The following is a 144,179-nucleotide window of genomic DNA, read 5'->3' as shown; positions in this document are numbered from 1 at the left end:
CCGATTTGTCATCGTATTTATAGATGACATCCTAATATACTCTAAAAGTCGGGAAGATTACGAGGAGCACCTGCGAGGAGTCTTTGATACTCTTAGGAAGAACCAGTTGCTTGCTCAGTGCAAGAAGTGTGACTTCTGGAAAGAAGAAGTCAAGTTCTTGGGACATGTGGTGTCCAAGGAAGGAATAGTTGTGGACCTTGCTAAGGTGATTGCAGTTCAGGACTGGGAGCAGCCCGGTTCGGTTACTGAAGTGAGGAGTTTTCTCGATCTGGCAAGTTACTATCGACGATTCATCAGGGATTTTTCCAAGATATCCAGACTGTTGTCTCAGCTCACTCAGAAGGATCCTAAGTATGCCTGGAATGAGAAGGCAGAAGCAACCTTTCAGGAACTGAAGGACAAGTTGACATTCACACCCGTGCTAGTATTGCCAGAGCAGGGGGTCAAATGTACGATATACACTGACACGTCTCGTGTTGGTTTGGGTTGTGTTCTGATGTAGAAGGACATAGTGATTGCTTATGCCTCGTGACAGTTGAGGAAGCACAAGGAAAACTATCCTATGCATGACCTAGAGTTAGCTGCAGTCATCTTTGCATTAAAGCTCTAGAGATATTACCTCTACAGAGAGGAGTTCGAGCTCTTTTCCGACCACAAGAGCCTCAAGTACATATTCACGCAGAGGGACCTAAATATGAGGTAACGATGATGGATGGAAACCTTAAAAGACTTCAAGTTTGAGGTCTCCTACCATTCTGGTAAGGCCAACCTTGTGGCATACATGTTGAGCTATAAGAAGATGATAGCATTTGCAGCTCCGCTGATGATAGAGGAATGAAACATGGTCGAATTTGTGCGAGATTTTGAGTAGAAGCTTATAGTAGAGGAGCCGTTCGAGAGCATCACACATATTCGTGTACAGCCACTTATTGATGACCGAATCATTGTGGCTCAAAAGGAAGATGAAGGGTTGACAGAGTTGAGAAAGCGATCTAGTGATGATGAAGAATCGGAATGAAGAGTTAGTACGGATGGGGGTTTACGTTATCGTGGCCGCCTAAGCGTCCCAAATCTTTAAGAATTGAGAAGGGAAGTTCTCGAAGCTGCTCACAATTTGAAGATAGCGATGCATCCTGGTAGTACGAAGATGTATCAAGATATGAAACGTTCATACTGGTGGGACAACATGAAGGCCCACATAGTAGACTATGTATCCCGTTGTCTTACAGGCCAGTAGGTCAAGGTCAAACATCGCTGACCTCTTGGTTTACTTCAGCCCATGCCCATAGCTAAATAAAAATGGGATTTCATCTCTATGGATTTCATTTCAGGGTTATCGAAGACGAGGAAGAGACGTGACTCTATTTGGGTGATTGTGGACCGATTGACGAAATCGGTTCATTTCCTCCCGATTAGAGTCTCAAACTCAACAGACGATTTAGCTAGGCTATACATCAAGGAGATAGTACATCTGCATGGAGTGCCTATGGAGATTGTGTCGGACCGAGACACGTGATTCACATCTATCTTCTGAACTCATATCCAAGAAGCAATGGGTGTGAAACAGAAGTTCAGTACCGTGTTCCACCTACAAATAGATGGGCAGACAGAACGGGTGAATCAGGTGTTAGAAGATATGCTGTGAGCTTATGTGCTTGATTTCAAGAACAGTTGGGATGACTGTCTTCCTTTTGCTTAGTTCGCTTATAACAACAACTTTCAGGCGAGTATTGGCATGGCTCCCTATGAAGCACTGTATGGGCGTCTGTGTAAAGCACCACATTGCTGGGCAGAGGTTGGCGAGAAGAGTTTGATTGGCCCAGAGTTAGTACAGGCGACCTCAGATAAGATCGACATTATCAGGCATCAACTTCTTGCAGCACAAAGTAGACAGAAGAGTTACGTCGATACGAGATGACAACCGCTAGAATTTGAGGTTGGGGACCATGTGTTTCTTAATGTTTCCCCCATGTAGGGAGTCCTTCAATTTGGCAAGAAGGGGAAACACATGCCACGATTTATTGGTCCGTTCCAGATTCTAGACCGAGTGGGTGTGGTAGCGTATCACCTTTCTTTGCCCACACCACTCGCAGGCATGCACAACGTATTTCACGTATCGATGCTAAAGAAGTACGTTCCTGATCCTTCCCACATTATCAAATGAGAGCAGGTACAGTTGAGTGAAGATACTACTTATGTACTGCGACCGATGAGTATTCTGGACAGGAAGGAACAGGTACTGCGCAGTAAGGTTATCCCGCTTGTGAAAGTACTGTGGATACAACACACTGAGGAAGAGGCTACTTGGGAAACAGAAGCCGAGGTCTGAAAGAATTACCCTCAGATTCTTGAGGAGTACGAAAAGGTACTAATTTCGAGGATGAAATTTTTCTTTAAGGGGGGGAGATTGTAATGTCTTGGAAAAATCCGTATAAAGACCCGAGTATCACCTCAAGCAGAAATCACTAAGGACCGAATCCTTTATAAATTAGACAAAAATTAATTAAGTACTAAACTGAATTAATTAGTAGATTAGCTTGAACTACTATCTATATGAATTGCAAGACCCAAAACCTGTAGAATCGCTAACTCTACATTACCTAAAAACCTAAGATTAAACTCAAAACCTAGTTGCTAATGGGACCACATTGAAACTCCGTATCAGACTTGGACCGCACGTCGTAAGTCCGATGACCACGAAACTATACGGTTATGACCATCTTACTGGGCTTGACAACCATTGTAGGAATCGAGTCCAAATAGTATCCAGAAATGCACAACTTGAGCCCGTAGCGAAGTGTGTGAGAAACGTAAATATCTTTAGAAAATGAACTCAAGTAATTTGGACCGTTTGCTTGTAGACTAAAATTAAGGTTTCAGATCGTCAGATTATGACCCAACTACACCCTGGGATCAGAGAAATTTTCCTACACATGTCAGTGTACTTGTGGCCCTGATCGAGTGACGATGAGCGTTGAACTGAAATTGGTCCTCCACGGTCGATCCACAATTCTGATCAGATCGAAATCTTAACCAGATATAGATCCATTGTCAGGGAACTTTCTCCGAACCGTATGCAAGTAATGGACCTCCGGATGAGCTCTGTTGGCCCGAAACAGCCACCTCTTGGCTATAACCTCAGTATACCATGGCCCTGGGGCCATTGACATCACTTCTGGGCCTATTTAAAGCCCTAAACCCACCCCTCTCTCATTCCATACGAATTTCTTTAAACCCTAGGAGAGAGAAGGGAGAAAAGAGGAGGAAAGAGTGAGGAGAAGAGAGAGAGAGTGAGAGAGATAGTTGTTGGGATTCATTCCCACCACTCCATGTGCCAAATCATCTCTCCCGTGTCGCTACACCATCGAATCCGAATCCATTTTTGGGTAAGAAATCCTAACCCTAATCTGTTTTAGGAATCTGAATAGAGGAAATGGTGAAATAGCTAACCTATTTCATGATTTAGGTAGCCGTTGTGCCGTAGATAACGACGTAGTGTACGAACCGAATTCGTAATTGGCATATCCACGAAAGGTGCGGACTGTAAATGTTTAGGTTATGATTTTCAAGGCTTTCAATGTCAGTTAATGATTTATGACTGACTTGATTACCGTCACATGTAATTAGATGCGATGTTTTCTGTGTATTACACATATATATGAATTATGTTGAATATAATACATTCCATGTGTTTGTTGAAATGTTTGAATGGATATGGAATTATGATTTGTGCTTGCCATGATTATTGATTGAGAATACGTGATTGTTGTATGTGTGACAACTCCTTTGTGAAAGGATTTGCTATGATATATGTTATAACTAATTTATTACATGTATGTTGATATGTGTAGTCTAAGTGTTTGATAAAATGTCTGAATGAGAAGTTGCTTGTTGAAATGTATTTAATAAGGGGGTTGAGATAGGATTCTCAATTACCGTATCTATAGTTACAGTTTCCTTCATGTAATCTATCTCGCTACTACGTGATTTATGGATGAAATGCCCATGTATGATAACATGCACATTATGTGTTTGTTAAAATGCTCAAATGAGATTTATATTTAAATTGGTTGTTACATATTGTTTTGACTATCACATATGAATGCCTATTGTATTTGAGTATGATTGGGACTAATACGTAGTCCAGGCAATTGGTAACGGTTTACGATCAATGGCCGAACTAGTTTCGCCACAATTGATACGTTCGATAAATCCAAGTCGTACGATGATTAGCGACAGTGGTTAGGCCACGAGGAGTGCGTATGCGCTCCATGTTGATTAATTTAACGTGCACTCATACCAGTCGAGCTTATTAAGTAACCTGATTGGCCTAATGTATGTTCACCTTGTATGGACGCTACTGCTTGAATTTAAGGTACCACTTATCTGTGAAAAGCCTGTTTAACCTTGGTACCGCGATCCGCCAAGACTCATGAGCCGGGCATGGTGGTATAGGACATTGTGGTTGAGCTGTCGGCCTACTCTGGGGTAACAAGCCTCCCCATAGTGTCTAGTGAGCAACACAAACTCATGATCTGAATACGGTGGTATGGGATGCAAACTCCTGAACTTGCCTATCCACTGCTTTTCAATCAGGGGTGATGTTGCCCTATAACTTTCCTATCGTATGTGATTAACTAGGATTGACGACCCTAGATGGATCATTGTTTATGTAAATGATATAAAGGGAGGTACCTTAGCTTTCCGAATCTGCTATATGAATAAGCCTAATTAAATATTGGCTAACACGACCATGCACCACATTGCATGTGCTTTGGCGAGGAAGCGCACGTGTCCAGAGTGGTGCATGCATGATCATGAGATAATGTCGTTGAGGGAGTGCAGGCGAGGGCATGCATCATTATTGCATACCATTCTTGCATTAACAAGAGTACTTAGGATATGATTATTGTATTGCCTTATCGTTACTGCTTGACTGAATTGATAGCATGTTAACCTTTGCCTTATAGCTCCACTGAATTGATCAATCACTCCCACCCTGGGATGGTGTTTTAAAACACCAACCAGACTCTGTTGTAGTTGCAGGTGATGGCAAAGCTTATGAGGTGGAGCCTGACTTTTATGATGACGAGGAGTTCTCCTACATGCAACTCTCTGGCGGGTTTATGTAGACCTGGAGTTGCGTCGACGGGGTTACAGGGATACAGATTAGATGACATTACATTGTATCATTTTATAAATTTTAGAACTATACATATAATTATTTAACCTGGTAGCATGTTCATGTTCTGGGGACTTACAACCACTTATATGCTTTATATATTTATCAAAGTTTTATGCTTGCATAATCTAATTGTCTCTGGAGTATGATATGCTGATTTAGTGTAATCACATTCATGTTTAATACACTAATATGGACAACATTTAATCATCATTATCTATGTTGCATAAGTGATGCAACGGATCTCGGGAGTTGAGCCTTTGCTTGACCTTTGAAATTTGGGGTGTTATAAAGAGGGAGTCCAAACACACAACTAAATATTCAAGTGGTGACCCGAAAACTTATACAAAGTAATGTTTTAAGATTTTACAATATATGATAGTAAAAATTAAATACAAATAATATTAGGAACAGAGAGTCACAAGATCATCTGGCTCCTCGTATTCCACATCAACACCAGCATACGCATCTTCTGCGTCTCCTGCATAATGAATATGTTTTGATAGTGTTAATGGCTATCGCAGTGAGGTATAACCCCCAAAATTTATTGTATCATCCAGATAATTAAGCATAGTTATTAGAAACAGTCTACAATGAATATTTCATAATGATCAACATAGTAATAAGACAAAATTTATCAGAGACGCATATATTGAATAAATTCTACAAAGATATTCTTGTTTAAATTCATGAATGCATGCACGTGCTCACAGACCTGGGGATGCACATCTAGCTGTTAAAAGGTCGCCCAAGGAGAACTAGCCACCTAGAAAAGTACTCAAAGGTGTGCCCTAAGGAGAGCTAGCCACACAGAAAAGACCATGCAATGAGGACACCCAAGGTAAACTAGTCTCCCTGAAAAGTACTCAAAGGTACGCCCTAAAGAGGACTAGGCACTCGGAAAAGTCCGTATATCATGAAGATGCATGATTAGCCCAACCATTATTATTCAAATTTCAAACAACCATTTTAAGGAAGCTCAAAGATCACTATAGGGAGCTCGTCACCTACATAGGCCGACAGCTTGGGCATTGTAACGCCCCGATTTTCTGAACCCGAGTACGAGACCCGTTCCAGAAACCCAAGTGTTAATAATTCAGATAACTAGCGAAATACCAAAATTAGAGTGCGATAGCATAAGCAAGCAAGAATAGTATCATATAATCCGAATATTTGGCCCACTTAGTTGGGGGCCTTAATTCCAAAATTTATAAGTTTCAAAGTACCAAACAATTATAAAGAAATACTGTGTCTACTGGTTAAGTCCAAAGTATTCAGCCGCTTCCTGTTGTGGCTCATCTTCATAATATCCATCTTCAGGTTCCACCATCGCGCCCTCAGGGCTGGTGCTACCATCATTTCTATCTACACCTGCATACTCTATACGGTTGGATATTCGATGAATGAGTGGCCAGCTCAGTGTGAATTTTTCTCAAAATTACACACCGCCGCCTTAACAAACATAGTTTAAAGAAACAGCAATGGAACATTCCAAAACAGATAAGATGCAATCTTATTAAAATGCATGGATGTATGAATGCACATCAACCTAGGGATGCTCATCCAGCCGGACTTGGGCTCGTCACCCATGCATAAGACCGGTCACTAGCGTACTATAACTCGTACAACATAATGACCAATTCATCACGTAGGCGATGGTCGATGGTCTGGGGGCTAGCGAAACGATACCCCGATAAATCCAAGGCACGTGCTACAACATCCAGAATTAGCCACCCGCCATTACCAATATGCTATGAATGCATGATTAGCCAGATAGTTATTATTCCAGTTACAATTGGCCAGTTTAAGAAACTCAATGGTCACTACGGGGGGCTCATCACCCGGCGTAGGCCGACAGCACGGGCATAATGTCCCATGACCACCATTCCCGGTTCATGAGGTTTTTCACCTTAGGATGTTTAATAGAACCCCTCCACAAGTGGTCGATAACTTCAAGTCGAGGGTCCCATTTCCCACATCATCTGTCTGCTTGCATCCCAAGTGTGGCTCACATGCAATAGTGGAATTTTTCCATGTATGATGCTGTGAAATTGAATCTTATGGGCGACTCACAACAATTCAATTAACATGTAGAGGTACGTAAAATTAAATAATGGCAATAGAATTTGTAACAAGGCATCATGAAATTAAGGTACTAACTATCAAGTAATGCAATGTTAAAACATGGAAATCAATGATCATTGCATGTGAACAATATTTATGAATTATCAACTAATATGTGAACCTAGCATGTGACCCTTATTTCATGTGAACGTGGTTTGTCAATCATAGATCAGGACAAGACCGCTAATAAAATTTTAACGCAATTAATCAAAACCTTAACTAGCATTATGATTTAGATGGATATTATGTTTGGACTAACTTAGAGATAGAAAGCCCAAGGGGAAGAGTCATCACCTGGCGGTTCGTAGCTCCTTCCTTGATTCAGATTTATGCGGTTAACTAACGGTCCAACACCATATGATTGATTACCTAGAATTATTTCCAACCCAAGAGTTGTATCAGGTAGTGTTCTCAAGACCACTAATCTGTCTAAGCCATAGTAAGTGAGTAAGTTTGTAAGAGCCCTTCTACATGTGAATTGGGCTAGATTTGGCCCAACAATCAAGGCTCGAGCTGGGCCTAGTTTGGCCCAAACTGAGTTACACCATCAAGGCCCCAAATGGATCTGGGCCTGGCCCTATTGTGTGGCCCCAATGGGCTGAGCCTAGTCCAGGCCCATTGTGCGGCTAGACTTTGCACAGGCCCACTATGCTTTTGGCCTGATTTTTTTGGCATGGACTTAGGCTGATTTCAGCCTGTTTCTAGGACTGATTTCGACCCAGTTCCAGGGTTGATTTCAGCCCAACATATGACCCAACTTAGAGGCTGCCCTCGGCCCACACCACAGCCCAACTGAAGGACGTTTCCAGTCTAGATACACGGCCCAACTGTAAGCCGTTTTGAGTCTTGGTCACGGCCCAACTGAAGGTTGGTTTCAGCCCACCTTTTGGACTGATTTTAGCCTAGAACGTAGGCTGGTTTCGGTCCACTGCCTAGCACAGCTTGGTGGGTAGGACCCAGCCAATGGACGGTCCAAAAATGAGCTCGGCTATGCTGCTTCATCTATATAACAGACGGTTGCAACAACACCTAATGCTGCAACTGTGCAAGGTGTCATCACCACACACCAAAGTTGAATCTGGGCCAGGCCAGCATGTATACAGGAAGTCTAGCTCGGCCTAGAACTTGTGGCCGAGCTGGGCCTGCTACGGCCCAGGTCTAACTTTCAGCCTGTTGTGAGGCTGATTTTTGAAACAAACTCAGACCCAACTTGGCATGGCCCTGTGTTGCACCTAGCCCGGTATTTCCAGCTCAGGTTTGTGACCGACCTTGGCCCAAAACTGTGGCCGATCTTGGCCCTGATTGGCGACTGGTTTGGCCCCGAACGTCGCCGCATGAACGAGCTGGATGACATATGAACATCATGGTGGGCCGGGGACGTTTCAATGGCGGACGTTGGGCTGAGCTTTGTAGATCAGATTGGTGTTTGGCTTCGGCCCACATTACTACTCGGCCCACATCTCAGTTGATAGCTTGACTCGATCCAGAGCTTTCTGTTAGAAGTCTGGATCAGCCCAGCACTTCTGCTGGACGTCTCTCAGACGATCCTGACCATCTGATGAAATGGACACTGGCGACCAGTGATCCATCATCATCCATTTCCATTGACTGTGTAGCTAACGGAGATGGAGCGCTTGGCCTTACCTGAGCCTTGAACTTGCTGGGTCGGACCAGCAAGTAACCCAGCTGCTGTAACTGTGACAGCCCACGCCCACACTGTATGATATTGTCCGCTTTGGGCACAGCCAGCATGATTTTGTTCTTGGGAAACTCCCCCAAGAAGGCCTCATACAGTATAGGGTGACAACTCCACATATAACCCCCACAACTTTAGACGACACTTCCGATGTGGGATAAAGTTCACCTTCACTGTGTGCACAGTAGCCTACCAACCACACAGTATCCTGCCAGCCATCTTGGGGCCCGCCCACATGTGCGCCTGCCCACGTGTGCCCGCCCACATGTGGCCACAGTGACGGGGCGTCACAATATCTCCCACCGAGGGCAGAGCCGTCCTCGGCTCTGATACCATTTATAATAGCCCATACCCACACTGTATGATATTGTCCGCTCTCGGCACAGCCCGCACGGTTTTGTTCTCGGGGTCACCCCCAAAAGGCCTCATACCAAAAGGCCTCATACAGTATAGGGTGACAACTCCACATATAACCACCACAACTTCAGACGACACTTCCGATGTGGGACAAAGCTTCACCTTCACTGTGTGCACAGTAGCCTGCTAGCCATCTTGGGGCCTGCCCACATGTGCGCCCACCCACGTGTGCCCACCCACATGTGGCCACAGTGATGGGGCGTCACAATATCTCCCACCGAAGGCAGAGCTGTCCTCGGCTCTGATACCATTTGTAACAGCCCACACCCACACTGTATGATATTGTCCGCTCTGGGCACAACTTGCACGGTTTTGTTCTCGGGGTCACCCCTCAAAGGCCTCATACAGTATAGGGTGAAAACTCCACATATAACCACCACAACATCAGACGACACTTTCGATGTGGGACAAAGTTTCGCCTTCATTGTGTGCACAGTAGTCTACCAGCCACACAGTAGCCTGCCAGCCATCTTGGGGCCCGCCCACATGTGCCCGCCCACATGTGGCCACAGTGACGAGGCGTCACAATATACACGTTCCAAGTGGGTCCTGTTCAAAGGGACAGACATTGTAGGGTGGGATCCACTACCTATTAACCACATCAAGTTCTGTGGGTCCCACGTGTGGTGGTGTTCTATCCAAACCGTCCAACCAAAGGCAAGCTCGTTTGAAGGCATGAGGCCTTTTGGGGGTGATCCCGAGAACAAAACCGTGTGGGCTGTGCCCAGAGCGGACAATATCATACAGTGTGGGCATGGGCTGTTACAAATTTGTAACAACCTATGCCCACATTGTATGATATTGTCTGCTCTGGGCATAGCCCGCACGGTTTTGTTCTCGGGGTCACTCTCAAAAGGCCTCATACAGTATAGGGTGACAACTCCACATATAACCACCACAACTTCAGACAACACTTCCGATGTGGGATAAAGTTTCACCTTCACTGTGTACACAGTAGCCTGCCAGCCATCTTGGGGCCCGCCCACATGTGCGCCCGCCCACCTGTGCCGTTCAAAGGAACAAACGTCATAGGGTGGGATCCACTGCCTATTAACCACATCAAGTTCTGTGGGTCCCATGTGTGGCGGTGTTCTATCCAAACCGTCCAACCACAAGGAAGCTCGTTTGAAGGCATGAGGCCTTTTGGGGGTGATCCCGAGAACAAAACCGTGCAGGCTGTGCCCAGAGCGAACAATATCATACAGTGTGGACATGGGCTGTTATAAATTTGTAACAGCCCATGCCCACACTGTATGATATTGTCCGCTCTGGGCACAGCCCGCACGATTTTGTTTTCGGGGTCACTCCCAAAAGGCCTCATACAGTATAGGGTGACAACTCCACATATAACCACCACAACTTCAGACAACACTTCCGATGTGGGACAGTTTCACCTTCACTGTGTGCACAGTAGCCTGCCAGCCATCTTGGGGCCCACCCACATGTGCGCCTGCCCACGTGTGCCAGCCCACATGTGGCCATAGTGACGGGGTGTCACAATATACATGTTCCAGGTGGGTCCCGTTAAAAGGGACAGACGTCGTAGGGTGGGATTCACTGCCTATTAACCACAGCAAGTTCTGTGGGTCCCACGTGTGGCGGTGTTCTATCCAAACCATCCAACCATAGGCAAGCTCGTTTGAAGGCATGAGGCCTTTTGGGGGTGACCCCGAGAACAAAATCGTGCGAGCTGTGCCCAGAGCGGACAATATCATACAGTGTGGGCATGGGTTGTTACAAATTTGTAACAGCCCACGCCCATACTGTATGATATTGTTCGCTCTGGGCACAGCCCGCACGGTTTTATTCTCGGGGTCACTCCCAAAAGGCCTCATACAGTATAGGGTGACAACTCCACATATAACCACCACAACTTCAGACGACACTTCCGATATGGGATAAAGTTTCACCTTCACTGTGTGCACAATAACCTGCTAGCACAGTAGCCTGTCAACCACACAGTAACCTGTCAGCCATCTTGTGGTCCGCCCACATGTGCGCCTGCCCACGTGTGCCCGCCCACATGTGGCCACAGTGATGGGGCGTCACAATATCTCCCACCGAGGGCAGAGCCGTCCTCGGATCTGATATCATTTGTGATAGCTCACGCCCACACTGTATGATATTGTCCGCTTTGGGCACAGCTCGCATGGTTTTGTTCTTAGGGAACTACCCCAAGAAGGCCTCATACAGTATAGGGTGACAACTCCACATATAACCACCACAACTTCAGACGACACTTCCAATGTGGGACAAAGTTTCACCTTCACTGTGTGCACAGTAGCCTGCCAGCCATCTTGGGGCCCGCCCACATGTGCGCCCACCCACAGTGACGGGGCGTCACAATATCCCCCACCGAGGGCAGAGTCGTCCTCGACTCTGATACCATTTGTAACAGCCCAATCCCACACTGTATGATATTGTCCACTCTAGGCACAGCCCGCACGGTTTTGTTCTCGGGGTCACCCCCAAAAGGCCTCATACAGTATAGGGTGACAACTCCACATATAACTACTACAACTTTAGATGACACTTCCGATGTGGGACAAAGTTTCACTTTCACTGTGTGCACAGTAGCTTATCAGCACAATAGCCTGCCAGCCATCTTGGGGCCCGCCCACATGTGCGCCTGCCCACGTGTGCCGGCTCACATGTGGCCACAGTGATGGGGCATCACAGTAACGATAGTGCTTCTAGTTTACATTGACCCAACTCGGCCCGAGCTAAAATGGCCCGGGTTGGTGCTGTGCGGCACCGAGTCCACACTCCGCCTTGCTCTTTCTCTCTCTGGCTCTCCTACCTCCTCTATTTCCTTCCATCTCTTGAAACTCTCCTTCTCTAATGGCTAAACTGGACTGCACTGGTTCGACTCAACCCGCACAGATCAGGTCGACTCAGTGCGGCACCGAGTTTGCCCTCCTCAAGCCTCTCTCTTTCTATCTTTCTCTCTCAACGAACTCGAGGTGAGAATCCCGAGATAAATGGCCTGGCTTTATAGGGTTGAGGCACGTGTGAACGGCCCATCCAACAGCCTAGAATCGCCGGCCGATTGCATGCATTTTCTCAGATTTTTACATGCATGGAATCCATCCATCATTGGGGATGGGTTCCTGCTGCTATGGCCCACAGGAAAAGCAGGTTTTTATCTTCAGTGGGGCCCACGCCATGATGGTGGGTTTTCAGCTCAACGAGGAAGATGATGCGGCCAGTCATGGCCGATTTTTGTTCACGATGTATTCCAGTGATCTGGTTCGTTTGAACAGATCAGATGGGACCCTCGATCACAGTGGGGCCCATTTTTACCAGCCACCATCGCCTTTACTCACACCCGGGGATATTTTTTGCCTCATCCGATTTTCTCGTGGGATGAGACGTCTCTGACGAGAGAACAGTTGCAGCCCTAGAGGAAGGAGTGGAGATTTCTCCACGTGGCCTGGCGGAAGGCTTGGATCAAGCCAGCTGGAATTCCCAAAGGAGAAATGTCTCCCACGCCGTTTGCTCCTACAGGTAGTTGCCTGCCCATTTTTGGCAATGGATGGAAAGCTTGGATTTCTACTCCGAGGGATGGCTAGGATCGAGGGAGAGCCGTTCATGGATTGCTTACGTGGAGGACTCCACAACTGCTCAATTTCGGAAGGTGTAATTGTCCGTCCGGGACTGCCTACTATACGCACACATGCACGTATGCATAGGGCATTTCGAACGATAAGGTTTTGGTCGTCTGGATCCCACCAACGTGATGAATGGCCTGAATTACTCAAATAGTGATCAAAGGTGGGCGGCAATTCACTCGAATGGGAGTCATTTGGTCCTGCTCGCTGTAACGAGAGGATGGGAGGGAAATCCCATTTTTTCAAAAATCCATCAGGTCAGCATTTATTTGACCAACTTGACTTCCTGGTGCACATCATGCACACAGGCCCGTGGTGCACATGCACGCTGTGTGGACCCCACCGTGGTGGGATCTTGCAATCCACACTGACCATCCTCCTTAGTGGTCCCACTTGAGGTGTTTGGCCATTGCTCGAGATGATCCAACGCTTGGGTGGTCCCCAAGTTGTGATTGGAGCATTATTTGGAGTTTTCCAGCAAATCTGAGGGCCAGATTGCTTTGAGTTTGAGTGTTAATGGTCCAAAAAGAGTCCTGGCCCTCCTAGGAGACTCTGGTGTCATGTCTTCAGCGTTGATAGGTAGTTTGATACGTAGGTCTATCCCTTGTCTTTGTTTTGGTTTGAATCTAAGCTTACTATTATATTAGCAATGTTTATTAGTAACATCCATGTACTAAAGATGTGGGGTGTTACACGCATGGTGTCTCATTCCACCATCCCGGCTGATGAGACTCTAACAAATAGGATGAGCAAAGGTAACCTTCTCAACTAGTGGCTAATTATAGTTCTACAAATGGAACTTGCCATCACAAGGTTATACGAAGACGATCCATTAAAGCCACATAGGGTAAATATTCCATCAAACCACATAGGGCAAACAATCATCCCAAGGATGTGATAAAAAGGGGTTATCCCAAAAGCCACTTAGGCAACAAATAGTCCATAAGATGGTAAGTCCATCATATAATTTCATTTAATCCATTACATAAATGACCACTAATTTCAGGACCTCTAAATACACCATAACGAAATCACAAGTGGTAAAACAAGTCACGTACAATGTCAATAGCACTTATCCATATAAGATGTTTTATTAAAACTAGAATAAAGATATTTGCGATCCATAACATGTTTAAATACTTGAATATAAATACAACGACCAATCATTTATGAAGAATTCACTTAAGTATAAATTAGCATTCATCATCATTTTGACTGAATATTAAATTAAGCAATTAATGAAATAAATGAACTAAGATAATTATCATGATGTAGAAAAGCTTGAAAGTAATCCTCACCTTAGAGTCAGGTTCACTTTTCAACGCTTGTTGGAATTCGTGCGCATAGTTTAAGATCGGAATTGTAAAATGGTACAGTTAGATCCAAGTTTATACCCTATTTATGGTTAAGATTATAACCTAGGTTTTGAATTTCTTAAGTTTAGGGTTTCGTTCTAGGCATTCAGTCTAGGCTTTGATTTTAGGATTTGAACTATAATTGATATATAATTAAGCACAATGTAAATAATATGGGTTACTACAAAATAATTATTATCATAATAATATAATTAATATTAACTAACATGGTAATAATAATCATTACGATGGTAGTAAATAATAATAATTTAGATTGATAAATAAAATACTAGTATTTAATCATTGAAATTTTATTCATAATAACTAATATTAGCATAAATAGTCCATTAATGGCTAATCGTTTAATGATCGTAATAATTATAATAATGACAATTAATGGTAAATCAAAATTTTAATTCGGGGAAGACAAGTTGACTCACATTAGCCGACTCAATAGCTCGACTCGGCGATGGCATCACTCCCCTTCCTTTCTTTTCTCTTCTCTTTCCTTTATCTTCCTTCTTCTTCTTCTCTTATGTTCTGTGTTTCTCCCTGCTAGAAAGTCCAGCAGCTTGCTGGACTCAGCCAAACTCAACCCGACTTGCTCGAAAAATCCAGTGAGTCAACTCTGTCCGACTGTTTCCTCCCCCTGCCACTTCCTTTATTCCTTTCTCTCATCTTCTTCTCTTGTAGTTCCTTTCTCTCCTCTTTCTTATGGCCAGACATGGCCTAGACTCAAGTCAGACCTAACTATGCAAAACTCGAACCGACTCGGCTCAGCTTGATCGAAAATAACGAGGCAGCCGACCCTTCCTCTCGTTTTACGTCCTCTTTCTCTCTCCTTCTGCTTCCTCTATATAGGCTGGGACGTCCCACAGCTCCTCAGACCAGACTCCAGCCTAGACTCGGCCCATGACTCGGCATCTAGCTAGACTCATCCCAGTAACTTGGTGCGGCCGAGTTCAGACTTGCACCGATTCTCTCTCTCTCTCTCTCTCTCTATTTCCTTCTCTTTCTTTCTCCCTCTGTTGCAACGCATTCCCTACAACCAGATGCTATTATGAACTCGACCCGAACTCACAGTAATGAACTGAGTCGACTTGACTCGATGCGGCTCCGAACGACATTCTTTCTCTATTTCTCTTTCTTTATTTTTCTCTTTTCTCCCCTTTTGAATCGGTTGCCCTAAAATTAAAGAGGGTTATCTATACCCTCTTAGACATCTAGAAGGGTCAGCAACTAATCACAAATTAGTTATAGATTTAGTCACCTAACCCGACAAATTTGAGTCGATATGATGGTATTCAAATAGTATGGTTGTAATCCATCCATCCAGACGATCTTCCTGATCCCTGGGCCATGGGATGGACCAATCAAATCAAGGAATGGGACCCATGCAAGGTGATGGGTTTGATCGGTTGAAGGAGGAAGATGACAGCACCATCAATGGTGAAACCGAATCGTGTGACTGATCTTCGGGTATAAGGCCTTTGGATGGTTCAGATGGTTCTCAAAGGCCTTGTGGGACCCACCATTTAGATGCTAACCTACAAAATCTAGGTGGTTTCTGAGGTCATGAGTTGCGACAGCTCTCTCTCCTTGCAATGGAAACCCTAAGCCGTGCGGAGAGAATGAAGGGCTGGGATTTTTCCTACATGAAGGGATAAGATTGAGAGAGAATTGCGCACGTGGTTTGCCAGCTATTACAAGAAGACAAGAATTCTATCTTCGTCAAAAACGGCTGCATGTAGTGCTCTTTGCTCTCCTGTTTGTGTGTACAGTCATGTATATGGGTTCACGCGGACACCGTGGGTTTGGATGGTTTTGCCAGCCAAGCATGATGGACGGTCCGGATTGGCCAACCGACCACAATGGTGGGCCACTACTCGAATGCAGCGGTGGTCGTCTGTCTTTTTAAAGAAAGGCTGGGAAAAGAGGAGGATTTCCTCTTTTTTAGAAATCATTGGGTCAACGCTGGGTTGACCCGATCCTTGGTTTGGTGTGTAGCGGGAGTACACAGGTTGTGTACTCCAACCTTTACTGTGGGGTTCACTACGATGTTGTGTGATATCCACTCTATCCACTCATCTTGAATACGGTTATTGGGCCATCCTACCAAAGGTGAGGTGGATCCAACAATCAGATGGGTCACACCAAGCGATGCTAGAGCTTTAATAGATGATTTCTGTTAATCTTTGACAATCTACCGGTCGGGTTGGCTTCAGATGTTAATTCGAATGATTCCACCTAATTCTTAAGTAATTTAGTTCACAACTATGGTGTATATTTCCCTCTAATCATTCTATTAAGTTATCTGTGAGCAAATGTGCATCTTTAGGGTTGTACGCTTAACTACAATGTTTACTTTATAAATTCGTGGTTGGATTGATTTAGAACCCTTTATTAAAGGTCCTAGTAGTCCTAAGATCCATCTAAGTGGACTCTAATGCTTGATTTAACTCGTAGATTGTCTTATTAGTGCACCAGGTGGTTGATCACTCTACAGGATGTTGTGGACATGTTGAATGGTAGATCTCATGATTTAGGGTTCTAATATGAATTACATGGAATCTAATAGCTAATCCAATATATTAGAGTGTGGATTTTATCTTATCAAACATCAATTGCTAATGGACGATGGATCCGATGACTTAAGACCCAAGATAAATAACGCATGGTTTCACCTGTCTAATAAGTCAGGGTTTAGACTTTCATCGTCGTTGGGATCTAAGCAATGCAGTGGTTTTCTAAGGTTAAATGTCAATTTTATGTTAAGATGATTGTGTCTTTGAGAATTAATGTCCAGATGATATGATATACGAGTGAAGATCCTACTAGACGATTGAGATGGATAAATCGTGAATCACTGGATGATGATGCGTATTGCAAGTTACGTGTGCTTCTACACCCCCGTAAACTAATTTGGATTTCTATGGTAACACCCAAGTACTGAAAAGCACGGGGTGTTACATCACTAGGGTCAACTATCCTATGGTGGGTGTCGACTCTTACGCCCCGTAGTGGCCCCAAAAGGGTAGAAACACACTCCCATATGGCTAGTATAGTATAAAAACCCAGCTTTGAGGGCCATTTGTACCAAATATGGTGTTATAAATAGGGATTTTGGGAGCATCCCTTGCCCCCATCTGAATTTGCCATAGCAAATGAGAGAAAGAGAGGAAGAGAAGAAGAGAGAAAGAGGAAAAGAATGAGAGTGAGAGAGAGAAATGGGTTCTTGGTATTACTTTCACCAGATTCCTCTCAATGAAAACCCTTGGAGCTACCATTTCTTTCACTGAATACACTTCCACTTGCGATCGGAGATAAGATTTGCATCTCACCTTCTAATTTAGGCTCCTTAGTGATGAATTCCATGTATCATACATAGATTCTTCTATTTGATCTAGGAATTAGTGTTTTCCTTTAAAACCCTAACTCTAGGGTTTGTTCATGTTAAGATTTGGGGTCCCAACAATTGATTAGGAGCGGTTCATTTTATCATGAAAATCGTATTTAGGCGTGGCCCCATGTGGATGTTGCTATATGCCAATTTCGAGCCCTGACTCGTCAAATTGAGTTAGAGTTTGCTCGAATTAGGTTAACTAGAATATTGAACCCTTAATTTAAATCTAATTAAATTAGAATTCACGATACTAATGATGAAATTGCCAATGAATTAGTATTTGGAGCATTTTCCCTAAATTTCAGGCGCTAAGGACGCATCCGAGTCAAGGATTTCGATTCTAAGGTAAAGATCCCCCCTCAAGCTGCTACATGACATTTTAAAATAACTAAATGTGTTGTTTACTATTTGGTTGAGAATGTTGTTAAAACATGTCTTAAATATGTAAAGTTCGACTAGCCCAGGGAAAGTTCGACTCGAAGTCCAGCAAGAAATTCCTGAAGTCTTTGACCAGACGAGGGACATGCTTGACTAGTCAAAGGGAGCCTTTGACCAGTCAAAACCCTGGCTCGACTAGTCAAAGGTTACGCAGACTGCGTAAATTTGACGCGGTTTCCGGACTATTCCAAAGTCGGTGCGTAAGTGGGGTTTCCTAAACTATAAATAGGAGTCCCTAGGGCTATTCTAAAGTATTCTAAGGCTTTCTAAAGGTATTCCAAGGGTTTCTAGAAGAGATTCTAGGGTTTGCAAAGGGTGTAGCAAGGGTGAGATTCAAGGTTATTCGAATCGAGTAAGTCCTTTATCTTTGTAATTTCTATTTTTCATAGTGGATTTGTGTCGCTTTATGATATAGTTTTTTCCCGAAAGGGTTTTTCATGTTAAATCTCTGCATTTCTTGTGATTGCTTGGCGCCATTGGATTGCTATCCTATATCATATCTGTGTGATTCTGTAGCACAAATCCCAACAAGTGGTATTAGAGCAATCGTTGGGGCGCAGATCTGAATCTGTAGGATTAGCAATAATGGGAAACACTAAGTTTGATATTGAGAAGTACTCAGAAAAAAATAATTTTGAGTTATGAAAGATTAAGATGATTAGTCTATTAACCAAGCAAGGTGAAGCTAAGACTCTTGAGGAGCGAAAATTGACTATGAAGGATCAAGAATGGGAGACTCTTGATAGTAATGCTTTAACCTCCATCCGTTTGTGTCTCACATATGAGGTTTTCTACAATGTCATGAGGGAGAAAACTACAGCTAAGTTATGGGCAAAGTTAGGGGATGTCTATGCAAAAAAGTCCTCTGAAAATCACCTACACTTGAAGCGACAGTGGTATAACTTTAAGATGACAAAGGGTAGAGATCCGGAGGCCCACATCAGCAACTTTAATAAATCAGTTTACAAATTGCTGGATATGGAGGAAGTGATGAAAGATGAGGAACAAGCATGTATGTTGCTGAATTCTCTTCCGGCATCATATGAGTTATTCAAGGACACAATGTGCACCACAAATAAAATCCTAAGTATCGACACCGTTATCTTAGTCCTTCATGGGAAGGCCATGAGAAAGCTAAAAAATGGCATGGGGACATCTTCTGATGTACTGTTTACGAGGGACAAGAATTCTGAACAAGGTTCATGATCTTCAAGTTCTAGATCTAAATCTAAGGGCATGGGCAAAGGTAAAATAAAGTGCTGGAATGGTGGGATGGAAGGATACATGAAGAAGGATTGTGCAAATCCTAAATATAAGATAGAAGAATCTGAGGCTTCATACAGGGAGGCCAACGTTGCCATGTCAGATGGAACGAGTGGATGTGATGGTGATGCCTTGACTATGTCTACAATTAGTCACCCATACAATAATTGTAAGGGCGAGTGGATTCTAGACACATGGGCATCCTTTCACATGACTCCTCATCGGAGTTAGTTCACCAGCTATAAGGAGTGTGATGGTGGACAGGTGTTTATGGGCAATGACAGTGCCTATAATATTGTGGCTATTGGTATAATGCGCATCAAGATGTTTGATGGGGTGGAGCGTACCTTGACTGATGTCAGGCACGTTCTTGATTTGAAGAAGAATCTGATTTCTCTCGATGCACTCGAGGCTATAGGGTGTAGGTTCATAGGTATTGATGGTGTCCTTAAAGTATCTAAGGGGGCATGAGTGATCATGAAAGTGCAATGACTCGATAATATTTACAGGTTGATCAGGAGCACTTCAAAAGGTGAAGCTGCAGTGGCTGTAGCGGATTCCACCTTTGCACGTCTGCGACATGTTAGGCATGACCACATGATCGGATAGGGCAGGAAATATATAACATGCAGACAGAGATACGGAGTGAGTGGAGCAACCACCTGTGAGAAGAATCATATAGCAAAATCGCAGGATATCGGTGAGGTACATGAACAACTCCAATATCACAATGCTCTCGTTACAGACGAGGGGGATCCATCTACTATTCAGATGGCTTTAGGTGAGCCTGGTGCTGAAAAGTGGAAGGTGATTATGGACGATATGATGGACTTATTGTACCAGACTAACACATGAGAGCCGGTGGAGTTTCTAGTGCGCCGGAAAGTAATTAGATGCAGGTGGATCTTTAAGTGGATACAACATAGATACAGAACGAGGTTGGTAGCGAAGGGTCATACTCAGAGAGAAGGGATCGGCTTCTCAAAGATATTCATGATAACGATGTAGCAGTTATCTATAAGATTCGTATTAGCGTTGGTTGACTAATGCGATCTTGAGCTGGAAAGGATGGATGTGGAGTCTACACTTCTGCGAGAAAAATTGGAAGAGCAGATCTACATGAAGCAACCAGAACAGTTCAAAATTTAAAGGATCTGAGAAAAAAGTTTGCAGGAGGTCGTTGCACGACCTGTCGCCTAGGCAGTGGTTTATAATTTGATTCTTTCATGGTGAGTCAGGAATTGTATGTTGATGATATGAAGATCATCAATCATGACATGTATGACATCAATGTACTAATGACTCGATTCAGTGGGACATTCAGGATGAACGATCGGGGGGCTGCGAAGAAGGTTCTCGGTAGTAATATTCATAGAGATTAGAAGAAGAGCAGGTTTTGGTAATCACTGGTAGAATACCTTATGTAGGTATTGATCAAGGATGTGATGGACCAGGCAAAGCTGGTGAGGGTTCCCTATGCGCCTCAATTTAAGGCTTTCCTCAGGACATATCCTAAAACATATGAGAAAAAGCAGGATATGTCTCATGAGCCTTATTCGAATGCGGTTGGCAATGCATGCCATGGTCTGTGTTAGACTGGTGATTTCACGGGCAACTAGTGTTATGACCAAATACACTGGCAACCAATATTGAGTGGCGGTGAGATGGTACAGAAGACTACGTCGTAACTTTTGAGAAGACATGAATAAAGTTGGAAGGGTATGTGGATTCAGATTACGCAGGCAGTGTGGATTCCAGGAAGTCGACTTCAGGTTACTCGTTTGTGCTAGCGGGTGGAGCAATTAGTTAGATATCCATGCTATTCGATAGGTGCTTAAGGAAGGAGGTGTAACACTGGAGAAGATTCACACCAGCGTGAATCCGATGGACATGCTCACCAAGTCATTCCTAAAGAGAAGTTCAAGTTTTGTGCAACTTCTTTGGGCTTGGCAATGGTGTTAAAGAAGGATGGAGTGTGCACGAGAAGCATTGATTGAAGCTATGATGCGATGCAAAGATAAGAGAAGAGATTGAGAAGTTACACGTTTGAAGATTGAAGACATGGTGGAGATTGTTGTTAAAACATGTCTTAAATATGCAAAGTTCGACTAGCCCAGGAAAAGTTTGACTCGAACTCCAGAAAGAAATTCCTGAGGTCTTCGACCAATTGAAGGACAGACTTGAATAGTCGAAGGGACCCTTTGACCAGTCGAAGCCCTGGCTCAACTAGTCGAAGGTTATACAGATTGCAGGCAGACTGCGTAAATTTAAGGCGGTTTTCGGACTATTCCAAAGTCGGTGCATAAGTGGGGTTTTCTAAACTATAAATAGGAGTCCTTATGGCTATTCTAAAGTATTCTAAGGCTTTCTAAAAGTATTTCAAGGGTTTCTAGAAGAGGTTCTAGGGTTTGTAAAGAGTGTAACAAGGGTGAGATTCGAGGTTGTTCGAATCGGGTAAGTCATTTCTCTTTGTAATTTCTATTTTCATAGTGAATTTGTGTCGCTTTGTGCCATAGTTTTTTCCCGAAAGGGTTTTCATGTTAAATCTCTGTGTTTCTTATGATTGCTTGACGTCATTGGATTGCTATCCTAGATCATATCAATGTGATTCTGCAGCACAAATCCCAATAGATAACATGCTTGATGAAATGCTTGAATCATGTGAAATTCTTAATATTAGAATTCTTCGATGTCACATACTTATAAATGATTATATGATTGAATTGTATTATTGTGGTGGATCAAGATTTACAAATTATTTAAATATGTGGATAGCCCCACTTTAGAGAGGTTATCCCAGGCTTATACGACCGATCGAAGTTGAACACGGACGATCGACAATAGTTAGAGCTACATGGGATGCTTTGCACTCAATGTCAGTTTGCTCGGGATCCTCTGTAGTCAATCACATCAGTCTAATGTAAGCTCAATCATTCTTATGCTTGGTGATTGTATAACATTCAATAGAATCTAGAATGCCACCATTACTATTGATTTAGTCTATTCATAACCATTAGTACATTACAATCCCAAATACTCATAAGCCGAGCATAGTGGTATGGGAGAGTGTTTGAGCTGTCGGCCTATGCTGAGGTGATAAGCCTCCCCATAGTGACCATTGAGCATTGATAGAGGTGGTAGAATGTTATTCGAACGGCCCCCGTCAAATTACCCAGCTGATGGTTTCGTGCCAGAGTACCGTTCGAACGACCGGGCGCGAATGGAATTGGGTGACATATCATTTCCTTTGTATTGATTTAGTTTTGAGTGATAAGCCCACACATCTGAATTGATTGTTTACACTCGGTATTAAGTGATGACCCTACCTTATTGATGCCTTAATTTGGATCAAGGGATACCAGTGAGGAGTTGCTATATGCTACAACAAGACACGTGATCCAGATAATGACTCATGATATAATGACGGTATCCTAACTTTTACCAACCTACTGTATGAATTGAAACTAATAATCACTTGACTAATCATACATACCCTAGAATAGGTTGTGATTTAGCATTGGCATCGCTTGTGAGGGAGTGTTGGCATTTGTGAAATAGGCGTTGAAGTTGCTTATGAGGGAGTATTGGATTGTAAGGAGCATGCATCATTTCATCATAGCATTAATATACTCACCAACCAGATTAACAAATTGTTTGTTTGTTATGCCATCATTACTTACGCTTGATTGTGTTGGTAACATATGTAACTTACTTAATAACTGTGCGTTAAAAGTAACATGCTTAAGTGTATTACATGTATGAATATGCATTTATTGTGAACTTATTAATCACTAAAATATCCCAAGTAACAAATTTGGGGGTATTTCTTCACGATGTTAATATTTGACGCCTCCTATATGACATATGCAGATAACTCAGGAATATGACCAGTCAGTGGTGCACTTGGGGCGCCTAGCAGACCTCTAGATTCTTCCCGTTTGGTAGTTGTTCTTCTATTCCTATTACAATTATTGTGGTTCGTATAATTCTTACATAGGTGGTTATCACTTTTAGAACTATAACTTTTAGGTAGTAGCTCTATATTTTTGGATTTGGCTATCTTTACCTCGCCTTGGTTCCGCTAAGTTAAAATGCGTTACTCTGATTATTTATGTAAGAAATGAATTTAAATTTAAATGAGGACACACATGCATTTTTGTTAGGTTAACACTCAGGAACTCGGGATCGGAGTCTTTGTACTCGGGTGTCAAATTTTGTGGTGTTACAGTTGTATTCCCCATTCACTGAGGATTCGACTTCGGTCTCAATGAATTATTACTAAATCGCAACCCTGCACTTGGGGTCGTCAACCTTTGGTTTGATCAATCTACCCTTTGGATGATTTGGATAGCATGGATGCCCTTTTGGATGGGTATGATCATTATATGGATGGTATAGATGGGAGATCTCTGCACTTGGGTGGTCTTGATGTGATGTAGACCATAAAAGATAGCAAGGGAGCTATTTTTTGACATTGGACGGTGTGGATGACTTGATGGCTCTTTCAAACCGTCAAGATGTTGATTGGATGCCTACCTTTACTTGTGATGAGTTGTTCGATAGAGATCTCTGCATTAGTTCTTCAATTAGGCCCATGATGACACTTTTAGACAACTCAAATGGTACCCTAGACAATTCAGATTACCATTGGTAAGCTTGGATGGATCGCGGTGTAGTCGTGGACAGTCGGATCAACCTGGCTGGGTTCGTATGTGGCGCGGTCTTCAATGACATCCCGACGATCAGCCTTGATGGTGGCGATTGTCCATTATTCTTGGCTCTTCTTCTTGAGTCATCATTTATAGTGATTGACATCTCTGATCGAGACGTTGCAAGGTCCACTTATGAGATAATTGAGTCTTCTCGGGCTGCCGAGGAGAGAGATGAGTTGTTGACCATAATTCCTGGAGTACTTGATGATGTGGCTGTAGGGCAAGGCGACGCGGTGTCGGTCGATGTCGAGATTCCCCTTAGTCAATTCCCAGCTTAAGAGACTGTATTTGTCGACTCCCTTCAGGAGGATGTTATCGTTGACCTTCATATGATGGGATGCCTCACTTTGACGAGCTGTTAGTTTCTTCTGAGATGGTAGTCATCGAGGGCATTCCCGTGCACACTTGTCGTCTCTATCCTTGTTCAATCTGTTATGATCAATTACGATCTTGGGTCGGGAGCTTATCAGACTTGACGCTTCATGAGATGGAGTATTACAACTTCGGCGGGGTCCTTCGACTTATCCAAATAGACATGTATTAGAGGATACTAGGGGCAACCTTGGATGGTTAGGTTCCAGCGTTGAACTTATTTGTATTTAATGATTTAGAGCTGGGACCATCCTTGGACGAGCTTTCTTTTCTGATTGGATTGTCCTTATATCGCTCTCCTCATGTCCTGAGGAGGCGTCAGGCCCGGTTGGTTACCCTCATCACTGGTTCGGCATTTTGTATCTGATCCGAGTTGCAGCTGACAGTTAGAATGCGATCATTTTCTCTTTGGATGCTTTATACGACACCTTCTCGGTAGATATGGGCTTTTCGGGGTCTACGCGGTCGTTTGTGTGCCACATAGCCCTTATATTCTGCCCGATTGTTAAGCCACTCTTTTTCTTTTCTTTAGGGTATTGAGTCGCGCATACTTCCAGAAGAGTATTGTATCACTGGTTCTTGCCGAGGTGTTTAAGGGGCTAACTAATTGTGCCCGAGGTGGCACACATCTTGTGAGGCGCATATACCTTTCTCCATGTATTTTTCTTTCTTAGCATCACCATCCTATTGCATTTGGTCTTTTCCAGGCATCCTTGCTGATTTTTGCTCGTTTGGACTTTCACAGTTGTGGGTCCAGGAGAGGCTGGAGATGATGGCTCCTATTTCTCAATCTATTTCTCGCGCCGACATTCCTCATCGTATAATGAGGAGGCTTCCTCGTACTACAGGTTTGAGTGAGTCTTTGTATTGTCGAATGTCATCACTTGCGGAGTTGGGAGATCCGCTGGGAGTCTTCTTAGCTTGTATGTCCACCGATTATATGCAGTGCCAGTAGACAGTCTCGGATCATTGTTGGGTTGCAGTCACATTTTTTCCTATCACTCGATCAAATTCTTGCACTAGTTTAGATTCTGGCAGGAGATTCTAATTTTTGCATTCTCGGGCTTTGGTCGTTGTCCCCTTCCATGGATGACCTAAGGGCTTGGCTCTTGGGTTTGACTGCTACGGGACGGTTGTTTGACGGCTGATGTAGTTAGATTTGAGTCATGGGGGCCACCTTTAACGACTGTTCCATATCTTCGATGGGTGGTGGGGAAGTTCCTTATTGACGCCTTTCATGTTGGCTTTTGATTGATGAGATTGAGGAGCTTGATTTTCCTAATGTTGAATCAACTGTCAACATTTATGAGCCTTTTGAGGAGAGTTTGTTCATCGATCCCAATTTCCTGGTATCCACCCATGGTCATTTTCTGTCTTAGATCTCCTCGTTGTATTACTCATGTGCTGAGATGTCTTAGCAACTTTCAACTTCTTGTCCGGAGGATGATGAAGAGAAAGTTGCTTAACAGTCTAAGCGGAAGGATTTGTGCTACCTATGTATGGAAATCAGCAACCTGAGAGAGAGGTTAGTTTAGTATGAGGCCAGGGAGTGGCACCTACCTGGTGAGGATGAGAGCAGAGAGTTTATTTTTTAGATTTGGGTTGTTTCTACACTCTTTTTGTCTGGTACATAAACGGCTTGGGAAAATTTTTGTATTTTGTTTTTTTTTTTCAAAAAAGAGAAAGACGTATGCATGTCATTAAAACTTAAATGAAAAGAGAAAATATATTTTGAAAACTTTATGCCTTGTATCATCTTTGTGTATATGCGTCTAGATTTTTGTGCTAGGGTGCAGGAATTAGAACTGTGGCTCAGCGGTGTTTTGACTTATGACTTAGGAGAATCCTTAATTCTCTAGGGGAGTATGCAGTTGAAACCGTTACCTTCTAGAATCTATCAGATGTTGTAGAATCATCTTATTTGACTGTACTCCCTCTTGTTCTTGACTGAGGTTGCTTGCTGAGTTGTCTTAGACTTGTCTTCTGATGCCTGCCTTTTTATTTTCCTTTCTTTTCTTGAGCCATTTTTTTCTTATAGCATCCTTTCAGTTTCACTATAGCTGGCTTTTACCTTCATTTGTACTTGTGGAGCCCTTTCGAATTTTCATCACATCCCGAGTATTTGATTTTGTCTGCCCCGTAATAGCTATGTTGTTTTTACCCTTAGTGCCCTTTCAGATTTTCGCTAAGTTCGTTAAACGTCAGTTGTCACTTCCACAAAATATGCTCCACATATCCTAGCAGATCTCATAGGTGTTGCATTATCTTTGTGTAATAACACGTATCCCATTCTTATTAGTTCTTCCATAAACGGTAAAAAAAAAAATAGGGTGCAAGAGTCCCACTAGTTGGATATGCAACATTCTCCTTTTCCATTGTACAAATTCACGAACATTTAGTGCTTGTTTGTTAACACTGAAAAAATAATAATTTAATGTGGAATGCAAAAAGTGCTCCATATTATGTGGTGTTTTTTAACGTCAAACTTAAAAAGCACTACGTGATTTTCCTTAATTTTTTTCTTTTTTTTCAGTACCATACGTCTGGCTTAATGGTAAAATACAAATTCACTCAACAAATTATTTTTAAAAAATTACTTCCAAAATTGTCCAAAGCAAGCCAGTAAAAGAGATTTCTCTCCAATAGATTGCCTAATACACGACCCAACTTTTAAGACGTGGATCTTCTCTGCCCGACCATGATATATGTGTTAGATCTATACCATCCATCAACTTTTTCAAATCATTTTGGAGCATGAGCCCAAAAATGAAGCACATCCAAAGCTCAAGTGGTCCACACCACATAAAGCAGCTGGAATTTAGCGACTTTCCAGCCTCCAATGTGAGGATTATTTGCCATCTAATGTCTTAGTAAGGTCACACGGACCGGAGGGAAAACAAAAATATCAGCTTGATGCCTTTTGTGGCCCCAAAACATTTTCAACGGTAAGCGTCCAATTCTGACTTTTTCCTGTAGTGTGGCCCACTTGAACCTTGGATCCATCTAGTTCTTTCTCTCACAATCTTTAAAAAAAAAACTAAAATGATATGGAAAATTGGATTGACAATTTGGATCTGACACATACATCATAATAGCCCCATAGAAGTTTCACATGTCAATACTTCCAGTTTTCTCTCTACCACACGGCAAGCAATAGGAGTTTCTTGTCACGTCAAACTTGGGTGCCCACGATAATGTATTTCTTAAATCCACGCCATGCATTCAGGTTTTTTTTTAATTATTCTAAGAAATGAGCCCATAAACAAGGCGGATTCAAAGCTCAAGTAGACCACACCGCGGGAAACAGTAGAATTGATGCCCACCGTTGAATTCTTTGAGCCACGGAAGGCTCCGATCAAGCCCATATTTGTTTTTTGTTTTTGTTTTTTTCCTCCTTCATCCAGGTCACACACTCTTCGTATAGGTATGTGTGACCAGTAGATGCCAAGTAAATATCACGGTTGGCCTTAGGAAGGTTTCAATGATAATTCGGTAAATACCCACTACTTATGTGGTGTGGTCCACCTGAGCTTTAGATGTGCCTCATTTTTGGCCTTAAGCTCTAAAATGATTTGAAAAAAATTGATGGGCGTTGTGGATCTAGCACCAATCATGGTGGGCCCAAAAGAGTTCAACACGTCAAAAGTTGTGTTGTGTGGTGCACAATCTATTATGCGTGTGAAATCCAACCCGCACATCCATTTTTTCAATTTATTTCAAGGGATGAGATTTTTTAAAAAAAAAAAAAGAAAAAAAGAAAAAAGAGGCAGATCCAAAACTCACGTTAAAAGCTATGGTGTGTAGCACGCAATCAATCCAGAAGGGAGAAATTCGGCCTACCGTCGATATTTGTGTTTTCCCTTCATCCAGGTCTGTGTGACCTTATCAACAGGTTGGATGACAAAAACACAGTACAGATTTATTTAATTAATTATTATTTTTTTAAGGGAGACAAGGGCAAATGTGTCAAATTAACAGATTTTAGACATTTTAGATGTGTGTTAACAAACAAGTTGTATCAGATTCGGTACTTAATTTTCAAACTTCAACTCTTCTTTCAAACATTAATCAAACAAGTTTTCAAACTTCGGATTCAAACTCAGATTTCAGATTTCAGCTTCAGCTTCAGCTTCATACTTTAGATTTAACAAACAGGCCCTTCGAGGGAGATGGTCTACCCCCCTGATTTTTCAAGGGGCCCACCAATGTATATGAGAAATCCCCTCTAATTAGATGTATTATCCCACTTTTGGCCTTAACAGATTGACCAATGATTTCAGGTGGGCCACACCAAAGGAAACGGATGGGAGAGAGTCGTCAACCCTTGATTTTTACAGGGTGTGATTTCAGGTGGGCCACTCCAAATAAACAGTTGGGAGAGAGTCGTCAACCCTTGATTTTTACAGGGTCCACTGATGATTATATGAAATCCACTCCAACCTTTGGATTTCAAACCAAAATTTAGGCTTAGGTCCAAACATTCAGAACTATCTGAGCTTAAGGCGGACTATACCAAGGGAAACAGTGTGGAGGGTGAGCATTGCCCTATACACTGTTTCCAGTCGTGCAGTCCACCTGAATCATGGATAGGGATGATTTTTGGGCCGTGGCCCTAACACGGAGGGACACACATTATGGTCAGATTGGATAGCATATAAACAACAGTGGGGCCCACCCGCGATACCAGCCCTTTGCTGAGACCACAGAGCCTAACTTGCATTAAAGAATTAAAGAAATCTAACGGAAGACATCAGACCCAATTACCAATCAATTTTGAACTTTCTGGACCAAGCCTGGCCTATGGGTGTGGTAAGTAAGGCCGAGGCCATCCACAGGCCAGGCCCAAAGGCACAGCGAGCTGGGTCAGCCCGATTGCAGCCCTAATGTCATTAACAAAAGCTTGTTTTTTTCTAGCAGAGAATGAAATGGCATTCGTCTCACATTGACATGGTAAATCATACAAATTCCGTTTAGGCTATACAAAACAATCCTGCCTACGGATATAAAGAGACTGGGAAGCTTGTACAGGGGCATGGCCATGCTACCTATTACAGGCTGATAAGACTTAACATATTTGAAATTACAAGTGTGAAAGAATATTGTTCAACCAATCAATTGGTTTCATCAAATGGATATGCAATCCTCACCAAAAATACAAACGGAGTTCAAATGATGCAGTCGTGAGCGAGACAGAGAGACCCTTCATGATCATCAACCCGAGCTACCAGAAGAACTCATCACTTGTATCTGTCAACAGATATGGGAAACATGAAAAACTAGATCGATTCTGAAAATATTGAATAAAGAGATGACACTGTTAGGGAATTTCTGTACCTTATTCACAAGCAAGTCTACTTGCTCTCTGTACATCTCCTTCAAGTCAATAATATCCGCCCGGAGCTCTTCCAACTGCACCAAAAAGGCTTACATTGTAGTACCAAATCAAATTTTTTGAGTACCCAGCATTTATAGATACTGATGTGGGGAATTCAGAAGCCTAAATAGAGTCCAAAATATGCAGTGACCTTCTGATGGCAATACAGCATAGCTTTGGTGCCCCATTATGGATTTTGAGTGATCCCCAGTTCATCCACAAGTTCTTTTCAAGATCTATGATGAGTGTTTCTTTGTTGTTGCGGGCCTCAGAATACGACCCAAAAGTTAGGGACGGGATTACAAACAAGTTCCAAAATTGTCAAGTTTTAGGGGTAGTTTGGGCATTGTTAAATAGCTATTTTTGATATGCAAGTATGGGCTCAAACCCAAGACCTCTATGTTGGGGCATTGTTAAATAACTAGCCATTAGGATTGCAAGTTACATTGGGCAGTCACTACTGTTTATATTAGAAGTTAAGATTATGGTTTCTTTTAGTTTCTCTTATGAGATTATGTAAGAAGGGCAGTTTTTCCCCTTTATTACGGAATTTGTAGGGTATTGATCCCTGTAGAGTAGTTATCTCTCAATGCTCCACATGCACACATCTCATTCCCATTGCTTTCGTTTGCATTGCTATTTTTCACTTTTTAATCTTTAGGACCAAAACTGCTGAAGCTTTGGGCTGGGAACAACTCAAAGACGAGCTTTAGGTGTTTCCCTTGGCATCTTGTACAGGATTACAGCTTTGAGACAACTGTGGATGGGGCAATATTTTCTGGAATAATGCATGAAATATATAAATACCTCCTCATCACGTTCACCCATGAGCTCCAATGCTGCAGTGTGCCTCCGCCTTAGTGCTTCTAGCTCTGCTCGTAGCCCAGGCAGCATGGCTACCTCTGCTCGTAACTTTTCACACTGCAAACAAACAATGAGATTGTCAACTTCAATACTTGGTGAAAAGAATAAAATACAATGCCGATGGCAATGGATGGAAACTGACCTCCGCAGTCATTTTAACCAGCTCTTCAGAAAGAGAGTCCCGAATAGATTCCAAGGATGCCTGTAGTGAGGCAATAGTGATTAAAACGGTAACATTGTACAATTTCAACCATAAACACCAGATAATGGGAAAACCGAATGCAAAAATAATAATAATAATAATAATAATAATAATAATCTTGTATCTAGGATCTCAATGCCAACATTGCAGGGCAGGTGAAGGAGGAGAAATGGTGTCAGGTAGGAAACCAGTCATTGAATCATGAGAAGGAAACAACTAGTAAGATTGCTGTCTGTAATTTTGAAAAAAAGTTGCAAACGAACTTCTGGATACACACACACACACACACACACACACACACACACACACGTGTCAAACACCAACATCGTGCATTTGATGGGTCCCCTTTAAATTATGGGATATCCCAAAAATCAGCCGTATACGGAACTCAGGTGGGCCATACCATCTAAAATCATGTGAAGACATGCCTAAAACATATAACAGCACTTGGTGGAGCCCACTTGAAAATTGGATGCATCTAAAACTTGGTCTGATCCCTCATCCAAGTGGTACACACACACATAATGGACGGGCTGGATTTGTGAACCACATCTCGGTGGGCCAACAAATGATTATGAATGTTTTAATGGGAGGATAACCCCTCTCAACTTTTGTATGTGGTGTGGCCCACACAAGTCATGGATTGACTTGATTTTTAAGACGGAGGCCCACCATGGAATGGTGAATCTGACTGATGGGGTAGATGTTCGACACGCATCACGGTGGGCCCACACAGCTCAGTCGACCGCATAGAATCATTTCCCATATATATATATATATATATATATATATATATATATAGAGAGAGAGAGAGAGAGAGAGAGAGAGAGAGAGTGGTGGTCTCCTGCGCACCATCCCGCAGGAGACCTTCGTACGCACCAAGGTAGGCTCTGTTAGACAGGTGGACTGGGGTGGGCCCATTGTGATGTATTCGGGAAATCCACCCGGACCATTAGGCCTGTGAGAGAAATTAAGCTATGAGACTTCAACATCAAGTTGATACTTGATTCATGTGGGCTACACGAGGGGAAACAGTGGGAGAGGGGGACGGCTATTGTTGACTTTGAACAGGGTCCACCGTGATGTTTATCTAGAATCCACTCCAAACATTATCTACCTTATGAAAATTCATGTATGGAGACCAAATTTTATGCCCATAAGTGATTTATGTGAGCTACACCAAGTTAAACAGTTTGGATGGTAGGCATCCCTTGCATTGTTTGTGCATATGTAGTCCAGCATAAATCATGAATGTGTCTTATGTTTGATCCATATGGCTATGTTTTCCTCATGCACCATATGATTGAAGTTGATTTCACATACACATCACGATTGGGCCATCTCCGGCCCTCTCACCTTGGTTTTCCCACCCGTCTCATGCATGTTTACGTGAGTCTTGCAAGTGGCAACCTATACAAGATGGTGTTGAAACTGCAATGTGGGCCGACCATGATACATGCATGATCCAGATTGTCCATCCATTTTTCCATATCATTTAAGGGCATGAGACCAAACATGAGTAAGATGCAATTCTCAGGTGGACCACACCACAGGAATCAGTCGTGACTGAACAACAACCATTAAAAATTTCTTAGAGCTCCCAAGAATTTTGGATCAAGCTGATATTTGTGTTTTCCCTTCATCCAGGTATGTATGACCTAATCAATAACAGGTTGGATAGCTAATAAATGTTACAAGACTCTTCGGAAGTTTTTAACTGTGGACGTTCAATCACCACTATTTTCCTATGTTGTGGTCCAGCTGAGATTTAGATCTATCTCGTTTTCTAGCTAATGCCATAAAATAAGATGTTAAAATGGATGGAACGCTCGGATAAAACACATAGATCTTTGTGGGACCATGAGCACCAACAAGCAGTGCCCCTGGTGGCAGGGCTAGGATGCAATCCATGTCCTGACAGTCTTGCCAGGCCAGGGTGGGCCCACAATGATGAACATTAAATCTACTCCGAGGGTGAGGTGAGTGACAAAATTTTAGCCATAGATATCAAAAACCACCCACAACCATGATTCAGTTGAGTCATATGAGAGGAAACATTTAAGTGGTGATGGCCAAAATCCAAACTGTTTCACTGGGTGTGGCTCGCCTAAATCACTTATAGGCCTAAAATTTGGTCTCTATGCGTGAATTTTCATGAGTCAGTTAATGTTTGAAGTGGTTTTCGTATAAACATCATGGTAGGCCTTGTAAAAATCCAATGATATGCGTCCTCTCCCACTTTTCCTCGATGTGGCCCACTTAAACCATGAACCTGGATAGTTTATCAACTTTTTGGCTAAATTTTCATTGCAGACTTAATCATCATAATGGATTTCATGAATGCATCACAATGGGACCTAACCCCTACCCACCATGTAAGCAAGCCTGCCTTGGTGCGTGCGAATGTCTCCTGCGGGACGGTGCGCAGGAGACCACCACTTTATATATATATATAGACACACATAGATGTTTTGAAAGATGAAATTTTATTAAGGCCGCAATCGGAAAGAAAAAAGAACAGAAAGACAGGAAAGCAAAAGGAAAAAGAAAAGGAAAAGGAAAAAACAAAACAAAACAAAAACAAACCAAACCCTACAGACAAGCACAGCCCCACAGCTGGCAAATCCCACCCAACATAAGCCCAAGGAACCCACTCTCTAGCAAGGTACAGGGCCCTATTAAAAACCCCTACAAGAGAAACCCTCTTATTACAGAAACAACAAGCATTTCTTTCACCCCAGATGACCCAGAAAACGGCTAACATAGTTGACTTCCATCTCTTTTTTTCGCAAGCTTTCCACCTCCTCCTAAGTGTCAGGATCGAATATGACCCTCAACACAATAGGGCACTACCCAACGCACCTCCACCATTGACAGAAGGCTGGACATGATCGACAAAGAGAAGGGACCATGAAGGAAAAGATGATCCACTGTCTCTGCTTAAGCAAGACAAAGCAGACACATTAGGAAGGATAAGGCCTCACTTCTAGGTTATCCACCTTGAGTACACAATTTCTTCCAACCAACCAGGCGAACACCATGATCTTCAGAGGAGCTCCACAGCGCCAAACCAGACCAGTATGACAAGGAGGATCATGAGATGAAGGCTTCGACAGGATCTAATGGAAAGAGAAAACCAAAAAAACTCTTGAGTTGCTATCACCAGAACAGTGCATCTTCTCCAGGAAACAACACAAAACCCTGCAATCTGGAAAGAAGACTTAAGTCCTCAATTTCAGGATCCAACAGGTCCATCCTAAATGGAGGGAACCAAGACCCATTAGATCCGAGACTCGAAAAACAGTCGGCTATGGGGATGTTCTTGATAGGGCAAAGACTAGCCAAGGAAGGGAAAGAGGAATGAGGGAAGAGTCCCCACACCCAATGTCTTCCCAAAATCTGATCCTTTCCCGTTGCCAACTGAAAAACCCAGGCCTTGGAAAACTAAAATGGCCACACGGGCAATCTCTTTCCACGAGGCAGAGGGGCGAAGAGGGAGGACTCCTTAGTCCACCATCCTACGAGGGACAGACCATATTTGGCAGCCATTACTGACCACCATAAACTAGATCTATCAACAACAAAGCACCAAGCCCATTTACCCAAAGGGGCAGAATTAACAAGATCAAGGTATTTAATGCTTATTCCTCCTTCCACCACTAGCCTACAAACCTCTTCCTAGTTAAGGAGAGGAACTGGAGTGGGAGCCCCCTGCCAGAGGGAATTCTCTCCAAAGCTTATCGATAAGGTAGACCGATCTAGTGCATCAGAAGAGAGACATGAAATAAAGAGGAAGGGCAAAAAGGACACTTTGAACAATGTAATTCTAACCCCAAGGGAAAGCAAATTCCTTTTCCAGGGGGAGAGTTTCCTTTCCATCCTTTCTATAACTTTGTCCCAAATGTGCAAAGCAAGCTTCCCGATACACAGCGGCAAGCCCAAATGGGAGGGCGGGAGGGATCCGACTTGACAGACAAAGGATATACCTAGCCTTGAGACTTCCTCCTTCGAAAGATGAATCCTAAAGAACTCACTTTTGGACCGATTAACCTTGAGACCTGAAACCACTTCAAACCAACACACTGTCATAGCTAAGAGAAGAGATCAACCATAGCATCATCAGTTTCTATTTATTTTGGTGTCGAAGGCCTAAGTAGAATGTTGTCGAGGGGAGAGAGGAGCTCCCTGGCAAAGGCCATGGGTAGCCTTAAAAAACCCAAATGGAGAACCATTAATTAGCATTAAGAATTTTGCTGATGACGAAAGGGAACACATCCAAAGCCTCCACTTCTCCCCAAAAATCATGTAGAAAGGCATATAATCCAAGAAAACCCAATCAACATGATCACACGGTTTTCACGGATCAAGCTTACAGAGAATACCCCAACTCCCTGACCTATAGGAGTTGAGGCATTCATGGGCTACAAGGGCACTATCCAGAATCTCTCTCCTAAAGATGAATGCACTTTGAAATGGGGAAGAAATTTTCGAGAAAACAAGCCTCAAACTCTGGCTAAGGACTTTAGCTAAAATCTTATAGAGACTACCAATAAGAATTATTGGCCGAAAACCTTTTAAATATTTCGCTCCCTCCAGCTTAGGGATGAGAGCTACGAAGGAACTACCCATTTTTAAGCAATGCGCCCCAACTAGAAGAAATCTTCAACAACGGCAAAGAGGTCAACCTTAGCCATTTCCTACAAAACCTGGAAGAAGGCCAAGGGGAAGCCATCAGGGCCTGGGGATTTATCCTTGCCTAAGTCAATGACATCAACTTTGATCTCATCCAGAGAGAATGGCTTCTTGAGAGAGGTCGCTTCTTCCAAAGAGATCTGATCGAATTGCAATTCATCTATCCTTGGACACTCACAACCCTCATCCGAAAGGAGATGGGAGTAGAATCTAACAATTGAATCACAAATGCGATCTTTATCGGTGACTCTAACCCCATCTACAATGACAGAGGAGATGGAATTAGTGTGTGCCCTAGCACTGCCCATACCATTAAAAAAATAGTGTTACAATCTCCTTTTAGCTAGACAGCCCTAGAGTGTTAACGCCATTTTATCTCCTCCTTAAGCCTAGAAGAGTAGTCAGAATCAGTGTTTTAAATAGCATGTAGCATATAATGTGGCGTTTGGCCCTCTATAGCATGTAGCGTAAGCTAAACAATCCTTAATATTTGTTTAATTAAAATAATAGAAAACATGATAAAATTTACAAAATGCATAATTTCTATGAGTTCTTTACTACGAATCTGGATCATCAACCTCACTTATTGAAACATCACAAATTCATGATATAGACCACAATTTGGATTGTCCGAATTGATCTAAGAACTCTATCCATGATACGGACCACATTTTGGATGGTCCAGATAAGTTTAATGTAGTGCCACGTTTCATAGGTACAAGTCACCACCATTTTAAAATAGGTGTCAAACTAACATAGAAAAAACACTTTTAAAAAAAGAGATTTGAGGTAGCTTACGCTATCTACGCTACGCTACATGCCCCGTAGCTTACACTACCAGGGAGTTACACTACTTGTGTATGCTACGTAGCATTTTCGCTACGCTACAGCGCTACTGAAAACACTGTAATCTAGCAAAAACGCTGGTCAAAATATAACTTATCTCTGGAAGAAGAATCTTCTTCAGAAAGGGGACCCCCTTTTTCTTTGATATCCATTTGCTGATAGAAGCCACCGAACTGACAAGGTGGATTTGACCAATGAAGACCACCCTATTGACATTTTTCAACGGATGCAGGGACACCTAGACAAAAGGGATCAAGAAGAAGAAGGAAGTCGTTTGGCCCCAAACAACACTAATACTCGAACCAGACCTCTAAATTTGACAAAGAAAACCCACGGTTCAACGAAACCACCACCTCCAGATTAACGTGAATAATAGGAACTTGTCCCTCAGATGAGGAGATAGAAAAGGAGGGGGTACACTCTGGCGAAGAGAGACGACCTGGAATAACATCAGAGATGCCTACTCATGGCTAAGGAGGGTTCTCCACCAGAGCTTCCTGAAACGAAGACGGAACCCCCCCTAGGAACCTGACCCCCAACATCAGGTCTCGCAACCGCTAGAGGAACCGCCGCAAGAACCGTAGATCTAACAAGAGCAGAACCCTTCGCCCCACCCACCAAGTGCTCCTTGTTCACATCTGCAGATAATATTTAGGTTTTTTTTTTTTTTTTTAAAGAAAAAAAAAAAAAGAAAAAAGAAGAAGAAGAACAAGAAGAAGAAGAAGGGAAGTACAGTATCTTCAACAGTTATTTTCTTGAACAGGACTGAGAAATGGCTTCCTTATTTCCCTTCTATCAGAGTTCAACGATTCACTTCATTGGATTTCAAGCATTAATTCTTAAGAAACCAGTCTCTAGATTTGTTATTTCTACTAAGAAAAGCAGCTGGAAATCAAACTTGATTGTAATTTCAGAGGCAGGTGAACCATCAATCCTTTCAATTAGTAGATAATTGTAATATGAAAAAGGATGAATGGCCCATACCAAACGAGACATGTATGATGCAAGTTCACCATCCTTCTGACGTAGTGTGGCTTCAAAAGCACTTGGTGTCATGCTATTTAGAAAATATGGAGTCAAAGCTGTTTCACCCGGAACTTTCCTCTCTGAGAAGATACCATCAGATGAATCCAAAGATGCATGCAGGAAGAAACTTTCATCCATACTACTTAGACTTCCAGCACTTGAAAGTTTCCGGATGGAGACATTTCCTGGTAAGAATTGAAGGGAAAAAATCTAAGCACGAAAGTTAAAGAGACAACAATCCAGCATATCTGGTTTTCCTTTTTCTTTACTTCTGTTTTGATGTCTAATAAAACAATCTATAGTCTACCATTATCAATATATGGGCTTGTGTGCTTAGTTGTTGGAGGTTGATTTGCTGATACGGAAGATTCAACATGGGCAGCCCTTTCCAAATCTGACCTAGCAGTCCTCTCCCTTTCCAGCTCCTGTAAGTTGGCAGGAATGCAGATCAATAAGTCAGCTTCATAATTCGATGCATTTCTTTTGAAAGATAACATTAAATTATTAAGAATGAAAACAGGCAAAGACAAGAAATCAATGTCATAACTATTAACTAAAAAGCCACTAAAGAAAATCAAAAGACTCTAGAAGATTGGGCTTTGTCATTCGATATAAAGTTCACTAGCGGCAACATGCCAAATGCAGAATCTTGGAAGAGATTTCTTCCCATGACTAAGGGATGAAGAGAGATTTAGTCCATGTATTATTCTCGTCTTAGGATTATTTCAATAAATTCAACAATCAAATCAATAACTTGGAAAGGATAAAGGGATAATATTGTTATTTTCTAATTTTTATTATAACATTATTTTTCATTGTTTGCAAAATTTTCCCAATATATTGCAAAATGATTCTAAAATCATGATGAATTGCCTAAAGATTCTGAGGACGAGAGTTGTTACCATGAATAGACTCAATAGAGAGTCATAAACGAATGCAACTTCAATCTGGATTTTCCTTAACTCCAGGTTCCGACAGTTTAAAACAAACTGTTGACATATCTGTCATTAGAATATCAGCCCAGATATTTCATGTAGCATGCTTGGCCTGAGTTCCATAAACTAGTAAGCATCAACATACTGCATGTGGCAAGGACATTTTTTTTATTATGCAACTTCAATCTGGATTTTCCTTAACTTCAGGTTCTGATGGTTTAAAACCAACTGTGGACATCTCTCATTAGAATATCAGCTCCTTTTAAATCAGATATTTCATGTAGTATGCTTGGCCTGAGTTCCATAAACTAGTATTAACACACTGCATGTAACAAGGACATTTCTTAGTTAAAAATAAAAATGTCATTCTGGATACATATGTTGGACATGCACGTTGAATTCATGTCAACAATACTATTAGGAGAAAAACCATCATGATCATCATCATCAAAGCCTTATCCCACTAAATGGGATCAGTTACGCAAATCCCGTTCTGCCACTCCACTCAGTCAAGGGTCATCTCCTCAATAAAATTTTAGATTGTTGACATGCATGTTGGATTCATGTCAACAATACTATTAGGAGAAAAACCATCATCATCATCATCATCAAAGCCTTATCCCACTAAATGGGATCAGTTACACAAATCCCGTTCTGCCAATCCACTCAATCAAGGGTCATCTCCTCAATAAAACTTTATATTGTCAAATTTTTTCGTACTACCTCCACCCATGTCATTTTGGGCCTTCCTCTTACCCCTTTGGAGCCTTTAACTTGAACCAACTCACTCTAGTCTTGCACATGGCCAAAACAACTAAGTCTACTTTCCCTCATCTTGTTACCTATTGGAGCTACTCCTAAGTTCTCCTGGCTTCATTCATTTCTAATTCTGCCCTTCCTCATCTTGCCACTCATCCATCTCAATATCCTCACTTCAGCCACACTAGTCCTATGAACATGTTCTTCCTTGACTGCCCAGCAATCTGTCCATAAAGCATTGGGTTCCAACATTAGGAGGAAAACCTTCAACTTTTTTTTTTCTCTTTTTCTGAATATTTATATAATACTTCCGTTGTTATAATTTTAAATTCTTACATCTTTCCATTTACCTAGATACATTCTCGTCTCACGATTTTATGAACAGAATTTTTGCAACAACATATCTTTCAGTATTATTCCTGTTCGCTGCATCTGACAAAAGTCCAACTCTAATTTGCAATGTGTCTACAAACATTACCTCCTCCAAGAGTTCTCTTTGTGTCAGTTCTTGTTGCAACTCATGCTTGTGTTTGCTCCTGAGTTCTTTGATTTCATCTTCAAGTTGCTTGGCGCGACCTTCATGAGTGGCAGCTGCTTCAAGCACTGCAAGGTACTCTTGTCTATTTTCAGATGCTCTCTGTCTCTCCTTTTCAAGTGACCGGCTCAGTTGTGTTTGCTCTGTTCTGAGACATGTGATCTAAAACACTTTCATCAATGGTTAGTGAAGACCTCCTAATGTGATTACCAAAAGGAAAAAGCGGGAGAAAACAGGAGAACCTGAGCTTCTAGAACAGCCATTCGAGATAAAGTTTGAGAAAGACGCTCATTCATGGAACGCTCTCTTTCCTCGGCAGCTGAAGCTTTTGCCTCTGCCTCCTGCCAATAAAATGGCAGAAAATGTTAGACAAAATAACATATCAAACAAAAAAATTATTGGCAGAAAATGTTAGACAAAATAACATATCAAACAAAAAAATTATTGGCAGAAAATCATTCCCAAATATTTAGAACCTGGAGACGTGAATTTAGGGCTCTTTCCACACCAGCCCAGGCTTCTGCCCTCCTGGATGTTGTCTCCTGTTAAGATTACAAACCGATTGGATTCAAAGCTCCGTTATGACTGAAATTCAGAAAGTCTTCATGTGATTTATTTTTATCAATAATTGACAATTTTATTTATAGGAGGAAGTGTTATGTTACTTATGTAAGATCCCTATGATCTTTGCAGAGTTACGAGTTCCTTGCTTCAAACATCATTACAAAGTAAACAAAGAAATTTGAAAGTTAAAGTATCACCTGCATGGCTTCAATCTGCCTTAGAAGTGGCCTGGTTGATTCAGGAAGTTGCGTAATCAACTCCTCACAACGACGCTCACTGGCCTGAAGATCAGCTAGACAAATATCAAATAGAACCCTTGGCAACAATCAATTATAAACAATGTAAATGTAAGTACTAAGATGGACAGTCAAAGAAAATAGAACAGACTTGATAGCGCTTCTGAAGATCATCAATGTCTCTTTGAAGCATGTCCTCTCTAAAAACTGCCTACAACAGCAAACCAACAAACAAATCACTTTTTGTTACTTACTGCAAGTAGACGCCAAGAATCAGGATCAAATAAGTACCTGCTGCTCTGTTCTACTAAGAGTCTGCCTCAGTTCTTCAAGTGCTTGAACAAGGGTAGCTTCTCGCTCCCCAGCTTCTCTCAAACGACTCTCAAGTTCGGTTCTGGCTTCATTGTTGGCTCGTGCCTCTGCTAATGCTTCAGCCTCCTTGGCTGCATTTAGAGCATTGGTGTAAAATTCTTTTTGAGCAGCAAGTTCTGCTTGATTTCTCTCAATTGTTTCTTGCAGTAATTTTTCTGTTGCTGCCTTGTCTCTTTTTATACTCTCTACTTTTGTCTCTTCAACCTAGAAAATGGGACAAATAAGATAGATGCTAATTATTTATTTATTTTAAAGATGCATGCTAATTATTGAGCAAACATTTGTCTACATAAGAGAATGATAGCTGTTTAAGTAGAGATCTTGACAAAAATATATTTAATAATTGAATTTAAAATCAAACTGAACTATGATAGAAACCGTTTTTGCAACATGAAGACGACAGGAGGTTCTTTGTCAAAGTATGAAGCAATGTGCATTCTACTCCATACAAGGACATTTGATAAGCAAACATGTCTTATGTTATGCACATTGCCAAACGACCCCTAATGTGTGTCCAATATGAGACAATTTGACTAAAGCACAAGTGTTGCGAAATGGGGTAAACAGTGGGTGGGAAGAAATTCAATTAGAGTGTTGACTGTTGAGCATGGATGCAATCCAAATGTCCTCCCCTCCACCACAAGCAACAAGCAACAATCTAATTTCTTGGTTTTCGACAGAGTAAACAATAAAGACATCTAACATACCCAGCCTATCTGAGTAACATTAGAAAAGCTCTACCAGTACTGAAATATTCGAGTAAGAATGCAGAAACACTGGAGACATCTAATGTACCGAGCCTAACAAACAACTAGAAAGCACTACCAATTCTGAAATATCCAAGTAAGAATGCGGAACCTAGCATTTCATCTAAACTTAGACATGAATTTTTCTAAGTAACAAATTTATTCAAGAGAAAACCATGCATTTACGATCCACGTGACCATATTGATACTACCTAAAGGTGTTCTATTTGCTCGTAGCTCACGTTTCATACCTGATAAGGCAAATCTTGGTTTTCATTTCCCTTGTGACGGACATGGAAGAGGAGGGACATGTCAAGTATCTGCCTGGGATCATGTCTTCTTCTGAGCTTCATGTTCCTCCTCCCAAGAGACATGTCAGATCCGGGGGCATCCCAATCGGAGGGAACAACATCAAGGAAGAGGGAAAAAAAATCCCAATACAAAGAGAAACGCATCTAACACCCTCCCTAGCAAAGACATTGGCCGTGTGATGCGCCTCTCTATGCATGTGAACAAATGAAATGTTTTATATATTAGAGACTAGCCCATGAATCTCATTTAATAAAGGAAAGAAGAAAGTGGAAGACAGCTTCCACAGCTCTAGCCTAGGAGAAGAGGCCGACGGAATAATGTTCGAATAATTCACTTCTACAATCGAGAACCCTTATCCTTGCAAAAAATTATCAACCCTTCATAAAGAGCATGGACCCCCCTACCCCCCAGTGGAAAGGAGGATTTAATGACAATGCCTTTATCACCTCTAATCACTGCACCTAACCTATACCATATCAGCAGGGTTACAAAGACAGTAACCCTCAAAATTCAATTTTCAAACCCCAGCAACAGGCTTTTCTAAACACTTCCAGATTTGGGACTTGGCACTTCACTATTAGTAACCACAATCCACTTTCTAAGGATTCCAAAGAGCCATAACCCGGCAGAATTTGAATGCTATGAAGGCAATATGATGATTCTATATTGAATCATTTCAACTGCTGCATCCACCAAATCCAACCATTCCTCTCTTCCATCTTCCCAACAAGAAGCAAACAGAATCATCATCTAATATCCGCCGTGACAGGGTGAGGGGGAAAAAACATCTGAGTTTCTCCAGCAAAACCTAATTCACACCAAAGAGCTTAAGAAAATTTCCCAAGTATATCTTGCAACTAGGCGATGAAGAAACAAATGGTACACCAATTCTTCATCCTGCTTGCACATGAAGCACATCTTGGGGAGATATTGTTAATGACAATGAAAACCTTATCACAAAAGGAAAAACAAAAAAGAAAGAAAGGTAAAACAAGAGAAAGAACAAGAAGCAGAGACAACAAGAAATCTTCTCCACCAACTCAAAACCAGAAAACAAAAGGCAGGAAAATACAAAAAGCTTCAAAACTACAACTAAGAGGAACCCCCACACATAAGAATTCCCATGGGAAGGGAAATCTTCGCCATCAATTCTGATTTGACCCAAATAAGATATGGCACACTCAAGAAGCATAATTGAGTTCTTTTAATAGTCTCGAATCATAAAACCCTTTATTTTTCAAAAATTCTGCTATTCCTTCCCCGCCCCCCCCCCCCCCACCAAAAAAAAAAAATCCCCGCATTATAGCATAGGGAATCATTTATTGAATGGTCATCCCTTGAGGAGAAAAGGGACCATTAACCCAACCCGCAAAAAGCTCTAGGGTGGAGGTGTTGAGAGACCATAAAACAGCAAAGAGGCTGAAAAAGTAGTTCCAAACTGCCGAAGCAACTTCATAATGAATAAGTGGTCAGTTTCTTCCTCTTTCCTGCACATGATACACATGTTTTGGCATCACAAAATTACACTTCTTAAGGTTCCCAATAGTGAGGATTTTCTTCACCAATAAAATCCACACGAAAACGTGGACCCAAGGAGGAATGGAATAATTCCATACTTTCACAAGCTGAGAATGTGAAAAGCCTCTACTTGTCAGACGTGAAGCAAAATATTTGGGGTGAAGATGCTGGATTTTATTCATTTCCAAATATCTTGGTCTTTGGCCTCAGGATTGATCCGTGCACCATAGAGCTTCCCCATGAGGCTGCTGAAAGATGAAATTTCCTCACCAAGACACTAGCAAAGAACAATGGAACGATTCACCAAACCCTCATTGTATTCTTAACATTCATCAATCTTGGCTTTCTTATTCACCGCAAGCGTGAAATAGGAAGGGAAAGATCCAGCCAATGAGAGTATCCTCAATCCACACATAAGTCCAAAATGTCATTCTATGTCCACAACCCACCTTCAAGCAAATACCTTTCTTGAATTCCTTTTCCACAACATGAGAGAGGATGTGACTTTCTCCCACATGTTCCTGACCAACGTGGCTGATAGCATTCCAAACATCCAACGCTATGTACCTTGAGGGTTTGTGAGGAAACCAGCCCATGCCTGATTCCCCATATTTCTGACTCGTTAATATTTCTCAACAATGCTTCAGATTCTTCTCAGAATCTCAGCCACTATTTTCCCATGGAGTGACCATTTCAATGATCTTCCCAAACCCTTCAAACAAAGAGTCAATCTTCTCTACCCTACATTTCAGCTTAATTCAACCACAAAAATAGAGAAAGGGCCTCTTACTCTTGCACCATTCATTCTCCCTTTCACCATCCACCATTGACATAGAATCCAAATTTGAATCTTGTTAGAGAATAAGACAAGAAATGGATTCTCTTGTCAATGCTTCCAATGATCATGAGTGAGGTTCATTTCAGTAGCAGTCGTTCACACAAAGGATTCCACTTTCAGAGGCATCCAAGCACCCACACCTAGTGTTATCTGATTGAACGATCCACGACACAAATCATACGATTTAGATCGTATCGCAGGGGTGTATGATTTGGATCATACACCCAAATTGCAAGTATCGAATTGTATTATCCAAATCGTGAATCGTATGATTCAACAATATGTATTATTCACCGGGTTTTAAAAAAAGGGTGGAAATTTATTTTCTTTTTGTTTAAACTTTTTTTTTCTTTGTTTCCTTCTTTTTACCCTTTTGTTTTCAAAATGCTTGTAAGACTCACCCATATTAAAGAAAAAAAAAAAGCCCCCTTTTGTTTTTATGAGAGAAGGAGAGGAGTTAGGAGTTTTGAGCTTGAAAAACCTCAAGAAAAGAATCCAACATATCTTTTTTGCCAGTTAACAAAATCAAACATCACTTTTTCTTCTTTTTTTTTTCTTCTTTTTTCTTACGTTTTTTTCTTTTTCTTTTTTCTTTTTTTTGAGATTATATAGAGCAAAATAGGCACAAAAATATATAAAATACTTATGGACTATTTTCTCTTTCCTTCATTCCCATTTTAGGGTAAATAAGATGAAAAATATTCAATATTTTTATCTTTAATTTTGTTTTTTCTTTACTTCAAGATTCTTTTAAATCTTAAAGTTTTCTATGCTTATTTTAAGGGTAAATCATTATTTTGTTCCTAATATTTGTCTTTTGATTTTATTTTTTGTCTTCACTCTAGAATTGTGTTGATCATTCTTGAAAATGGTAAAGAAGGCTAACCCTAAGGATAATGTTTGTATATTGGATTATTGCTCAAAAAACCAGATGATAATGCTAACATTCACGGCTCAAATGCAACTTTTGTGGGAATAGTTATTAGGGAGGTGTATTTCGCAATTCGAATGACACCCCACCTCACCTGAATAAAAAAGAATGTAACGGGCCTATTCACAAATAGGTGATGATGTAGTGGAAAAGTTTTCAAAACTTGTTGGAGACAAATTCTAGAGACAAGAAACAACAAGAAGAAGCCATACATGATGCTAGAAGAGTTCCAATCATACATGACGTGGAAAAAGGAAGAGTAATATGGATGACTTTGTTGGAAGAGAGAGTGAGGGAAGAGGAAAGTTACAAGGCACTCTGTATAAAATTTGGAGAAAGGGAGATAGAGATAATGTTTGTCTTTCCATTGCTCACTTCCTCCATGCGAATGCTCTACTATTCGATTTTTTGAAGAGCCCTTTCTTTCCACCAATGATGGAAGCTGTTCCAGCATTCGGATTGAGGTAAAAGCTTCACACTTATCATGAAGTACGAAACAAGTTTTTGAAGATGGAGGTTGAGAACATAGAAAAAGCAGTTATGGTGTACAAGAAAGAACGGGCAAAAAACATGATATAGTATAATGTTGGACAAGTGGAGGGATGGAGTGCCAAATTTTTTACAGTCCGAGTGGAACAGGTTTTTTGAAATCTTTTGATACATTTGACATTTTGAAGAATGTCGACAATTTATTAGCATTACTTGAGTCCATTTTTATTTTTTATTTTATTTTTATTTTTTGATGACGACAGGGTGTCCCCACCCCTTTAAGGCGAGACTATTCCTTGCTCATTACTTGAGTTTGTCATTGATGAGGTCGGTGAGGAAAATGTAGTATAAGTTGTAACAGATAGTACATCCTCGTACGTAAAAACAAGTCAAATGTTTTTTTTTTTAGGTAACACTACCAAGGATAAAACCCTCTATCACCCACACACACTCCAGTCTCTACTAGCTCATCTAAAAACAAGTCAAATGTTGAGGGAGAAACAAAGTTATTTTGATCACCATGTACAATTATATAGATCTTATGTTTGCAGATATCAATAAATTACAAGTTCATACGAAGACTATGGTGAAGGCAAGGATTATAACCGTGTACAATGTACATTTACTAGCATTGTTTGGTTTTTAATTTGATGTGAAAGCATGCAAAGGGCGAGTTAACTAGACAAGCTATGACACAATTTGCTACATGTTATTTAACATTGAAGAGCATAGGATCGGTTTGAGGTCGATGCTTATTGCTTACCTTGAAAGAATGGGCAGAGTGTCACTTTCAAAGACCCTAGCCTGTTTGAATAGTCGTAATTGATTTTATTGTAATGTACAAGCGCTATCATTACGATTTAGTGTGATTGTTTCAACACGTAATTCGATGGCCGAAGGCAAATGTAATAGGAGACAAGTAAAGGAATTCGTAATCATTACAGATTTACAAGACATTGTAGTAAAAATCTCCTATCCAAACGAAAGATTCAGTGTATTTTTCCTATTAATTTAACATCTCAATAATGTAAAAACATCATCATTGCACTTTCACCATGCCTATCCAAACACAGGAATTCTCGGTTAAATTACATGTTGACTAGGAGACATGTATCGTAATTTTTAATGATTGTGCATTTACCATTCATTACAGTCAATTATAACTATCCAAACAGGCCCTAGAGGAAAAGCACATGCATGACATGGTCTTAGCCGATGTAAACTTCTGGTCATCAATCAAGTATTATTTGAAGATTACTCTCTTAATGGTTAAAGTATTACGGTTAGTTGATTCGGATGAGAGACCAGCCATGGGATGCATTTCTGAAGCGATGGATCGGATGAAAGAGAATATAGTGAAGAATTTAGGAGAAATTAAGAGCGATTTTCGATAATTTGGGACATAATCGATGATCCAAAATTTCAATACGACGATAACTTTCCTGCAAAATAAACATGGGCTTATATGATTGTATTGAAATAATGGACCCATATTCAAGGCAAACAGTCATATTATCGATGAGTAGATGGATGCGTTTTAAAATGCTTATGACTTGTTAGGAAGAGAAACACATAGTTAACAAAAACAATAAAGCAACCAGATAACTTTTGAATTATTTTACTTGTTAATTGTTTGACTAGTTAAATGTCTATTTTAATTTTCAAGCTATCTATTTTAATATTTACTTCTTTATATTATATGATACATAGTTTTATGGTGAGAGAATTACGAAGATTAGTGTCCAGAATTGCATGCAGTAATACTAGTTTTGAGTGCGACTATAGCACTTTTGAGTAAGTGAAAAATTATTGAACACATCTCATGAATCTCATTGTTAATTGTTTTTATAAATATTTTATAATTATATGATATAGTTAATTTTGAAACTATATGTTTACAGATACATTCAAAAAAAAAAAGAAATAGACTCAAGCAACAAAGATTAGATGCTCCTGTGTTCCCAAAATACAATCTCCAAGTTGAAGTGCATCATGCAAAGGGAGAGAAATTCAAGGGCTCGATCTAATTTGCTTATCGGATGGGAATCTGATGAGTGGATCACCAAGAAGGAGAATCATGCCCTCCTATAGATAACGATTAGATGAATATGGGTGAATATTTTGTCAAGGCGTTAGAGGGTGATAAAGTTGTAGGCTCTACCTCAAGACCAGATGTCACCAATAATATCGCCAATAACAGAAAATGTGGGGAAACATGGGGAAAATGGTGCAATTTTTCAATGAAACTTAAAGAGATGCTAAAATACACATTTGCATATTTAGGAATCAAAAAATTGCAAAAAGATTGCATAGATAATAATTTTCCATTTAATAAAGGCCTAAAAGCAAGTGTTATCATTAGAAACCAACCCAACCATCCCATCCATCCAACCATCCAAACATCCATCAATATTTCAGAATATCGAGAACACGCAATAATTTGTTGAGAAATCATCGACAATTGGAAAGGAAACAAAAGATTATGCTCTCGATATCTCCATGTTGCGATAAAGATAATATCGCAATGCGATCGATATTATCATTGACAATTTGAACACTGCATACAACTATATGCCTATAAAAAATGGAAATGGAAATTTTTTTTAATAAATAGATTTTTGGTGATATCGATACATTGGAGATATTATCAAAATATCGTCATTACACTGGCGATACAAGCAACACATGGATTTTACACAGTAAAAAATATTGGCGATATGGATACATTAGCAATACAAGTGGCACCTGCAATTTACACAGTCGAAAATATGGCAATGTCAATACATTAGAGATACTTAGCGATATATCGACAATGCTTGGAATTTCTGAGACTAGCAATGTTATCGGCATCGCAGAGGTGGAGATACGGATAATACCAGGGAGATTTCAATGATATCGGGTATACTCAGAACAATGCTCGAGATTAGACGGACGATATGGTATGATTACATGTTGTAGCCTAGTCTTGTACTCTTGTAGAATTACACTAGAGTGTCATTTAGTTATGTTAAACTAATAAGCATAAATTATTTTGTAGTTCTCAAAAAACTATCAATTAAAAGTAAAGCAAAGGAAAAAAAAAAAAAAAAACAGAAGTGGAAGAAGACGAGGAAGATGAATTTATTTTGACATCAAATTATGGAGAAGAATATGAGGCTATTGTTAAAATAGTTTTTTTTTAAATGACGACAGGGTGTCACCGCCCCCTTTTAGGCGAGACTATTCCCTGTGGATACACACAATCACCCTCAACCACGTGCATTGGGTAAATCGTAGGGAGGGGAATCAAACTCGTGTCTATGGGGAGCAAACCCACAACTAGAGTTGGGCATGGGACGACTCGACTTGTCCAACTCGTTCAGATCCGACTCGAGTGGGTGAGTCGATCTGAATTGAGTTGACTTCATCCAATCCGAAACTCAAACCAAGTTGAGTTTGAGTCACCCAATAAATTGACTCAACTCGACCCGAAACCCAACTCGGTACTGACTCGACTTGATCCGAAAATCGACTTGTACGTGTGTGTGTGTGTGTGTGTGTAAATCTAGGTTTTGAGTTGTGATGTCAGCCAGTGGATACCCGCTGCACCCGACTCGACCCAACTCAGTGCTTGTAATCAGGTCGGACTCGGTCCGGATTAGTCCAGGCCAGACTCGAACTTGGATCAGGGGTCAGGCATGCTGGACTCGGTACTGAGTTGGGTCAGGACTATTTCAAAACCAGATTGAGTCGGGTCAACCCTAACTCAGTCCGACTCAACTCGATGCCCAGCTCTACCCACGACACTAGCCATTTGCCCAACCCCGAGTGGGTCTAAAATAGATATTAAAATTAGTGATAATGAAAATGATGATGCCAACTAAGATAGCCAAGTCGAGGGCCAAGAATAGATGTTGAGGGCCGGGCCAGACTTTTTTGGACATTTTGTTTTCCTTTTTGAATTATAGATTATTATCATTTTTAATTATAGAAATGAAAACATGTAAATGGGCAAAGGGTTTTTCTATTTTTATTATATAGATGAATACATGTATAAGGGAAAAAGGTTAATGTATTGAACTTGATTATCACAAAATGACACATTTATACATATACAACAGATACATTCTATACGGTTTATCACATGATGATATCATGATTAGTGTTATCTTTTTGTGCATATTCATGAGAAAATGCATGATTAGTGTGTTTTTTTTTCTAATTTATTTAATCATTTAATATTTCGTAATATTTTTACGAAAATTGGAAAAAGAATCTTACAATTCTCGATACGATACAATTTATGCCCAATTATGATTTATGATACAATAATGATTATGATACCATTGCACATACCAACCCACAAGGGTGTTCCCTTCACCCATAGTAACTTCATGGAAGAATGATTGTGAGAAGAAAGAATTACAAGACTACCATTTTCATTGGGTAAGATCTGTTAGGATCCATTCGTCAACTAGTGGGCTTGGTGGGCCAAACCATTCAGGCTACCAGAGTGAGCTAGGCAGCCCCACTTAAGATAATAAATTTGAATTTAGATTTTGAAATAATATTCCAAAAACCGAGGGGTAGTTGGCGTTGATTGTAGGAGAGTAGATTACCCTTGAATTTGTAATTTGAATGTTGAATTTGAAATTTGAATTTGAATATTGTGGAATGCCACAATTATTTATATAATTTTTAGCCATTAATGAAAGCAGATAATTTTTCCTAGGTAATCTTTTGCTTGATTGCAAGGAGGGTTGGTCCATCCTTGAATTTGGACTAGTTATCTCAATCATCCGAGTATGGTTCTATCATTTGATATCCGACACAGGTTTGGTCATGCCCAAGCACAATATGGAGGACAGAGTAACAGTGAAGGATATGGGAGAAATGAAGTCCACCATATAAGAACTCAAAGAATGTACGGAAGCTCTCCTAATCCAGAACAAAGCTTTTCGAAATGAAACCTGCCACAATCGCAAAGCCCATGCAGAATTGGAGGTTTCAAACGACAACAACTTAAGCGAAGGAAGATCGATTCAAGGGCGATATGCTCAGATTGATTTTCCAAAATTTGCCAGGTTAGATCCAACAGAGTAGGTGCATCATGCAGAACAATTCTTCAAATTTCAATGCACGCCAGAAGAGGATCAAATGCTCCCTGTGTCTTTCCACCTGGAAGGCGAACCAAACCATTGGTTTCAATGGTATAGACGCATTAATCCCACGATGACATAGGCTACATTCTTCACAACCTTGTTTGTGCAATTCCGGTCGTCAAACTATGAGGACTTTGATCAAGCTTTGTCAAAGTTGCACCAAATGGGGACTGTTCACGAGTATCAAATGTACTTTGAGAAGTTGGCAAATCGTGTGGAATTTTAGCATGAGAAAGCATTGGTTGAGTGTTTTATCGTGAGCTTGAAAAATGAGATTCGTGTGGATATTAAGTTTTTCCATCCAACTACGATGATAGCCACAGAGGGTTTGGCTCGCATGCAAGAAGATTGATTACAGAAGTTGTGCTGCAATTCAAGACTCTTCGATCCAAGTGCAACCCCTCCACCTTCCACAACCATCAATTCAGGAGGGGCATCACGCGAGGTGCTTCAATTGGCCCGAAATGCAAGCTAGGTGCGAAAAATGCTTGTGTTATAATTGTGATAAAAAGTTTACGCCGAGACATCGATATAAAACACAACAATTATTTTTGTTGGAGTCAAATGAAGAGACTAAAGCCATTTTTGAAGAGGAAAAGGCAGATGCTTCATGGAGTGACCGAGATCGTCTTTTACAAACAATATTCCAATCCCAAATCTCCACCACCATCTGCAAAGGAGACTCCAACTTCATTATCCTCTTCTTCCAACTCACAAACCCCCTCATTGAGTTCTAAACATCCTTCTAATAAACTAAAAGGTACCAAAGTGATGCAGGACATTAAATTAAATATGACATGCAAGATTTCAAGCTATAGATCATACCAATGTTAAACAATCACAAAATTTCACGTCCCACATACGATCAAACATTCAACCAGGGGAATCTACGGGGGTCCAAGCCTACACTCGTTTAGGAATGGATCAAATAAAATTATAAACCAAACAATACCCAAAAGAGTGTAAGATTCATCCACTCCTGCAAAGGATTATTCCCCAATTCAAGAGATTCACCATGTTTCAATTTGGGGAAAATCTAGGGTTTGCAAAAGAGGAAAAACTTGGGATTTGGGATTGTCTATAATTAGGGTCTGGGATTTAAGGCGAAAAAGGAGAGGAGATAGAAAAATCCAGAACCTGAGACAATCCGCGCGTGCGGACAGTGGCCTGGCCCAGACGCACATGCGTGGACTTCTGTCCGCACGTGTGTGGGGCCCACGAATCTAGAAACGCCCTACTAGGGTCTAGTCAGCCAGGGGAGGTCCTCTCTCACGTCAAATTTCAAGCCGATACGACGTGCAGTGAGTGCGTGGTGCTCCGCTTTAGCCCCATGGTGGGCCAGAATCTGGAAATCTGCTGTAGAATAGAACTTGAGTGCCAAAAAAGGATAAATCTAAAGATGGGATGGCTGATGGAGATGAGGGATGTGGGGTGTAGGGGTGGGGACAATTCAGGTTGGTTGTGGCTTCGCATCACAATAGTTAGCCCTTCGAGAAGGGAGGATCAACTCGGAAAACTAGAGAAGAAGAAGAAAACACAGAATTTTATTCATAAACTTCAATGCCAAAAAACCTACATGGGGTTGCCTATTATAAGAAAACTCAAAACCCCAAAAGCCGCGCCATGTGCGCACACTATTACTTAGAAATGAAGTAACAAAAATAACAACTAATCAACGCAATCAAAACTGTTCATGATGTTTCTAATAACGATAATAACCAAAACTCAAAATCCTAGATCATCTAGGGTAGTGGGCCACGATCATGAGATCCAATGGTGGAATCCCTATGATAATCAGGTCCACTCCAATGCTCCATAGCATGGCCCCCTAACTAAGAGGTCATCCATAGATGTCGTCGTCGATCCAGATCGATAGTGGGGCCTTCCTCCTCCTTGAGTACGTACGTAGGGTGGGGGGCATGCGCATGCGCATGATGTCCCCATCGACTCTCCTCAGCTGCAAAAATTTCTCCACTTGCAAAACAAAACTCCTGAACAGCTCCAAGATGTCAGGATCAAGTTTCTAAAGCTCTTCCTCAGTGAGCCACGCAGTTTGAAGTTGGGTGTGACTTCCACTTGACCAGGAACTTTTGAAATCCGTCGTCCGACGTTGATAGTATCTGATGGTCCAAAATATCCTCTATCTCCTCTCTGGGTTTGGAAAGAGTAGGTATGGGAGGTAGAGGCTGGGAAGAGGGGTCGGGAAGAGGCCATGAATCAAGGGAAAGGTCCGGGAAATCAGGATGGTTCGATGTAAGGCTGGACAATGTATCAGTGGTCCCCTGAAATGCAACTAGATCCTCCACATTGAATGTAGAACTAATACCCATGGAAGGTGGAAGATCTACCACATACACATTGAGACCGTTTCGTTTTATAATTTTGAATGGTCCAGCGCTACGCACGTGTAATTTACGAATGGCTCCCTGAGGATACCGCTCTGGCCTGATGCAGACCATCACAGAGTCCCCTACATTGAATTCCTTGAATCATTTATGTTGGTTTGTAGAAACTTTATAATGTTCATTACTAGTATTGATCTTTCGCCTAATTTCTTGATGCAATGAATGAATGTGATGTGCAAAGGACTCTATAGACTCTGATGACCTATGGGACAGGGACATGGGGACAAGATCAATAGGCTTCCTAGGAACAACACCACACCAAAGCATGACTTTATATGATCCAAACTGAATAGGAACAAGACAACGGTGCGAGACTGGACTGGAAGTTTCATCAACCCAAGACATTTTATAGGGTTGATGATGGGCTTCATGCTTCAAGCCCAAACAGCTCACAATGTCAGTTCATGCCACGTTGGTACAACTACCACTATCTATGATCATCTTGCAGCTCTTATCACCACATTTTGCGTGAGTATAGAGGGTCGTGTTGTGGCGCCAATCGTCGGTATTCTTTGCTTGTGCAAAGGCGCGACGCACAACTGCAATGGTCGCGACTCTTGCGCTCCCTCTTCCTCATCACTAGGAGTTTCTGCTGGCTCATATTCTTCCTCCTCACCATCACTTTCTGAGTGCACTACTTCTACTTGCCCATTAATAAGGAACACCTTGGTGCCCTCTCTCGTGCCACACTGGTGGGCAAAGTGACCAAACCCCTGACATCTAAAACACCTAGTCGCATCACTTTTGCACGAGCTACACCCGACAACTCCTTTACCCTCATCATCCTTGGGCCTAGCTTGAACATTACTGGAAGGCTTGTATTGATATCCAGTGCTAGGCTTAGCCCCAGAATGGTTGGCCTTGGCGCCAGAATCGTGAAGCTCAAACTGCCTTTCCACAGGTGTTTTGAGGTATTGCTCGACCTCCGACACTACTTGATACATCTGTTCAAGAGTGTTTATGTCCTTGGCGAGCAACTCTCTCCTAATGTCAGAACGGAGGCCCGTCTTAAATCGAGCAAGAGAGTACGGGATCCTCATCAACTTCACATCGGGTCAAGTACTCTTCGAACTTCTTAATGTATTTAGCCACACTCATGGAACCTTGTCGAAGAGACTACCATTCTTCAACCAACCTCAAGTGATAGGAAAAAGGAGATATTTTTCCTCAAGAGTCTTTCATTTCTCCCCAATGGACTATTGGGGGATCCCTCGACCTTTCTTTCTTTCGCTCCACAGTAGCCCAAAACCTCTTTGCTTGGCCCACAAGCTTCATCTTGCCGAATCGGACTCGACGAGCATCCGACATGTCATACCACTCAAAATAGTGATCCATATCCGCCAACTAATCTAGAAAAGCTTTAGGGTCCAAGTGGCCATCAAACGTAGGGGCATTTACTCTAACTCCCTTGAGGAGTTGCGCATCTGGGTCATAATGATCATGATACCCCTCGCGGTGTAGGTGCACGGGTGCGCACCCATGACCATTCCTTTGACCACCCCCATTCCCTTGTCTGTCCTCCTAACCACCTGTCTGAGATTGGGCATCTTCCCCAATGGCGGGGTTTGCCCGGGCGGAGGTTTGTAGTTGGGTAACATGCACATTAAGATAATCCAAGCGTTGGTCAATATGTTGTTCCAAGCGCCTACCCAAAGACTCAAACTGCCGAGTTATATTGTTCATTAACTCTTGCAATTGATCCATGTTCAGTGTAGGGTGCAAGCCAAAACCACGACCAGTACGTGTGGGCATACAACTACTCACTCAACTCAAAGACCCTCTAATACAACTATATGCGTCTAAATGGGACTAAATGATCCTATAGGACTCTATATGAGAGAAACTACACAACGCTACTAAAATTCCAGCAATGTAACTGCTCAAATTGTCTGTTAACAGAAAATTCAGCAATGAAAATTGGGGATTTTCTGACAACAAAAAATTCAGCAGTCCATGTCGTGAATGATGGGTCCTAAACAGCCTTATATGATGAGACTTGATGCAAAATAGACATGAGTAAACTAAACCCTGAACATGTAATTCATTCCCCTATGAAAACCTTAAGCTTTGATACCAAATTTGATGCAGGACATGAAATCAAATATGACATGCAAGATTTCAAGCTATGGATCATACCAATGTTAAACAATCACAAAATTCCACGTCCCAAATACGATCAAACATTCGACCGGGAGAATCTACGGGGGTCCAAGCCTACACTCGTTTAGGACCGGATCAAATAAAATTATAAACCCAACAATGCCCAAAAGAGTGTAAGATTCATCCACTCTTTTGGGCATTGTTTGGTTTATAATTTTATTTGATCCAGTCTCATCCACTCTTGCAAAGGATTGTTCCCCAATTCAAGAGATTCACCATGTTTCAATTCAGGGAAAGTCTAGGGTTTGCAAAAGAGGAAAAAACTTGGGATTTGAGATTATCTATAATTAGGGTTTGGGATTTAAGGAAAAAAAGGAGATGAAATAGAAAAATCCAGAACCCGAGACAATCCGCACGTGCGAACAGCGGCCTAGCCCAAACACGTGCGTGGACTTCTGTCTGCACGTGTGGGGCCCACGAATTTGGAAACGTCCAGCTAGGGTCTGGTTGGCCAAGGGAGGTCCTCTCTCACACCAAATTTCAAGCCGATACGACGTAAGGTGAGTGTGTAGTGCTCCGCCGAAGTTTCAGCCCCCTGATGGGCCAGAATCTGGAAATCTGCTGTAGAATAGAACTTAGAGTGCCAAAAAAGGATAAATCTAAAGATGAGATGGCTATGGCAGATGAGGGATGTGGGGTGTAGGGGTGGGGACATATTAGGGTGGTTGTGGCTTCACACCATGGTAGTTAGTCCTTCGAAAAGGGAGGGTTTCGTACCCAATTAGATTCTTCAACTCAGAGAACTAGAGAAGAAGAAAAAAACGCAAAATTTTATTCATAAACTTCAATGCCAAAAAACCTACATGGGGTTGCCTATTTATAAGAAAACCCTAAACCCCAAAAGCCACGCCATATATGCACACTATTACGTAGAGACGAAGTAATAAAAATAACAATTAATCAATGCAATCAAAACCGTTCATGATGTTTCTAATAATACTCAAAATCCTAAATCATCTAGGGTAGTGGGCCACGATCATGAGATCCAATGGTGGAATCCCTATGATGATTAGGTCCACTCCAATGCTCCATAGCATGGCCCCTAACTAAGAGGTCCTCCATAGATGTCGTCGTCGATCCAAATCGATAGTGGGGCCTTCCTCCTCCTTAAGTACGTACGTAGGGTGGGGGCCGTGCGCGTGCGCATGATGTCACCATCATTAAGCCTCCTACCACACCCTTCCATTAGAAAATCTCTTTGAAGCTTATTAAGTCTTGCTCCAATGGAAGCTGGAATCTCTAAAGGTGAAAAGTACCAGCAAGGATCATCATCATCCTCTCTATTTATCTCTTGGGGGTTGTCCCACCCTCATCAAAACTTAGCCATGACTAAAGAGTAGCACACATGTACATGCAGTCTTTCCAATAGTAGTGAGAAAGGAAATTGCCAAATTGAGATAGAGAAATCATAGACTAATTCACAAGTAATATGTCCTTACAAAAAATTAATCATCTATGAGAAAATTCCAGGTGTTCCATTCAGCCATCTAGAGAGATTCAGATTCGGGTTCCTAAAGTTTTATCAAAGAGATTCATGTTCCATCATAATAGTATCTATTTCCAAGTAACTGAAGATATTGTAAACTTCATAATATTTAAATAATATAAGATAAAATGTTCCATGTATAAAATCAAAGAGCACCAACTAAAGATGGAAATAGAGAGAGAGAGCAAAAAATCCGAACACATTCCTAATAATCAACCAAAATAAACAAAAAAAAAAAAAAAAAAAAAAATTACGATATTGAGTTGCCAATATGCAGATGGTCATTTAAATACCTGAAGCTTGGAATTTAACCTTTGCTTTTCTTCTTCCAACTCTCTGATCTGTTGTTCATACAAGAAGGTCAGAAAACTAACGAAATAAGAAAAGGTTAAAATAAGAATTGGATCAACTTATGGAAAACAAGAAAGAAAAAGAACCATTTTCATACTTGTGCCCTCAGTTTCCTCATCATTGACTCTTGAGCAGCTTGCTTTCTAGAAAGTTCTTCACCTGCTCCATAGACAATCATATTCAAACATTAATACATAATGGAAGGCCTAAAAATTTTGCAAAATTCCATCTTTACTAGAACTATGAATAGATCCCTATACATAGGGTTGACAAAGGGCCAGGTTATGGTGGGGTCCTAGACTACCCAAACCTAGCCTATCCAGGTCTGGGTCTCATTATAAAGACCAAGATTCAAATGGGATGGAGTAGCCATCGACTCTTTGGAAATTGGTTTCAAGACAGGTCTGGGTCAAATAAGAGCATTCACATGGTTGGGCCTGCCCAATGGATTAGACCGCATACACGTGATCAAGCAAGAAATAGAGAGGAGATAAATGACTCACATTTGTCACTTCTCTTTTATTTTATTTTATTTTTTAAAGGATGGAAGAAAAGTTTCTTTTAAGAACTGTTTAAAAAATAGGTTAGGACTTGGGACATCAATGGGAAAAAAAAATGCTGAAGATGGAGAGAATGGATTTTTTATGGAGAGGGTGAGAAATTTTTTATAAAGGGAAACAAGCAAAGGAGACCAATGATGAGGAATAATCGATCGGAATACATCGCAACTGGATTGAAACTATGATATGGGCATTTACCAAAAACAATTAAAAACTTGGCTGAGACGACGATGCTCCTAGCTCTTAAGAACACATCTTCAGTCTTGCTTGTTGAATTGCAACAGCCTTTGCTATTTTCTTTTGCCCATAACAGCAAAATCAATCACCCAATGGATTTTCCAAGCCAATCCCTCCCTCCTTCTACCCATACGAGCAAAATCAATCACCCAATGGATCTTCCAAGCCAATCCTTCCCTCCCTCTTCTTCCCATACTAGCAAAACCCAATGGATCTCTCTCTCTCTCTCTCTCTCTCTCTCTCTCTCTCTCTCTCTCTCTCTCTCGGGGATAGTTACATCAAAAAGGCTAATCCCCACACCAGATTCCCTCCCAGGATCCATCACCAATGCAAGATAATCTCCCTTTTGGGTTTGTTTGGATTAGTTGAAATTGAAAAGTGAAAATTAAATTCAGAACAAAACTTCCGTTGTTTGTTTTTTCAAGATCTACATGGAAACTCACTTCTATTTTTCCAAATTTCTGGGCAAATGACTCTTTTCAATTTCCATTTTAAAACGTAAGAAATATAATTTCCTCACTTGAGAGGAAAATTCATTATCCGTTTTCTCCTTCCCCATCTGAATCCCACTTATCATTTAGATGATCTCAATCATATGGGTCTATCCTAAGTGAATCCTAACTAATAGTAATTCCGCATGGAGCCTACTGAGATGATCTTAGCCAGCGTGGGGCCACAATCAATCCTAAACAATATTTTAAATATCGACGATATCAACCGATGTATCCCACTATGTCTTGTATCCCACCTGTGCGATAAGAAACGCATAGGTAGTGTCGATATATCCCACATCTTCGATCCAATGAGCATTTTCAATTTCCGATCCCTTTTTTTAAAATTATGTTAAATCAGTGTCAAATGTTTATAATTCCATTGGTTCTTCCTGTTTTGCATGAAAAATCATGGAGTTGGCACTTTGATTTCTATATCCATTGGTTCTTCAAGTACTCTGTTTTTTTAAAAAAAGAAAAAGAAAAAAATTTCCTTCAACCAGCTATCGATTGATACTAATTTCAATGTATTCAGGAGCATTTGATGAAATGATCATCACATATACTCTAATTTCAAAATTTGAGTGTAGGCGGTCCAATTGGAGAAAATTGAATAATAAAAATCATTTTTTAACTAAAAATTAATTTTAAAATTTGTTAAAATAGGATCGGATCATCCGTATAGGATACAAAAAGAAACTCCAGATATTTGATATCTTTCTCTTTGAATGAGATCTCAATTCCAGCTACGGTTTCATTAGATATCTTACAACTAGAATCCCTCTTTTTTCCGATCCGGTTCCTCCACCACCGCGAACCCCAGTTAGATTCAGGCATGATACACTTTTTAGTTATTGGGAGAACCCAAGTACTCTCTTTCGGATCCATGAAACAACTCTTAGAGATCTTTTTCCCAATTTCTTTTCAAAATTTCCCTTCAACTAGCTATCAATTGATACTAATTTCGAAGTATTTAGAAGTGTTTGATGAAATGATCGTCACATACACTCTAAATGTTATGCATTCAATTTGAATATAGTTGCATTAGTTTAGTTAGACAGCACATAGCTTAGGACCCTATGCAAAGGAAACCTATTATGTGGACTTCTTTTTTGAGATGTTATGATTTAGAAGAGTGTATTAAGGTCTTTTTTAACAATGCCTGAAGTTTCATTGAAAAATTCAATCATTTTCCCAATGTTTCTCCATGCTTCCCCAAAAGTGCGATAAATTACCTGATACAAACAATATATCCCGTGCGATAACCGATACGTATTTGTATCCCAATGATGCGATGCATAACGTGATACCGATATTTGGAACACTAATCCTAAATACTTGTATTGTCACATGGGGCCCATAGGTGGTGATCTTAACTATCAAACAACCACTTTCTCTAAAAGCTCGAGCCGTCAGAGGATAGCATGTCAATGTATATCAATGGACTTTAACACTCACCCACACGTGCAAGATGGAACTCCTCAAGGGAACATATTGGGCAAAGGGTGAAGGGACACAACTCACACCATAAATGGCCCCCTATTGGAGAATATATTAGGGAGGCATATTTGTTGCTCCCGGGATTTGAACACAAGACCTTCCGCTCTGATAGCATGTCAAACAACCACTCTCTAAAAGCTTGAGTCGTCAGAGGATGGCATACCAATGTATATCGAGGGACCTTAACATTAACCATACGTGGCCATCATTACCATGTGCATTTCCATGTTAGGCCCATCATTAGATTATCCTAACCATTTGGCACCCATCACTAGTTGATCATACTCATGTGTCTTTCCATATTCAACCCATCATTAGAAGATCTTAACCATGTGGGCCCCATCTCTAGTCGATCATACCCATGTGTATTTCCATGTGCGGCACATTGTTAGAAGATTAAACATGTGGGGCCCATCTCTAGTTGATCTTAACCATGGGTGTTCCTATGTTGGCCCATCATTAGATGATCTTAACAATGTGGGGTCCACCATTAGTTGATCCTAACCATGTTATTCCCACATGGGTCCATCATTAAATGATCTTAACCATGTGGGGCCATCACCAATCGACCCTAACCATGTGTATTTTCATGTGAATCCCACTGTTAAGCATGTGGGTTCATCACTAGTCGATCATAGCCATGTAGGGCCCTTTTTATTTTATCTTAAATAGTTTATTTCCACATAGGCCCATCACTAGTTGATCCCAACCATGTCCATATCCATATAGGGCCCATCGTTAGATGATCTTAACAATGTGGGGACATTGCCCCCATCCTAGACCCAATCCCAGCCTCCTTGACATGCAGTTCAACATTCTAATAATCATAGGCTTTTTCAATATCTAGTTTGCATATGACACCTATATGTCCCTCTCTATTATGAGAATGAATGCATTTGTGAGGAATGGGAGCTCCATCCAAAATCTGTCTATATCATACACCTTAAGATTTAGATATATCACACTACCAAGCAACTTCCAGAGTCTCGAGGCTAAAATTTTTGTGGACATTTTGCAAGGGCCTCTTATCAAGATTATTGGTCTAAAACCCTTAAGCATTCTAAGCATTCCGTCCCTTCTTTAGGATCAAAGCAATGAAAGAAGCATCGATCTCTGTTGAAAGCTTACCCCTAACATGAAATTCCAAGATTAAGGCAATGAGATCCTCTTTTACAACCTCCGGAAAGACCTGAAAGAATGCAACCAAAAAGCCATCCCGACCTAGAACCTTGTCTCCTCACTAAGTATTTTACGGGGCCTCCTTCACTTCTCCTCGATTGGCCTTACCCACTAATTTCACTTTCCTCTTGAGACACCCGCTCCAAATCCAACTCGGCAGGGTTTGGCCGATCCCGATCCTGCCCATTAGAAGGTTTGAGTGGAAGTGAGTTGCACATATCTAATATCTCTTCTAATCTTTTCCTAATCAAACCATAAATTGTAAATGTGATTATACCTTTGCCTACCATTTGTGATTTTGTAGAAGTATTCTGTATTTCTGTCCCCTGCACTAAGCCACACCACCCTATATATCTGCCTTCATTATCTCATCTTCTTTCGCTTTCCTTTTGTAATCAAGTTTTGATTGATTCAGCATGATTCTCTCTTACTTCAATATGGGTTCAACTTCCTCATCAATTGTCTGAATGGCATCTAAAACTGTGACTTTGCTTCCTCCACTTCCCAGAGAGTTTTGATTTCCACTGCCTGATTCTTCCTTTTAGAAGTCTCAGCTTTATCATCAGTCAATGTTTGGCCCATCCCTCCACGGAGAAGACATCCACCATCTGTAAATCTTTGTGATAAAATAATCTGCCCCACATTAGCTTGAACATGAATGGGATTGGGCCCAAATCTTCTTCACGGGTTTCCAAAATGATGGAACACTGATCTTAGACAAGGCAATTCCCTTTTAAGAATTCATAGGAACATCTCCCATTCAAGGGACATAAGGAACCATCAAGCTTGGACGTATAGCTGACCTCTCTCAGTTGTTAGACCATGTAAACTTGATGCACCCATCAAAAGATCAATCATCTCATGCTTTCCAAACTACTCTAAGAATTTTGTCATTCTTTGAGAAATGCGGTTACCATCCATCCTTTCAAAGGAACACATGGTGACATTAAAATCACCCGTCATGCATTAAGGCTTCTCCAGCTACTTCTAGTGCTATCAACTTCTCACCAAAAAGTCTCTCTAACATCGATCATTTGGCCCATTCACTACTGAGAATACAATATTAAAACTGTTGTTGACATTCTTCATAAGAACGGAGATCAAGTAGGCAACTGCCAACCAGTACCCTCAAATCCGCTTCCATGTGACGATGATACCACCAGCCACTCTGTTTGCATCTCGCTTGACCTAATCAAACTTTTCCCTCCCCATAACGATCTGATAATTCATTCTCCATATTCTGAATGCCTCCTAGAAGGAAACTGAGCATTCTGGCTTTTCCAAAACTGTCTCACTTGCACCATGCTCTAGGTGCCCAGCCCCTTATCCTTCCATGAGAGGATCTTCATTTGGACACACCAATAATCTCCATTGTTCTCCCCTTTTCTTTGTCATTGTCCACCAATTGATAGTTCTTGCCTGTTCCACTGAATCCTTCCTCCTATGTTGGTGAACAGTCCTCTCTTTCTGCCAAACACCTGAACAATACTTCAAAGTCAGGGATTGCCTTGACAAAGATGAAGAATAGGGTTTTTCCTTCATCTTTTGGGTTCAGTTTGTTGGAGTTTCTGAGAAAAAGAATTGATCCTTTCTTAATGGAAAGAGCAGGATTGTGAACAGAGAGCAGATTGGGGAAGAAGAGAGAATAGTGCGAGAAGAGATTGTGAGAGAATAAGAAATGAAAGAGGAAGAGAACAAATCATGGGGATGAGATTAGTAGGCCACATGATCAAAGATTGACAAATAGTAGAAGTTCGAAGATGGAGGGGATTATATCAGTGCACCATAAAAATGGAGAAGAGAGTTCGATCAAAGGACCCTTCTAATACCATGAAAAGAACCTTGAAAATAGGAATTTTTTTCTATATTGAATTAATAGAATGAATACAAAGATAATGTATTTATAGGCTTCCTAAGCCTGTTTTAGAAATTTCTAGACATCTTCTAACGAATATCTAGAGAGATCCTAAAGATCTTGTTAAGCCTATCAAAAAAGGTTTCCATAGATAACAAAATACCCTCAAAGCACATAGAATTACAAGAATACCCTCAGAAATTAAACCACTATTTCATAATTCAAACCAATGTTCTAAAAATGGAACTATAGGTTGAGCAGGTGCAATTGTCAGATCAATCCAAACTGGTGCAACCAACATTTGAACAAATTTTATTATCACCCAGTAACGATTATTAATTAATTTTTTTGAAAGATGAAGCAATATTATTAAGGCCAAACAGCCGAAAAAGGAAAAATAAAAATAAAAATACAACCAAACCCCACAACAAACAGAACCCAAAAAAGGAGCTTAGACCACCCACTCCGACAAATACAACAAGGCCTAATTGAGAACCCTGCCTGAAGAACATCCAGTTACATAAGCAATATTGTTTATTTCCATTGAGATAGACCATAGCATTGCAAGCAGGGCTAGCCCCCATTTAGTGGGACCAAGAGAACTGCCCCCACCATCATGCCACAATCTAAAGAGCCATTCGATAGATCTAAGCATCACCCAGCACACATTTGCCGACTGAAGAAGTAGTGGATGAAGATATGATCTACTGATTCCTTGGCATCCAAACATAGTAGACACGTGTTAGGAAGGAACATTGAGAGCTTCCGAAGATTATGCGGTGAGAATTCTATTTCTCCCCACTAACCAGGCAAACATTGAGACTTTCAGAGGAGCCTCGTACATCTGGACAAACGATGTACAATGTTGATCACCCCCTTGAGGAGACTGGGCTAAAAACTGATATAGGGACCGAACCAAAAATCTGCCAAAGCTCCAAAACCACCAAAAAAGAGAATCATCCACACCTTGAGATGTCAAGATCCCCTACAAGCGAGAAAGAAGACCCAGCAGATAATTGAATTCAAAATCATAAAGGTCCCTCCTACATGGGGGAACCCAGACTCCTCCAAAATTATCCAGGGAAAAGCAACTAGCAACCGAAATAAGCCACAAGGTAAACGCTAGCCTAGACTGGAAATGAGGATCTAAGCATAGAATCACCATACCAGGTATCACCCCAAAACCTCACCCTAAAGCCCTCCCCCGCAGCGAAACTAAAGCCTTAAAAAAAAAAAAAAAAAATTTTGGAGCAACTTGCGCAATAGCCTTCCACAAGAAAGAGGCCAAGTAGAGGGATGAGTCTCTGGTCCACCACCTAGTGGAAGTGGTATCATACTTAGTCGCCACGATTTGCCTCCATAGACCTCATTTCATTTCGGAAGATGGAATTTTCCTTTCAAATCCCCTCCTTGCCAAAGAAATCCCTTCTTAGCTTGTGGATACGATCAATGACTAATTTTCGGCAACTGAACAGGGACATATAATAGAGAGGGAGGTTAGAAATGGAGGATTTGATCAAAAGAATCTTACACCCTAGGGAGAGCAATTTTCTCTTCCAGGGACTAAGCTTACACTTGAATCTCTCAACCATGTTATCCCACAGAAGAATCATTGGTTTACCCAAGCATAGGAGGAGACCGAGAAATGTTGTTGGGAAGAACCCCATACGGCAACCAAAAACCTCAACTAGATGTGCCAGCTTCTCTACAAGGGTATAGACAGGGCACAAAGGATCTCGCTTTTGGAGAGGTTTATATTAATACCCGAGACCACCTCAAACAAAATTAAAGAAATTCTCAAGTTAGACACCATCGAATCCTCAGCCTAATAAGACAGAATGATTATCATCAGCGTCTTGCAAATGGCTAGTAGGCTAATAGAAATTTTGGACAAAAAATCCCCTAAAAAGCCCCATCAACTGCCCTCTGGATAACATCATGCTAAGGGCCTCAACTACTATCACAAAAAGGGATGGAGAGAGGAGATATCACCTTACCGAAGACCTCGAGAAACTTTTAAAAAGCCAAAAGGGGAGCCATCAATCAGCACGAAGAAAGTAGCCAACAAAACACAACTATGAATCTAGTCACCACTTCCCCAAAACCCACCCACCCCAACAAGTAATCCAAGTATGGCCAACTAACATGATCATAAGCTTTCGTAAGATATAACTTACATAACACTCCCTAATTACCTAACCTGTAGCACGAGTCCATATACTCATTGGCAAGCTAGGCATTATCAATGATCTGTCTACTTGAGATAAAGTCACTCTGGGAAGGCAAAATGACTTTGGGGAGAACAGCCACAAGTCTCTGACTTAGAACTTTAGCAATGATCTTATATAGGCTTCTTAGAAGGTTGATAGGTTGAAAATTTTCTGAAACAATCATCTTCCTCCAATTTAGGGATAAGGGCTAGGAACGCACACCCTAACTCTTTCAGGAGGTAAACCGAGCCAAAAAAGTCTTCAGTGAAAGCCAAAAGATAGACTTTAATCAAATCCCAAAAAGACTGGAAGAAAGTCAACAAGAAACCATCAGGTCCCGGAGCTTTGTCCCTCCCCAAATCCTAACCACTACTTTAAGATCCTCAATAAATGGGACTCTTAAGGCTTAGGGCATCCTCCTGGGAGATGCGATTGAAGTCCAAGTTATCCAAGCAAGATTCTTCTCGGCCCTCATCTAACAAGACATAAACATAAAACGACATCGCAAATAGATCATTTATCAACAAACTTAATACTATTAGTCGAAAGAGAAGAGGTAGAATTGGCTATGCCATGGAAGAACTTAGTATCTTTATCTCCCTCCTTAAGCCAAACCGCCCTCTGACGCCATTTTATCTCCTCCTTTAAAAGTCGAGAACAATAATCAGAGATTAACTTATATTTTACGATAAAATCCTCCTCAGATAACACGCCACTCTCCTCAATCAACTCTTGGATGTCGATGAGTAGAACGTCCGTCTCCTGCTCTCTAAGATTGAAAACCTCCTTTTTTCTAGCACAAATCTTAGCCTTTAACATCTTCAGCTTTTTGAAGAGGATGAAACCCACCTTACCCGCAACATTGAACAAAGCCCAACAAATAAAAACGAGATCCCGAAACCCTTCCACTTCAAGCCAAGCAAACTCGAACCTGAAAGGTTTAGGATGTCAATTGATCTCCTCTACATCCAGTAGAATTAAATAATCCTTTTTTATGGGAGAGGAAATTGTTGCACCCACCTCGGTGACACAAAGAATCTATCTAACAGCGACATAGTCGGAAAGGCTTGGCCATTCGGCCAAGTGAACTTACCCTCGACCCAAAAATCCACAAAATCCCTCATACTACTAAAGGTCTTAGCTCCATGAAGCTTCTTATGGACAAAGCAAACAACATTAAAGTCAATACCCAAGCACCAAGGAAGAGACCATCTATCAATCACTGAAAATAGTTCTCCCCAAAAGGAGGGACGAAGAGAGGGACAAGAAGGACCATAGACTCTTTTGAAAAGAAAAACATTTAAACCCAGGGGATATCTCCTAAAAAACAGCATCTACAAAAAATAACCCAATCCAATTCTCCTCCTTGCAAAATTCCACATTAAAAGAACTCTTGATGCACCAATGGAGTCTAACGTCTCCCAAGCCATACCCTTAGGACCCCACACTAACTCAACAAGCTTCCTATTCACCAACTAGACTTGGACTCTTGAAAAATGATAATGCTAGCTTTAGGGAAGCGGATTGCGTACTGAGTAACCCATTACGCTAAGCGTACTGAGTAAACTCTGTGGGGTCCACCTTGATTTGTATATTTTATCTACTCCGTCCATCCATTTTAACAGATAATTCTATAGCTTGATCCCAAAAATAAGATATATCCAAATCTCAAGTGGACCTCACCACGGGAAATAGTGTGAATTGAAATTCTACTGTTGAAAATATATTGGGGCCCACAGAAGTTTTGTATAAAGTTGATATTTGTTTTTTTACCTTCATCCATCTCTGTGTAATCTTATGAACAGGTTGGATGACAAATAAAAATCACTATGGGCCCTAGCAAGGTTTCAACAATAGAAGTCATTATTCTCATTGTTTCTTATAGTGTGGCCCACTTGAGCTTTGGGAATACTTTTATTTTAGATTCAACCACTAAAATTATCTCGACAAGCAGATGGACGGCCTGGATAACCCACATACATTCATAGTAGGCCCAGCTGAGTTTACTCAGTACGATAAAAGCGTACTGAGTAACTCAGTACGCAATCCTATTTCTAGCTTTAGACCTTTTACACATCTTTAATTTGGATGTGCATCTGGGGCCATCCTAACCCATGAACATTCCACATTAAAATCTTCATTGCGGAATAATCTGACCCCTCTTCCCTTCCTAATGTTTCTAGGGATCCCCTCTGATTGACTACTCGGGCCAACCCCTAGGTTCACAAGTTCCCTACACCCCTTCAAAGGCTTAAGGGATCGACATTGAATGCCTCCCTGCGAAACCTTGATACTTCTCTCAGTAACTATCTGGAGAAGGGCAATATAGTCCACCTTATCCCTAAACACTACCCCTAGCAACCTACCCACATGACATAAGGCCTCTCTCACCCATCTTTTTCCTTACACAGACACAGCCAACACCTCAAAACTCTCCCAAGAAGGAGAGGAGAATACCTAGGTACCCTGGAGGGTGTGAACCTCAAGGCAGAAAGCAAACCTAAGGGGTAGAACATCCAAGGCATCTTTCCAAGGGACCAGAGGAGGAAGACACGGAATCGTCAAATTCTTGAAACCTATCATGACTCAAAGGAGAATCATCATAGGAAAAACGAAGAACAACAAGGGTATTGAAAATCTCAATGCGAGAGTAACAGCCCACCTCCCACTCAAAACAAAGAGCCCCTGGACCGAAAGAGAGAACCATTTTTTTTAAAATTTTTTTGTTTGGCCGGGTGATGAAAGAATTCAATCTTCCAAAAAAATGATGAAAAAATTCAGGTTCAGAAGAAGAAAAAATGGAAGAACCACACATACCATCAAATGAGAATTCCCCCACACGTGTCACTAAAAGAAACGTTCACACGCATGGGCAAGGATACACAAGACTTTCGAATTTGGAAGAAACCTCCAGAAGGATGCTACAAACGCTCGTGTCAACTATCTCTCAATTAGGTGGGCCATGACACACGTCGAGCAAAGACAAAAAGAGTCTGAAATCTCCCTCCTCAAAGATGACACCACCGTCCAACGCAATGATGCTCCTAATGTCTTCAACCATGCCGACACCCTCAGTAACAATGTCAGAACTATGTGACAAACTGTTAGAGGTTGCACAGGCAGTTACAATCAATTTATCGTCAACAAAGTTTTTTGTATCCGTTATTATATGCTCGTAAAGGCCGATACATATAGGTAATGGCCATGATCGTTACGTGATACAAGGGTGAAACAGGGCAGTTGGTTTTTTGGGACCATATCAGTTGTTCCGGTTGTCGTAAAGGCCGTTATAGGGCATAACAACCATTACCCTTGAACGGTCGAAAAATGGCCTATTTATTTCTATTTAAATCTATTTTTCTCCTCATTTTTTCATTTTTCTCATTCCGAAAACTTTCCTAGATAATTTGACAACAGATTTTGACCACTCTTGCTATAGTTTTTAAGATTAAAACCGTAGATTGAAGTGATTTGAGCGAATAGAAGCTCCGAGGCCCCATGGATTACCCGATGCACGTGGTTAGCAGGTGATTGTCTGCATCCATAGGGAATAGTCTCGCCTTAAAGGGATGGGGACACCCCGTTGTCATTTTTTTTAAAAGAGCTCCAAGGGCCATTTTTTCAAAAATTGAAGTAGTATTTATGCCTTTTTTTTTTCCTTGATTTCTAGTACTAATGCTTAATTCTGATGTGTAAACATTAGAGACATAATCATGTTCATAAATTCACTAGACAACCCAATACAATACTCTCACCAAAGAGTGGACTGTTACACTACCATAAACATGTTTTTAAAAAATGCATATTTGGAATATTTACATTATTCTGTATTTTTTAGATATTTTTTAGAATTTTTTAGGCAAAAGAAAATTTCCAACCATTATAGGGGTCGTAACGACCCGTATCTACTGTTACGGCCTATACCCGTATCGGTAATGGTGGTGGCCGTTACGGCCACCATTATCACTACGAAATACCTTGATCATCAAAGACATCAAAGACATTAAAACCAGCAACCATTGAGGCTCATAACGAACCCACCATGTGTCGACCACAGCAAGGGCACTGCAAACAAAGATGGCACCTTCTCTCTCCCCTCGATAGGTGTACACATTGCCACCCAAGGAAGGGTATGAGCGAGATATATGAGAATAAGTCAGAGAGGAAAGACCAGCTTCGAAAGAATGCATGACCAGCCGACCTTCCACCGCTTCACAAGCCGTCCAATTGTAGCCATGTGTAACCTGCTCTTTGATGGCTACAATCAAGAAGATGATGGCAATGACATTAGACAAGACAATATCTCTGGAGAAGCTGATCGAATGTCTGGGGAATGTCAACCCTCCATTCACTAGGACCTACTACCAAGCCAAATCTACATTCTAAATCAGAACCACCACACGTAATGGCCAACAACGCAAGGGGTCCCACGCAAGAAGATAGTCATCCCACCCCGACAATATTGACTTTATACAACAACACACATGTTGCTACCCCCAAGTCATCAGGACCCACATGAACCAAGAGCACCATCCTACCCCACACACATGATCTGACCAATTCGAAGAACCATGGGAGTATGGATCAAGATGCTCCACACTCCTTCCTACACTCTGAACAGGATTGAGGGGCCTTCCAGCCATCCCACCATGAAAGTCGACATGACAATCAACCGGTGCATGCACCGGTGGGCACGCCTCATACTATCGAAGCATTTTTCGTCCCCAATCACAATAAGAATAGAATCTGACACTGAGGTTAACTTTTTCTGGTGGACACACAATTGAACCCATCAGAGTTCCTCCCATTTCATAGGAGCCTCATCAATGGCAACCACCTCATTCAGATAGGAAGCCATCAACGTGAAGACCTCTTCAAACCAAAGTTCCAATGACAAATCAAAGATGTTGAACCAGACATCCTCGTTCCCAAACATAGACCAATCAGCCCACCTAAACAGGGACAACATCAAACCATTCCGGTAGAGTCAGCCAACAAAGATAACATGATCGATGTTTGTTGAAGGGCGAAGAGAGACCCAAAAGGCTGACTCTCATAACTGGCGAAGGAGAAAATCATCCTTGTCAAGATTACAGGACTGAATAAGCCAGGATACAAGGTCTGATACTGACGACCCTAACCTCAAGGTAGCCACCAAGCTCCATTGGAGGTCTGGCTAAGCTTTTTCCACGACTTGAGGATGAACAAAGACTTCCAACCTAGACGCAAGAATCGATTTGGACACGGGGAAAAGGGGAGCAGCCGTTGAGCTAGGTTGCTCCTTCGAACAAGAAACCAAAATGAAATTGTTGGAATGGGTACCCCTAAAATCCTCATAGGGGGTGGGTTCCCCCATGAGAACAACTCTCAATGATTTCAAACCCCCAATGGAAGGACCACATCCTTAACTCTCCTTATCAAATGAGAAGAGGGGAAGACATTGTCTCCCCTCCCCTTTTCCCCGTTATTGCCTCTTCCCTTTTTTTTCATTGCCCTCCCGATTAACAGTCCTCAGCCCATAATGGGCTTCTTGAACCCTTCTCTCTCCAATTGAACCTTTTCCCATTCAGTCCTTCGATCACCCTCACCAAGTCTTCCTCATTCTATATCCTAATGAATGCAAATCCCCTAAGGGGGCGTTTGGCGCATGGGTTTAAATGGGATTAGGTGGGAGTAGGTTTTAAGATCCCATGGATCATCCCAACGTCCTATTTGGGACTCACATAAGAAATGGGTTGTGAAGCCCCTCCTTGGAATTAGCATCAGGGCAAGGCTTTCTGCAATCCTACTTTGGGTTTCGTGTGGCTAGTAGTCGGTGCTATGTGGACCCCACTATGATGTGTGTTTTATCCATGCCGTCCATCCATTTTGAAATATAATTTTAGGGCTTGATCCTAAAAATGAGGTAGATATAAATCTCAAGTGGACCACACCATGGGAAAATAGTAGTGATTGAATTACACCGTTAAAAACCTCCTAGGGCCAACTATGCGATCCACTTGAGATTTGGATCAAACTCATTTTTGGGCTCATACCATAAAATGACATGAAAGAATGGGTGGACAGCATGGATGAAACACACACATCATGGTGGGGCCCACAGAGCACCAACCGGTAGTGGCAAGATGAGTAGCCAATCCGTTTCCCAAACATGAAGTGGGATGGCCTCCGAGACATGGGATTAGACGACAATCCCTGACAAAGTGTAATCATTACATTTTGGTAATTCCATCCCACTTAAACCCATCTAATCCCATGCTCCAAACACCCCCTAATAGAGGCCAACCCTTTCACCCTTGGAATCACTACTTTCCTTACCTTACTGAACTGTCCAAAGACCCTTGGGAAATTCAAGTCCATCCACTCCTCTAGGCATCGATCAACAAACAAGGTGGGAAGCTCTGACAAGGGATCCCCTACCTTCTCTTCCGGTTCCTCAGGGGTCCTCTTGTACTTCCTTTACCTGTAGGGATCCACACATCTTTATCAGCTTCTCCATCACCATCAAGAGAGGCATGCGTCTAGTCAACAAGAATCCCTTTTCCTTTAGATAGGTCTCTTGTTCTGGAGTCTGGTTTGCTTTTAGAATAGATTGTAGATCTCCTTTTGCTTCCACTAACAGCCTGCCCTCTGGAATGAAAGACCATTCCCTCTCCCTTGATGCCTTTGGAAGAACCATTTCTTCCGCAGAGTAAAGACCTTGCCCGGCTATAGAAGGAAGGATTTCTTCTCCCCCCATATCTAGATGATACCTTTGCTCCACCCCAAGAAGCTCGCATCTTTTCTCTGGTAGAGTCCTGCAGTGCGCGCCTAGAACTTCTTCTCAATCGCCCTCTCGATTCAGCTCGAGAGATTACATTATTCCCCAGATCGAAGATCGAAAGGTAATCCATAGAAAACACCTTTCTTTGGTGGACAGATTGATGCCATAATGTAACATATATTTTTTATAAAAGAGAAAAGGGGTCCAAAGCCAGTTCAATTGTCGGTTCAGACCGATTCAGGCTGATTTGATCCGGTTTGCACAGTTTTTTAGGCCTTAAATGTTCTGAACAGAATGGAGCTGGAAGGAGCTCTAGGTCTGGTCAGAGAGGTCAGTCCAGTCCAGTTTTTAGACCATGGGTACAGACTCAAGCATGAGCTATCAAATTGTTGTTATTTAAGCACAACCAGAATTCATATGCAAGGATTCTTTGCAGCCGTACCTTCAGCCATAACTTGATTGATTATCTCATCTTTCTCTTTCAAAAGAGCAGCAGCATCACTTTTTCGACTTTGTTCTCTCCTTAATGTATCCCTTTCTTTGGTAAGAGCATAAACCTGAAACCAAAAGCGTCAACATGCAATCACAAGAGTTGCCATCGGCGAAAAATGAAAATACTGGTAGTACTGTAACTGGTTGAATTGATAGAGTATGAGACCTTTGAGGCTATTAACTCAGGTTGACAAGTTCAAGACAACATGAAGCCTCTTTTTTTTTTTTTTTTAAATGAGATGATTGAACATGAAGCCATTGTCCACATTTAAGGAAAACAAAATTCTTGTAAAGTATCATACAAAATATGCAGCCTGATAACAAATCTCAGTCACACAGCTCACTTGTTCACCTGATAATTAAACACCATGGAGATGAGGGCCCCAAGAACAAAAGATGAGATGATGATAACTTATTGGCCATCCTTTAGTTTGTGTTCATTGTCTGTGGCATGACAGAAGGTTGAGAAAATCCTGGTGCTAAAGCATCCATAAAAAAACACCCTTGTTTTAGGCTTACAAAGCATTTGCAATCAATGTGGCTGAAAGATGACATGGCTGCCAAATCACTATTTGCAACTCCTGTTTTGGAAAAGAGAGAAATGCCCTGATTGATTCCATCAACAAGAAAAGCTAGTAATCACCATGACTGGCAAACAGCTGACTTAGCTTACAAGAAGAAGGATACAACATGTTCTCAGAGAATCACGACCTACAAATGTGACAAGTCACCACAAGAGCAATACAAGCTACCATGTTGCAAAGGACCATATGAGATCAGACTGTAAAAAGACAACGCCAGATTCTCAATTATTGGACTCATTTGTGCAGTATTTAAATTTTATTTTTTTATTTTTTTTTTAAAGTCCTCTTTAGGAGCAGCGCCAGTGCCCTAAACCTTCTTTCTTTCTTTCTTTCTTTTAAAGGGTTATGAAGATTTTATTCAAACAAGCAAACCCCTAAAGCTTATAAACATTTTTTTCCAATAAGCAATGATGATTTACCAAAATAAAAACAGCAAACACTATATCCATTAAGGCAATGGATAAGTGTCACCTGCATACAAGGCTTGCCATGATACACCACCTCCAGCCAACACACCAGCCACAGAATTACTCTCTAGGAACTGAGCTGAACAAGATGAGACCAGCTCCATGTTCCAAAGAGGCTTTTTTCAGAAATCAACTTGTGCATCATGCTTATGCAACATGTGCATCATGCTGATGCAACATGACAAGTATCAACTTGTTAGAATGATCGTGTTTCTTCTTTGTTTAGGTACTTTAGACTTATCATGTTTCAGAAATCATTGGTCTCAAAAGCAAATATCAACTTGTGCATCATGCTTATGCAACATGACAAGTATCATCCTAAGCATGAAGGAAAAGTTGCCTCTTTAAGAGGCTTTTAACATGGTGGAGACCTTGTGAAGTTGTGTTTGTTGAATTTTTTTTTTCTTTTAGCAGTATCTGGGTTGCCATTGCTAAATTCTCATCAGCTTGTTAAGGGTAGAGGTCAGGTGATAGCAAATAAATAAATAAAATGAAAAGAAAAGAAAAGAAACACTTTCTTTTTAAAATAATTGGACTTAGAAGCACCAAGAGACGGTTGAGGACAAGAGAGGGTTGAGGACAAACAGGATACAGAATAAAGTCCTCAAGCAGCCCTCATCCTAGGACTCTCTCTGTATGTACTTAAGAGGTGGCTCTTTCTTTTTCTTTTTTGAATGCTTACGAAGAAATATATTGGCAATGAGCAAAAGTAGCTACAAGAAAGAGGCAGAAAGGGGATCGTGATGAGTAAACCAGCAAACGTTACTGTTGAGAGCACGAAAAACAAAGAATCAGCATTAGACCAAGCCACCTAAACTAAGAACAACAAAAGATGTAAAACAAAAAATAAGTGGACTTCCCTTATGGATAACAACAAATGCCATCTCAATTAAGTTTTCGCAAAGAAATTAACCTCTACCATATAGAATACTCTAACAAAGAACAACAACCAAAAAAAAAAAAAGGAAAATAAAAAAATAAGCGGACTTTCCTTATGCATAACAACACATGCCATCTCAATTCAGTTTTCACAAAGAGAGCAGCATAAGAACAAAGCATGCCATCTCAATTAACCTCTACCATAAGCATTCATGTGGGTTTACAAAATATTATAGCTAACGCATAGAGAACAACATAAGAACAAAGCAAAGAATCATGAATAAATGAAAACTGATTGCACCTAATGCATAAATACAGTCATAATTTCAATTTGCACAATTCAAAAAGGCCATTTTATGTTAAGTTGTAGAAGAAATAAACTATGAGAAGGAAATGTACCTTCCTTTCAAGAGATGCCACCCTTTGATGGTACTCCTCTCGCAGTGCATCAGTTTCTGAGTCTGCGTTCCTCTGCAGCATAATTGCCGAGAGTGGTCAAACATACAAAACAAAACTCAGGAAATTCTACCAAAGCCAGATTGTGATTTAGAATGACAATTTTAAGACACCAGGAAACTGGAATCAAGCCCCAAAATAATGGAAGAAAATGTCCCTTCCAAAAAGCTCAACATATTTATGAATAAGTGTCGTGATGAGATGGCAAGAAGAACCACAGTAAAAAGAATAGGAGTATAATATGTGGTTCATCTCCTGCCAGAAACAATGCAAAATTAAGAATGCTATAGTAAGAAATCCTAGCTTGGCTCATATATTGGAATAATAAATTGTACTCGTTGATACTTCCATGATAATAGGATATCTGAAGAGAAAGAAGCTTTGAGAAAGATGAGGATGGGAAAGGCCTTGGAATCAGATGGGTAGACGTGTTTTTTTTTTTGAAAGGTAACGATTTCTATATTGATAAGAGAAACGGATTAGAAAAAAAGGGGGAAATAGGCCCGCTGAGATAGCGAGCAGATTACCCACCTAAAAAAGACAAATTACAACCCTTTAGAGAAGCAACATTAGATGCCCATTCCACCAAGAGGAATTTCACCCTATTAACTAGAGAATCTGCCGAGTTTGAAACATCACCCATTTCTTTCTTCCCAAACTGTCCACCAAATAGCGAGAAGGGTCATTCTCCAAATCTCCTTTCTTTGGTTTCCTAAATCAGCACCTTGCCACGCTGAGAGCAAACTCTCAGTGGATCCTGGAAAAGACTAAAGAATACCTAAAAGGGGGAGGATAGCTGCCCATATATAGCTGACGAGCGGGCAGTGAACGAATAGATGATGAACAGTTTCTGTGTTGGCCATGCAACACAGACAAACATTAGTGAGAACCATGCCCCTTTTCCTCAAGTTATCGACTGTCAAGACCTTCATTGCAACTAGCCACCCGAACACCGATATCTTAGGAGGGATTTTGAACTTCCAAACTCACTCTATCAAGTTTGCGGGATTGACAGAGGAGGCGGTTCCCAGAAATCTGTACAGGGACTTAACTGAAAAGTGACCAGCTTTGTCTAGTTTCCATAGCAGGGAATCTTCCTTTAGTTGATCTGGCTTGCAGATGTTCAAACGATTAAGAAGGGCCATATAATCTTCGATCTCCCAGTCCTGGAGATTCTTCTACACACAATATTCGAGAAAATTTCTTCCCCTATCACTGAGAAACAGTCCGCCACTTTGCTATTGCGATTCAGAGCTAACCGAAATATGCTTGGAAATGCTTCTTTGAGAGTAGCTTCTCTCAACCAGTGTTTTAAATATCGACGATATCGGCCGATATATCCCACGATATATCTTGTATCCCACCTGTGTGACACGAAACGCAGAAGTAGCAGGATATATCCCACATGTTTGATCCGGTGAGCATTTTTTTTATATTTCATTCATTTGTTTCCTGTAAATTATGTTAAATCAGTGTGAAATTGTTACAAATCAATGATTTTTCATGTTTTTCATGAAAAATCATGGATTGGGAGCTTCAATTTTGAGATTTGGAGGAAAATGGCCGAGTTATGGAAAATTGAAAAAAATCAAAAAATTTCCAATTTCTCGCAAATCAGTTGCAATCTGTATGTCCAAACAAAAAATCAAACATGTATGTAACCTGATCTAGTGATTCTTATTTTGCTTTTTAATGTATTGCTTGTGTTTCCAAACTTCTTACATTAATAAATTATATGAGGAAACTTTGAATATACTTGCATCAATTCAGTTAGACAACGCATAGATTAGGACCCCATACAAAGAAAACCTATTATGTGCACTTGTTTTTTTGTAATGTTTTGATTTGTAAGTGTGTATTGATGTCTTTTTTAATAATCACTGAAATTTTATTGAAAAATTCCACAATTTCCAATGTTTGCCCATGTTTCCAACAACAATGATACATTATGCGATACAACCGATATATCCCATGCGATAACCGATACGTATCTGTATCCCAAGGGTGCGATACATAACACGATACCGATATTTCGAACACTGCTCCCAACCACACATCTTCCCATAAACGGATCTTTTTGCCATCTCCTAGCGCAAAGCCAATATCCTCAAGGACCCTATTCTTGATAGATTTCACATCTCTCCACAAAGCAGAAGCTCTGTACCGCATGGAATCCTTTGTCCACCATCCACCCTCTAAATATCCATATTTGCTTTTAATTAAGGAATTCCACAAAGTCCCATTCTCGGTCCCAAGCCTCCAAAATCCATTTTCCTAAGAGGGCTCGATTCATTATTTTGAGATCCTTTACCACTGCTCCACCTTCATTCCTTCCCTTGAACACCTCTTTCCAATCTACCAAATGGAATTTCTTTTTCTCTTCTTTCCCTTGCCATAGGAAGTCTCGTCTGAGTCTTTTTAGGATTGAGAGGGTCGAAGCCGGGCACTTGAATAGGGACATAAAGTATAAAGGTAAATTCGAGAGCGCAGCTTTGATCAATGTGAGTCGCCCACCCAAAGACAGATATCTGCATTTCCATCTTGCAAGATATTTCTTGAATCTATTAATGACCTTGTACCATAGTGATGATGGGGGCTTACCGATACCAAGCGGGAGGCCCACAAATGTAGTAGGGAAGCTGCCCATAGGACAATCAAAGTAATTAGCAAACTCCCGTAATTCGTTGTCCTCCATATTCACTCCAAACATCTTAGACTTACCCAGATTAACTTTCAAGCCCGAAACTGCTTCAAAACATCTGATAGTAGTGCGAAGATTACTCACTTTCTCCCGATCAGCTTCACAGAATAGAAGCGTATCGTTTGCAAACTGAATATGAGAGATGACTGTATTCATTCCTTTCACTTTAAGCCCACTGATGATGCCTTCTTCCTGACCTTTGCTCAACATTCTAGATAGGGCTTCTCCAACAATAAGAAAGAGAAAGGGGGATAGCGGATCGCCTTGATGAAGACCCCTTGTGCTACTGAAGAAACCTTTGGGGGACCCATTGAGAAGAATCGGAAAATAAGTAGAACCTACACATTCCTTCATCCATGCTCTCCACTTGACCCCAAATCCCATACGCTGAAGTATATATTGTAAGAATCCCCAATCGACGTGATCATACGCCTTCTTAAGATCTAGTTTGCATATAAGGCCGTTGGCACCAGATTTGTGGCTCGAGTCCAAACATTCAAAGGCAATGAGAGCACTATCAATGATTTGTCTTCCCGATAAAAAGGCACTTTGATTATCGGATATAATCTTTCCCATCAACCCTCTCAGCCTGCATGCCAGAACCTTAGCCAAAATCTTATAAGGCCCCCCAAGTAAACTAATTGGTCTGAATTCTGACATGGATTCTGCTCCCGTATTTTTAGGAATAAGAGCAACAAAAGAGGCCCCTAGCGATTTAGAAATCCGCCCTCTATCGTAGAACTCGTTCATGAAGTCCATAACATCTTCCTTCAGGATATTCCAGAAGGTTTGGAAGAAGATCATTGGAAAACCATCCGGACAGGGGGCCTTGTCTCCAACAAGGGAATGCACCGCCCCTTTAACCTCTTCAATCGAAAAACGGGATTCTAGACCATTGCGTTCTACTTCTGAGATACAATCTATCTCAAGATGATCTAGTTTAGGCCTAGGAGAAAGTTCTCCCTGAAGGAGAGTGCTAAAGTATTGGATGAATTCTGCTGAAATTTTGTCCTTGTCTTCTATTCGAGTACCATTCACCACTATGCTGTTGATTCTATTAGCTCTTGCACGCGCCGAAGCTATACTATGAAAGAATATAGTATTTTTATCTCGTTCTTTGATCCATTTACTTCGCGATTTTTGCTTCCAAGAAATCTCATCTTCAAGCATCCTTGATGAATATTGCTGAATCAACTGGATTCTTCTAATCCCATCTGGTGTGGACATGAGGCTAGATTCAACCATCACAACTATTGACTGAATCTGAGAGAGAATAGCTTGAGTTTCCAAGTCCCTTTTACGAAATTCAGTTGCTTTCCACCCTTTTATCCTTTCTTTAAGAAGTTTCAATTTGCAACCAAGTCTATGACCAACGTAGCCCTCTACCTAAAGACCTGCCCACCAATCTTTGATGAGGAGGTGAAAACCTTCGATCAGCAGCCATGACGTTCGAATTTGAAAGGCTTAGGACCCCGGTCCTGATCTTCTACAGATAATAGTAGTGGCCAGTGGTCAGAAATTGGTCTCGGAAGGACTGCTTGAGATACCATCGGCAAAGCTTCAAGCCAATCAGTAGAGATCAAGAATCTGTCCAATCTAGACAGAGTCGAAATCGCACATTGGTTGGACCAGGTGAATCTGGCTCCAATCAGAGGGAGATCTAGAAGTTCCTGTTCTTCGATCCAGACCGAAAAACATCGCATAGCAGCAGTGACTCTCCCCCCTTTAGATTTCTCATCTGCGTAGCGAGTAATATTAAAATCCCCTCCCAAGCACCAAGGGCCATCGAAATGTCGTCGGACTGACCTCAGCTCATCCCTGAAAGCACTCCTTTTATCCTCCTGATTAGGACCATAAACGGTAGTGATTAGAAATCTAAAATTAGAACATACCTCTCTTAGAATAATCGATAATGCGAAATCTCCTATCCAGCTTTGTTCCATGTCCCATACTATCGACTTCCAAGCCAGAAGAATACCACCCGCACTGCCTTTAGCGTCTACAGTAGCCCATTCCATCTCTCTCTCTTTCCAGAGGGACCCCATAAGTTTCTCATTGAAATTTTGAACTTTAGTTTCCTGCAGACAGATCACATCTGCCTTACATCTGCCACATATATCTTTAAGTATTCTTCTCTTCTGTTTGGACCCCACTCCCCTGACATTCCAAGATAGGATCTTCATCTAGGAACTGATTTGCCCCTTAATTCTTTCCAGCCGCCTTCCGCATAAGTTCCACTGATCTGGATGGGACTGGATATAAGGCTGTTGGGTTCCCTGATTTGGTTGGAAAATGCCTTGGCGATCTAACGTGACTCAGAGGTCTGCCGCACGACTCTATACATTGGAACAAAGCTATATAGTCCTCTGGATGATCACCAAAGGAGAGGCCAATAGATCTTCCTACGCGTCCCATGGCGTCCCTAATCCATTTTTTTCTTTTGGATGGTGCTGACCAGATTTGCCTGTTAAGCTTCCAGTTCCGCCCTTGTCTCGAGATTATCGAATTTATCTTCATTTGGTTTGCCAATTCCAATCTGCAGTGGTTCTGCTTCTATGATATCTTCACTCGTCCACTCCTGAAACAACGTTACCAAAGCTTGATCAGACATCGCATCTCTGGATACCCATGGATTTGAGCAAGGAATCGATTCCCGCATCATCTGAAGACTCGAAATGATCATTGAAGTTGTAGGCGAAGGCAAAATCTCCGTCCGTAGAACGAGGGGAGGAATCTACTTCGAACTGAATAAATGGAGATATTGCTGCGGAGAGACCTGCCTTCTCAGCATTCAAATCTATCAACGGCAGGTTTATCTTCCAAAACTTCCTAGGAAGAATCGGTGGATCCCCAATCGGAGCTGCGATTTCTGTATGTATGACTTCCCTATTTAGTATTCGGGAGAGCAGATGGCATTCGGATATTGGAATTGCATTAAGCGATAGGTCGAGATTAAGAGAGTCCCGGGTCGATGGTTTCGAAATATGTATCTCAGACCAGGATGTGAAACCTGAGTTGTCCGGGCCCCAGATATGACTTAAGGTACTATGGGGCTTCTCGAACCCGAGATCGGGATTCGAGAGAGCGATCGGGTCCCGAACCTCTCAAGTGACGACACGTCCCCGAAGCTATCACGCGTGTCGATGCACTCAATGGGCTGACACCCGCCCCTATTGGATCGGACAATAGGAATACGTGGCATCGTATCCACCGTCCATGTGTAAAGATGAGTTGAGGATGAGCTGGTTGAGTTCGGACGCGTGTAGCCATCTAACGGAGAGAGGACACGCGTCGCTTGATCCACCGAAGATCTGTCGAATACAGAACTTCCACCAGTAGCGTCAAGACGTGTGTTCCTTAAAACATCCGGTGCTCCTGAGGCGGACGAGAGTTGTGCACCATCTTCCACCACTTCTTCCACCGTTATTCTTGTCGTAGGAGACGTTCATTGTCCCCCTCTGAGTCTCCAGATGTCGCCTCAGCGTGCGATTGGGATGTCCTTTGTCTCCATTTGGATCGATAAAAGCAAGTTTCTATCAGCTGCATGAATTTGAATGAATGGAGGGACTGGCTCTCCCTTTTTCCTACTTACCCTAACCCTTATGACCCCCATTTCTTCTCTTAGCTAAGTTTTGGGATCCAGTTCAATGAAGTTTCCCAGCCTAAATGCCACTTCTAGAAAGAAATCTTTTCTGGGGGGATGACCAGATTAGCATCCATAAGTCCTCTATTCCAAACGCCGAAAATTCCTCCCAACTGAGGATTCTGATAACAGGGCCATCTTTATGCAGTGCGCTCGCCATGACTAGGAGGTTCGTATTGGCTCCTGGATATAATCTGATCCATAACTCATTGAAGCCTATGGGTTTGATGTTGTAGGTGTGAGGCGAGAATCTGCAACACTCATCTAGCCAACGTTTAACTTCAGCAATCAACGAACTTCTTTGGTGATCGCCACAACAGAGTCCCGAAGAGACTCTCTGGATTGGTTTATCTTGTCATGGCTGATGCGGATTGAGGAGTCCTCTGCTTCTTTCGCTAGATTAGGTCCTTTCCCTATTTTCTCCTTACTGATACTCTTAGCTGGAAGTAGTCGATCGTGATTTGCGTCGGAACCCCCTTTAGCATTAATGAGTACATCTCTAAATGAAGATGATCCCTGCCGGAAAACATGTTCTTGGAGTGTGTTCTTCTGCTTCGTTGAGATTGTTGTCGGTCTTGTCTTTTGGTAGTTTATTTTGGAAGTGAGCAGGAGAGATTAGTTTATTTTGGTTGGCAAAGTTGTAAATCAAGATTGTAAGATTTAAAAAAATGCTAGACGAATGGAGGAAAAAGCACCATAGTACCCATTTATAAGAAAAAAAGGAAATATGCAGAGCTCCATTATCATGTAAATAAAGTTATCAGTCATACTATGAAGCTTTAGGAGAGTGTCATTAAGCAAAGATTATCGCACAAAAGGAATTTATGAGAAATCAGTTTGGACTTGTGCTACGAAGGTCAGCCACTAGGGAGGTGTGCCTCTGGAGTTTCATGTGATTGCCACATACCAATCAAAAGGAAGGGGAGATTCTGTAGGATAGCTATAAGACTAACCATACTTTGTGAGAGAGAATGTTGGCAGTCAAGGAACAAAATGTTCATAGGATGAGTGTGGCTGAAATTAGGGGGTGGCAATGCGCCAGGTGGCCCATCTTGACCTAGCCTAGGCAGTCCAACACTAATAGGCCACAGATTGGCCCCTAAACTTGGTCTGAGGTTCAAGCCCATGCAATGTTTTAAATATCGATGATATCGGCCGATATATCCCACGATATATCTTATATCCCACCTGTGCTATATGAAACATATAGGTAGTGCTAATATGTCCCATATGTTTGATCCGGTGACCATCTTCAATTTCAAAACGCACAGGTAATGCCAATATATCCCACATGTTCAATCCAGTGATTATTTTCAATTTCCGATCCCTTTTTCATGTTAAAATTATGTTAAACCAGCGCCAAATGGTTACAAATTCATTGGTTCTTCATGTTCTCCATGTTTTTTCAAAATTTTCCTTCGACCAACTTTCAATTGAGACTAATTTTGAAGTATTTTGGAGTATTTGATGAAATAATCATCACATAGAAATTCAAATTTTTCCCAATTTCTCATAAATTGCTTGCAATATTGCATTCCAAACAAGAAATCAAGCATGTATGAGGGCTGATCTACTTACTTGTTAAGTCCTCGTCAAATTTCAGAAAATAAAAATCATTTTTTAATTAAATATTTTTTTTTTCGAATTTTTCCTTCAACCAGCTATCAATTGAGACTAATTTCAAAGTATTTAGGAGTGTATGATGAAATGATCATCACATACACTCTAAATAGTATGCATTCAATTTGAATATAGTTGCATCGGTTCAGTCAGACAACGCATAGCTTAGGATCCTATACAAAGGAAACTTATTGTGTGCACTTCTTTTTTGAGATGTTATAATTTAAAAGTGTGTATTGAGTTATTTTTTAACAGTCTCTAAAATTTCATTGAAAAATACAACCATTTCCCCAATTTTCCCCATGTTTCCCAAAAAGTGTGATAAATTACCCGATACAAACGATGTATCCCGTGCGATAACCGATACGTATTTGTATCCCAAGGATGCGATACATAACGCAATACTAATATTTCGAACATTGAGCCCATGCTTGAAATCTAAGCCCATTGTCCGAACTCAAGCCAATGATGAATGGCTAGGCCCGGTCTGAAAGTGGGCCACTCACCATACATGTCTACTTTAAAGATCCTTGTTGGATCCAAGTCATGTTTCAATCATAGAAACTGATTACATAATGGCACCCATAGATGCAGGATACCCAAAAATATTTCTTAGATTGGATTGGACTACCTTTTTTTAAAATATAAAGGTGATTTTATTAAGAAGGTGCCGAGGAGGCTCCCAAAAGCTTAGATTCAACCATTTTCAGAAGTTTGATCATTTAAATATTTTCCTTATAGAGGCAGCCTTGGCCCGGCCCAGCCTGGCTTGGGGGATTATGACTGAGTTAGGGCCAACCCTAGCCCAACTGTAGCCTGGCTCATTGTCACCCCTAGCCAAAATGATGGATGAGTGGCAAGATGAAGAAGGATAGAATTTGAAATGAATGCATTTGAGGGAACATAAGAAGTAGCACTAGTAGTTGCTAAAATGAAGTGGAGTTAGATAGTTTGGGCATGTTCAACAGAGACCAAGAACTGCACTGGTTAAGAGGGAGTTGGTTCAACTTGAAGGCCTTGAAATGGTAATGGGAAGGCCCAAAAGGACATGGGCAGCAGTAGTAACAAAAGACTTGATGAACTATGGTTTAACTGAGGCATGGTCCTTCATAGAGTAAAATGGTGAAATAAGGTTTGTGTAGCCAACACCCAATTAGTTGGGATTAGTGTTTGAGTTGTCAGTATCGCTACAAGTTTCGCTGGCCGGAAATAAATATATAATATCGTTATCGCCGATAATATTGCCGATAACCGGAAATGCAGGGAAAAGGGGGGAAACATGGAGAAATTGATGGAATTTTTCAGTGAAACTTCAGGACATGCCTAAATACACATATTTACATATTCAGGAATGAAAAAATTGCAAAAAGAATCATTAAATTGAAGTATCCATTTAATGGGGGCCAAAAGGCATGCGTTGTCGTAAGAAATCACTTAAATAATAACCAAAATGAGTTTATATAATACAAATGCAAGATTACAACAATTAAGACATGCAATAGTAAATGAATTTAAAAAAAAATACAATCTTGATCCAAAATCTCCAATGGACCACACCACATGAAAACAATAGTAATTGGATATCCACCATTAAAATCCAATCTGTACGAGCGTAGATGGGCCCACTGTATTGTTTATTGGACATCCAATCTGTTGATTAGGTCATACAGACCTAGATGAGGGGAAAAATCAAAGATTATCTTGATCCAAAACTTTTAGAGGCTCGAAAAAGTTTTTAATGGTCTAAGTTAATGTGATCCACTTGAGATTGGGATATACCTCATTTTTGGTCTCATACTCTAAAATGGTCTATAAAAATATATGGACGGTGAGGATACAACACATACATCATGGTGGGGCCTACAAAACTTGGTGACGTCACCTTAGTAGCGAGTCTCGCTACTCAACATGTCAATAGCTAATTCGCGTCAGGATGCTGATTTCTTTCCTCCAATGGGATGCTACGTGGGGCCCACCATGATGTTTATAAAAAAATCCACCCCGTCCATCCATTTTTTTAGATAATTTTAGGACATCAGTAAAAAAATCATTTGGATCCAAAACTTAGGGCAGCCACACGAGAGGAAATAGTGGAGATTTAGTGACCACTGTTTAAACATTTGTCTAGCCACAAAAGTTTATTATAAAGCTATAGTTTTGTGTTTTCACTTCATCCCAATCAAAATGAACTTATAAACAGTTTGGATGGCATATAAATATCAAGATGGTGACCAAGGAGGTTTCAACAGTGGAAAAATCTCTCCAATTTTCATTCTCGTATGTCCACATTGGGTTTTGGATCCACCTGATTTTTGGTCTCATCCCCTAAAATGATCTGAAAAAATGGATGAACGGGGTGGATTTTTAATCAACATCATGTTGACCCTATGTAGCAATAACGTCATGCGAAAGGCTTAATTAGAAATTCCAGATTACGTACTGAGTTACTCAGTAAGTCTCAGAACGCTCTTATCGTACTGAGTAAACTCGGGCCCACCTTGAATGTATGTGGTCTATCCACGCCGTGCATTCATTTTTCCATCTAATTTAAGGGGTTGAGCCCAAAATTGATGCGTATCCAAAAATTAAGTCAGTGGGGATAATGATTTCCACCGTTGAAACCATTCTAGGCCCCACAATTATGTTTATTTTTCATCCAACCTGTTCATAAGATCATACAAACATGGATGAATGGAAAACACAAATATAAGCTTGATCCAAAACTTCTATGGCCCTCCAAGTATTTTTCAACAATAGACATTCAATTTAACTATTTCTGGTGGCGTGGTCCATTTGAACATTGGATATGCCTCATTTTTTGGTTCTAGGCATAAAATTATCTGTTAAAATGTATGGACGGATTGGATAACATAAATAAATCACGGTGGACCTCATCGAGTTCACTCAGTTTCCATAAGCATACGAGGTACTCACTGCTAATTGGATACTCCCTACGCTAATGGTTGGTGCTCCGTGGACCTCAAACATGATGTATGTGAATCATCCATGCCGTCTAATTCATTTTACAGATAATTTTATGGTAAGAACCTGAAACTGAAGTGGATTAAAATCTCAAGTGGACCACACGGCGTTGATTGAACTCTCACCATTAAAAACTTCCAGGTCCGTATTTGTTTTTTGGATCAAGCTGATATTTGTTTTTTGCCTTCATCTAGGTCCGTATGACCTAATCTATAGGCCGTGTGACCTGATCTACATGTTAGATGTCAAATAAACGTTACAGTGGGCCTAAGAGGTTTTTAATGATAGACGTTCAATCATTATTGTTTTCTAATGGTGTGGTCCACCTGAGATTCTAATCAATCTCATTTATGAGAAGAAATATTAAAATGACGTGTAAAAATGAATGGACGGTGTTGATAAAACACATAGATCATGGTGGGGCCCACATAACACTTAACGACCACCACCTGGCAGTGTCACCAGCGAAACCGCGTCACACGCTTGACGCTAGTCACGATACATAACAGCGGATCTTCCCTTCTTTTATAAATTTAAAAAAAAAAAAAACCTAAAATCTCGTCAAAGAGAAATCGCCGCCGAAGAAAGGGGGTTTTTGAAGGAGGATTGTTGCCGAAGAAAGGGGGATTTTCTTACCTGTAAATCCGAACGGACGAAGACCGGCGGTGTTGATCGAGGGCGTTTGTCACGCCCCAGACTCAGTAACCGGACTCACAAGGAACCCGATGGCCGGGTCTGGCCGCAACAGCCTCCGTAATACCCCATTCTTGGCTCCTGAGACAGGTTCCGATCCTGGGATCCTACAAGGAGGATTTCCATAATAGTATAATCATTTTCGATGCGAGCATACCCAAGATCTCAGCAAGTACATCTGGAAATAACAAAGGATACACATCACAAAATCCACTAAGAATTTGAACTTCTACCAGCTTACATAAGGCCCAAAAGGACATACATAGGATAATAGAAGAAAGAAGGGAAATCCGACCATAGGGAAGGGCTCCGCCACTATTAAGCCCTCCCAAGAAAATCCAACCACACATCATACACCAATATACATCTACACTATGAATCTCATACATGCATGACTAAAAATTAAAACGGATGGTTGAGATACCATCTCCACCATAAAATAAAGGTCTAGATGACCTTAGAAAGATTTCGATCATGAGATACATCATGATGGGGTCCATGGAGAATGGCCCCATCATGGAACAATGCATGCATGCAGGATGGGCTAAAGGCCACATCCAAGGGATCAAATGGGATCCCCACAATGGATTGGTGGGTCTCACATGTTCCATACATGAAGAAATAAAAGGATCAAGATAGAGAAGAAAGATCAGCAAGTTGTAGACACCCACCTTCAAATCAAGCTCTCAATCTCCCACACAAGATAGATCTTGGACCAAGGAAGAAGGTTTAATGGCTAGGATGAATTTCTAAGGGTGGGATTGAGGGATTTTGAAGCTTCAAGGGACTAGAGTAATGGAGGAAAATGGGATGTTTGGGAGAGGAAATTGCTGGAATGAAGAAAATGAGGGAGAGAGATAAGGAGAGAGAGAGAGAGAGAGCGAGAGAGATAGTAATGATTTATTTGTAAGAAAAGAAATGATTACCTTAGGGAGGAGAAACCAAAGTTGCTAGTGGTAAGGTAGGTTTGGGTGGTGTGTGAGATCTTGGTAGTGTGAGTTATGGAGATTTAGGTGGTGTGTGTAATGTTTATTGGAACTTGTGCAAAAGAGGGAGTGTGGGCCACATGCACCACTCCAAGGTGGGTCACATGATCAAATCAAGGGCCATAGAATGAAACGTACATAACTTTTGATCTACATATTGGATGGGCACACAAGACGCATCGTTGGAACCGCAATGACGATGCGAACAAGATGGCATAGGTCTCAGGCCGATCTGAGTCGGGTCAACGTAACCGGACTCAAGGATGACCGCAAACGCTATCCAAAGGTCGCGGGTCACTGGGATTCAACCGGTAGGACCACGAGACCATGAGAAATGAAATGCATATCTACACACATGCATACACAAGAACTTGGGTCGGGTCTTACAACCCTCCCCACCAACAAAGAAATTTCGTCCCTGAAATTGACCAATGCAGGACAATGAAAAGCAGACACCATCATCATAAAGTAATCATCAAAAGAGAAGGCAATACAATCTGCATATATCAATCAACAAACAAATGGGGATAACGCACTCTAATCTCGGCCTCGCATTCCCAAGACGCCTCGACCTCTGAATGATGACCCCATTGCACCTTCACCAAGGGAATGACCTTAGTCCTGAGGACCTATTCCTTCCAATCAAGAATACGAATCGGCTGCTCAATGTAGGAAGCATCCTCACAGACCTCAAGTGGCTGCCAATCAATTATGGGAATAGTGTCCAACCTACATTTCCACAACATAGAAACATGGAATACATCGTGGATCATGAACAACTCAGAAGGTAAGGCAAGCCTATAGGCCACAGCACCTACGCACTCGGTAATCTCAAAAGGTCCAATAAATCTCGAGGCAAGTTTGCCCTTCACACCAAAGCGAACCACGCCCTTCATAGGCGAGACCTTAAGATATACCATGTCCCCGACTGTGAACTCGAGGGGTCGACCCCGACGATCAGCAAAACTCTTCTGCCGGCTCTGAGCTGTATGCATCCTCTGCCTGATAACATCAATAGCCTCCGACGTCTGCTGTACAAGCTCGGGACCTAAGAGACGGCGCTCTCCAACCTCAATCCAACAACTAGGAGATCTGCACGGTCTGCCATAAAGTGCCTCAAAAGGAGTCATGCCGATAGTCGCCTGATAACTGTTGTTGTACACGAACTCTGTGAGGCGCATATGCTCATCCCAACTACCCCCAAAGTCGATCACACAAGCCCTGAGTATATCCTCAAGGATCTAGTGGACCCTTTCGGTCTGTCCATCCGTCTGCGAATGATAAGCGATGCTGAGATGCAAAGTGACCCCCAACGCCTACTGAAAACTCCTCCAAAACTGAGACGTAAATCTGGAGTCTCGGTCTGAAATGATTAAAACTGGGACGCCGTACAGTCTCACTATCTCCTCAATGAATATCCTCGCCAACCAGTCCATAGACCAGGAAGCACGCACTAGAATGAAATGAGCCGACTTCGTCAGACGATCGATGATAACCCAGATGGTATCGTGACCGCGCTGAGTCCTTGACAACCCTGCGATGAAGTCCATCGACACGTGCTCCTACTTCCACTCTGGAACGCTCAACGGCTGCAAGGGACCAAGGGGTCTCTGATGATCGGCCTTGACACGCTGGCATGTGTCACACTCGGCCACAAAACTCGCAATCTGGCGCTTCATCCCTTGCCAGAAGTACTGCCTCCTCATATCGCAATACATCTTCATGGAGCCCGGGTGGATAGTAAGTCTCGATCGATGTGCCTCGGTCATCAGATCACGACGCAACTCTAGAATGTCCGAGACACACAACCGGCCTCTAAAGCGTAATCCACCATCGAAACCAATCTGCTAGTCTAACTGCTCCACGGAGGCTGTCGCGGCCAGAACCGACCATCGGGTTCCTTGTGAGCGGTTACAACGATGTGTCTTGTGCGTCCATCCGATATGTAGATCAAAAGTTATGTACGTTTCATTCTATGGCCCTTGATTTGATCATGTGGCCTACCTTGGAGTGGTGCATGTGGCCCACACTCCCTCTTTTGCACAAGTTCTAATAAACACTACACACACCACCTAAATCTCCATAACTCACACTACCAAGACCTTACACACCACCCAAACCTACCCTACCCCTAGCAACTTTGGTTTCTCCTCCCTAAGGTAATCATTTTTTTTCTTACATATAAATCATTACTCTCTCTCTCTCTCTCTCTCTCTCTCTCTCTCTCTCCTCATTTTCTTCATTCCAGCAATTTCCTCTCCCAAACATCCCATTTTCCTCCATTACTCCAGCCCCTTGAAGCTTCAAAATTCCTCAATCCCACCCTTAGAAATTCATCCTAGCCATTAAACTTTCTTCCTTGGTCCAAGATCTATCTTGTATGGGAGATTGAGAGCTTGATTGGAAGGTGGGTGTCTACAACTTGCTGATCTTTCTTCTCTATCTTGATCCTTTTATTTCTTCATATATGGAACATGTGAGACCTACCAATCCATGGTGGGGATCCCATTTGATCCCTTGGATGTGGCCTTTGGCCCATCCTACATGCATGCATTGTTCCATGATGGGGTCATTCTCCATAGACCCCATCATGATGTATCTCATGATCCAAATCATTCTAAGGCAATCTAGACCTTCATTCTATGGTGAGGATGGTATCCCAACCATCCGTTTTAATTTTTAGTCATGCATGTATGAGATTCATAATGTAGATATACATTAGTGCATGATGTGTGGTTGGATTTTCTTGGGAGGGGTTAATAGTGGCGGAGCCCTTCCCTGTGGCCGGATTTCCCTTCTATCTTCTATTATCCTATGTATGTCCTTTTGGGCCTTATGTAAGCTTGTAAAAGTTCAAATTCTTAGTGGATTTTGTGATGTGTATCCTTTGTTATTTCCAGATGTATTTGCTGAGATCTTGGGTATGCTCGTATCGAAAATGATTATACTAACCTGCCTCAGGAGCCGAGAATGGGGTACTACGGAGACTATTGCGGCCAGAACTGGCCATCGGATTCCTTGTGAGTCCGGTTACCGAGTCTGGGGCGTGACAGCGTTCTGCTGCTGTTGATCGAGGCGTTCTTCCAAGCTCCGACTTCCGACAAACAAGTAGGAGATCTTCCCAGTTCCGATATTTTTTCGATTTTTTGAAAGAGGGGTTTTCATACCTATTTATTGGATTTTTGGGTGCGATAATCTCGATATTGTCGGCGATAATCCAAGATTTTCGCTGATATCTCCGATAGTTCGCCGATATCTCCGATATTTCGCTAATAATCCAAAGAGAAACGAAATAATGGGGTTTCGGTATCGCTGGTCCAACGATACCGATATTATCGGCGATATTTCGATAATATCGCCGACAATTTAAACACTGGTTGGGATAAGGCTTAGATGGTGGTGGTGGTACACTTATTGATGGACATCTGGTAGAGGATACAAGGTTTGATCTACCTGTCACGAACCATTTGAGGAAAAAAAAAAAAAGGGAACAAACTTCAAGTGATGCATATGCAACTGTTAACTAATCTTTGAGACCTTGCAAAGTTGAAAAACAAAAATGCAACTAGAGTTGGGTCACATCAAATGGCTAGATTAAGCAATTATAATGTATCAAGAGCATAAGCAGTTCATTGCCACAGCTCAAATGAGCAGAAACTTTCAAGAAGCTGTCAGTAGCAAGTTTCCAGATTAACTCTCACAATACTAGGGTATATCCAGTGTGCAACTCCTAAAAGCAAATCAGAAGAAAGAATATAGGATAATTCAGTGATGGATATGATGTGAAAGGGAAAGGAAAACATGACATACAGGGCAACAAGTGACTAAACACCATTATCTGCTGCAAACATCTATTGCCACAATTCCAAAGGAAAAAAAACAGTATTTAAGGTCCATACCTACCTTCAGATCATCAATTGTGGACTTTAGCCGTTCATTTTCATTCATTAGCTTAGCAATCTCATCAGCTTTTGACTGCAAAAGCATTCAAACACTAGGATTGTGAATTGCAAAATGAACACATGAAAAGGAATGATAGAATATGTAATGCATCATCATGCACCCAAAGGAATCTGTGACAAAATAATTCTTATGGCAAGGATTTAAGAAAGAAAACAGAGAACTGCACATAAAAGATAATAAAAGGTACTCAAATTACCATGGCATGTGTTAGAAACAAAACAACATGTAGCAGAATAAGTTCAAGAATTATCTCCCTTATTAACTGAAGTAAATGAAGGTGGAGAGAAGAAGAGGCTAGTTTTAGAGGTCGCATAAAGATGAAGGCAAGGGGATAGAACTACGAGGGGCCTCGGACTCTAGGGGATCGGAGCACATGTATTATCATGGAATTTAGGTAAGGGAAGGGAAGTAAAAGTAATCTTAACAAGGATGAGGTTTTGGAGACGAAATCAGATTGCTTACAGAGTTACTCAGTACGCTTTTATCGTACTGAATAAACTCTGTTGGGCCCACTGTGAATTCATGTGGTTTATCAACGCTGTCCATCCGTTTTTCCCTATCATTTTAGGGGTTGAGCCCAAAACTGAAGTATATAAAAAGCTCAAGTAGACCATAACAAAGGAAACAGTGAAAGTATTGATTTCCACCGTTGACACCTTTCTAAGCCCTCAGTGATGTTTAGTTGTCATCCAAACTGTTCATAAGATCACACAGACATGGATGAAGGGAAAACACAATTATCATCTTGATCTAAAACGTCTGTGGGCCCCCAAGAACTTTTCAACGGTAGACTTCAATTCACACTGTTTCAGGTGGTGTGGTCAACTTGAGCTTTGGATATGATTAATTTTTGGTTTAAAGCCCTATTATATGATAAAACGGATGGACGGAGTTGATACACTGCATGAATGACGGTGGGCTCCACAGAGTTTACTCAGTACGCTTAGCGTAGCATACTGAGTTACTCAGTGCGCAATCCGCTTCCTTTGGAGACAATATACCTGTATAAGTATGGAAGATACTGGGTGAAACCAGATTGGTTTGGTTAACTAGTCTCTTTAATAAAATTTTACAGATAAAAGAAGAGGCAATACCAATTTATGAAAACACCATTGCACCACCTATCGAAGGATTAAATTTATGAGTCACACTTGGGTGGTGGAACAAAGATCAGAATTGTGTCTCCATGGGTGATCAACGATTCAAGCCATTTATCTACTTAGACAATTGTGCCTCCTTGAGTTTCTGGCTAGGAGGTAAGACCATTTCCCATGACAACAAAGAATTTATGGTAGCTCCTACAGTTAGTAAGGCTGTAAGTGTAGCTCCTCTTTGAACATCAAGTGCTTCACTGTGCATTCACTGCTAGTCAGTTACTTCCCTTAGTTGCAATTGACCAAGAATAGTGAACACATGCTCTAAAAAAAATACCAAGGAAAAGACCACTTCAATTGTAAACATCACATGAGGCATTGAAACAGTGGGAATTGAAAGACTGTCCCATTGGCACTTTCTTTCAGAATGGTAGATGGATAAAAACAAATAATTTAATGATGATGATTTGTCAACTTCCAAATCAAGCTAAGTAAACCAAGGCATGGCATAACAGTCTCTTCTAATGCAACAGCTGAAGGGCAAACGGGAAATTTCTTCAGCCTTCAAGCAAACACAATGCAAAAATAAGAAATACCTGGGCTTGTCTGGCGGCACCTTGCAATGCGGCTTCCATCATTTTCATTTCCATCTTCACCTTCTCTATTTCAATAGTGGAGTCTACAGAATCAGATACATGTGTTCCAGAGCTCAAACGCTGCTCTCTGGTATCATTTTCAAAATCATTTTTTGGAGTATCCACTTCCACAGACTTGATGGGTGATCCAATGTCATGAGGAGCAGATTCAGAAGCCATATCTGGAGTCTTCCCTGAGCTAGGCGTGTTTGGCAGGCTATGACTAAAGAGTTCAGTGGCACTTTCAGCAGTCACAATACCCACTGAACTTGAATCGGAAGTCTCAGGCTGAGCACTGACCTTATCATATAATGCATCAACATTCTGGGGAGAGCCTTCCTCAACAACCTGTTCTGCTTCAGTTTCATGTTCGTCCTGCTTTCCTTCCAACATATGATGTGATTCAGCCGGCATAGGGAGAACGATATTCTCAACAGCGGCTTCACTTAAGTTTGTCGGTTTGGATTCTTCTGGTATTGATTCTTCACTTGGTTCCATTTCTGTAACAGTTTTCTGCTGAAACAAGTGATCAGAGTTCTTTATTTCTAGATTTCCAGTGACAGAGACATCCGTCTCAACTGGCAGTGGATGTGAACTGGCTTCTGATTCACCATGTTCTCTGAGGACAATGGATGTGCTTCCTGAATCATGAGAATGTCTATCTTCCTCCCTTCTTTCAGGTGCTTCATTTTCCTTTTCTGCAGGAGCAGTTTGTTCTGAGGCAGATGGAGGTAAACCTTCAGTAGAGATTCTGTCATGTTCTTCAACTGGAGACTGACTCTGTGAAGTTTCTGCTTTCTCTGAGTGTTCAACAGAACTATCCCCACCCTTATGCCCCATAAAGGCCATCATCGGTTCAAATAGTGCTTTCCTATCTGATGCTGAAGGCCATAATCCTGAAGCTAATGACCCAGATAACAAAATACTAGAGAAATCAGTTCAACGGCTTCTATGCCAGAAACAAAAAATACATATCATCACAGCTTTTACACAAGCAATACAGAATTAGATGAAAAAAGAAACAGAAGACAGAAGAAATTAACATTATTCCTCAGTACCAAAATTTGAAAATATTAGGCTCAAACAGAAGCAGAGGAAGGAGGGAGAATGAGCACATCATAGAAATCATGGTACAAGCATGATCAGGGTGGTTTCCCATGCTCTAAATGTGTAAATTGATTCTGATGACAATCAAGCCTGCTTTACTTTATACGTGATTCATTAAGCGAATGAGGTGGCTGATTCTCTCCCCAAGGAGTATCAAGAGCAGAGGTGAGTACACAGTATTCAATACCCTTTATAATGGTTATCTATGATTGCCCTTTTCTTATTTACCTTTGTGTCATTTATGATTTAACAAGAAGTAAGAAGGTTTCTCATGCCCTTTTTCCAGGTTAGATAAACTCCTACACAATCAAGAATAATTTATGAATTTTCTAGACAGCTAGCTTATTGCATTGAACAGACAAGTCAACATAACATGTCCATGAATGAAACTGAAATCAATTACAACGGTATTTAGATGGTGGCATAGTTTTAGCTCCCAAGACAGAGATAGAGTCAGGTTTGTTCAGTTCCTAAATTCTAAGCATTCAGTATAGGTTATCCATTGCCCAGAAGACAACCATTTTCAAACATCTAAGTAACTACTAAGTTGTGCAGGCCTTGAGGCAATGTATATTACAAGGGGCTGGTTCAGATAGAAGGATCTGGCAGCCAGAATCAAATGGGCAGTTTTCTGCTAAACCAATGGTGCATGCGTTGTCCGCGGGAAATCATATGACACACTCTGCCTTCTCTAAGATTTGCAACGTTGCTTCCTTCTCAAAATCAAGGCTTTAGCATTCTCTTTTCGACATGTCCCAATGGACATGAATGGCATTGTTGATTCCCTGGCTAAAGTGGGTGTAATTAGACCTGATCTCTCCACCATCAATTGGAGATAAATCAGCCCGGCTCGTTGTCCTCAGTTTTTTTCCCCTTTTCATAGAGCATCTGTTGAATTCAACTTCATAATTATTTTCTTGTTATATCAGGGTTGGGTGCTTTCACACTGTTTTGTTGTCCACGGGCTGTATCTTCTTTTTATTTTTGCTTAATAAAATCCTGTATTACCTATCAAAATCTTTCCAAAAAAAATAATTATTACCTATCAAAAAAAAAAAGTTGATCAAAGAACAGTTTGAGAAGAAAGATGAAGATTACTTCCCACTGTGAACTAAAAGAAATGCAAAACCTAACACTTCGGTTTCTCCCTATTACTGACCAGCCTCCAGTGATGCATGGCACTGAAACAGTGTGCAAACGACAAGAAATTGGCACAATTGTAAACATGCAAGTTAGCTTTCAACGAGTTATCTTTCCAACATGCCCAAAGGCATGCACTCCCACCAAGAATTAACTTAGTTCTGGACATAACCAGAAAACGGTACCATGCAGTGGCAGGAAGTAGTTGAGTTTTTAAGATTTTACAATAAAATCAAGGGATGGTTTAGGTGTATTAAATGTGTGGAGATTGGAAGGGGCGAATTGGCATTCACATTCACAAACGGGAATAAGAAGTTTAATTAGTGGTGGATTCCCATAGAATAGCTTATTAGAGTATCACTTGTGATCTAAGTTCCTTTTTTTTGGTTAACTCCTACAGAGCTTGTCAAGTAGAGTTGACATAAAAGAGAGGACGTTTGGTAATTCTATCTTTTGTCTTTAGATTTAATAAAATATTTTTATTAGGTAGAAATTATTAAAATCATCAACATCATAGTTGTCGTGTTCATAGCTAAGGCTCTCAATGGGCCAGGTCCTGACCAAAAAAATCATTATTTTGAACAAGGCCAGCCTAACAAGCCCAGTCTGACCAGTTCACAATCTGGGCCAAAACCAACCCCATGCCCGGACATTGACATGGGTGTGTGTGGGTGGGTGGGTGTACCCAGCCATAGTGAGGCCTGAGGCCTTTTTAGCCCGAATAGGGCCAGGGCACTAGCCCGGCCCATTGCCACCCCTATAAAGAATAAACCATATCGGCAAATGTTCAAGACTGAGATCTACATTAAACATAGCCCTGTAGTGCAGCCCCTCCATTGATGTGCTAGAAATGTTGATGTACATCAACAACAATGCAAGACTTGAGGTCTCTCCTATGTGAAATGGAGCAGATTAAATAAGCATTTCAAAATTGGTTTACATGGATACGGGGTTGCCTACCCTGAGATATTTAATATCTTTCATTTCGTGAATGAAAATGTTGGTATTCAAAAAAGACGAGAAAACAAAATTATTTTGCCCGAAAATGGAGCTACGGCCTACGGGAAAGAAATGCATGGTTGGAAGCAGAAGGCCGTATATGAGGGGAATTTGAAGATCAAGATTGAGATCAAGAAGAAAGCATAGGTCATGCATTCCTCATTAATCCTATAGGCGTAGAACAGTTAAGAGTCGAAAGATCAGGGGACCATTCCTCTCTATGGAATATTCAATTCAAAGACAATGAAGATGCATCCTCTCATAAGGTGGTGCTCGAGGGGCACTCCGATGGAAGGCCAGTAATTGCCACCAAAGATGTTTCTTCGGACAACTTCTGGAGGATGGAATACATGGAAGAATACGGGATTTCAAAGAGCAAATTGAAGAAAGGTAAAGGTATACTGTAAACAGTGAGGTAGATGATGACGGATCTTGCAACCTTGTATCAAGAGGTCGTAAAGCTTCAAAAAGGACCTCTGCTTTTCCTCCGAGAGGATCTTTGGAGGAATTTCCAACCCTTTTTGTTGACCACTTCTCGGAGGAATGGATCGATATCAACTTTCAACGAGTTTTTGGCCACTTCGGAAAGGTTAGAAAGATCATAATCCACAAGAAAAAAGGATCGTCCTCCATTAGAGGTTTCACCTTTATGAGAATGGAATATGAGGAGCTGCAATAGGCTATCAAGCAAGTGCACGGTAAGAAGTTCCAGGGTCGTGAGTCCGAGTGCAGAAAGCTTGAATAGAACCATCAGGGATTAACAAAGAGGCGGCCAAAAGGAGGTACAAATCTCGGCCTCCTAGGAACTAAACCATGATTACATCTCACCCCTTCAAAGATGTGGGAGTTGGATCATCCTCTTTGCAAGCTGAGCGTGTTTCCTTCAAGGACGCTCTTCTAGGAGGGCGGTCTTGCCTGGAGAAGACTACTAGTAATCCCTCCCCCCTACCTCAGCCTTTGGCTAGAGCTTCCCCTTCTCCCATTTTATCGGCACCACCCCTGGATTTGGATCCAGACTAAGACTTAAAGTTTTCTTTTCCTCTTATTATTACTAATAAAATTAAGGAAGGTCTTCAATGGAGCCTTGCAACTACCATGAAAAGAGAAGCCTTTTGACTCCATTTTTTTGCTATGAAATTCTTACAGTCTGTTTGATCAAGATTTCCTTCTTCGTTAGTTATCGGATAGGGTTTTTTGGGTTGCGTTGAGTCTATCTGAAAACATCGACCGTACTATCTTAGCAGGGCTCTTATTCTCTGATGGCCCTAGGCTATTCTAACTTTGTTAAGTGGGAGGAGTGGTCGCTCTTTGGCCACTCCTTTATTTAGGTTCATCTTCTCGTCATTCCTATTGAACTATGGAAGAGGGATGGCTATGGGATCAACCATTGGCAAGGTTATCTGCATTGATGAAGATTCTAATAGATGTGAAGAACTAAGATGGGCCAGGATCAGGGTTCACATAAAAAATTCCAATGTTATTCCAGTTTCCATCTCCAATGAGGTTGGAGAGATATCCTTTAAAGTTAGAATCTAAGAAGAAAGTGAGTTGGGACGTTTCTCGACAGCCTTCCATGATAGAAACTTGGCAAAGAAACTGCCATTAAAGATGAGATTATCGCCTTCTGGTGGCCTCGCTAATCCGTACCTGACTTGCTTATTAATGATGGTATGCAAACCCCCCCAAAATAAAGGTAGTGAAGTGCAGTCATATGGCTATCGAGTTTCACTCCTTAGGTCATCCTCCATCCTCAAGTGGACCCGACCTTTCCTTATTAGAGATCATTGCCCCAATGGGCAGCCATGACGATCAACTCCTTGTAGAACCACATGGTGCTATCTCTCCCTATCCTCGGCCCTTCAGAGAATCAGATCCAGAAGAGTCTTACGATGCTTGCAAAGAAATTAATGAAGAAGGTTAGATCTTTAAAGAAGCAATTGACATGGCGTGCTTTCCTCTTCCCACACCAAAAGGGCTTTAGGAAGAACACATTAATGAAAAGGGAGAGGAGGAGGCACTAAAACGTCTTAGCATTTACACCTCTGATGATGATGCCAGCTACTCATCCTCTGTTTTCGATGACTACTTAACACATGTCTCAGAAGAAAATCCCTTTGATGGCTATGTGTCATCCCAAGACTTAGATCAGTTGAGTTCCATCTATGAGCGGGACATGCGTGGGTCCTCATCCAACGGATATCCTTCAGCTAGGTGTTGAAGGGTGTCGAGATTTGAACCTAATAAGGTCTTCCTCCCCCACTCATGTCTCTCCTCTCTCTCATGTGATAGTTTCAGGCTTTTTCACTCATGCGCCAGTAATTATCTCTCCCCGCATGTGCAACCCTTAAATTCCCCTCACCATTTTCTCGGCTCCCAACTACACCTCCCATTTTAGTTCGTTGGAGACAGAAAAATCACCGTCTTCTATACTTGAGGCCCTTGTGTTGCCCCCTGATTAAGACCTCGCCCCTGTTCCTCTTCTGACTGCTTCCGATGCTCAAGATCTTTCTTCAAGTGCGGATGTTGGGGAGATGCTGGTAGTGAAAGGCGAAAACTGGGGTTGCAGCGACAAAGAGGAGGTGTTGTTGGTGCCCCACCTCCGAGCTAGCTTCCCTGATGTCTCTCCTCTCTCCTGTGACAGTTTCAAACTTTTTCACTTGTACGCTAGTAATTATCTCTCCCCACATGTGCATCCCTTAAATTCCCCCCTCCATTTTCTTGGCTCCAAACTACACCTTTGCCCAATCTAGTTCGTTGGAGACAGAAAAAACACCATCATATATACCTGGGGCCCTTATGTTGCCCCCTGATCAAGACCTCGCCCTTGTTCCTCTTTCGACTGCTTTTGATGCTCAGGATCCTTCTTCAAGTGCAGATGTTGGGGAGATGCTGGTAGTAAAAGGCGAAAATCAAGGTTGTAGCGGCAAAGAGGAGGTGTTGTCGAGGATCTAGCACTATGGAGCTCCTTTGAAAGTGATAGTTTCCGCCTGCCTCACTAGGAGACATAGGATAATTTTAATAACTGATTATCTTCAAAAAAAAAAAAAAAAGGAATATGCATCCCCAACGCTTGCCCCCTGTGTGTGAAAGCTGCAGAAACTGTTGACCACTTGCTCATTCACTGTCCTTTCTCTTCCTTTGTCCAATATGGTATCCTCAAGTTGGCTTCTGTTTTCTAGGTGATGCGAGAATCGATTGACTCCCTTTATCGATATCGGGTCTTTGGAGGGATAGGTTGCTCATGTAAAAGAAGATGGGTGGTGGCATTACTTGCAGCTTTATGGGCAATCTGGTTGTAAAGGAACAATAGGTGTTTTAGGAATGTCAAGTCTTCTCCAGAGTATATCTATAATAGGGTGATGTTGTTGATTAGGGAATGGGTCCCATAATTGTATAGTATGGGTTTGGGCCCATGGATTGAACTATTTTTTCTTTTCTTTCTTTGTTGTTTTTGTTTGTATAGTTTTCTTCTTTTTGGCTGCTCTAGCTTGATAATATTTCCGTCTTTCAAAAAAAAAAAAAAAAATCAATAGGTTGCTTTTTGCATGACTATTGCATCTTTCTTTCTGTTGGTTTGCATGGCTCGATTTGCCAAACTCACACCATAGTTTTTTTCTGAATAAAGAATGTTGCACATGAGACATTATATGATGCTCGCTCAGAAGTACGTTTATACCATATCTCCCCCACAAGATGATCCCATCCATCAGATTAGTACCTTGAAAATGGAATTATAGCCGATGGGCCAAATCAGTATGTTAGGATCATCTGGTGGGCAAGATTTTTGGGGTATCTCCCATCCACGAGCCCACTAAGGGAACAATTTGGATGGGCTCTGCAAGTAGTTTGCTCGAAGCGTCTCAAAATACTCAATTGAACATTATATATTTTTCTCATTTATTTTTATATTAACACAACTTCTTCTATTTAGGTGGCTCAGAAATTCCCATAAACTAACTGTAAATAGCAAACAATGTGAATTCTAGAATAATTTGCAACCACAGATACCGACTGTTTCAAGCACAATTGATAATAGCGAATGTTACCTTCACCAGATTCAGGTTTCTCCTCCAAGCCAAGAGCGTTGTCGAAATTCTTCTCGATATTCTTCACGCTCTCACTCAGCTTTGTCACCGCCCCCGCTAGATCCGGGAAGCCACCCAAAGAGACCTTCCCCAACCACGCCATTCTCTAACAGGGAAACCGAAAAAATCCCTTGATCCTAGCTCAAGATTCCCAGCTCGCACACATCAAGGACCCTACAATTACACATGAAATCCAGTACGAAAAAACGGAAATTCCATAAAAATGCAAATGGCAAATGAAATTGAAACGCGTCAATGAATTCGAATCCAAATCGATACACACGCCTGTAATCCATCCAATCCTAATATTTTAAAATTTTAAAAAAAAATAAAAATAAAAATAAACAACATTCAAATGCATGGGATTTGCAACCAGATGAAGATCTGAACAAAAAGCAGATAAATCTGAAAGAAGAAGAATCGATTCGATGAAATTGTTCACGAAAATAGGTGAAAGCGACATACGTTCGTAGCGGATTTGATCGAAATGGCTGGATCTTAGCAGATGCGTCGGGATCTGCGAATCAAATCACCGAATTTCCGTTCGATCGAAGGATCGTGTATTTTGGTTTGGTATGTTTGCAGAGAATCGACAAACCGAAAGACACAAATGACGAGAGCCCCTCGAGCACTCTGGATACTAGCAACTCGGACGGGTTGATACTATCAACTGGACGCGGATGGACGCGGCCGACCAGGACGGAAACACTACTCACCCTGCCACTAGCCAATGGCTAGTGGTCGGTGCTCTGTGGGCCCACCATGATGTTTATGTTTCATCCATGCCGTCCACTCATTCTTTCAGATCATTTTATTATTTGATTCCAAAAATGAGGTTGATCCAAATCTCAAGTGGACCGCACAGTGTTGATTGAGCGCCCACCATTAAAAACTTATCGAAGGCCACAAGAGTTTTGAATGAAACTTATATATATTTTTTCCCTTCGTCCAAGTTTGCATGACCTAATCAAAATGTTATATGTCAAATAATCATTACAGTGGGCCCTAGGAGGTTTTTAATGGTGGACATTCAATCACAGCTGTTTTCGCATGGTGTGGTCTACTTGAGAGTTAGATCTACCTTCATTTTAAGATAAGCCTTAAAATTATATTTCAAAATGAATGGACTACCTGGATAAAACACATACAACATACATTATAGTGGAGTCCACGTAGCACCAACCACTAGCCACCTGGCTGGCCAAACCTCGTCGGGTAGGACAATCAAATGGAAACAGATTGGCTACTCCCCCTGCCCTGGCCCGTGGCTGATGGTTGGTGCTCTGTGGGCCCCACCATGATATGTGTTTCATCCATGCCATTCATCCATTTTTAAATATAATTTTATGGCTTGATCCCATAAATGAGAGGGATGTAAATCTCAGGGGACCACACCATAGGAAAACAATAGTGATTAGATATCCACCATTAAAATCCTCCTAAGGTCCAATGTACTGTTTATTTGACATCCAATATGTTGATTATGTCATATAAACCTAGATGAAGGGAAAAAACAAAGATCATCTTGATCCAAAGCTTTTATGGCTTCCACAAAGTTTTTAATGGTCTACATTCATTCAACACTGTTTCCTGTAATGTAGTCCACATGATATTGGGATATACCTAATTTTTCATTTAATACCCTAAAATGATCTAGAAAAATTGATGGACAGCATGGATGAAACAGTTACATCATGGTGGAGCCCACACAGCATCGACCACAGCCAATCTGTTTCCCAATCCAACTCGGACGCGAATTGCTGCACAAGGCAACAAGTCCCTGCATTAGTAAGCTAGTGGGGCCAACTGTGATGTTTGTCAGAGATCCACCCCCATCCATCCATTTTTTTCAGCTCATTTTAGGACATGAGACCAAAAATAATGTGATCCAAAACTCAAGTGGGTCACACGAGAAAAAAAAATGTAGAAAGAAATGCCACTGTTGAAACATTAGTAAGGCCACGGAAGTTTTGTATCAGGCATGTCCTTGGCATTTTCACTTAATCCCAGTGTAAATGACCTTATGAACAGTTTGGATTTCATATAAACATCAAGGTGGACCCAGGAAGGTTTCAACATTAGCCATTTCTTACCCCACTTTTTCCACTCGTGTGGCCCACTTGAGTTTTGATCCGCGTCATTTTTTGTCTCTCTATCTAGTCTCATACACTGGAGGCCATATTGGATTTAGGTCTTCTGGCAGTACCCTACGAAACGAAGATTCAAAGGGCACACCCGAGTAGCCAAAGGGGCAGCGAAAATTCGAGTAATCATTACACGGAGTTGTCAAAATCTGTCAAAGCAAGAGTAATAGTTGAAAAGGTTTCCAAGAAGGTGTAACGCCTCGAAAATCGGGGGTCAAGCAGAAGCTCAACTCCCGAGTTCTAACGCATCACTTATGCAACATGGATAATGATGATTAAATGTTGTCCATATTAGTGCATTAAACATGAGTGGGATTACACTAAATTAGCATATCATACTCCAGAGACAATTAGATTACGCAAGCGGAAGACTATGATAAACATATAAAGCATATAAATGGTTGTAAGTCCTCAGAGTATGAACATGTCACTAGGTTAAATAATTACATGTATAGTTCCAAAATTTACAAAATGATACAATGTAATGGCATCTAATCCGTATCCCTGTAACCCCGTCGACGCAACTCCAAGTCTATATAGACCCGCCAGAGAGTTGCATGTAGGAGAACTCCTCGTCGCCATAAAAGTCCGGCTCCGTCTCGTAAGCCTCGCCATCACCTGTATCTACAACAGAGTCCGGTTGGTGTTTTAAAACACCGTCCCAGAGTGGGAGTGAGTGATCAACTCAGTGGTACTATAAGGCAAAGGTTAACATGTTATCAATTCAATCAAGCAGTAATGATAAAGCAGTACAACAATCATATCCTAAGTACTCTTGTTAATGCAAAAATGGTATGCGATAATGATACATGCCCTCGCCTGCACTCCCTCAGCGATATCATCTCATGATCACGCATGCATCACTCCGAACACGTGCACTTCCTTGTCAAAGCACATGTAATGCGGTGCATGATCATGTTAGTCAATATTTAGTTAGGCTTGTTCATACAGCAGATTCGGAAAACTAAGGTGCCTCCCTTTATATTATCTACCAAAACAATAATCCATCTAGGGTTGTCAATCCTAGTTAATCACATATGATAGGCAAGTTATAGGGCAACATCAGCCCTGATTTGGAAAGCAGTGGATAGGCAAGTTCAGGTCGCTACGGGGAGGCTCGTCACCTCAGCGTAGGCCTAGTTTATACTCGAGGTCACTACTGAAAGGCTCATCACCTTAGCGTAGGCTGACAACTCGATTACAGTGTCTCATACCACTGTATTCAAATCATTAGTTTGGGTTGCTCAATGGACACTACGAGGAGGCTCGTCACCCTAGCATAGGCCGACAGCTCGATTATGATGTCCCATACCACCATGCCCGGCTCATGAGTCTTGGCAGATCGTGGTACCAAGGTTAAACGGGTTTTTCAATGGTAAGTGGTACCTTAGATTCAAGCAGCAGCGTCCATATATGGTGAACATACATTAAGCTAATCGGGTTACTTGACAAGCTCAACTGATACGAGCGCATGTTAAATTAATCGACATAGAGCGCATATGCACTCCTCGTGGCCTAACCACTGTCAATAATCTCCGTACGACTCGGATTCATCGAACGTATCCGTTATGGGGAAACTAGTTCGGCCACTGTTCGTAAACTGTTACCGATTGCCTGGACTACGTATTAGTCTCATTCATACTCAAACACAATAGGCATTCGTATTCGATAGTCAAAACAGCATGTGACAACCAATTCAAATATAAATCTCATTTGAGCATTTTAACAAACACATGGTGCGCATGTTGTCATACATCAGCATTTCATCCATAAAGCACGTAGTAGCGAGATAGGTTACATGAAAGAAACTGTAACCATAGATAAGGTAAATGAGAATCATATCTCAACACCCTCATTAAATACGTTTCAACAAGCATTTTCTCATTCAGACATTTTATCAAACACTTAGACTACACATATCAATATACATGTAATAAATTAGTTATAACATATATTATAACAAACCCTTTCACAAAGGAGTTGTCGCACATACAACAATCATGTACTCTCAATCAATAACCATAGCAAGCACAAATTGTAATTCCATATTCATTCAAACATTTTAACAAACACATGGAATGCATTATATTCAACATAGTTTGTATATATGTGTAATACACGGAAATCATCGCATCTAAATACATGTGACAGCAATCAAGTCAGTCATAAATCATTAACTGACATTGAAAGCCTTGAAAATCATAACCTAAACGTTTATAGTCCGCACTTTTCACCGATGCGCCGATTACGAACTCGGTTCGTACACTATGCCTTTGTCTACCGCACAACGGCTACCTAAATCATGAAATAGTTTAGCTATTTCATCGTTTCCCCTATTTGGATTCCTAAAACATATTAGGGTTAGGATTTCTTACCCAAAAACGGATTTGGATTCGACGGCGTAGTGACATGGGAGAGAGGATTCGGCACATGGAGAGGTGGGAACAAATCCTAGCAACTATCTCTCACTCTCTCACTCTTCTCCTCACTCTTTCCTCCTCTTTTCTCTCTTCTCTCTCCTAGGGTTAGGAGATTCGTATGGAATGAGAGAGGGGTGGGTTAAGGCCCTTATATAGGCCCAAAACTGATGTCAATGGCCCCAAGGCCATGGTATACTTAGGTTATAACCAAAAGTCATCTGTTTCGGGCCAACGGAGCTCATCTGGAGGTTCATACCTCGCATACGGTCTGGAGAAAGTTCCCTGACCATGGATCTATGCCTGGTTAAGATTTTGATCCGATCGGATTAGTGGATCGATCGTGAAGGACCTGCTTCAGATCAACGGCCATCATCTCTCGATCAGGGCCGCAAGTACATTGACACGTGTAGGAAAATTTCTCTGATCCAAGGGTGTAGTTGGGTCAGAATCTGACGGTCTGAAACCTTAAATTTGGCCTGCAAGTGAACGGCCCAATTCACTTAAGTTTGAGTTCATTTTCTAAAGATATGCGCGTTTCTCACACACTTCGTTTCGGGCTCAAGTTGTGCGTTTCTGCATACTATTTGGACTTGATTCCCATGATGGTAGTCAAGCCCAGTAAGGCGGTCATAATCGCATAGTTTCGTGGTAATCGGACTTTCGACGCGCGGTCCAGGTTCGATACGAAATTTCAATGTGCTCCCGAGAGCAACTGAGTTTTGAGATTGATCCTAGGTTTTTAGATAATATTGGGTTAGCGATTTTTTGGGTATTGCAGTTCGAATAGAAAGTGACTCGAACTATTTCGCCGATTAATTCAATTTAGTACTTAATTAATTTTCGTCTAATTTCTAAAGGATTCGATCCTTAGTGATTTCTGCCTAAGGTGGTACTCGGGTCTTTGTACGAATTTTTTCGAGATGTTACAGAAGGGCTACATTTGCGTCAGGCCCTCTATTCTGTCATACGCGGCCCACACCCTTTTCTATCATATACTCACTGGTTGGTTCTTGGTTGGGTGGGTGCTCCATCTAGTAAATTTCCTTTTTCTGGCGGTAACTTGATAGAGCCCATTGTGAGGAGCACAACTTCTTTTTTGGTTGCGGATCAAAATCAAGGCCTTATGGCTGCTGTGGAGCCATTCCTTAGATGGAACGCTAATCATAACAATCCGAGGGGAGGGGCCCTTGAGGAGTCGCCGCTGGCTCAAGTCTATAAAAACGGATGGACGGGGTGGGTATTTCACAAAAATCATGGTGGGCCACACTTAGCTTCCGAGCGCACGAACTCCTTCTATCCTTATCAATTCGGGCAGGGGCATTTGGTCGGCATGTGGTTGCTTATGGCATTAAACTAGGTTGGAGAATGTGTGACTTGGGTTTGGTCGGAGTTTACTCACTCGACCTAAAAAAGATACTATCAACTCGAGCGAGTTTAGCAGTGGCTCGAAGCCTTGGACGGACTATTGTTTTCTCGAGAGAGGTTGTCGTTCACACTCTGGACCACATGCAAATATGAAACACGCAGTTTATATGTAAGCTTTCCATAAGGTGGGCCGCATGGTTTAGAATTCTTGGAGTAAAAATGTACCAGCTTCATTGTTCAGTTGGACCAAAGTGTGCAAACAAATGGATTGGTGGATGAAATGTTTTTGCCACTTGTTGGGGGAAAAAATGGACAAATCGATCAGTCGGCTTATGGAATGGACCAACTCTGCTGAAATGGCATAAGCCGATCGAGCGTCGAGTTAGGCGAAGCTTTTGTATCCAGAGTGTGCAGCCTCCAAGGAGGATGATGCAACTATAAGGACACACAAAGAGCCCGCCAACAAGCCCTTTTTAATAGCCATGTGCTACCGACCTAGCCCATAGGTCGGCAATAGGTCGATTATTGATCGACCATATCTCAGCCGACAGTCGATTACGGATCGCCCATAGCTCGGCTGTAAGTTGGTTATGGATCGACTATAGGTCAGGAGCCGCACGACCACAGATTAACAAAGCTCTCAATTAGCTCACAGATAGCAAGGGCTGATTCGTGGGTAGAGTCGTGGCCCGCTTTGGGTCCCGACCCAAGGCCGACCTAAAAGATTTGAATAGACTCCTAACGTCCCAGGGAATCTTTCAAGATCTCTGGGGGACAATATCGGATCCCCATAATCTTGAAAATCCCTCATCTCACGGAAATCCTAGATTACAGCCACGAAATCAGGAAAGAGTCCAACCGAAATAATATTCAGAGCCTCTATAAATAGAGGTACCATCCACCCTTCAAGGTACGTTGAACACAAAGAAAAACCATAATATTCGACTGATATCCCTTTCTGGAAGATTTTACTCCCTCCTCAAAGATGTTGATCCTAACTTAGGCATCGGAGAGTCCCCTGTAATAACCAGGGCCTCCTTCATCCCTCTTTCTACTTCTACAGGTTCAGAGAAGGCCCGTACATTGGATCTACCAAAATACAACATCAACACCACCCGTGTCATGTCACCTCCACTTAGCTATCTTCTCCTAGAAGAGCACGTAATATTGTCGGTAATTCATGTGGACTTCTCCTCGCGACTCTTAGCCGTTAGTTTAATATGACAACCATTGACATTGAATGAGTGGTCTAAATGATCAAGTTGGAAATATTTGAACATTGATCTTGATGGTCCATTACGTGGGACCCGCAATTGATGTCCTACCTTACCCAACTTCAAACCAATTCATCCAATCAAGTGTAAAGATAGAATTTCCATTGTTGTTGTTGAATCCCGACGCATGGACACATGTTACGAACACTTGAAATGCAATCAAATACATGGGATTATGAATAATATTGGGTGTGCCATAGTTCTCCTCAACTCTTCAAATCGAATCAACGCTTGTAACTACAGGTGCCAAATTAGTTAGATTAATATTAGATTTGTAAATGTTATATTAGACTTGTAAATGTTAAACTAACTACTCAGTTACCCTGACAAAATTTAGAAGGGTAGGACTTTTGCTTGAGTTAAGTACTTTTTTTTCAATAGTGATAATGTATTAGGTTTCTCAATGAATTAATAATAAACAGGCAAGATTAAAAATAAGATTGATCATCAATTTTATTTATTTGTATATAAGAACAGTACAATCATAGAAGAGAAAATAAACTAAGCAGAAAGAAAATAATTACCTACAGCTTCTGGTACTGGCAAAGTAAATGTGAAAAAATACCAAAATAGTCATAAGATAGCAGTGGTGTGAAGTTAGCAAGATGTGATTGGTGATCTATTAAGTAAGGACGTGATGATCAAGGATTCGACAGTGGTGGTCATTGTTATGGAGAAACATAACTGACCCATTACAAGGAGCAACAGGTCACAAAGGGGAGAATCTCATAATGACACTGACTGAGAAATCGCCTGAATGGGCTCCTCAAGTGATCAATATATTCATCATGCAAGATCAATCGACCCAAGGAGCTAACACCGAGCCTTGTCCCAAGAACCAAGCTTTGAGAATGGACCCACCTGCTGAGTTGAAATGTTTCAAAGACAAAGCTTGGTGATCGGACTTACCTCCGAAGCTGATCAGACCGACCTCGACCTATGAAGAGGGATATTCGAAGAGAATCCCACATCGTACCAAGAATGGATAAATCCGACGAGATTCTTGCCAAAGATCACACTGACCTAAGCGGGCTCGACAATATTCTCGAAAGAAGAACCTCATCCGGATTCGGACCCTTCAACATATCCTATTAAGATATGCAAGCTAAGGGGATGCCTAGGCATCCTATAAATAACCCACATGTCTACTGAAGTGGGTAAAGAAAAAAAAACCTTTGATTCAAGTCCTATTTCGACAATAATCTGACCTACTTGAGTTAGGCATCAGAGGGTCCTCGGCCAACACCGACACCCCCATTGCCCTTTGTATTTCACTGATGTAGGTATCTGTATGCCTACAGGTATCTGATGCAGGTATCCGTCAGACACGATAGCAAAGCCAGTAGATTTCCCCCAACATCGATGCAGCCTACCATTCTTCCCTTCTCCTACCTCAATGTCCAAGAAGAAGGGAAGAACATTAGATGTCGTCGAGCTCATCAAGCATGTGCAAGAGGAACAACCTAAGAACCCTCGGGCTTCACAATCAAGCCACCGGTCTTAGCCAACCTCACTGGTAATTGCACAGAGATCCCGAAACAGGGAGAGTCGGCTCGTCTCTCTAAAAAACTTATGAGCTTTGACCAGCAACATCGATGGTATCATGAGGTTACTGGAAAGGCAACATGTACTCCCGCCGATCAAAACACAAAACTCAGGGTAGCGATTGAGCAATCTCGCCTAGTACCTGTTCCCCCCGAGCCGTACGCTACGAAGGCTTGACCAGGAGATAATATACACGTCCTAGCACAAACCTTGGGGAACCACTGAGCTCGTCAAGTCGGACCTATGGCATACACTAGCAAAAGAGGAGGAGAGCTAGGGGAAAAGCTTTGGAGGTCACGACTGAGAATGAGGTTCGTTGGGGTGTGAAGATGAAAGAAATTCGAGATCAGGTCGAGGACATCCAACTAACTTGTCGAGCCAAGGCCCCAACATCCATAGAAGCCCTACTCAAGCAAACCAAACCTCCGTTCATGGACGACCTTATGTGGGTTTAGTTGCCATCCACATTCTAAATGCCCTAAATAATCCCTTATTTGGGTTTGGAGGATCTGATGGAGCATTTAGAATCTTTCAGAGCTTGGATGGAGCTCCATGGTGCTTTTGGACCAATAATGTGCAAGGCATTCTCCCTAACGCTTGCAGGGGTTGCTCAGAGGTGGTAGAGGCACCTAAAACCTAAATCCATCGGGTCGTTGGCCGAACTCAACAGGGCATTTGCCATCCAATTTATTGGAGGGAAGGACATAAGGAAACCCTCAACCCACCTCTTCACAATAACACAGAGGAAAGATGAGCTCTTGAGAGATTATATTGTGTGGTTCAACGTTGAGGTTGTTCAAGTGGATGGCTACTTTGATCAAGTCGCCCTCACAATCATGATGAACGGTCTCAAATAAGGAAAATTCCTTTTCTCGGTTGGGAAAAACCATCTAACAACTCTCGATGACCTTCTTAACTGAGCTAAAAAATATTCAAACGTGGAAGAATTATTCAATGCGTGTAGAGCCACCCGAGGTAAAAACATCTTGGCAAGAGAGAGTAAGCGAAATGAAGGGAGGGAGGGAGGGAGACGCCTGGCATGAACTCCAAGAGGAGGAAAGACAATGACTAGAGCAGCTACCCTCAATCTAGCCGCCCCGAAAAGCCGGTTCCACAAATACACCCCCTTGAATACTACACCAGAACAAGTACTCATGGAGGTTAGAGACAAGAGAATCCTAAGATGGGCAAACAAGATGAAAGCGGACCCTGAGAAGAGAGACAAGAAGAAATATTGTCACTTTCACAGAGATCATGACCATAAGACGACCGAATGTCTTGATCTCAAGGAGGAAATTGAATCTCCAATTCGGAAGGGGCACTTGTGTGAATTCATCGACAAAGGTAAGGAACATCGACCAACCAAACAAGAAGAGCGACGTAATGAGTGGGTCGATAATGAAGCAACAAGCGAAATACATACCATCTTTGGAGGACATGTCGATGGCGGAGACTCAAATTGGGTGCACTGAACTCCTGCTCAAAGTGCGACCAGCAGTGAAAGAGGACACCAGGTTTGTCTTGTTGGATGACCCAACAAGGAACTTAAGATGAATTCGTGTAGTCTCACCTTCATTGAAGATGATGCACGTGGGCTTCAACATCTGCATGATGACACCCTAGTAGTTGTCATGATTGTCGCTAACCACAAAGTGCATCAAATATTGGTTGACACTAGGAGCTCGATCGACGTCTTATTTGCAGCTTCATTTGATAAATTGGGGTCGTGAGGTCAAGATTGCGACCCTTCTGAACCCCCTTGCTCGGCTTCATGGGGGAAAAGGTGACCTTCGAATGAAGCGTTCTCCTACCCGTGACAACTGGTGTCACGCCCCAAACTCGAAAACCGGGCTCACAAAATTTCCGATTGCTGAATCCGGCACTAACGGCCTCCGTAAAACCCCATTCTCGGCTCCCAGCACCCATACGCCGAATTCCCATCCAAGGATCCTACAAAGAGGATTTTAAAAATAAAATTTCATAAAGAGAAACATAACCACAAGCATAACCCACAACAATAACAAGAAACATTACCACATATCCACTATAATAAAAAAAACTTTGAGTACAAGGCATGAAGGGAAATACACTATAGAGATATCAAAAACTCCAGAAGCTCAGCCACACACTCCTACCTCAACTCGACTGTGTCCTAACGCCACCTGCATGCATCTATCATGCATAAGCTTATAGAAAGCTTAGAGGGTGGTGTTAGTGTGTGCGTAATATAAGTGTGCTCAAAATGCAAATATCAGAATAATGCGAAAACATGATGGCAAGTCCATAAATACCAACAGCCTTATTCAGGCTAAATGATGCAAAAACATAATAGGCTAATGACATGTTTAGGCCATGTAATGCAGAATCATAATAACTCAAATGTCATATACTGAGGGTGCAATGCAATATGTAATGTAAAGGAATGATGAAGCTGGAGTGTGCAGTCGAGATGATAGTACATGATATCGCAAGCTGTGGGGTTCATCACAAGGGACTTCTATCCAAACCAGTCTCATACGTAAATTTGGATAGTTGGACTCAATGTGGTAAACTCCTAATCTCAGGTTGGTCTCATGCCTCAACCGAAATCTTGACCATTGCGAAGGTACACATAATGATTTGGTTGCGCACCATTACCTGAGTAGATAGTGGATGAATGAATGAATGAGTCAAATGTTGAGTACGCAACCCCTGCACAGTAACCTGCCAACTACTGATACCTCACCCAGGCCCTTAGGCCCTGCCCACATCGGCGTCCGCTCACATGTGCCCGCCCATGTGTGCAACAGTGATGAGGTGTCATCATATCAATACCATGCATCTCTAAGATCATCACGAAGGTCTAGTACAATGTTGTCAGCCATACCAAGGCTATGCAGTGCAAGGCCTACGTGACCAATGTCATATGTAAGATGCAATCACATATCATGCCGGTCCTCATCTGAATCCACATATCAGTATGGTTCATCTCTAGACAATCACCGGGGTGGCACTACCCTTCCCCCAGGTGCGCAGTCCAAGTGAGCGTAAGAGACCGCACTATCCGCCTGGCCAATAGCCTGTTAATACCTATCTGGCACGTCGATAGCGGACCCATTTACGAGCCGGTTAGACTCAGCCCAGCATTGCTCCCTACCCTCAGGCGGGTAAGGCCACAACCCCTTCTAACTGACCATAACATAGTGGGAGATGCGGCCTAATGGCATTTGGCACTCATGCGCTCATACATTCACTCGGTCTTGATGTTGGAGCATCCTCTTGGTACTATAAGGGCTTAAGGACTTTCACCCAGAGACATGTATGACGCCCCATGTATAACCAAAATATTTTCGATGTCCAATCCTTCCATCCACGATATGCTTGTGGAGGCCTCAGCCCTAATGTCGCTACGGCAAACAGAAATTATATCACACAAATGCAAGATGCATGAGTCATACAATCTAGTCATGCATCAGTCCTGTGATACCGCGCGCTTATGTGGGGCAACTCTGTCTCTCAGGGAGTCTCGAAAACAACTAGCCCAATGGCATATGTTATGGTCAATCACTCCTCATAATAAGCATGTAAATGATGAGTATGGGCATGAATCATGGTATATGTCATGCATGATTATCAAACATAACAACGATCGGTCTCACACAATCGCAATGGGCCTCACACATCGCAATGGGCCTCATCTAGTCACAATGGGCCTCATACAATCACAATGGGCCTCATACAATCACAATGGGCCTCATACCATTATAATGGGCCTCATACAATCACAATGGGCCTCATACAATAACAATGGGCCTCATATAATCACAATGGGCCTTAGATAATCACAATGGGCATCATATAATCACAATACAATGGTCCTCACACATCACAATGGGCCTCATACAATCACAATAGGCCTCATACAATCACAATGGGCCTCACACAATCGTAATGGGCCTCATAAATCACAATGGGCCTACATATCACAATGGGCCTACTTATCACAACGGGCCTACTTATCACAATGAGCCTACTCATCACAACGGGCCTACATATCACAATGGGTGTCATCATGGCCACAAGATGGGTTCCAAGGTTTAAGTAGTACTACAGGATATGGTGGAAAGCATTATTCTCAATGAATGCCCAATAAGAGAAAATGGAAATGAGCTTAACAATGGGCCCTAGGGAGTTTGCAACGTGGGCATTTAACCGTCATTGCTCCTAAGGTATGGCTTGCCTTAGATTCTAACTTATGATGGGGAATGGGCTTAGCAATGGGCCCTAGAGAGTTTGCAATGTGGACATTTAACCACCATCGTCTCCTAGAATGTGGCCCGCTATAGAGGTATCTCACAATGGGACCCATGGCCCTTAACTAGCTAGAAAAATGGATGGGCATCATAAACATTATCATATACATCATGGTGGAATCAACATCATAATTGGGCCTCACACCAGGGTCTCATATATATCACAGTGGGCCTCACCACATAGGCCTCAAATACATTGCAACGGGCCTCACCACATAGGCCTCATCACCAGGGCCTCATATATATCACAGTGGGTGTCACCACATAGGCCTTATATATATCCCAATGGCCTCATCATATGGGCCCCACATACATCACATTGGGCTACATCCCATGGTCCTCACAAACATCTCATTGGGCCACATCCCATGGGCTTCATATACATCACATTGGGCCACATCCCATGAGCTTCACTTACGTCACATTGGGCCACATCTCATGGGCTTCACATACATCACATTGGGCCTCGTACAAGGGTCTCATGTACATCACCTTGGGCCTCATACAAGGGTCTCCTAAAACAGCCCATGGCCCATACAATAACTAAAAAATAAATAGGCATCATCCACAATATTCCACACATCATGTTGGGCCTCAAGCAACGGCCCAAAGCCAAAATACATCAAAATGGGCTACACGAGGGGGCATCCCATGGCCCAAAAATATCATGGCCAAAGAGAACATCCTACTCACGCATTATGTTGGGCCTCATGGGCAACCCATATGCCTCAATTAAATGGCTAAGGTATAACCAACGCCCACCAATGTGGGCTTTACAAATCAGCCCAAAACTAGACAAGTTGGATGGGCGTCAAAGATTCAATCACATATATCATATTGGGCCTACAATCAGCCCACAAGGCCCAGCACAATGGATGGGCAGCACTAGTATGTGGAGAGACACTAAGGCTGGACGTCCAATCCATATGGGCCTACCTGGACATCTAAAAATCTGGACAGCAAGGTCCTCATACAATGAGATGGTTAGTGGGCCGCGCAAGGCATAAACTGAGCCCATAATCACACAGAAACACAGACATAGAGAGTACTCAAAATACCCTCGATTTGGTGGGCCCCATAGCTTCAAACAACCAATTATATACAGCAAATTCTGGGCTCTTGCTGGACATCCAGCCCACCCAATTTCTTCGGCCTACTGGGGCCCAGCAAATGCATTATCTGAGCAGATAATTACTTCATGGTGGCCCATATATATCACAGTGGGCCCCACCAGATGGAAGCATGGATAGAACTCATAAAACAGGGTAGGCCTGCTACCGGACTACAAGTTCAGTAGCACCCCAACCAATCTGGGCGTCCATGGGGCCTGGACGGCTGGCTCATATTATGCACATGGTGGTCCCTAACTCTAGACGTCCTACTAGGGGGTGGCCACGTCCAGGTGGGCCACACAATGGAGGACAGCTGGATAAAACACATCATCAAGGTGGGCTAGCAAAAAAAGGGGTGAACGGTCAGCCCTCTATGGTCCAACAAAATAGATGGACAACATGAATATAATCACATATACAACATGATGGGCCTGCGGCCCCGTACGGTGTGGATAAAATACATCATGATGGGCCTGCAAGATGGGCCCCATCAAATGGACAGTATGAATGCAATGCATACCTCACGGTGGGCCTGCTGGACGTCCAACCCATGGACGGCCTAGTGGAAATACACATCATGGTGGGCCTGCTGGACGTCCAGCCCATAGACGGCCTAAATGAAATAGATACACCAGTGGGTTTACACATCATAATGGCCTCTCATATATTACGTTAGGCCTCATCAAATGGGCCACATATACATCATGTTAGGCCTCACACAAGGGCCCATGGGCTAAGCACAAGGGATGGATAATGAGTGCATCACATACAACATAGTGGGCCTAATGGGGCAGCCCATATAGTTCATAAAATGAGTGGGCAGTATGCACAATATACACATCAAGGTGGGCCTCACAGGTCAGCCCAAAGTCCAGAAAAATAGATGGATAGTATGCCAACATTACATACATTTAGGTGGGCTTGTTGCACCACAAAATGGGCCTAATGGGGTAGCCCATAATCCAGGAAAAACATATGGTAGCTTGGATATACAATGCATTCATCAGGGTGGGCCGCTGCCCTGGATGGTGGGAATATGCAACACACATATCACGGTGGCCTCGCATCCCACGGATGGTGTGGATATACATCATGGTGGGGTCCATGTCCAGAGATGGACGGTGTGAGTACAACACATGCATCACGGTGGAGTCCCACCGTCCAACAAGCTGGACGATGTGAATACAACACATACTTCAAGGTGGGCCCCACCCTCACACGTGCAGCACGTGTGGGATGGGCCACGTCCAGCAAACGGATGGACAGTTGGATATAACACATACCTCATGATTAGACCCCAGAACCTGCTGACGTCAATAAAATAGCTATATAACATGTGGGACCCATTGTCCACGTGGTTGGAAGGTGTGGATTTCACACACACATCATGGTGGGCCACGGACGAACAACATGGGTGAATAGATACATCATGGTGGTTTCCCACTGTCCCACATGGACGGATGGATATACAATACATATCTCAAGATGGGCCCCACCCTCACACATGTAGCACGTGTGGGGTGGGTCCCACACCCAGAAAACGGATGGACGGCATGTATATAACACATACATTCAAGGTGGGTTCCCACCGTCCAGCAACTGGACGGTGTGGATAAGACCCCATTCATCATGGCTAGGCCCCACCATGGATAGCATGGATGAAACATATACATCAGAGCTGGGTCCACATGTGTGGGACCCACCAGCTTTGAAATAAGCTGATATTTATGATTTCTCTTCGTCCAGGCCTGCTGGACGGTACCAGTAGTGTTGGACCGTCCAGCTCGCCGCTGGACGTCAGCAAGGTGGGCCCAACATGTGGAAGGCTAGGATAAAACACATGCATCATGATGAGGTCCACGCAGGTGGGCCACCATTGATTAAGCTAATCTTTGTATTTCCCATCGGACAGCGCTGCATGATTGACTGGTCATGCAGACCTATACCGGGCAACAGGTGGTCCACTTGTTGGACTGCAAGGTGGGCCGGTCAGTGGTCCCACTAGATGGATAGCAAGGGTAAAATACATACATCAGGTGGCCTACAAATCAAGGGAGAAAGTGAGAAAGAGAAACACACACCTATGATCTTAGACTTTTTCAAAGTGAGAAAGAGAAACACCCACCTATGATCTTAGACTTTTTCTTCCACCAATGGGTTCCAATGCTCAAAGGGAACAAGATTCAATGGTTGAGATGAAGTTTGGAGGGTTGGATTGGGGGTACTAGAGAGAGGGAGTTGCTGGATTTTTGGAGAAGGGTGGGACATCCATGGCTCTTGCTAATGGAGAATGAAGAAGGAAAGAGAGAGAGAGAGAGAGATAAGAGAGAGAGGTGTAGCTTCCTAGGCAATGATAATGGGTGTAAGATAATAATTAGTTTTGTAAGAGGTGTGACTCATGGGGAAGAGAAAGGTAATCATGGGCTAGGGGCTAGGGTGGCTAGAGATAGGATGATGTCATCCTAGCCTTGGCATCATGATTGCTTGTTAAAAAATTACTTGGACACCTCGGGTCCTGCAACATGCGATCAATGGTCGGGATAATGCGTGGGCCGGATCTCACAATTTAAGCGTCGCATTAATGCACGAGACGCGACATTGGAACGTGGCGACGATACGATCGCAATGGCATAGGTCTCGGGTCAAGCCGACTCAAGTTCACAGGACGCAACTCAGGGTCACTCGCAAACATTATCTATAGATTACGGGTCGCCGAAATTCGACAGGAAGGACCGCAAAATCTTAAGGAATGACGGTGTATTAGGACACAGGCCTGACAACCGACGAAGGTGCTAACCAAGTCACCACTATGGTCGACTTTCTTATGGTAGACTGCCCCTTGGTGTATAATGTGATTATGTGTAGACCATTTTTTGAACGCTATGAGAGTTGTGGTGTCCACCTATCATGTAACACCTTGCACCTTCAGTACACGTGTGTTACCATTAAAATTAAGATTAATGTAAACATGAACCTGAATTAAGTGAATAGCTCTAGCCTAGACCAGGTAACCCTCACTCACACAACTAACTGGTCTTACAAGATTAGGCACTAGTTTAAGACAGGAACCTGACTCTCGGATCACTCGCCTTAGATCGGCTTCAATAGGGACCGAAGTTGCAATATCCAACCATTGGATCGAATGGATGATCAAAGATACCAAACTTACCAATAGGCATACAAGTAGAGTGCCCCACATAAGGGTCAAAAGATAAACACCCGAAAGAGTCCCTAGTGCCCCCCTTGGACATTAGAATTCGAGTTGAATCAATCCAGCCGATTGAACGATAGGAATCGATGGGATAATGCAAAAAATCGAATAGGATGACCCATCCAAGCACTAGATCCATCCCAACTCCGGACAAAAGACTTGACTGGCGGACGAGAAGTCGATGGATGGAGTGGATTACCAGACACATCACTGTGGACCCTACAATGGGTTAGATGTGCACCATAATAAACGTACGCCGGCGGCATACCAGACCGAATGCCCAGTCAAACCGGGCGCTGACCCGAGAAATCTCAAAACAACGAGATTTTCCCACCCGAGCTACATTTGAATGAAAAACTCCCGTTCTGGATAAGTTGTGGCCCACCTTCATCCACGGTTTGGAAAATCTAAGCCGTCCATCGGGATCAGACCACTAATCCTACCAGAACCACGCGATCCGCACTAGTTCAAGCACGTGTGCATGCACACAAATGACAGCTCGATCGACTGGTGTACGTTGCCTTTTGAGGCAAGAAACCTCACCCATTTGCATTGCCAGCTTGGCAATCCGCAAGCACCAATGTCTCCCAATCCCTGCCCTCCATTTGGGCACATCCTAACCCTCCTTTTGATGCCACGAAAGGAGGGGTAGTACGCTGCGCACCGAAAGAAGAAGGAATCCCTTCCTCTTTGAGTAACGCGAGTTGGCACGATCCAAACCATTGCTAAGACTTCAGGATGCCATCTTGGACGTCTGAGCTAGGGCAGCACCACTTAGGGCAGCAAGCTTCCCGAAAAAGACTCTCTTCGCGTGAGAAAATGGTTGCGGCCGAGAGTCTCACGAGATGGTTAAGAGATCACAATTGTTGCCTAGATGAGTGAGCCTCGCAACGATCAGGGGTCCCATCCGACCCGTTCAGACGGCTTGGATCACCAGATGAGACCATAAATGGCAGTCTGCCATTGACGACCATTGCATACTCCCTGTCTCGCCAAAGGACCCACCCGGATGAAATGGGGCCCATTTTTTTATCAAGGGAGTCTTTTCGGTGTCCCTCAGTGGTAGAAATCCATCCCACATGGTGAATTGACCAATGCATCTAGAAAACAGAAGGATGGCGGGATATGTGGCCGCCCATCCTTGCCGTCCGTGGCAGCTAAAGGAGGCGGGTGCCAGCAACCCTAAGTCTATAAAACAGGCCCTATTCCCTCAGGATTCCCACCGCCATTTTAGTAGAGAAAGGAGAGAGAAAACATGAGGGGATAGAGGGAGAGTGTAGGCATAGGTGTTGCAGTCGGTGCCGCACTACACCAAGCCGACTCGGACAGTTCAGATCGGGTTTGGTTAGTGCAGACCAGAGACATCACGACGAGGAGAGAGAGAGAGAGAGAGAGAGAGAGAGAGAGGAGGTCACTGCCATGAGGATGGTGGTTGTCGGGTTGGCTCAACTCACTAAGTTGACTCTCCTCGTCGTTAAACCACAACAGCAGTGGTAATCGTCGAGTTGCTCTTGCACCCTCCTTCGACTCAGCACAGGTGAGTGGAACTCAGCAACGACCATCTGAACAATTGCACGGCCTAACTTGGCAACTCGTCGAGTTCAAGTTGCTGTTGTGGGGAGCTCAACTTGAGCATGGAAGCACCGCTGCTCGTCCCTAACTCGAGGACTGATCCTAATGGTTGGGACGCCATTCCCCCAGTACATAGCTCCGACTAAGCCGACCCAAGGACATGACCCGGTTCTTGGGCCGACTCAGTAGGCCATGCCCATGGGGACAGGCCGACTAAAGGCCAGGTCCAAGGTGACTCTAGTCGATTTCGTCCAGCAACAATAATCCGGTAAACTAATGGCTTGGGTTGAGTCAACTTGGATTGGTTTGATGGAGTTCCTCTTAATCAAATTCGTGAAAGAGGGAATGCATCAAGATTTGGGGATCATGCCACCATAATTGGGTCAGGCAACCTCAACCCCGTAACATTGTAGACAAATCTCTCTTAAGATTGTAGCCTAATGAATCCTACTCTTACTTAAATAATAGGTGAATGAATCTTCCTAAACTCTAAGTACCTTGGAATCAGGAGCGTCCTCATTAGAGGTGATGAATCTTTCCCCTTGAGCTTTCTTCTTCCTTGTTAGTTTAAGTATTAGTTCATTTTATCTCAACTGATAATTGATATCTATAATTCATGATAACTTGTGTTAGATATTGAATCTAATAATCAATCATATGTTTAACACTTAGCTCGTATGAATATCCATATGTTGTACTTGTGTATCTTTCATGTTTATAGATTGTTTATGGATTGCTCGAAGAACTTGAACTGCTACATCTATCAGTGGAAAACCCCACTTATATATGTACACCTAGACTTGGGATCTAACTTGACTGATTGTGATGATAATGGACCCTCACCTAGTGGCTACTTTGATGAAATGAAACATTGATGTGGGCTTACCATGCATGGATTGTTGTGCCTATGTGGCCTTTTTCCTACTTGATATTTGCCCCTTGCGGCCTTGATTATTGCATATTTGCCTTAGGCGGCTTGATGGATTATTTTGTGTGACCATGCGATGGCAAGTCCCACTTGATAAACTGTGATTGGCCACTGATTGAGAAGGATGTCATTAAACATCCTGATGATAGAGTCTCATGAGCCGGGGATAGTGGAATGAGATACTATACCCGAGTCGTCGGCCTATACTGGGTGACGAGCCCCCCATAGTGTTTTTTGAGCTTTTTTTAAAAAAAATTGGTTGCTTGCAGATTGGAATAATAATGGATGAGATTAATCATGCATTCATGCCACTTGCATTCTGAATGGACTGACTGTTTGAAAGGTCCATTCTCTTACTTGGGATGAGCTGACTGTTTGAAAGGCCCATCCCCAGGCATGAATGAGCTGACTGTTTGAAAGACCCATTCATGTCTAAGTGAGCCAACTGTTTGAAAGACCCACTACCTTGCAAGTCGAATGAGCTGATTGTTTGAAAGGTCCATGTTCTTGCTTAATGGACCAACTGTTTGAAATGTCCATTCTCTTATTAAAAATGAGTTAACTATTTGAAAGACCCATCTTATTGCTTGAATGAGCCGACTATTTGAAAGGCGTGAGCCAACTTTTGAAAGGCCCACTATCTTACTTGAGCGGGTCGACTGTTTGAAAAACCCGTTCCTTTGCAAGTTGAATGAGTTGACTGTTTGAAAAATCCATTCTCTTACCTTAATGGACTGACTGTTTAAAAGGTCCATTCCCCTATTAGGGATGAGCTGACTGTTTGAAAGGTCCATCCACAAGTGTGAATGAGCCAATTGTTTGAAGGGCCCATTCATGTCTAAGTGAGCCGATTGTTTGAAAGGCCCACCATCTTAAGAGTTAAATGAGTTGACTATTTGAAAGGCCCATTCTTTTGCATGAATGGATTGACTGTTTGAAAGGTCCATTCGCTTGGTCAAATAGATGTGCATCCCTAGTTGATGTGCATCCACATATCTATGCACTTAAAACAATATCGCATCATGAAATGTTTTGTATGTCTTATTGCTTAAAACTATGCTTAACTAATGCGACAGTATGAAATCTTGAGAGAAATTCACACTGAGCTGGCCACTCATTCATCGAATATATAACCGTATAGGTAGTGCAAGTGGTTTAAATAATATCCATATTCAGATTGATGAAGAGCAGGGCACAATTATCAGGGATGCATGGTTGTATCTGCCAACAGAGGTTGCGCGATCTGGCGGCTCAAGTTTATATGCACTTTATTATTTCTCATGTGTTAAATTGTGTATTTATTGTATTTATTATCATGGAGACATCGATTTGTATAAGCCATTATGGGCAGCCGCTCATATATTCTAAATATAAATACAAATTTTCCTTTATGTTTGATTTGTCCATCTTCCACTAAACTGCTAACTCTGAAAGAAAAAGAAAAAAAAAACCTGAATTTAACTATCCTTAAAGGTTAACACACGGGTTTTTTGAGAACGACTCATATACTTGGGTTCTGAAAAGCCGGGTTGTTACATAATCATCTCGCCATGAAGTTCCCAACTGAGCATGAAGCCGAACAAGTTAGGGGCTAACAACACGAGGCCCATCAATGCTATTCGACAATGCTCTGAGCAAAAACACAACGACAATGAGCAATGCAAATTACCTCTTTGGACCCACGAGAGGAAATTGTCATGAGAGGATCACCAGTAGAAGACCTCATTGCGATACAACTCTCTGAAGTTGACCCATCACGTACTGTTCAGATCGGGTCATTGCACAAGCCATAGCTTCAAGTGAAAATAGCTAATTTTTTGAGACAACATGCCGATGCATTTGCCTAGTCCCACCAGGATATGCTCGGTATAGATCCGAGAGTCATGGTCCACCGACTGAGCGTGGACCCTGACCATAAACCTGTAAGACAAAAAGGCGAGTGTTCAACCCCGAGAGATGCGGCCGTTGATGAGGAAGTCGGCATGCTCCTCACGACCAGGCTACCTACGGTTTGAGATTCCAGCTCCCGCACTTATAGGTCAGTTCAAGCTCTTACTTCCTAAACTCATGTACAACAAGCTCAGAAGTAGAGGGGCAATTGTTATGAGGAAAACCGAATTGACCTGTTACAAGGAGCAACGGGTCACAAAGGGGGAAATCTCAGAATGACAGTAACTGAGAATTGCCTGAACGGGCTCCTCAAGTGATCAACGTATTCGTCGTGCAAGATCAACCGACTCGAGGAGCTAACACCAAGCTCAGGCCTGAGAACCAAGCTTTGAGGACTGACCCACCCGTCGAGTTGAATTGTTCCAACAGAGCTCGGTGATCTTGACCTAGGTTGATCAGATCGACCTCGACCTAGGAAGAGGAATATCCAGAGAGAATCCTGCATCGTATTAAGAGTGGATAAATCCGACGAGATCCTAGACGAAGATCATGCCAACCTAGGCGGGCTCGACGATATTCTTGGAAGAAGATCCCCATCTCGATTCAGTCCCTTCAGCAGATCCTATTACGATAGCAAGCTAAGGAGTCGCCTAGGCATCCCATAAATAACCCCCACGTCTACTAAAGAGGGTAAGGACAAAAACCTTTTATCGAAGTCCTATTTTGACAATAATTTGACCTACTTGACCGAAGCATTGGAGGGTACCTAGCTAATATTGGCGCCCCATTGCCCGTAGTATTTCACAAGTGCATGTATATGTACGCCTATAGGAGTTGTCCCTGCTCATCCAAATTCGAGTGATAACGGTCGTAGATATTTAACTTACTTCTATGGCGTGCTGCAACATTGACGTTGAACAATAGTGAATCTAACCTAAGGTTTCAAACTTGCAGCAACGTGGTTAGATAGAAGTAGAATATTTAAGCTAAGAAGCTAAAATAAGGATAAACAACATTGTGCTGTAGAGAGATTGATTATCTGTGGCAAGGGCTCGAAGCTCTTCTTTGAGGGTTACTTTTATAGGCTTCTGAGATGCGATGGCCGTGCATAATTTTCTTGTAAATTTCTGATTACGCATTAGTCTTGTCTTAAAAGGATTTGGACTCTCTATTGTACGATGCCATCGTGATTCAGTTTATTTCTAATTCCTTATAAACTCTTCATTAATTGCTTTAATCCTTATATGCCATTAACAAAATGTCAATCGTCACAGTGGAATTTTCTTTTCTGTGGATTCGTTTTTTATTTAGAATGGTCGTGCCATGTGTGAACTGGATTGCGAGGAATCCGCCATCGACATGTCTTTGAAAATTTCTTACACAACGACCACATCAATGAGAACAATCTCAACTATCAAATCATTTATCTTAATCATATAGATAGAAGAACACGTTGGGATTCACTCACCTATTAGTGGAAGGGTCAAATCCTTCAATCAACCGAAGCTTTGTAAAATAATGTTTCAAATTTCTATTAAGATGATTTAGCATAATCCAATTCAAGCATATTATTCCAACAAGTGGTGCCTACCTTTGACTCAAGCAAGATGGCCCATTAAAGTTTCTTAAATTTAGATTTCGACAAACACAGGGACTATCGATCAATGCCGTCGATGGCCCTTAATCGATCATTCAATTGATTGACTATGGATCAATGAAAATTTAAATTTAATTCTTTAAGTCTCTGGACACTTTTGGCCACCTTCGATCGATCGAACCTTGCTTGTTGATCAATCAAGCGTGGTCGGATTAAATCAGTTTACTCGCTGAACTAATTTGGTCGTCCTTAATTGAATGAGTTCGATTGATCGGGATCACTCGATGATTCCCTCGATCGATCAAACTTCAAGTTCAATTAGTCAAACCAAGTTATGATTTTTAAAATTTGGTCGCTGGACAGAAATCGACCTTCTTCGATCGATCGAATAATGACTTTGATCGATCGACCAAAGTTGGATTGGTTCAATTACACTGTCTGATTTTATAAAAAGTTTAGAGTTTTTCTTCTTCTTCATTAGTTTTGATGGGTTCCATTGATTATGGAATTGTGTCTAACTCATCCAATGATTTTTCTCATGGTTGAATTCGAAGATACTAGAGGGTTGCTTAGATCCGAATATCTGGCATCTACAATTGATAGTTAAAAACTGTTTTTGACAAAAGTGATTCTAAATTATAAAACTTTGCAAATTACTGTGGGAATTATATTTCTCAAGTCAATCAAGGATTTGAGGTTCTACCATGATTTGAACTTATGATTCGTAGATCTGGATTTCCTTCAAATGAGACAACTAGATTTCTCATAGTTGATCATCCTTATTGCAATAACTTGTTCAAATAGTCTCATATTGAACAAAACTCCTCCTTTAGATCAAAATAATGGGTGTAGGGTGAACCCACCACGTCCATTAGTTGAATACAAGGTTTTTAGGTAGGAATTTATAGAAAAATAAGAATAGGAAGATGAAAACTTACCAGCATAGGCTCTAGGTTTAGGATTTTTTGCATGAATTTCCTACAAACCTCCCCTTTAAATAGGTGAGAGTCCTGATTCTAGAAGATTTCACTAGGGTTATGTAGGTTTTGGCAAAAATATAATTCCTTCAGTGCAGGGAATCAATCCACTGACATATTTGTGCTCGATTTTTATTAATAAATGAATAATCAAGTATATACTTGTTTAGTCGGGGTCTCAAGTATGTCACAAAAATCAGGGTGGTTACAATACCAATGGCATACCAAAATAACTCAAAATATTACAAGTTAAATTACAAATGATTTACAACTTGATTTAAATAAGACATGTAACACTAGCAATGCTCCCCCTACTTTCTCTCCATATCTCATTAATTCTTATAATAATAAACCAATCTTGCAAAATAGATTTAAACTTATTTTGGTGGGATTTGATTTTTTTTCTCCGTTTTTGTCAATATTTAACGAAGAGTTAATTACAGTAGATGTACCAATAAAAACATAGCATGGAACAAATCTATAAGTTATAGATTTACCAATAATAAGACACATACTAACAAGGGATAAAATGGTGCATATAAACATTAAAAACATGGAGCATGTTTAATATAGTTATTCAAAGGATATACTAATCGAATTAGAAATGATAAAAGATAGTCTAGTAATAAACATATAATACTTAAAATTAAGCAACTTTAGTTCTACACTATCAAGATGAATGAGGATATAATCATTGAATATACCTATTAAGCACAAAATAAGCCTAAAATCCTCAGATTTTCCTATATATGCTCACAATGAGGTTGAAATTCTTAAATATAACTAAAAGGTCACATATGAAGCTTAATCCTTTGATTTAAACAATTAACACTCGTAAACCTTCTAAGGTCACATATTCTTCGTCAGGGCCCATTTGGGTGTGAATTTCTTAAGACCCAAACTATGTTGGGTAGAGGGAATGATTTTTCTAGATTTTTTTTTTTCCTTTAGGTTATTTCCTAGTTAGATATTTATGTTTGGTAAGTGATTTATCTATGTTAGTCCTACTCTGATTATTATTGCATTGATTAGCATTGAGTTGACCTTTTCGTTAAGTCGGACAATTAGTTTCAACAACACCTTCATCCAATTAGTCTTTTTAGGAATGGTTGGAAACTCTCTCTTTTCTGAGAATCTTTTAGACATGCTTCTCCATTGATGTTCCAATTTCTCAGTAATAGAGAATGTACCACTATGGTTTGAGACTGAGGTGGATTGTGCTCTTTTTAAGATTGCACATTCAAATTTAAGGTGCCTAAAATTTCCATACGCATGACACACAGGAAAAGTTCTTAGTGTACTTTCAGAAGTAGACAATTCCATTTAAATTGTAGGAGGGGTAGAGGCAAAGATATGAATATCAAGTTCAAATCCTTTATTGCCCCCAATTGGCTTACCTATACTGGATTTACAAATATGTTCATGTTCTTGGATAACCTTAACATTCCCTATATAGGTAGACCTCATTCTTACGCCCATTTGGATCTCACTACAGGCGGTTAAGCCTTGCACGAAGAACTCGCTCTGATACCAATTGAAATTGCGTGAGGTGGTGAGTGGCTACTTGATCTATAAGTATGGAAGCTCGGTGGAGCAATAGAATGAAGGCTATGTCATATATGGGGTGGGGTGATTAGGACCAAGTAAAATGTTAGCCAATTAAACACAACTGCTTTACTTAAACTAATGTACAAATTAAACTAAGTGAAGCAATTTAAAACTAAGACGTTCAAGTCATTAGTCGATTCAATCACATATAATACAATAGATATGCTAATGAAGCAATTAATCTATAAACATGATAGTGTGTATGTATGTGTGGGATGTGCTAACTATCAAAACATAACATTCATCTAATCATGCGTACATATAATTTATCTAAACAATCACCTAAGCATAATTCAACAAATGCTCAAATAATAATACCAAACACAAGCATGTATAGTGGTTTGGTTTCCCTCCTTTATTTCTGGCAGACACACTCTATCTATGAGTATACCGAATTCCACTTTCCGAGGTTTTAAATCAGGTTCACCTCTAACCATTACAATCCTACACAAGGACTGGCTCCCTTGGAAACTTACGTAGTTTTATATAGGCTATTCACGAACCTCGGTTTTAGTCTAAGGACTTATGTTTACTCTCGCCGGATGCTCCCTCAAAGACTTGCGTAATTTTATATAGACTCGCCATGAACCTCGGTTATTGTCCAAGGACCTACATCTACTCCCGCTATAGGCTCACTCATAGACTAACATGTACACACTCATGTCCGATGGCCTACACAAAGACTTTAATTTATGTACTACACAAAAACCAAAGTCCTACAAAATAACCTAATTGAGTTTGACAATTTAACTATTACACTCAAACCTATACAAGGAAAGATTGTACACAGACTCACTAAATGACACTTATGTGTCGATCATTGAATTTACAAATTATTTCAGCTTCACATATTCATTAGTCGAGAATTTACCGCATTGCATGGTAAAATGACCAATGTGTTCCATAATAAATGGGCCTATATCTCTGAAAAAATTGTAAACTTTGAGATTTAACATCCTCTCAGCACATCGGCAAGCCAATCGACCTAATCTAGGTACAACTTATGGTAAACAAGCTAATTTGTATGACAACCATGACGTTGGTCAATTACTTCATTTATCAGCTTAACGAATTCATCCTGATCCAATTGTGGGGGCAAAACTACCCCCCTTAGGTCCTGGTTTAACTATATGAGGGGGCTGTATGCCTTGGGCAGGTTGCACCACTGGAACCTGCTCCTAAATGTTTCATTTTTCGGCATGAATTGTGCCCCAACGAGCATGCCATTATTCAGATCATTTTTACTTTGACTGTTTGGTTGGCTATTTTGTCCATTTCTTGTAATGCCTACCTGCGGTAGCATATTTTGGCCTATTAGACTTGGGGTTTGGCCGAATGTTATGTAGAAGTATATTTGGCAGTTCCAGGGGAACATTGCCGAACGGAGCTGCTTCATTATTATAACATTAACCAAGGAACCTGGCATTAAGAAGCATCAAAAGCCTATTAAAGTCTTTGACATGAGCTCTTGCTTACTTGGTCTGCACCCTCCCCTGTTCTATTAGTTGTTGTAGGCTGACATTAACGTTGCTTAGAAATCCATTGAACTATTTAACAAAATTATTTTGTGACGATGATCCTACCTTAGTAATGACTAGGAGGGGAGGATTCAAAACTTTTGAATCGGCCTATATTTAAATTGCTTCTAGGGCATGATTAAGTTATTGCTCTTTAATATTACCACAATTTCAAGTAGACCACATACTCATATTGTTATAATGTTCAATCAACAACCACGCGGTACACCTGTGAGGTTTGTGGACGTGCCATAACCGATTGGGCTCAATTCAAATTGTGAATATCAACCCCCGAGGTCGAGATAGAGTGGTGTTTGGTCACGGCTCGACTCTACGTCTATTCAGCTAATTGTCGAGTGCACGCAATATTAGATGACTAGTGGAGGTTGGGGCTCTTCCTCCCATCAGCTTTTTTTGCTTTGAAAATCAAGGACTTTCGAATGTGCAACAATTACATGGTTGAACAGAATAGATAGATAGATAGATGAAGAAATAAACAATACTTACTACTAAAATGGGATCACCAACTTGATCGAGAGCAATAGAGTGGTTCACAAAGCAGCATATTGATGAGCAAAGTTGAGGTAATGCCGGAAATTACAGCTACAGTCGACCCAAGCACCGGCGGATGATTCTTAAGAGTAATGTCTTCCTTTAAATCCAACACGCATACACATATGGAAAAAAATTACAAGTATTGGATACAACTAGAAGTCAATCCGCTGTGATCACTAGTATGAACTTAAACTATACTATACATAAAAACTAAACATCTCACGGCTGATGAGCAGTAGAAATGGTAAGCTAAATTAAGATAAACAAACTTGCATTGGTTAATAAATTGGTTTTAATTGTGTGTTACTGTTGCCGTTGTTAGATGCTTTTTAAAATTTTTTTATTTATTTTTTACATATGCTTATTCTATTTATAGTCTTCTTCGACGGAGGTTAGAGAGTAACCACTGTAGGCGCAGCGGCACCTTTGTGTAAAGAGCAGGTTCCAATACCCACGTGGTTTTAACAGTTATTTGACCTTATCAATAGATAGCTTAAATAATGATACTTTTTTGTCGATGTGATTTGTCATTTGCATATTTAGTGCGTTTCCAAAAGATATTAAATATTTGATGTGGTTAGATTTTGGTACAAGCACAGCCAGCAAAAATTCCAATTCAGTTTTCAAACAAGAGAGAGACGAGGGAGGAGGGTATAAAAACATTTGATATTTCCTCCTCTCTTCCAATCTAAATTTTCAATTTCCCAGCAACAAGAATCTCCTCCTCTCTCCGTACAGGTCGAGCCGCCAGGATATTCTCCACCTTCGGAGATTGGCCGGATTCCGGAACTTCTCTCCAGCTAGACGGGGACCTCATCGCTCCCCCTCCCATTCTCCCTCTCTCTCTCCCTCTCGTCCGTCGATCTCTGATCCGAGGAATCAGTATTTTTCGGGAATTTCAATGCTGACGTCGGGTTTCTGCACCGAGGATTTGGTTTCTGGAGGATGCGAAACCGTCTGAATCAAATTTCATTCCTTAAAAACTTTGTGGGCATCAGATTCAGGGTCGATGGAGCAAAGCCTTCAACCGGCAGCCGCAGGGTCGATTTCCGCGCTGGTGCTTGATTTCCTGCTGAAGAAGCTCGCCCGTCAGCTGGATTTCACGGCTTTCTACAGCAGCGTGGCGTTGACTCCAGCTGTCAGTTCATGGCCTGTGTCGCCCCTGCTGCCGTCTGTCTGCCCTCCATTGCCGTCTGTTGCTGCTGTGTGAGTTTCTTCTCAATTTGCATTCTCTCCGTTCTGGGATTATTATTATTTAAAATTTTGAGATCGACTACTCTCTATCGCGTGTGGGTGGGTGTGGGGATGTACCAAAAATCAGCCATATCCGGAACTAAGGTGGGCGATGCCATCTGAAACCATATGCCATCATGACTAAAACATCTAAAAGCACTTGGTGGCGCCCACCTGAGTTTTGGAATGGCCCGAAATTTGGTGTGACCCCTCATCCAAGTGGGATACACACAATGGATAGGCTGGATGTCTTAACCACATCTCACTGGGCCCTATATACAATCAGGAAGGTTTTAATGGGTGGGCACCCACTCTCAACTGTTGTCGGTGGTGTGGTCCACCTAAATCATGGATTGGCCTGATTTTTAGGCCCATGGCTCACCATGGAAGGGTGCATCTGATTAATGGGATGGGTGTCCTTCATATATCATGGTGGGGCCCATAGAGGTCGACCTCATAGTACCTTTTCTCACACACAAACACACACACACACACACACATATATTTATATATTTATATATTTATTGTCCAGGGTTTTAGAAAGATTGTATTACCTTTTTTTGTTTTTGTTTTTGGGATTTTGTGTGGCAGGGATGTTGGTATCTGGAACTGAATTCAAAAGCATTTAATATCTGATGTTGTTTAAATAAGAGAACTAAATTCAATGATAATGGCAGAAAATGTATGGAATGATTATTTTGATTTTTTGAATCCAACCTATAAATTGATGCCTTTTTCTTTTGAAAATATGTTACAAATAGATGAAATTGAGGGGGATCTGATGATGATGAAACAACATTTCATTTTTCTCACAGTTTATTTAAATATTGATCAAGGGATTTCCAGCAAACAGATTTTGATTAAAGAAAAATGGAAAAAGATTGTTTCTGCACTTTGACTACCAAGGGTCAGTACACATATCTCTAACGGTGGCAGGAATCTTAACATGCGTCTCAAAATGGATGGTTTAAATTTTGCATTTTGAAATGCTTGCTAGATTCCTGCCAACCCTCTTTTAATGGTGACAGATGGTGCAGAATGACTTTGGGTGCTCGCTATGCATAATGAAGTTGTTCTTAAAATAATCCATCATTAAAGAGAGACTACAGGCCCAATGATGACTGATTTCTCTTGATTCTTCCTCATTCCATATGATACCTTCGTTATCCCTTTTGCCCGTTGCTAGCTCAAGGTTTTCAAACTGGAAACCCGACTCAGACTCAATGTGGATCCTTTGGCGAGTTGAGTCGCATCTCGGTCGAGTCCTTGATTGAATTTCTCGCTTTACAAGGTATATAATATCGATTAAATATGGTATGCTTTATATATATATATATATGTATAAAATACACATTTGAGTATTTTCCTCAAGGTCTAGAAAGAAGAGAAGCCGATAACATGCATCTCACATCAGTCTCATGTAGTGGGTCCCACCTCTCAATAGCCTAATCGTTGATCTGGTGGGTCCCATCTATGGGATGGGTGATATGCCAGTATCTAACCCATCAGATGGTTAACCAGCCTGTTATAATGGGCAGGCAATGCTTCCCATCCAATCAGGGGGATTTGAGAGCCATATCCTATCCACCCTGGGGTCTATGATTTGAATGATCTAAATCACCAAAAGGTGGGCAATTTATTGGGCTGAGCGGATGCTTGATCAAATATTGTACATTCATCAAAAATAAAGATACATTCAATGTCTCTTAGATCAAGAAAATATTTGCAACATGAACTTTGAGGATATACAAAGAGGGCTAGTTTCTCCTAAGAAAAGTTTATTTCATATCGTGCCTCAAGTGTCTTTGATGATTTGGACTAATAAAGGTCTCGGATACATGTATAAAGGCATTCAATCATAGAGGTATGCTATTGTGTAGTGATGTATTAATCAGAGCCTTTCGGGATAGGCAGAAGTATCAAACATTGTCAATGTAGAATTCTATTTGATGTCTAATTCTAAACATTCCTTTTTTTTTTTTTTTGAAAGACAGAGCTCCTGGGTTCATACCCATGGTCCTTTGAAGCAATTCAAGTTAAATATGGCACTCCAATGAAGCCAAAGCTATGCAATTGCAAAAACTCAAAATGCTTGAAGTTGTAAGTGAAACGCCTCCTTGTGTGTGTTTTACTACTGAGGCCGTTGTGGTATGTCCATGTCAAAGAATGATTATACCCAATGTTTTAAATAGCGGTAGTGTGTTGCATTGTGTTCAACCCTTTGTAGTGTGTAGCGTAAGTTACACGATAATTTTATTTTAAAAATAGGAAAAATATGATAAATATTAAGGAAAAAAAACAAAGAAGAAAAAAAAAGAAAAAAAGAAAAAGAAAAAAGAGAGCCTAAAAGATGATTTATTTTTCAAGTATAAGCATTGTTCAAACAAGTTATTAATTATCATTTATCAAAAGCCAATCCACATATATAAACCAATTCAAATAAAATAATTATCACATTAACTACTTTCTAAGCAAACCACTTTAATTAATAACGTCTAATTGAAACCAGAAGTCACAATTATGAAAAGAAATAAAAATCCCCTAGTTTAAGAGTATTAAGTACAATACAAATGTCACAATGTGAGTTTTACATTTGTTAAAGTGAGGAACATTATATTCTGAGTGGTCCTGTGAACTACCATATGTTTTTCTCAGTAATATAAATTAATGAGAGGGGTGTGTTATACTCCAATCTCTCACTTAATATCAACTTATATGTTATCAGAGCTAGGTTTAAAACCTTAGCATCCATTCTCCTATTTTCCAGCACCGTCCATCGGCGGGGAGCACTAATCTAAACTCAAACCCATCTTCTTCTCCGATTGCTGTCCTGTGGGGATGTACTTGTCCGTGGTCGCCTTAGCTCCAACCTGTTGCAAGATCGAGACCTGATCCCTGCATCTTCCAGCAATCTACGCCTGCATCTTCCCCAATCCTTAACCACCGATCCGCCCACCGTCAGGTGTCAGCAAACTCCACCCACGGCCCCTACCATACTTGCGCAACTTGTACTCAGTGTTTGCAATATCGATAATATCGGTATCATTGGCCAACGACACGAAACCCACACGAAACCAATAAGAAGTTTTAAAAAAAGGAAAAATATTTGTATTGCGCAATATATCGTACGATATTGCAGTATTTTCTTCGATATTATCAATATTCTTTTTTAAAAAAAAGAAGAGAAAAAAGGGGATTTCAGTACCTGTAAATGAAGATTACGTAATTGGAGATACATCAACGGAGATTCCGACAAGAAATCTGTAAAAATTTTCGAGAGTTGGGTTTGATTGAGAAGGATTTGGGGATTTTAGGGTTCCAGTCCCTTTCGAAAATGGCATCCTCCCTTTCTTCGAAAATGGCTTACGCCCCTTTGTTGAAATCGGATTTCGTACTGAGTCGGTATGCTCTTATTGTACTGAGAAAACTCAGTGGGGCCACTGTGAATGTATGTGGTTTATCCACGCCATCCAATCGTTTTTCCACCTCCTTTGAGGGGTTGAGCCCAAAATTGAAGCATATCCAAAGCTCAAGTGGACCATACCCTGGGAAACTATGGGAATAATGATTTCCATCGTTGAAACCTTGCTAGGCCCACAGTGATGTTTATTTGTCATCCAATCTGTTCATAAGATCACAAAAACATGGATGATGGTAAAACATAAATAGAAGCTTGATCCAAAACTTCTATAGCCCTCAAGAATTTTTGAATGGTATACGTTCAATTCATACTATTTTCTGTGGTGTGGTCCATTTGAGATTTGGATATGCTTCAATTTTGGGCTCAAGCCCTAAAATTATTTGATAAAATGGATGGAAGGAGTGGATAAAATATATAAATCACAGTGGACCCCACAAAGTTTCCTCAATATACAATCCTCTTCCCACGGAATTGCATTGCGGGATATCTTATCGTACTGAGTGAACTCTGTTGGGGCCACACAATGATGTATTTATTATATCAACCTCGTTCATCTATTTGGCGAGATCATTTTAGATCACGAACCAAAAAATGAGTCATATCCAAAGCTTAAGTGGACCACACCATAAATAGCAGTGGGGACAATGATTCTCACCATTAAAACGTTTGTAGGGCCCACCATAATGTTTATTTTCCATCCAATCTATTTATAAGGTCACACATACCTAGACAAAGAGGAAAAACAAATATCATAATGATCCAAAACTTTTGTGACCCCAAAATGGTTTCAATGGTAGACGTTCAATCCCCTGATATGTTTTGCTGTGTGGTCCACTTGATAATTGGATCTACCTTGTTTTTCGGTCAAGCCTTACGACTAGCTCGCCAAAGGACAGACGGTTTGGATATAACACATACCTCATGATGCGTTTAAGTAAGAAACCTAGGTGGGGCCCACCGTGATGTTTGTGAGAAATCCACTCCATCCGTTTTGTGAGCTCATTTTATGACTTCAGACAAAAAGTGAACGGGATCCAAGACTCAAGTGGGCCGCACCAAAGTAGAAGGTGGGTAGGGAAATTTCTACTGTTGAAACCTCCTTGGGGTCGACAGTGATGTTTACATGCCATCCATACCGTTCATAATATCATTACTAGTAGGATGAATTGAAAACACAAATATTAACCAGATTCAAAACTTCTGTGGCCCCACGAATATTTCAACTGTGGACGTTCAATCCTCTAGTTTTCAGCCCACTTGAGTATTGGATCCGGCTCATTTTTGCCTTAATGTCCTAAAATGAGCTCATAAAATGTATGAACGAAGTGGATTTCTCACAAACATCATAGTGGGCCCACCTAGGTTCCCAACGCAGGAACTTCTGCCAAGGCTTCTGCATGAAATACAGGTGATACTCGGATCCACCTAGGTGGGTGGGACCCTGATTATGGGACTTAGGGTGATGTATTTGTCTTAAATCCACGCCGTCCAACAATTTTGAAAGATCATTTTAGGATATGTTCCCAAAAATGAAGCATATCCAAATCTTACGTGGGCCATACTACAATGTTTATTGGCCATCGAACCTGTTGATAAGGCGCAGAGATCTGGATGAGGAGACCACACAGATATCAGATTGATCGATCGATTACCACTGTTTCCTATATTATGGTCCATTGAGATTTGGATCTGCTTCATTTTTTTAATCATTCCCTAAAATGAGCTTTCAATACGTATGGACGGTGTGGGCTATATGAGATTTGGATCTATCTCATTTTTTATCTCATACCATAAAATAGTTTGAAAAAATGGATGGATGGCCTGGATAGGACACATATATCATGGTGGGGCCCACAGAGCAGTGTTAGTATAACGCCCTGTGTTTTCAGGACCCGAGTATATTACCTGTTTCCCAAAAACCCGAGTGTTAACCTACAAAGAGCCAAATTCCACATATAATCCTTTTCTTTTATTAGAGTTAGCAGATAAGCGTAGAATGGACAAGTCAACATAAAGAAAAAATTTCACTTACATTTAGAATATACAAGGGATTGCCCATAATGACTTATACAAATCAATGTCTCTGAAATTAATAAGTACAAGATTTATATATTTTGATATATGAAAATAACAGAAAACATATAAATATAAGCCGCAAGACCGTGCAGCTCCTCTTAGCAATATAGCCGTGCACCCTTGGCACTTGTACCCGGCTCCTCATTAGTATGAACCTAAAAATCACTTAAACCACCTGTGCTACCTGTATGGTTATATATTTGATGGATGAGTGGCCAACTCAGCGTGAATTTCCCTCAAGATTACACATTGCTGCCTTAGCTAAGCATAGTTAAAAACAACAAGCATTCAAAACGAACGAGATGCAGTCTTATTTAAATGAATGGATGCGTGAATGCACATCGACCTGGGGATGCTCATCCAGCCGGACTTGGGCTCGTCACCCATGCAATCATCGACCTGGGAATGCTCATCCAGTCGGACTTGGGCTTGTCACCGGAAAATATGCCAATAGTTGATGGTCTGGGAGCTAGCGAAATGATACCCTAATAACTTTAGGGCACGTGCTATAGCATCCAGAATTAGCCACTCGTCATCGCCAATATGTTATGGATGCATGATTAGCCAAACCATTATTATTCTAATTACAATCAGCCAATTTAAGTAACTCAATGGTCACTACGGGGTGCTCATCACCCAGCGTAGGCCGACAGCTCGGGCATAACGTCCCATGACCATCATCCCCGGCTCATTAGGTCTTCCATCTTAGGATGTTTAATAGAACCCATCGACTAGTGGTCAATCAAATTCAATACAGAGGACATTACCATTGCATGGTTGCATGGGAAAGAATCATCGAAGCCGCAAGGGCAAATACCAAAACTTGGGATAAAGATAAATCGATACGATAAATGGATGTACGTTTTAAATGTTAAGTCAGAATGGTGGGCCACGTTAAATCAGGACGGTAAATAATTCATCCCAAGGCCGTATAGGCGAGAACATCTTATGGATGGTAAATTCCCATTAACAATTCACCACTAAAGATAACCTTCAAGTTGATGGTCTATTTTTAACACAACCAATCTTGTTACACCCTACGTATGGGTTCACATACACAAGCGGGAATACCCACTAGTAAGTGTAGTGAATATAGATCCATAAGTGACCTACATCAATTCATGTAGAAACATATAGTTATAGTATAGCAAGCATATGTTAAGCATAATAATCACGATAGGTATGTTATGAATTATCAATTAAAAATGAGAGTTATCATGTAAGTAACCCTCGCATGCAATCATGGTTCACAACTACTAACTATAAATTAGCTAAAAATCATGTATTAAGAATTCATAATTAGCATAAGAGGTCGCATGCTACGAGTCAACCATTTTGATTCTAATAAAGACTATTACTTAAACTAATTTGGAAATGGAAAGCTTAAGGGGAAGGAATCATCACCTTATACTTTGAATCGCCTTCTAGTGTCGCAAAGTGCTTGTGCCTTTCGAATTGAATCCTACCACAAATCGTGAACTTGTACAATTAGATCCAAGTTCTATGCGCTACCTAGGTTTAAGATCATAGCCTATGGTTTGAATTACTTATCTTAGGGTTTTGATGTAAAATTAGGATTTTCATCCTAGGGTTTAATCCTAAACTTAGATTCTAGGATTTGAATCTTAGATTATTATTAATATTAATATTATATTATTATTGTACAATGGGCCAAATAATATTCATAATAGGAGTATTAATCCATCCATATTAATAATGATGATTCACAAGTTTGTATTTAAATATACCAACATTATCTAATACTCCTATAATGACTTACAATCTCTTAAACAATACAAGTAATAATAATAAAAATTTTACTAACCATGATATAATAAGGACTAACACCCAACAATCATATTAACAAAAATTATACTAATCCCATGAGGAAGGTGATTATATTATCTAATGATGATGATCGTAGCTATCAATAATAATGTTTAAGGGTGAAGAATAAAACACTTATATTTAACAATTGTAATCTATTTGTAATAACTAATATTAGTATAGGTGATTCAATAATGGTTAATCATGCTTAATATTAATACTCCTATTAATGATAATTATGGTAACATGGATAACTATAATCGAAATAAATTTAATGTGGGCTCACTTTTATTACTTTCTTTGAAAGGCCCACAACGTTTCCGAAGTTGTTGGCTACGGTTGGCCCTGAATCAAATCAACTAGGCGTGTTTTAAGGGGCAAGCTCCCATTTGAAGGAAATATATTTTCTACAATTAGTTTCTTAATAGATTAAGATTAACTCCAATCCATCATCGATCTTTAATCAAACAAGTGGTTGAGGCTCAACTCACCTAAAAAAATCTGGATCTCTCTTAATCAGAGAGAAGCACGACCTGCTTGAGGCTATGGATTCGAATCAATCCTTGTTGAACTCGGTGGGGCGAATGGTTGAGTCAGCCCAGTTACTGCATCGGTGAGTCAGCGACTTGACTTGGCCTGGGCTGGTGCAGCAACGCACCACACGAACCCTCTACCTCACTCTCTTCTTTCTTTCCTCTTCCCTGATTTCTCTCTCTCTCTCTCTCTCTCTCTCTCTCTCTGGGGTGAACAGGACCGAACCTGGCCTGCCCCAAACCTGAACCAAGTCAGCGACTCGGTTCGCTGAACTGTAATGTGGTGCAACTCCACCACCCAACTCTCTCTCTATTCTCTTTTCTCCCTCCATTTTCTTCATCCTGCTTCTCTTTTCTATTCTCTTCCTGTTGCTGGAAGCACTCAGCATGGCCTTTAAGTTCGGACAGACTCGGTCCGATCCAGCGTGGTGCAACAGCTGCACACCCTCACCTTCTTCTTTCTCTCAGTTTCTTTCTCTTTTCTTCCTTTCTTTTCTTCTTCTTCTTCTTCTCTCTTCCAGTTGAGAACATCCAGCAATGGACGTTTGGGCCTGACTCAAGCTCGGTCGAGCTGAGTCGCGTTGGTGTGCAGTAGAATGATGAGGGAGAAGACGACTGCCATTAATGGCGTCCTCGCCGTCACCACATCTCCTTCAAATCCGACTCAAGCAGGCAGTCCGTGAGGTCCCTAGAGAGCTTGCCAACAAGCTTCATAGAAGCTTGGAGAAGATTTGAGTGGTGGGTTCTAATGAAGGAGGGAAACGGCCGGTTCCTTCACTCCTTTTCTTTATGAAGAGAAAACCTAGCTTGAAGGGTTATGATTTGCCTAATACGAACGGCTGAGATTGGAAAGGAGAGAGAGCACACGGATTGCCAAGCTGGTAAGGAGAAACAATTTCCATTTTTGGAAAGGGTGTGTTTGTAGGCTCTCTTTGCGTCGAGAATCGTGAACCCATACGTACCGGAAAACCTGATGTAACAGTTGGGTTTTGGTCAGCCCCACGCTCTGAAGCTGATGGACGGTTTGGATTGTCCCAACGGGTGATCATAGTGGGCCACGGATCAGAACTCCGGACGCTCGTCCATCCGCTGTCAAAGACCAAAGAGAGAGAGAGAGAGAAATCTCTCTTTTTATAGAAAATTCGGTCAAGGGAGATTTGACTGCTCCTGCTGGTACGGTGCACATCCTGCACGTTGGCTGAGGTGCACACGCACCTCTGTGTGTGGTCCATCATGATGTTTGCGAGAGATCCACTCCGTTCATTAGCTTTGGAGGTCCCAGCCAGGGCCTCTGACCAAAAATTAGGCGGATCCAGATCTTAGGTGGGCCATACTAATTGAATTAAGGTCCTTTACTGTCGATCGTGTCAACCCAACGGTCGGATTAGTTCCAATTCGACCATCAATGGTCAAAATGTCCTAAGGGATCGTTTGTTTGTCTATGCACACCATCACATGTCACTATTCAAATAATATATAAGTTTTAATTTTTAATATTAATTCTTATCATTATTACATGTAAATATATGTGTATATCATAATCATGTTGTCGGTTAGGTTATTAGGACCATCCATCTCTTGTTTTTATATTATTAGATATTTAACTATTATTATTATTATTGTTATTAGTTATTATCCTCTTTACTTTATTTTATTCTATTTTCGATCGGAGACCTCTGTTAAATTTATAAGTCCTTACTAAGCCTCAGGCCTAGATTTAGGGTGGATTACATGCGTTAGTGGGTCACACAGAATAACTTCTATTATAGTTTTTTAATGATAAATGATAGAATTTGAAAAACAAGGATAAAATTGATTTTAATTTGTTCTATGGGCGGTTAGCTTCTAACTTGACATAGAGTGGTTTTAGGGGTCATGAACTAGTGTAGGTGCATCTGAATAGTCATCGTCATAGTTGTACACTCGACCACAACGTTTGTTCTATAATTCAATGGTCGGTTTACCTCAAAATTATTTATCAATGATCCTAGTAGTCCTCAGAACTACCTAAGTGGACTTTAATGTTTGATTAAATGCCTAGATTATTTGATTAGTGTGTTCACGTAGTGGATCACTATGCAGGATGTTGTGGACTCAATGATCGATGGGTCTTATGAACGGCCCATGACCTAATGCCGAATGTGGACCGTTCACCCTTCCTAATAAGGAGTCCTGCTAAGTCTTGTTGAGATTGAGTCGTTATAAGTAGAACTTTGTGTATAAATTTCAGTTTTTCAATGCGATGATGATTTAACTGTCTGATTTGATAACCCACGATCAAATGGCCTGATATATGGATGAAAATTGCTCCAACCAATTGACTACATGTTAGAATAAGGGTGAGCGTTCCATTCAGTTTGATTTGTTGTTTATACTAATCTACGTCTTCACGGCAATACCCGAGTACTGAAAAGTACGGGGTGTTACAAGTAGCCACCTCGCTATCAGTAGGCAATCCGCGCTAGGGTCGTGGCCACATCATAATGGGTCCACTTGAACTTTGGATCTGCCTCATTCTTCAATTTCTATGGGCACAATATTGTCAATGTGTGGAGGAGCAATAATATTTCCCGCCCCGTCGAGATGGAGACGATGATTACGAGCCACCGTGCAACTCTATGTGGGTTTAGGCCACAACCAGTTCACATAATTGATATGTATATTTCTCAATTTTTAATTATTCTTTTGCTCTTTAATGAATTAGTTGTGTTTTCATACATGTCTTTGATACATTTATAAATGTCATGCATTCAATTTAAATATATTTGCATTAGTTGAGTTAAAAATTGTATAGCTTAGGATCCTATACAAAGGAAACTTATTATGTGCACCTTTTTTTTTGAGATGTTATTATTTAAAAGTGTTTATTAAGGTCTTTTTTAACAATTCTTGAAGTTTCATTAAAAAATTCAACTAATTTTCCAATGTTTCCCCATGTTTCCCAAAAAGTGCGATAAATTATGCGATACAAACGATATATCCCGTGCGATAACTGATACGTATCTGTATCCCAAGGGTGCGATACATAGCGCGATACCGATATTTCGAACACCGCTCGTACCATTCACCTCTCTTCTTCTTCCCTGCCGACCACCACACACACCAACCCGCAGCCCCACTGAACTTATGCCCCACCGAACCCGCGCCCTCGACTTTAAAACCTCGGACCTGGAACCACCCCTACCTTCGTTGTCGTTGCTGTCCTAGCAGTTGTCGCTACTAGGCACTGGCCTCTTTATCAGCTGGACATTAAAAATGCATTTCTTTATGGTGACTTAGCTGAGGAAGTCTACATGAAGCAATCACTTGGTTTTATTGTTCAGTGGGAGATTGGGAAGGTATGTATTGTAACGCCCCGACTTTTCAAGACCCGAGTACATGACCCGTGTCCCGAAACCCCGAGTGTTAACCTTAAAGGATGGTCAGGTATAATATTTTTCTTTTATCAGAGTAAGCAGATGAGCGTAGAGTGGACAAGTAGCATAAAGGGAAATTTTAAATTTCATTTAGAATATACAAGTGCTGCGCAAAATGACTTATACAAACCAATGTCTCCAAAATTAACAAATACAAGAATTACATGATCTAATACATGAGAATTAATAGAAAACATATAAATATGAGCCGCAAGATCACACAACTCCTCCAAGCATACAGTCATGCATTCCTGGTGATCGTACCCTGCTCCTTATCAAGTCTGAATATGCATATCACTTAAGCCACCTGTACTACCTGTACGGTTTTATATTTGATGGATGAGTGGCCAACTCAGTGTGAATTCCCTTCAAGATTACACACCGCCGCATTAGGTAAGAAATAGTATAAAACATACAGACAACCAAAACAGAGTAAATGCAGTCTTGTTAGATACATGGATGCATGAATGTAATGATCGACCCGGGTAAAACATCCAGGCGGTCTGTACCCCGGGTAAAACATCCAAACGGGCAATGTCCCGGAAAAAACATCCGGACGGACATTGGGGTCGTCACCCAGGGATAAGACTGGTCATCAGCGCAACATTCAGCGTAATCGCAGGGCATGATAATCCGAGTCAATATCATCAACGAATGACTGGTCATAAGCGCAACATTCAGCGTAATCGCAGGGCAAAGTGATCCAAGTCAATATCGTCATCGAATGACTGGTCATAAGCGCAACATTCAGCGTAATCGCAGGGCAGAGTGATCCAAGTCATCGAAATATGCCATGTATGCATGATTAGCCAAGTCATTATTAATCCATTTACAACCAGCCAAGTTAGGTAAGCTCAAAGGTCACTACGGGGAGCACATGGCCCAGCGTAGGCCAACGGCTCGGGCATAGTTTCCCATTGCCACCATCCCCGGCCCATGAGACTACCACCTTAGGATGTTTAATGGAACCCCATCGACTAGTGACCAATCACATTACAATATATGGGGCTTACCATCGCATAGTTGCACGGAATAAAACATCGAACCCATATAGGGAAATACTAGAACAAAGCCACATAGGGCGATATCAAAGTAGGCCACATAGGGCTAATATCAAAACCATACGATAAAGACCATCCTTAAAAATCATTGGGCACAACAACCTTGGATGGTAGGCCCACATCAATGGTCCATCTAGACCACCACTCAATAACCACCAAGTCGAAGGTCCATTACGATCACAACTTGTCAAGTTACATCCCAAGTATGGGTGTACATTCATATGTGGGAATTTCCCACTAATGTACCGGTTTAAGTTCCATAAGCAATCCACAAGCATGAACAGTTATACAGGATAATCATAAAGCATATAATACAACAATTCAATTTCCACTAGCTAACACATGTGATTATAAAGAGAGATATTAATTATGAATTTAAATAACAACTATAACTTAAGCTAATGAGAAGATGGAAAGCTCAAAGGGAAGAATCATCACAAGTCAATTCGTAGAATGCTCCTGGGGGCAAGTTTCCTTGGGGGGATGGTGCACTTACACCACTCACGTGACTCCCTGCAATTTATTTATAATAAATAATGGGTCACCAATTTGATCAGGTAAGAATAGGTGGAGGGTAGGAAGACCCTGAACCGAGGTTGTCTTAGGCTGTACTCAAAGCAATCAAACTCATTAAGCATAAACCCTTGTTTTTAATTAAACTGGGTCCAGTCAGGGCCCTCTTGATCACTAGATCAGCCTCATCCTTCTCCTTAGATCCTTAGGACGGGTTCATCACGTAATATACATGTATACATTACATACGTAGCACATAGCATATATATATATATATATATATATATATATATATATATATATATATATATATATATATATATATATATATATCTGAGGTATGTATCCATGGCATATAATGTATACACCAAATACATAACATCTCATGTGGTATACATGTACACACTGTATACAGTACATATGCATCACACAATGTATCCCTATATCAGTTATGTATATGATATTGCAACCTACAGTACGTACGTACATATATGTGTACTATACATGTATCACACGAGTTTCGTGTGGACGGTGTGGATGTGTGTCCAGGCACACCACATTCAGACCCGGGACGGTCTGTATCCAGCGTGCACAAAAGTGGGCCCCACACACATGTAGGACTCACCATGCAAATATGAATATACGTGCGTTCCTTCACACTTGTGACATGGGTTCTGAATCCAAACGGTCCATAAGATGTGGAATCCCAAGACACCTTGGGAGGTAAATTTTCATTCTGATCTAAGATTCTGGTGGGCCATAGCAAAGATAAATGCACTTTCAAGGGAAGAAACTGTTTGCATTAACCATGGCCCACCTAAGTTTTGGTTCAACGTAAAAATGGGAACCAGGGGGTTTTATGAGGTTCTGCTCCAAGTGGACCATTCAGATTTTCCAGATTCATCAGCCATGGGCAGATCTCGAAATTTTGCAGTGGCTTACGTGAACTTACATATCTTCACTCCCTGGCGCATGCATGCACAGCCGATTGACTTCACGTGTGGGTACTGCATAAACATGGGTGTCAAATCCGAACGGTCCATAAGATGTAGAATCCCAAGAAACCTCAGGGCGTGAGTTTTCAACATGACCCAAGATTCTGGTGGGCCATAGTAAGAATAATTTCAATTTAAAGGAAGAAACTGTTTTTCATTCCTTGCGGCCCACCGAAGTTTCGGTTTAAAGTAAAATTTGAAACCAAGGGATTTTATGAGGTGCTGCTTCATGTGGACCATTCGGATTTCCCAAACTCATCATAGCTGATGAGATCTCAACTTTTTGCAAATCAGTTTACGTGAACTGATTGGCAGAGGAGCGATCGGCGTCCTATGCTTCCACGTCCTGGTGCATACATGCACCGTTATTTCACTTCATAGGTGGGTCTCATGTGGGGCCCACCACATATCTATGTATACT

At 41.4% G+C, this 144,179-nt stretch overlaps 1 protein-coding gene across 1 annotated transcript; it reads right to left on the bottom strand.

Moving 5' to 3' along the window:
- Positions 1-29,491: 29,491 nt before the first annotated feature.
- LOC131255487 (golgin candidate 5) lies at positions 29,492-101,334 on the bottom strand. The gene is made up of 20 exons (XM_058256229.1): positions 101,142-101,334; positions 100,638-100,850; positions 93,307-94,247; positions 91,557-91,628; positions 74,972-75,043; positions 72,593-72,707; positions 57,453-57,514; positions 57,298-57,345; positions 40,898-41,182; positions 40,758-40,817; positions 40,568-40,651; positions 40,283-40,348; positions 40,049-40,147; positions 39,750-39,968; positions 37,885-38,002; positions 37,536-37,762; positions 30,954-31,013; positions 30,755-30,868; positions 29,908-29,982; positions 29,492-29,820 (listed from the first exon to the last, which is right to left on the bottom strand). Exons 2-20 carry the CDS (start codon positions 100,777-100,779, stop codon positions 29,785-29,787), a joined length of 2,895 nt encoding a protein of 964 aa, XP_058112212.1. The 5' UTR covers positions 100,780-100,850; positions 101,142-101,334; the 3' UTR covers positions 29,492-29,784.
- Positions 101,335-144,179: the final 42,845 nt, after the last annotated feature.

This window comes from Magnolia sinica, chromosome 9, assembly GCF_029962835.1.
Source record: "Magnolia sinica isolate HGM2019 chromosome 9, MsV1, whole genome shotgun sequence".
Classification (NCBI taxonomy): Eukaryota; Viridiplantae; Streptophyta; class Magnoliopsida; order Magnoliales; family Magnoliaceae; genus Magnolia; species Magnolia sinica.
Note: the sequence above shows the minus strand (reverse complement) of the source record. Positions and strands in the feature narration are given on the sequence as shown.

What these genes read in the sequence shown, in the direction of transcription:
- LOC131255487 (XM_058256229.1), bottom strand. Translation starts at nt 100,779, where the DNA reads ATGGCGTGGTTGGGGAAGGTCTCTTTGGGTGGCTTCCCGGATCTAGCG. An exon ending in GAAACCTGAATCTGGTGAAG is followed by an intron (nt 94,248 to 100,637) that starts GTAACATTCGCT and finishes CTGGGTCATTAG; the next exon opens with CTTCAGGATTATGGCCTTCA. An exon ending in TGGCATCTCTTGAAAGGAAG is followed by an intron (nt 72,708 to 74,971) that starts GTACATTTCCTT and finishes TTTTGGTTTCAG; the next exon opens with GTTTATGCTCTTACCAAAGA.